Source organism: Moschus berezovskii, chromosome 1, assembly GCF_049115385.1.
Source record: "Moschus berezovskii isolate FMDL1 chromosome 1, NW_MosBer_1.0, whole genome shotgun sequence".
Lineage (NCBI taxonomy): Eukaryota > Metazoa > Chordata > Mammalia > Artiodactyla > Moschidae > Moschus > Moschus berezovskii.
This window is the reverse complement of record NC_142460.1, coordinates 154,019,482-154,163,660: the sequence shown is the minus strand read 5'-3', so window position 1 is coordinate 154,163,660 and position 144,179 is coordinate 154,019,482. Positions and strand designations below refer to the sequence as shown.

The following is a 144,179-nucleotide window of genomic DNA, read 5'->3' as shown; positions in this document are numbered from 1 at the left end:
TCTGTGTGAACACCTGTGGAGAGCACACAAATAGATGCAAACGTGGGCTTTTGAATCTGCCTCGTGGTGATTTCCATGCCCAGGGATGGTGTGGAAAATCTGGAGCCTACTTGGTTGAATTTCCCTCTGCCTGCCTCCTGAGGACACACACTGTTTATGAAGACAGAGGTGGCTCCCGTGTGGTGGGGAAGAGGGACCCTTGCCCACGATTTCAGAGCTCGGGCATCTTTATCTTACACATGGACCTTTCAGTGGGCCTTCTTCCCTGTTTGGAGAACAGATTTTCTTGAGTGAAAGGGGATTGATGGACTATGATCTTTGGTGTCAAGAAATATTTTTACTAACTAACAATGGCAAACCATTAGCTAGGGTGTTGATGAAAAGGTCTTGAGGGCCTTGAAGCCCTGCAGGGCATCACCCAGCACCCAGTGAGTGAGGGTGGACCCGCCCCTGCTGCTTGTCCAGCCGTGTGCACACCTTGCTCTAATTTGCACCCAGTCCCTGAGAGGCCAAGGCCAGGCTGAGCCAGACCTGAGAGGCCGCAGTGGTACCTTCTCACTGGAGCTGCCCTTTCCTGCCCCACTAGACTCCTCCTCAACATGTCATACAAGCCGCTGCCTCCAGGTGATTAGAGAAGTTGCTTTCCTGCGCTGGCTGTCATTGTCCCCACCTGTGAAATCCTGTTAAAGGAGGTTGTTTCTGGTCTAACTTGAGACAGCCCCACTCCTCCTCTGGTTCCCTTCGAGAAACAGTTCAAGGGAAGGCTGCTTCTGCTATAGAAGGGGTCCCAAGTGACGATGCCAGGGAGGCCCTTGTCCTGTGAATGTGGCCCGGTCACGTGGAGAGACAGCAGTTCCTCTTCTGAACAGGGGAGTGGCCACTGCCTGCCGCTCATGTTCCTCATACTCAGTTTTTAGATTTTTCAAAGAATTCAGAGCAAAGAGTTGGACACAACTGAGCGACTTTCACTTTCAAGAGCCTCTTTGGTCAGCCCACCTTGCCAGGGCTGGGAGCTGTGGACAGCACAGTGACAGAACTGGAGACCTTGATCCCATAGTCCCTGCTCTGCCACTCATCCAGCCATTGGCCTTGAAGGCTCCATTTCTACATGTGGTTGGGATGAGTCTGAAAAGCTGCTTGTTTGGAGCCAGGCATGACTGCATGCTCTGGGGGTCTGTCACTGTATCCTTTGCAATTTCCCAGACCTCTCAACTCCCCATTTTCCTAACATGAAATGAAGCTTATTATCAAGTGGCCCAGCAGCAGATGTTCTCTGGAGTTGGATGGCTGCAGGGTACAGGGCCCATTAGAGACTCCAGTTCTTCCTGGGGTTCTCTTCACGGAATTCCTGCTCTGGTACTCCCTAAACTTCCCACCTGATCTTCAGAGTCAGTCCTTTGTGCTCTGGGCTCCTCAGGTAACTTGTGCTGCTTGAAGCCTCTACCCTCCCCCGCCTAGAAGCTCAGGCCCCCAGCTGGATCTCCACAGACTGCCTCCTAGATCTGGGTACAGTTGGCCCTTTGCTGCCCCGTGGTTTATGGGTTGTTGCTCATGGAGCCCTTGACCAGCGCTTACTTGGATAATTGGTTTGTTTATCAGATATTTGTTGTGCCCCTGCCATGAGTGGGTGGGTGTAAGGAGGGAAGTTTGGTACGAGTCTCACCTGCCTCCAGGTGGATGTGTCTGGGGGATGAGGGCCTGGTAGTCAGGGGAAAGAACTGTCAGAAACCTTGTGTCTGTCTGTGGTCTCAGGCCTGGCCATGCTCACTCTCCTGGCAGCCCATAGCAGTCAGTTGGCAGCTTCGTGGGAGATAGTTAACCCTTTTGTGCCTGCTGCGGTGGGAGTGGGCTGATGTGATGTGGTGGTGTGGACTTGGAGTCTGAGGCTTATTCACTGGGAGACCTTGAGAAGGTCCTCTTGTCTTCTCTGAGTCTCTGATTCCTGCCTGAAAATGATGAGGTTCTAGGGGATACTCTAGAGCCTTTTTAGCTGCAGGAGTGTGCCACCACTGATCAGCCCCAACTTAGCTTTTCTCCAGTGCCCCAAACCCACAGGACACTGTTCCCAATCTTTCTTGCCTCCCCAACACCTAAGTGGGGGTGCCCACTGAGGCAAACACCCAGGAGAGGTGAGCCATTCGCTCAAAGCACAGAGCGATCCAAAGTTCACAGCAGCATCCTTGGGACGATGGTACCTGGGATGGATCCTTCTGAGTTTCCGTGCCAGCTGTTCAGCCCGACAACCAGGGCTGAGCGCTTTGCTTTCCTGAGGCTGAGAGTTCACATTCCTTTTGTGGGTGGAGCAGCAGTCTTCCAGGGCCCAGGCTCCCACAGTCAGTCCTGTACTGATAATTCTGCTAATTAGGGGAGTAAATGCAGTGGCAGCTGTGAGTTAGGGTGGGAACTTTCAACTTCAATCCCAAAGCTCCATTCTCAGAGTCAGGGCCATGGAGCCTGGTTTTAAACATCAAGACTGGTTGGGCATGGCTTGGAGCTGGGGACTTCTTCCCCAAAAGGCCCCTGCAGCCCCCGTGAGGTCATTCATATGGCTCCGAGTCAGGCCCATCCTCAGGAAGAAAGGGGCAGGGCAGGTTTTAATCATGCCCCTTGGGTCTCTGCCCCACGACCTAGTGATGCTTCATGGACTTATCATGTCCTGGGCCTGGATTGGGTAACAGAATGGGCCTGGCACAGGAATCTTAGGCATCCACCTGTTTGTTCCTTTACTCAATGAGCAAACATCTATCGAGGACTTGCAGTGTCAGGCACCATGCTGCACCCTGGCCCGCAACATGAGTGACACATGGTCCCTGCTTTCAAGGAACCCCTGAGCTGAATGGGGATTCAGACCCACGAGAACAGCCTTTTCTGACACAGCATGATCAGTCCTACAAGGTGGAATGCACGTTCTGGGAAAGCATGGGGGAGGGAATGAATCTAACCCAGACAGCTTCCTTGGAGGAAGAGGCTGTAGGAGGGGGTGGGTCACTCCGAACCCAAAGTTTCCATCATGTTTGGTCACTTGAGTGCCTCATCTTGTCCTGGGATGAGCAGATCTGGATGGTAATTAATGATACCCAGATTCACAGGACTCTGATGCTGGAAAAAATTGAGGGCAAAAGGCGAGGGGGGTGGCAGAGGATGAGTTAGTTAGATAGCATCACCGACTCATTGCACATGAATCTAAGCAAGCTCCGGGGAATAGTGAAGGAAAGAGGAGCCTGATATGCTGCAGTCCATGGGGTCGCAAAGAGTCAGACATCAGACAAGACTTAGCGACTGAACAACAGCAACAAGACTCACAGGAGACTGCCTGGTGCAAATGTGGGGAGCTGAATCTTCCTGGAATAGAGGTGTCCCCGAAACCTTTTCTCCAGTTTAAGGATCTAAGTCACTGGGAGGTCAGCTGGTAGGTTGGGATCAGGGCCAAGGGTGGAACAGCCCCTGTCCTTCACCAGGAGACAGAAAGGCGCGGAGAGCTGATTTCAGCTTCTCTTGGCCTTGTGGTCCAGAGCCTTGACCCCAGGCAGAGACGGTCCGTCCGTGGGAATGACCCCAGTGACTGGGGGAGCTGCTGGGAGGTGTGAGCTGTCATCCCCACCGTGACCCATGAAGCCCACAACACAGCTGCACAGAGGAGCAGGGAACTGGGGCCCTGCCTTCCTATCCTCCCACCCCTCCATGCGTTTTTAAATCTCAGGAAACTAGAGCTCATAGCCCCAAGGTGTTCCCGTGTGCTGGAAGAAAGTTTCCCCCCTCCCTTCCTCCTCCATCAACTCCTCCTCTACCACCTCCTCTTCTGCTGCAAATAATGAAGAGACAGTTAAATGTTTTCTGGCCCAGTGGGAACTATTAAAGGGACAGAGTCTCATTCTCGTTACCTATCCTGTCACTTCAAACCAAGGAGACGATGGTTGAATCCCTCAGGCTGCACTTGGATTCTGGGCTCAGCTCTTGTGCACCCGTTCTGTGTAGGTGTGGGTGGCTGCTCCTGCCTGGAAGTCCCCCAGGGTCACTACTCCTTGAAAAGCCAAGGAACTCTCCAGGGGGTAGGATGTTTCAAGACCCCAGGTTCACCCAATCCATTCTTTTGCCCACACTATGTTTACTTTTTGAAGTGACTGGTTATAAACTGGTTAAAAATCTCGTTTTTCTGGTTATAAAAGTGCAAATATTCCCATGGTAGGATATTTGGACATGGACTATAAGTAAATATTAGAGTAAGCATTTACAATTCCACCACCTGGAAATATACCCTATGTTTGAGAGCACTTCCTTTGTATAAAAGGTGTATGAAAACAATCTTTTGAAAACTTGTACCCTTGAATTTTTTTTTCTTTTTGTGGCCTTAATGTTATCTTGCAAACATTCTTTCAAAAAATCCTTAAAGGTTATGATATCCTTAGTATGAAGAGACCATAAGTGGCTTGACCATTTCTCGGACATCCACTATTTTGGTTATGTCCAAGTTTGTCCTGTTTCTGTGGTGGGCCAAGGTGGGTGTTGTTTCCTCTCTGTGTCTGCAAATTTCTCCCTCTGATCTTCCAGTCTGGCTCCCTTGACTATTCCTTCAAGTCAAAGCTCAGGGACCTGCGCTGGGACCCTTCTGTCACACCCACTTCCCGTGTTGACTTGCATGTACCTATTTTTATGTCCTACTTTTCCTCCAGATCAAATATTCTTTTAAGGTGTGTGTCTTGTACCTCTCTGTACCCTCAGCTCCTTGGCTCAGTGCCCAGTTCAGATAGGTTTTCAATAAAAATCTGTGGCATGAATGCCACAGTGAACATCTGCAATGTAAATCTTAGTCCCTGGACTTCCCTGGTAGTCCAGCAGTTAAGACTTGGGCTTCCAATGCAAGGGACCTGGGTTTGATCCCTGGCTGGGGAACTAAGATCCCACAAGGTTTGCAGTATAGCCAAAAGATTAAAAAAAAAATCTCAGACCCTGTTTCTCTAATTCCTTCCATAGATTACACATTAAACTTATCTGTCAAAACTTAAGAACTTGAAAGGTCCTCATTTCTACCTCACTGTGGCCTTATCAGCATGGAGGAGGAACAGGCGGAGGAGGAAGAAGATGATGACTATTGTTGTTCAGTCATGTCTCCCAGAGCTTGTTCAAATTCAGAGTCAGTGATGCCATCCAACCATCTCATCCTCTGTCATTCCCTTCTCCTTCCTAAAGTCTTTCCCAGCATCAGGATCTTTTCTGCTCCAGCTTTAGCATCAGTTCTTCTGATGAATATTCAAGGTTGATTTCCTTTTAGATTGACTGGTTTGATCTCCTTACTGTCCAAGAGTCTTCTCCAACACCACAGTTTGAAGGCATCAATTCTTTGGTGCTCAGCCTTCTTTATGGTCCAACTCTCACAACTGTACATGACTACTGGAAAAACCATAGCTTTGACTAGCCAGACCTTTGTCAGCCAAGTAATGTCTCTGCTTTTTAATATGCTGTCTAGGTTGATCATAACTTTTCTTCCAAGGAGCAAGCATCTTTTCATTTCATGGCTACAGTCACCATCTGCTTTGATTTTGGAGCCCAAGAAAATAAAGTCTGTCACTGTTTCCATTTTTCCCCCATCTGTTTGCCATGAAGTGATGGGACCAAATGCCATGATCTTCGTTTTTTTAAGGTTGAGTTTTATACCAGCTTTTTCACTCTCCTCTTTCACCTTCATCAAGATGCTCTTTAGTTCCTCTTCACTTTCTGCCATTAGGGTGGTATCATCTGTATATCTGAGTTTATTGATATTTCTCCTGGCAAAATTCTCTTGATTCCAGCGTGTACTTCATCCAGCCCAGCATTTCACATGATGTACTCTGTGAGCTGTGGTGTTGGAGAAGACTCTTGAGAGTCCCTTGTACTGCAAGGAGATCCAACCAGTCCATTCTAAAGGAGATCAGTCCTGGGTGTTCGTTGGAAGGACTGATGCTAAAGCTGAAACTGCAATACTTTGGCCACCTCACGCGACGAGTTGACTCACTGGAAAAGACTCTGATGCTAGGAAAGGTTGGGGGCGGGAGGAGAAGGGGACGACCGAGAATGAGATGGCTGGATGGCATCACCGACTCTGTGGACATGAGTTTGAGTGAACTCCTGGAGTTGGTGATGGACAGGGAGGCCTGGCGTGAGTGAACTCCGGGAGTTGGTGGTGGACAGGGAGGCCTGGCGTGGTGTGATTCATGGGGTCGCAGAGAGTCGGACACGACTGAGCGACTGAACTGAACTGAACTGAACTCTGCATATAAGTAAAATAAGCAGGGTGACAATATACAACCTTGACATACTCCTTTCCCGATTGGAACCAGTCTATTGCTCCATGTCTGGTTCTAACTGTTGCTTCTTGACCCACATACAGGTTTCTCAGAAGACAGGTCAGGCGGTCTGGTATTCCCATCTCTTGAAGAATTTTCCACAGTTTGTTGTGATCCACACAGTCAAGGCTTTGGCATAGTCAATTAAGCAGAAGTAGATGTTTTTCTGGAATTCTCTTGTTGTTCCTATGATTCAACAGATGTTGGCAATTTGATCTCTAGCTTTTCTGCCTTTTCTAAATCCAGCTTGTACATCTGGAAATTCTTGGTTCATGTACTATTGAAGCCTGGCTTGGAGGATTTTGAGCATGACTTTGCTAGCATGTGAAATGAGCATGATTGTCTGGTAGTTTGAACATTCTTTGGCATTGCCCTCCTTTGGGATTGGATGATTGGCCTTTTACTAATTTAATGAGCAAGAGGATAAGTTTTTTTTACCCTCAAGGCATTACCAGATCTAGCAGGATCACTGAACTCTAGCAATTTAGGATTATACTCAGATGGGGCTTCCCCAGTGGCTTAGTGGTAAAGAAACTGCCTAGAGTGAAGGAGACCTGGGTTCAATCCCTGGGTTGGGAAGATCCCCTGGAGAAGGGCATGGGTTCAGAAGAGCCCAGCAGGCTTCAGTCCATTGGGTCACAATGAGTTGGACATGACTGAAGCAACTTTGCATGCATGTGTGCACTCCTTGAAACAATGACTCTGCAGGTAGCTCAGAGCAGTCCCTCTCTGCTCTGAGCCTTTACTCAGCCTGGATGATAGGCTCCTGCCATCTGCACTATCTGTCTGCCTAGTTATCCTGCTGAGTCCAGCTAACTGAGGACAGTTCAAGGCTGGTTGTGCTGCTCAGGGACCTACAGATTCTAGAACAGTTGTTATTGTTTAGTTGCTCAGTCATGTCCAACTCTGCAACCCCATGGACTGTAGCCTGCCAGACTCCTCTGTCCATGGGATTTTTCAGGCAAGAATACTGGAGTGGGTTGCCATTTCGTTCTCCAGAGGAATCTTCCCAACCGGGTCTCCTTCACTGAGAAGTGGATTCTTTACTGCTGAACCACCAGAAAAGCCCCCAAAATGGAATTCCAAGCTGGCAAAGCAGTTATTTCTCTTAAGGCTCTTTGGGCAGGGTGATTTTCACCCCAAAAGCAGCAGATTTAATAGCTGTTTTCAGGAATTTCCTGGTATTCCAGTGGTTAAGACTCCAAGCTTCCAATACAGGGAGCCCAGATTCAGCCCCTGGTTGGGGAACTAAGATCCCACATGCTGTGCTGTGCAATCAAAAATAATAATAATTTTAAAAAGTAGTTTTCATGGTTAAATGTTTACCTCCCAAGAACAGAATAAAAAAAGGGTTGTAAGGCAGTGTTTCATGAGGAGATAAGTGACTGAAATATGGGCTATTTTCTGGTGGGGGAGGAACTCTGCATGGACACCCACAGACTAGGGACTGTCTCAAGAGGATAGGAGCCCAGCAAGGCCTCTTGTGCAGCGTCCCCTTCCCTGACAGACACCTGGGAGAGGATCTTCTCTCTTCTTTCCATTGGGGAGGGGTTGGCAAGATCAGATAAGTCAGCAGGAGTGTGTGTATAGAAATGCCCTTTGGAGCAGGATCCAGAGGCTTTTTTCTTTTTCTTTCTAGAAAAGAGTGTGTACTTAGATCTTTGTGTGTACATGTGATTCAGTGGCAGAAAGTGAAAAGGAACTAAAGAGCATCTTGATGAGGGTGAAAGAGGAGAGTGAAAAAGCTGGCTTGAAACTCAACACTTAAAAAACTAAGGATCATAGCATCTGGTCCCATTCTTTCATGAGAAATGGATGGCTAAGAAATGGAAGCAGTGACAAATTTTATTTTCTTGGGCCCCAAAATCATTGTGGATGGTGACTGCAGACATGAAATTAAAAGACAAGTCCTCCTTGGAAGAAAAGCTATGACCAACCTAAACCACATATTAAAAAGCAGAGACATTACTTGGCCAACAAAGATCTGGTTAGTCAAAGCTATGGTTCCATTAGTCATGTATGGATGTGAGAGTTGGGCCATAAAGAAGGCTGAGCACCAAAGAATTGATGCTTTCGAATTGTAGTACTGGAGAAGACTCTTAAGAGTCCCTTGGACTTCATGGAGATCAAACCAGCCAACCCTAAAGGAAATCAACCCTGAGTGTTCATTGGAAGGACTGATGCTAAAGCTGAAGCTCCAATACTTTGGCCACCTGATGTGAGGAGCTGACTCATTGAAAAAGACTCTGATGCTGGGAAAGATTGAGGGTGACAGGAGAAGGGGGTGGCAGAGGATGAGATGGTAAGATAGCACCACCAACTTGATGGACATGAAGTTGAGCAAATTATGGGAGACAATAGAGAACAGAGGAGCCTGGTAGGCTGCAGTCCATGGGGTCACAGAGTTGTACATGACTTAATGACTGAACAACAAGTGATTTTGTGGATGGGTCTGTGTAATTCTGGGTGTGTGTGTCTTTGTGTGTACATGTATCTGTGCATCTGTGTATATCTTGGTGTGTGTGTCTACATGTGTGTGTCCACCTACCTGTATATGTCTGTGTGTGTCTGTATGTCTGTACACAGCTGCTCCCAAGGGAGGAGCCACTGTCTCTGTGAGAGGGAAGCAGGATTCACCAAGTGACAGGCACGCTCTGTAAGTGAAGCCCTCTAGTCCCCTGCCTCCTGAGAGAGTCTGGTGGCCAGAACCTCCTGTCCAGCCCTCTCAGCCCAACTCCAGCCCATCTGTGGGCTCCACCCGCCCCGGTGGCATGCAGCCCTCACACTCTGGTTCCATTTCCTCACTGCTGTGCAATCACTTTTCCTAAAGAGTTTAAGAAATAAAGCATGTGACCACCTACTGATGAAGCACCAACATGATGCATTTTGGTGACCTCTGCCAGTCTAGAATTCTTAGACTTGTTTTATTTATTTATATACGTGTATATATGTATTTATATGGCTATACTGGCTCTTAGTTGTGGAATGCAGGATCTTCAGTTGCAGCCTGTGGATCTAGTTCCCTGACCAAGGATCGAATCTGGGTGCCCTGAATTGGGAGTGCGGAGTCTTAGCCACTGGACCACCAGGGAAGTCCCAGACTTGGTTTGATTTAGTCTTTCTTGCCTCTCTAGGCTCTGATTACCACCACTCTTGACCATATCTAAAAATGCCATCATTAAATTATTAGTGCACTTTGCCTGGAAGGCTTTGGCCCAAGTACACTAATAGCAGCATGACAGTGTTAGCTTAAGGAGGCCTTAGATGTGGGCTGAGGGCTCATCTGTTGAAACTTGCCTGAGGGCTCCTGCGGGCAGAAGAGCAGGCATCTGAGATTCTGGTGACTTGACCACAGGCCCCAGCAACTTTTGAATTTTCCAGGATTGCTCTGGAGAACTGCCCATACCTGTAATACATCAGTCAGAAGAGTGTTTGTGTTTCTATGGAGATGAACCTTCAAGAGCTCTGTCTCCATTTAGAAGTACAGTTGTCCTTTCTCTCTCTGGATTGTAGATCCTGTGGGCAGCACAGGACTGAGCAGCTTCTCTGCTCTCAATCAGGAGAAGCCTGAGGCTGCAGGAAAGGGACCGCACACCTGTTAGAGGCCAGGGCAGTGCCTTGAGCCAGGCAGAATCGCGGTACTGTGTTTTCCACCTGTTAGTTCATGCCTCCCTTTGCTCTTTGTGGCACAAAAGATATTCCCTTTGTAAAAGAATTGAGGTCCGTAGGCTACTGGTAAAAATTTGATGACAAAGAAATATTCTCCTCAGAGTAATCACTGGGGACACAGGCTGTGACTACATCCCTGGTCAGGAACACTGGGGAGCAGAAAGGCCACCTTGTTCTAGGGCTGGGGCAGGTCCTCCAGCCTGGGAGGCCCTGTGCGCTCATGCTTTCGCATCCTCCACCACCAGGATCAGAAGGAGCAGGTGAGCTTATTAAAGATGCAAGTTTCGAGGCTCTGTCCCCATCCTCCTGAGTCAGAATCTCAGAGGGACCTGACCAAGAATCCACATTTCACCAGCTTTCCAGGTGATGTTTTTATACAGAAAATTTGAGAACCGCTCAGAGTCTAGCCCTTTGCGTTGCCTGGTGGTGGGTGTGTCTCTCATCCTAACTGGTCCCAGAGACTCCTGGATACTCCCAGGCTCATGGGAATTGGAACGAAAATGACTTTAGGACTCAGTCTGAGAGTGAGCCAACCTGGCTTCTTTTTCTGCCTTCCCTTTGTTTGTTTACCTGGGGAGGGAAAGACACAGGCAGAGGCTTTGATTGGATCCTTTTGCCCTGCCTACACTTGGAGCGCCCCTATTGGGCAGAATTTCGCGTGCACCCCTGGTCCTTCCTCTTGCGCTTCATCGGGTTTTAGCTGTATCTCTCCTCATTTTCTGTTCTCCTTTCTCAGCAGTCTCCCAAAGTGCAAAGCCGTGGGCACTAGGAGACCCAGGGAATTTGCTGGGCTTTGGATCAAACAGAACTAGACATACAACCCACATGATCTTGTTCTTGACAAGTACCTAAGGACAGAGATGTCAGTGTTTGTACCTCTGACCCAGGGATCAAACCCAGATCTCCTGCATTGCAGGCAGATTCTTTACCATCTTTTACCACCAGGGAAGCCCTTAGTGACCTAGAAAGTGTGGCCTAGTGGTGAAGGTTCAGGTCCCATGAGGGCAGTCCTCTACCAAATTAGACTTTCTGCAGGAGAGGAAAACAGTGGTATGTAATGTTTTGTAAGAGGAGTGAGTGTGCAAGAGTGGGAAAATCACAGACAGTCCTGGATCTGGGTCACAGCTCTAGTACTCCACAGCTGGTGATAGTAAGTTCATTCTCAGCCTTAGTTTCATTATCTGTAAAATGGGGCTAATAAGGGATTAAAGTAAGTCTTAAAGGACATAACATGAATTCAGAAAGGCTGAAAACAGGATGGAAAAAAGATACAACTGGGCAACTTTGAAATAAAAGCAAGCCCATAGTAACAATTTTCATATTAACTCAGATATGTCTTAAAGACAGAGATGTTATATGCTTATAAAAGTATGAAAATATTAGTTGCTCAGTCCTGTCTGACTCTTTACACCCCATGGACTGGAACCCACAAGACTCCTCTGTCCATGGAATTTTCCAGGCAAGAATACTGGAGTGGTTGTCATGCCCTTCTCCAGTATGCACATTAAAGGAACCATAATTAAGAAGGTATAGTAATCATGGCCAGATATGTACTTCATAATATAAACTTGAAATATAAGCCAACAACTCACAGACTGCTTGGAGAATTAGATAAATCAGCAGTTGGGCTTGAAATTTTTCATATATTCCTCTCTGAAAATGAAAAATCAAGTACACAAAAGAGTAAACAAGGATGAACACTATTTAAAGGCAGTGATTAATAATGTGGTCATCTGTGGAACAGTCATGGGAATTAATCATATAACCAGTCTACAAAGATATTTTCGATATATTCCAATGAATCATGTACCAGGTCACAAAGGTATTATCAATATATTCCAATGAGCAGACTGTTCAGAACGTAAAGAAATGAAATTAGAAAACAATAATAAATAGTTGTAGGTATATGTCTAGATAATTTTAAAATATTACTATTTAAAAACCATTGTTTTAGAAAGAAGAACACCAATACAGTATATTAACGCATATATATGGAATTTAGAAAGATGGTAATGATGACCCTATATAAGAGACAGCAAAAGACAGATGTAAAGAACAGACTTTTGGACTCTGTGGGAGAAGGCGTGGGTGGGATGATTTGAGAGAGTAGCATGTGAAACAGATCGCCAGTTCAGGTCCAATGCATGAGACAGAGTGCTCAGGGCTGGTACACTGGGATGACCCTGAGGGATGGGGAGGGAGGTGGGAGGAGGGTTCAGAATGGGGAACACAGGTACATCCATGGCTGATTCAAGTGAAAGTATGGCAAAAACCACCATAATATTGTAATTAGCCTCCAATTAAAATTTAAAAAAAAACCCTTTTTTAAAACATAGACATTTCAAAAACTGAGAGCCGAATAATGATGAAAACTGGTGTCAAAAATTGTAAGGGAATTTATAACTTTAAATTTATCATAAAATAAGAAAAATTGAAAAATAAATGATTCAACTCTAAAACAGAGTCTGACTCATAAAATAACAATAGGTTTAGATCAAAGAAATAAGAAAGAAGAACATGATAAATATAAGGATGAAAATGAAGAAAAAATTTAAAATAACAGTAGGGACTTCTTTGGTGGTCCAGTGGTTAAGACTTCATGCTCCCAGAGCAGGAGGCACGGGGTTTGATCCTTGGTTGGGAACTAAGATTCCTCAGGCTGCTCAGTGCAGCCAAAAGTATAAAAGGTAAAGAAAATTATTAACTGAAGTTAGTTGTCTGAAAGATTAAACAACAGGCCAATAGGCACAACTTTGTCAAACTTGATTATGAAAAAAAGATAAACTCTAGAATGAAAAAGGCAGAAATAACTATATAGGTATAACAGATCAAAACAATAAAACATTGTAAACAACTATGTATCAAGACATTTGAAAGCCTGGATGAACTAGATGCATTTCTAGAAAAATATAAATGTCAAGATTACCACACTAAGAGATCAGTAGACCTTTAACCTTTAAAGACACCATTGACCTGTAAAGAGAGAAATGGTGATTAACCACCCTCAAAAGTCTCCAGCTAAGATGGTTTTATAGGTTGCTGCTGCTGCTGTAGGTTCAGTTTAGTTCAGTCGCTCAGTCGTGTCCGACTCTCCACTGAAGCTGCAATACTTTGGCCACCTCATGCGACAAGTTGACTCACTGGAAAAGACTCTGATGCTGGGAAAGGTTGGGGGCAGGAGGAGAAGGGGACGACCGAGAGTGAGATGGCTGGATGGCATTACCGACTCTGTGGACATGAGTTTGAGTGAACTCCAGGATTTGGTGATGGACAGGGAGGCCTGGCGTGCTGCTGTAGGTTAAGATATACTAAATTCCATCATTCAGATAATTCCTATGTTTATACATTGTTTCAGAAGATAAGGAAAGGTGTCCCACTCATTTTACAATTATTCATAAAATCTCTATATCGAAATCAGATAGAAATTGTCCAAGAACAAAAGCTGTTCAGTTCAGTTGCTCAGTCATGTCTGATTCTTTGTGACCCCATGGACTGCAGCATGCGAGGGTTCCCTGTCTATCACCAACTCCCGGAGCCTATCACGTTGGTGATGCCATCCAACCATCTCATCCTCTGTCGTCCCCTTCTCCTCCTGCCTTCAATCTTTCCCAGCATCAGGGTCTTTTCCAATGAGTTGGTTCTTCGCTTCAGGTGGCCAAAGTATTGGAGTTTTAGCTTCAGCATCAGTCCTTCCAATGAATATTCACAACTGCTTTCCTTTAGGATTGACTGGTTGGATCTCCTTGCAGTCCAAGGGGACTTAAGCTGTAGGTATCACTTTGAATCATTAGTGTATAAAACCTAAGTGAGATATCAGGCTAGCTAAATATTTTAAGTAGGATTTATCCCAGGAAAGAGAGATGGTTCTGGTTTAGAAAGAAACATCAGTTAAGTTGATCACACTAATGGATGAAAGGGGAAAAATAACTTTGAGCAGCTCAATAGATAAGAGAAAGTATTGAATAGTTCAATACCCATTTATAGCTCTTGGAAGTTTAGAAATTGAAAAGAACTTCCTCAGTGTGATAGAGGCTATCTTCCCAAATTTATAGCAAAAATCATGCTTAATGGAGAAACTTCCTTTTGAGGTTGGGAACCGGATAGAGCTACTTGCTATCACCACCAGTGCCTGTGTAGTGCCAGACGACTGGCCGAGAGAGACAACTGGCCGAGAGAAACAAGTGTAAGGATAAGGAGTGGGAAAAAAAGAAATTGTTATCACTTGGAGATTACAAATGTGTATAAATTACCTATGAGAATTAACAGAACTGGTAACAAATTTCAAGAAAAGTTGCCCAGAAAATGAAACATCATTTTTAGTAACTGCAAAACCCACAAAGTAATGTAACAAAAAATGTGTAGGACTTCTTTAGAGGAAAGGTTATGATCCTAAATGTGAATACAATCATACAAAATGATTGCATTTTTAAAAAATGAATTTGTATGAATTCATACAAATCTGAATAAATAAAGGGAAATATTCTGCTCATGGATGCAAAATGTCATACTGTTAAAGATGTCAGTTCTTCCACAAATTAATCTATGAATTTGGAAGTATAACCATTAAAATCCGAGGAGGGTATTTTGGGGGAAGGTTGACAAGATGATTCTGAAATTCATACGGAAGCAGAAATACCTACTATTATCTAAAGCAGTTTGAAAAAGAAAAGCAAAAAGAGGGGAATCACCCTACCCCAGGTTATATTGTGAAGTCACAGAGATTAAAATAATGTGGTAGTGATGCCAGAACAGGCAAACAGGCCATGGTGTTCAGTGCCAAGTCCTGAAACACACTGAGGTACACGTGAGAAGCTCATGCGTGAGGGAAGTAACTTCCTAGTTAGTAGGAAACATGAACTAGTCTCCCACCTCCTCCCCTCCCCCCACCTCCTCACCCAACCCCCCCCTCCCTTCCTTCCTCCTCCTTTGCACCTTCCCCTTATCTTCCTTCTTAGGAAATTGCCTTCAAGTGTGTGGATAAATTATATACCTACCTCATCCACTATAAAAAAAAAAAATTCCAGACATATTGAAGACCTTCCTTTTATGTGAAAACTAAAACACAAAGCCAGCAGATAAAAACAGAATAATTTTGAGAATTTGGAGTCGGGAAAGGTCTGAATTATAATGAGAGAAAGACTCGTTTGTCTGCCTGGGACTGACAGCGCACTGGGTGTGAGCAGTTGCTCCATAAAGGTCAACCTGTCTGCTTCCTTCCCTGATCCAGAACTTACTCGGGGCAGTCACAAAGGAAGTGGCCCAGCTCTTGTGCTGTCTCCTGGAGGAGGGTGACAGGGCTAAGATTCAGGCCCAGGGAGGCCCTTCGCTGCCTAAGGTGAAATAGGGTGTCTTGATGGTCTCTCTGAATCACTGCTCGTGTCAGGGGTTCAGACTCACTCTCTGGGAGCATCTCTTAGGCAGGAGCCTCAAATACAGGTGAGGGTGGTCTGGAGAGACCATAACAACGTACTCAGTGCGGTCCCTGGGCCTTCCGCGCTGTCCTCCCTTCAGGGTGAGTGTGGGTCACTCTAATGCAGGTGGTGGGCTGGTCAGTGGTCCCTTACAACCAACCCTGACTGAACTCCAGGATCATGCCAGGAGCTTGTTAAAAATGAATTAGAAGCCCCACCCTGGTGCACCCTGATGAATCTATTGGATTCATCAGATGGAGGCAGTGTGGGAATCCCAAGTGTGGGTAATGTCTGACCGAGCATGCTGGATCACCTTTCCAGGATCCAGCAGATCAGCACTTCTCTGCTCCCAGGGGAGAGAACCACCTGGGCAGGGGTGCAGCGCATTGGAAGGGGTAGGCACATAGGGTGTGTGGGGGCGGGATGGGAAGTTAAGGTGGAAGGAAGGGTATGAAATGTCCAGCCAGCAGGCCTGGGCAGGAGACGGGCAGAGGCTCCAGTGACAGCTCCTGCTGTAACCAAACTCTTCCTTTTGTGAGGCCCCCCTTCCCCGGCCTGGGTGCTGATCCTGTACTGGAATAGCCTGTTAATGGCATGCTTCCTTTAGCAGCCTGGGAGCTCCTTGAGGACAGGAGCATTCATTCATTCCACATTCATTCATTCATTCCACAAATAGTTATTAAGACATTCATACACCTGAGATAGGTGCTAAGAGGGAGCACAGCTGAGTCAGCCCACCAAAGCTTGCCATGCGGTGCGGAGGCAGGCAGAAGGCCGATCAACTTTAATAAGGGGGGTTGAAAGCTGTAGTGGAGAAGCAGCAACACCTAATCGGGACACTAAGCCTCAACCTGAGAGCTCTGGGAAGGCTGCTGGGAAGAAGGGAGGTCTAAGAGAGGGGTGAATGGAGCAGTCAAAGGGATGGAAAGAGGTCTGATTCAGCCCCACATGCAGGAGTTTTACTTCAGTGCTGGGCAGTGAGTGTACCCAGGAGCAATGGAGGAGTCTTCCCCCTGCGCTGGCCTGGAGCCCAGTTTGGTGACCTGGTCAGGCTCCTGCCCCACTCCCCTTAAGATTCCTTCCTCATTATCCCCTTCTGTTCCTGGGCCAGACTGGCTCCCTCTCTGGGAACCAGGCCGTATTGGCAGCACCTGGGAATATTAGATGCTTCTCCCAGGTATTGGCCCCAGGCCCAGAGCTGGGGAAGCTGAGCCTGGGAGGATGGTGTGATGTTCCAGGGGTCTCAGAAGCACTGGGCTCCTCTAACCTCTCAGCACCTGGGAATATTGGATGCTTCTCCCAGGTATTGGCCCCAGGCCCAGAGCTGGGGAAGCTGAGCCTGGGAGGATGGTGTGATGTTCCAGGGGTCTCAGAAGCACTGGGCTCCTCTAACCTCTCAGACTGTTAACAACTGCTCCAAGGGAATTCCCTGGTGGTCCAGTGGTTAGGTCTCCTTACTTCCCCTTCAGGGGACATGGGTGCATCCCTGGTTGGGTAACCAAGATCCTGCAAGCCACTCAGTGCAGCCAAAATTTAAAAAACAGGACAAAAAAAATATTGCTCATGAGAGAATGAAGTCTCTCTCCCCTCCTTTGGGAACGGCTCTTCTCCTGGGCAGGTGGATGAGGCCTCGGTCTGTGTGTGGATCCTTGGGGGCATCCCTGGGCAGCACAGGGCCTGGCACTTGACAGGGCTGCGCTAGGCGTGTGCACTGTATAGACACATATACTCAGTCCCTGGACAGCGCACCTTCTGAGCCCCTGGGGTGGGAAGGGCTGGCCCTTTCTCCTCCTCAGGAGGTCCCAGGCCCACCATGAACCTGATCTGGGGTTGACTTCATGCTCCAGACACTTGGGGCAGGGCAACAGTAAAACGACATCATTTCGTTTTATGGATCCATGGCACACATACATGCTTACTCTGTCCATCCCAGAAAATCCTGGTGGTGGGGATGATGGTGGGGCTGGAGTTAGGGGTGGGTATTAAGCTCAGTAGACATTCTGAGCCTGAGACTCTTGTGGGGAGGGATTCAGCACCCTCAGAATCATGTCAAGCGAAGGTTAGGCCACAGAATTGTCACTTCACAGGGACCTCCCCCTACCCCACCCCCTGCCACCAAGGGATGCGGCAGAACTCACCTGGCAGGCCCAGAGCCTGGGGCTGTGAATATAGGACCTGGCCTGAGGGGCCTCCCTGCTGGGGACAGGGAGCCGTGGGCGGGGCCCAGGGAGGTGAGGGGGCACCCTCACTCTGTAGTTGCCCCTGAAAATGGCAGGGTGCCCTTGTTGGCCTTTCAAATGGGCAACAGTTACTTTTGGGTCAGCACCGTCATAATATATTGTTAAGTGAAAAAAAGCAGGCTAAGAAAAAGCACTGTGACCTCAGTTTCTGTGAAAACTACAGATACTTTTTTCTAGAAGAGCCTGGAAATCAACCTGGTAATGACAGTTATTACCAGGCAGCGTTCTCTGATCAAATATTTTTCCTTTTGTTTAGCTGTATTTTCTAATTTTTCTGCAGAGGCTATGATTACTTGTGTCACTAAAATAAGGGGGATGGAATTTGTAAGAAGTCAACTCAGGTGTCACCCTGGGGGAGGCCCAGGTTGGGGTTCTGTGCTTCCATCAGGAAGGTGAGGGTGGAGGGTCACTGCCGAACAGCCCTTCCACGTCTCCCACCCAGGAGCTGGTGGCCAGGGTCAGATCAGTGTCAGGTTGTCCGAGGCAGGTGGGCACCACCGGGCTGGTTCCCCTCCTGGAGGGTGGGCTCTGGGTCTCCATGGTGGGTCTCAGCAAAGCTCCTGTGCTTGGGAGTGGGAGCCTGCCTGATTCTGGGAGGGCAGCGAGTCTCAAGTCTAACTTCCTCTTTGGCCTTCTGTTCCCTAGATCCACTTCCTGGACGTGGAACGGGTTGAATGGGCCAACAAGGTAAGGCCAGGGTGGGCCTGGGGGTGCTGGCCTCACTCCAGGCCTTCTCCTCCCCCTGGGCCTGGCATGGACCCTGGATGGGGCGCGGGTCTGCGGGGAGCTTGTATGAACAAGGCAGTCCTGCAGTCCTGGTGGAAGCCTTGTCTGAGAGCCAAAGATGGCCCTTAGTCTCTGGGGTGGTGGCCTTCCACTTTTCCCACCCTCAGAGTTCTTCTCCTCACCAGACAATGACTTTCTTTTCTTAAAAAAGGTGTTTTGTTTAATTGTGGAATTTTTGTCTTTTAATTGCAAAATTAATGCATGTCCACAGTAGAAAAGTTAGAAGGTACAGAGGGAAATGCAGGCCTCCAATCCCACCAGGCTGAGACCAACGTGTCCTGGGCAGAGGAAGGCTATGATTAGGGATTTGACAGCAGCTGCTGGGTTTCGCTTGGTCCCCAGCCATGATCTGGCAGCACTGGCTATGCAACCAGGGCAGGTCCCCTGATGTCTCAGAGCTGCTTTCTGCCTTTGTGCAATGAGAATAATTATGGTCCCTGCCTCGTGGGTTTGTTGTGAGGATTAATGAGGTAATTAAAGTATCACAATGCCTGGCTCATCGAGGCCTCTGAGAGAGATGGGCACTAAGCCCTGAAACTTACCTCCTTCAGTCTCCTCCGATTAGGGTTTGAAAAGAGGGAGCTGCATCTTTAAAATGCAAGGGACTTCCCTGGTGGTCCAGTGGAAGACTTTGCCTTCCAATGCAGGGTCGGGGTGGGGTGGGGTGGGGGGCGGGCAGGTTTTGATCCCTGGCGGAGAGCTAAGATCCCACATGCCTTGTGGCCAAAATAACAAAAGGTAAGATGGAAGCAATGTTGTAACAAATTCAATAAAAGACAAAATGGTACACACACAAAAAAAAAAACTAAATAAAGGCCCGGGTCCCAGAAAAGAAGAGGGAGTAGGCTTGTCCCAAACAGAACACACGGGCTGCTGCTCCTCCACCCCATACCTCCAATGTCATCTGTATCCCTCTGTGATCACCATCTCCTGCCACCAGGTCCCCTCTCTCTGCCACCTTCTCTGCCCAGGTTCCATATTTGGTTCCCAGCACCATGAGTTGTCCTGCTGCAGAATTCAGCTATAGGCAGCCTTTTCTGATTCTTAGGAAACAAATCAAATCCATAGGAAACAATTTAAATTTATCTTCTGTGGTTTCTTTTTTCTTCTTTTTCTTAAACCTCTGGCACCTGCTCCTTCTTATTTACACCATGGTGTTGGTTTGGGTAGCATATGTTTTAGCACAGAACTAAAGGGCTTTGTCATATTAATTCAGTGAATGACTGTTTCATGGTGGGCTGCACAATGGCAGCAAATCTTGGGATCTCACTCTTAAGCATGAGAACCATGGCTGTAGTTATCCACTGTTGGATAAGCAGACAGATGGACAGGTAGGTTGATGGGATGGGGCGGGCAAACAGGCCGTTGGGTGCTGTGGTGTAAGGACTGCCCCTGGGCAGCTGTGGGTCTGGGATGGGGAGCACAGACCTGAGCATCTAGGGCATCTTCCTGTCCTCGCAGATCATCTCCCAGATCTGGCCCTACCTCAGCATGATCATGGAAAACAAGTTCCGGGAGAAACTGGAGCCCAAGATCCGGGAGAAGAGCGTGCATCTGAGGACCTTCGCCTTCACCAAACTCTACTTTGGACAGAAGGTTGGTGCTGTCTCAGGAGGGGCAGCAGGCTCTCCCCCGCCCCCAGGGGGGGTCAGGCCTGACTCACAGGGTACCCAGCCCCCACCTGCACTTCCTAGTCTCTGGGCCTCAGGATAAACCCCTCAGCCCTTGGACCCTGCACCACTGTCTCTGCGGGTTCTAGGGAAGCCTGGCTCAGAGACAGGAGAAGTGGGAGGAAATTCCATTCTTCTAAAGCACAATTTTTAAAACATGCCATGTGGTGGAAGCCAACCCACACAAAAATCTACCAGTCATGCTTGCTAACCTCAGCATCAGCTGGGGAGAATTCACCTTCATGGAGTGGGATGGTCAGTGCTTCACAGCAGTGACTAAGTCTCTAGTAACTGATTGATACTGGCGATCTGTGTTACAAATCCATGCTGGTTCTGTGATAGCACTCAGCGCCCCAGGATAGAAGTGTGTGTATTGAACACACCTAACGTCCTGTCCCGACTCTAGGCTGCATTTCCTGGTCCATCCTCCTGCCTCACTCTTCCTGCCCTATAGCTCCTCTATGATGTCTTATTTCGATCATCAGAAATGCATACCCCAGGCAGAGCCACCGTGAAGTCTGTCACCCTGACAACCAGAGGTGCTGGCCTCTGGTCTGCCCCAGAATAAGCAGGGGTCAGGAGGCAGGCTGGCCCGCTGAGAGCTGTCTTCCAGCCCCAGGGTGTATGCTCAGCTAGCTGCCCGAGTGGGGGCAGGTCAGGCTGGCCTGAGCCCGGGGTTCTGATTCAGGCTCCGCCTGGACTGGCGCGTCTCAGCATCTGTTGGTTATTTGTTCTTTCCCTGCTTCACTCATTTATGACTTACTGAGCCCAGCCATATGCTCTGTAGTCAGAGATGCTATGGCTGTGCCCCTGCCTTCAGAACTCTGTCCTTGTGGAGGCAGATGTATAAGCTGGTGGATGATAGATGCTGACCTGGCAGTGTATACGTGACGATGGAGGAACGTGTGGATTCAGGAGTGGAGTGGCATGGGGGCTCTGGGAGTCAGAGAGGACTTCCCAGAGGGGTACACAGAAGGTGAAGAGTTAAGAAGCCCACAGACTGCTGTGTTTATAGCAGAGCCTGCTTGGCCAGGCTGCCCATCGGGGGGTGGTGCCTGTGGGACTATGTGCTGCTGGAAAGCGGTCCGTTGCTGGCAGCAGAAGCAGGCCTAGTGATCTCAGCAAGGTAGCAGTGAGCAGTCCTGAAGTAAGATATTTCCCTGCCCAGGAACTGAACCTGGGTAGCCTGGATGAAAACCAAACCATCAAGGGACAGAGGCTTGTTGTTGTTCAGTCGCCAAGACGTGACTGACTCCGGGAGATACTGAAGGACACTCCTGGAGTTTGCTCAAACTCATGTCCATTGAGTCAGTGACGCTATCTAACAATCTCATCCTCTACTGCCGTGCCCTTCTCCTTTTGCCTTCAATCTTTCCCAGCATCAGGGTCTTTTCCAATGAGTCAGCTTTTCACATCAGGTGGCCAAAGTATTGGGAGTTTCAGCTTCAGAATCAGTCCTTCCAATGAATATTCAGGACTGATTTCTTTTAGGATTGACTGGCTTGATCTCCTTGCAGTCCAAGGGGACTCTCAAGAGTCTTCTCCAGCACCAGTTTGAGAGCATCATTTCTTCAGCACTCAACTTTCTTTATGGTCCAACACTCACATCCATACATGACAACTGAAAAAAACCAAAGCTTTGAGTAGACGGACCTTTGTTGGCAAAGTAATGTCTCTGCTTTTTAATATGCTGTCTAGGTTTGTCATACCTTTCCTTCCAAGGGGGAAGCATCTTTTAATGTCATGACTGCAGTCATCATCTGCAGTGATTTTGGAGCCCAAGAAAATAAAATCTGTCACTATTTCTACTTTTCCCCCTTCTATTTGCCATGAAGTGATGAGACCGGATGCCATGATCTTCAGTTTTTGAATCTTGAGTTTTAAACCAGCTTTTTCACTCTGCTCTTTCACGCTCATCAAGAGGCTCTTTAGTTCCTCTTCACTTTCTTCCATTAGAGTGGTATCATCTGCATATCTGAGGTTGCTGAAATTTCTGACATTGCTCCCTGGCTTTTTATCCCCACTGAAAGCAAAAGTGTTTCAAGGAGGCAAAAACTTTAAGACCAGATACAAAGTTTATTATCAGAGACATAGAGCTTATTATCATAACATGTGTGAGAGCACATGGAAATAGTTTAAGACAGAAGCAAGGCAGAAATACACACCCAGAGAGAAAGGGTGTGGGCTTCATCCGTAATGAGGAGGAGTGTAGGAAAGAGGTGGTTAAATCATTATATAGGGCAGTCCTTCCGGGACTTTGTTTACCTTTGGCCAATTATCTGGTTTCTTTCCCCACATCTGACCTGTTCTAGAACCCTCCCAAATGTGCATGCTCAACTTTTTGCTAAGAATGCGTTCTGCTGCAGAGGCTGGTGGGTGCCTGTCCACACGTTATGGGGTGGCTCCCCTCCCTTTTTGACCCCCAAGGAGCCTTCCTGCACATGTGCAGACAGACAGGGACATTTTCCTTGACCTCAGGAGCAGTTATCTTTTTACTTCAGAGTCAGCTCTTGCCACTAACTGTCCTTGGAGTGTCTAGGGGAAACAGAGCTTCAGTTTTACTCCTCTTGATGAACACCAGCTGTCCTGCCCTGGGGCCCCTCTGCCTCCTACCTCACTAGGAGTGGTTGGTCCTGAAGGGTGATTTTCACCCTCTAATGTGCACCTGCTGGAGGCCCTGCAGACTGACCAGATGCCCTGGCCCTGCAGGGGAAATACCTGGTCCTGGCATTCAAATTCTTCTGTGTCCTGGCTCCTCCCACCCCTCCTAACTCTCCCATCCCTCTCCCCTCCCCACCTCTCCACTGGGGGGCATCACAGAGGACTCTGCCTGTGACCTTCCTGCGCCTGGCCAGGCCCAGTGCACCCAGTCCACCCACTCCCTTCATGCCCAAGAGTGTTTCCTGCTTCCTTTGATTCCTGTGTCCATGTCCAGCCCTGCTCACTGCTGTTATGGCCTTGGACCAGTGATTTAACCTCTCTGAGTTCCAGTTTCCTCATCTGTAAGAGGAAAGGTCCCATTTTTGAGGGCAGTTGTGAAGCGTGATTAACAGGCCTGGAATCAGGGCCACTGTGCGTGGCCAGGTGAGGAGTGCTCCACGTAGGGCACCTGAGCAGCCTGGCGCCCCACACCTCACTATGAGCCCCGGGCTGGGACCGCCCTGCCTGACACAGAGCAGACTGTAAGCAGTGGCCACCCCTCCTCTCTGTGGCGGAGCCTTCAACTGGGCAGCTGCTCCAGGGGCAGTCTCCACAGATGGGGCTCTTAGGGCTGGTTGGGCTGTCACAGGTGCCTGCAGGCCAGCCCCCAGCCCGGGAGCAGACTCCAGGCTGGGGCAAGTCAGTGACAGGCCCTTCCTCCCCGCCAGGCTTCTGCTGGCTTTTCCGGGTCTTTAACATCTAGCCAATTTGGGGGGCTTCCCTGGTGGCTCAGAGGTTAAAGCGTCTGCCTCCAATGCAGGAGACTTGGGTTCGATCCCTGGGTTGGGAAGATCCCCTGGAGAAAGAACTGGCAACCCACTCCAGTGTTCTTGTCTGGAGAATCCCATGGACAGAGGAGCCTGGTAGGCTACAGTCCACGGGGTCACAGAGTTGGACACAACTGAGCGACTTCACTTTCACTTCACTTAAAGAAAAGGAATGTTAAACTTAAAATGTAAAACCAAGACAAAAATAAATGTTAAATATGAGAATGTATAAGAAAATAAATTATAACAGGTTATACTTTCTAAAAAGCTGACATATCACACATACCACAAACTGAAAAAAAAGTACATAATAATTTTAATGAACTGTTCATAATATCCCTGAAATACTTTTTTCCTGCATTGTTGGCTCTGTATTCTTTGATGTCACCTTTTCATGTGACAACACGTTTGTAAGTATCATTTTGCCTGGAGAAAGTAGAAGGATAATAGTGTGGTTGATTGAACTATTTCTCCATTATAAAAATTTTGCTTGTTTGGAGAGGGAGGTATTAGGATGCCACAGATGGGCAGGGTCTACAGGGTGGGTTTCTGTTTGTGCTCAACCCTGGAGTGCAGTGGTCACGTGGGTTGTTGTGGTTGAAACCCATGGGCAGGGCTGGCAACCCCTTGTTGCCCCCCTACCCCATGCAAGACCCCTGCTGACCAGGTCACTCCCTGCCACCACCACCACCCCCCGACCCCGGCATCTCTTCCAGTGCCCCAGGGTCAATGGCATCAAGACACACACAGACCAGCGCAACCGCAGACAGGTGGTCCTGGACTTGCAGATCTGGTGAGCCCTTGTGCCCCCGGGGGCCTGGTGGGGGATGGGGGAGCACTGTGGGAACAGCCAGGTTGAAGATGGAGTCGCAGATAAACACTCATTTGGAGTGTGAAAGCCCCTCATGGCACATATGCCCCTTCTTCCAGCCGGGCTGGAGCGTGGAGTCCTTGCTGGGATGGGGAGGATGGTCCCAGGGGAGCCACTAGGCCTGGCTCCTCCCACAGACCAGGCACCAGGCCTGGTTTGGGTACCAAGGCCCAGGCAGCAGAGCATTCTTGGAGGCCAGAGCCCGGTCACCTGGAGGGTCAGATCAGCTGTCTCACAGAGGGTGTAGCAAGAGAGAGCAAGTGTGACAGGAAAATGTGGGGACTTGTGAATGGCTCAGGGAGCTCAGAGCACAGGCTGTGAGAGGCCAGGGGGAGAACTGAGCCCTGTGACACCTCAGAAAAACCAAAGCATGCAAAGACATGTGAGTGACTTGTTTAGTGGATCAGGCAAGGACATCTCTTTTGAATGAAGCTGATAATAGGCTTGAGTCAGAGAGAATGGAGGTTCAACCCAGGAAGTCTTCCTGGAGGTGGTGGGATTTGAACTGTGCTTAAAGGACCAAGGATCAACTCCCGAGGTTCCACAGTGTTGCCCGTTCCTTTCCAGTGCCAGATATATCCTGTCCTTAGCCCAGAGACTGGTGCTGAGAACACACTGGGAAGACAGGAAGCAACTCTGGCAATATCCATCCCCATGTGCGGGCTGGTCTCAAGTGTGTTAAGATACTGTTGGCAGTTGGGTCTTTATGGCCCCAAGACTGCCACAGGATGCTTGTGTGAATAGTTGGGGCACTGGTCAAAGTCATCTAGCCCACCCACCCAGCTCTCCAGTCAGCTCAGGGAGCCCCTGGGATCCCCAGGCTCACCCCACTCTTCCAGGGGACACTCAGCATTTCTGTGATGTCTGGCTCCTCAGCCTGCACCCTGCAGATACTGGATAGCTGCCCTCTTCCTCTGCTTCTCCTTCAGTCCTTGACTACCTTCAAGGGCACCCATTCTGGGTTCCCTGTGACCATCGCTTGGCAGGAGTGCCAGCTAGACTCAGTCTTCTGAGATCTTACTACTTGCCCACCCCGTTACCCCCAGCAACAACCCGCATGAATGGCTGGAGGGAGGCAGCAGGGCTACTCTGCTGTCTTCAGGCAAAGACCTGGGAAGAGATGGGGTGGAAGCACAGTAGGGTGGGCACCCCAGACCTCCTCTTTGGCATCCATGGAGTGTCATGGGATGAGGTGGTATGCAGAATTGCTGCCCTTGAAGGCAGAGGTGGGGATGCGCATGAGACCCTGGGTGTGGCGTCCCTGGGCACTGTCTCTGGGAGTCTGGGCAATGTCTGCACAGAGCTGAGAAAGGCCGAGGCTGTCAGGAAGTCCACATCCAGGTGATGCAGGGCTCAGGCTTGTGCTGGGCTGCTCTGGGCAGGTTTCTTGACCTCTGTGAGTCGTGGACCTACCCTTCCCCTCCTCTTTCCTCCTCCCTCCCCACTTTCAGCTATATCGGGGACTGTGAGATCAGTGTGGAGCTGCAGAAGATACAGGCTGGTGTGAACGGGATCCAGGTGGGTGGAGGCTGGTGTGACTACCTCCAGGGTTGGGGTCAGGGCATGGGGAGTGGGGTGACACTGGAGAATGCTGCAGAGGGGGTGATGACACCAGGCACAGAGGCTGGTACCAGTCAAGGGACTCCAGGCCCAAGATCACAGACCAGGAATTGGTGGCTGGGCTTTATTGCCCCGCTGCTTATGACTGCCCCATCCTGCCGCTGTTGGTGGAATCCCCCTGCCAGAGAGGCTTCAATGACCCCAGGAAATGAGAGGCTCTTTATGGATGCTGAGCGGGTACTGAGAAACCCAGGTAGATGGAGGAGGCAGAGCTTACAGCAGGAGTGGAGGAGCTGAGCTGGAGAGCATGCCTGGGCCCCAGCTGTGGGCAAGGCTGAAGCCCCACAGACAGCACAGCAGTGGAGGGCAGCCGGGACCCTTGGTGGCCAGCAAAGGGGTGGCCGCTGCATGCAGGCTTCTTTTCCCTGAGTGCGGTCCCTGCAGTGGTGGCAGGTGGCCCTGACATTTGGGGGTGGCCTGGGCACGAATGAGCCAGCAGCGGCCTCGCTCAGCGCAACAGGTGTGAGGAGAAGGGTGGCTGAGGTCCCTCTTTGCCGTCCAGCTGCAGGGCACACTGCGGATCATCCTGGAGCCCCTACTGGTGGACAAGCCCTTTGTGGGAGCCGTGACTATGTTCTTCCTTCAAAAGCCGGTGAGTCCCCAGGACAAGGCAGGCCTGCCGCTCCCTGTGAACCGGCGCTCACCCCCAGGCACTGGGTTTGAGCCCAAGAACAGATGTGCTGAAGCCCACCTAGCCCCATCATCTCACATGCTCCCTGGGAGGCCTGAGAAGCTCCACCCTGCTGCCCCCAAGACCAGGAAGAAGGCCGGTTAGATGAGAAGTGACCAGCCGAGGTCACACAGCTGCCTAGGGTGGAGCAGAGGCTCTCTGATGCCAGGCTGGCCTGGCCGTGTGCTTGGGCCTCTCCTGTGGTCCCGGCAGGAAGCAGCCCACCTGACAGCCCTGGTCCTGAGCAGGATGGGACGTGCCTCACACACCCAGCACCCTGCAGAGGGCAGCCCCAGCCCCACAGGCTGAATTCCCCATGGGGGTGGGCGTGAGGATGCTCAGCCTGGGCTCCTGGCTCCTTCCAGCCTAACTGCCCCCTTCTGCCCCTGCAGCACCTACAGATCAATTGGACAGGCCTGACCAACCTGCTGGATGCACCAGGAATCAAGTAAGGGCCTGTGTGGACTGCTAGGCAGAGCCAAGGTGGGCCCTGCCCCCGGGCTGTGTGGTCAGTGACAGGAGCTGCCCCACGACTGAACCCTCCCTGCTCTCTACACCAGGAGAGGCGTGGGCCCTGTCCCAGAGGAGGCCGCATGGGCTGGTGAGGGGCGAGTGCAGGCTCTGGATGCAGGCCAGGCTCCTGGCCCCCCATTAGTCACTTTGGACAAGTTCCTTCACCTCTCTGCGCTCTTTCTCAGTAAATGGGAGCCTAGTTCCTCTATCTTGAGTTCCCTGGGAGAACACTCAGGTGTGTGTGGTACTGGCATAGTGGGTGTGGACACACACAAGTGTCCTTCTTGTTCTTATTAACTCTTCCCTGACCCGTGTGTGTGAGATGCCCACATGGCTCCTGCCCATGGTGACCGCATCACAGACACCAGTGTGGGAGGGGGCGGGCAGCTGTCATAGCAGAAGCCAGCAAGGAGAAGCTGATCTGAGCAACCTACCTTCCTGGGGCCCGAGAGGAGCAGAGAAGGGCTCCAGCCCTGGGTGGACACACTTCCCGTGAGGGAGGGACAGTGAACTAGCCAGGGTGCCCCCTAGCTGGCTCGCCTGCTGGTAGGACCTCTTGCTCACTCACTGGGGCCATTCCCACTGATTTCTGCCCCCTAGGCACAGAGAATCCAGTCAGGCATTCTTTTGTTCAGAAGATACTTCTTGAGCACCTATGGTGTGCCAGCCCTGTTGTAGGCACTGCCCTGACTCCTTGTACTGGCAAGATGGAATCAGGCAATAAAGAGAATTTCAAGGTGATGTCAGGGAGTAAAAGAGCTACAGTTGTGAACATATTCCTGGCATTTCCAGGACATGGGGTACTGTTCTCAGCACTTCACAAGTATTTACTCATCCTTATAACAGGAAGTAGAGATGAGGAAACTGAGGTTGAGATCAGTGACTTTCCAAGGTGACACAGCTTGTGGTTGGTGGAGCCTAGATTCTAACCCAGCATCCAGGTCCTTGCTTTTGGTTACCACGATGTAATGCATTAGAGAGGAACAGAGCAGGATCGGGGTGGGGGGCTGTCAAAATGTACACCCTACATCCTCCCCTGATCCCCCATCCAGACAGGTTGGGGTCAGGGCTCCTCTCTGCTGGGATGGATCCACCTGTCGCCAAGCTCCTCTCCTCATTCCAGGTCTAGGGAAGAGCGGTGGGACAGGCGGCCTGGGGGAGGTGCTGCCACCCTCCATAGCTGGTTGTGCCCACTCTCCCCAGTGAGATGACAGACAGCCTGCTGGAGGACCTCATTGCCGCCCACCTGGTGCTGCCCAACCGTGTGACTGTGCCCGTGAAGAAAGGGCTGGACGTAACCAACCTGCGCTTCCCTCTGCCCTGTGTGAGTACCCACACTGGCTGCAGAGAGCCAGGCCCAGAGCTGAAGGACAGATGGGCCAGGCAGAGGGGTATATCCTCAGATGGTGACGCTTATTTCTGCCCTGTGAGGGCCTGGCATCCCATTTTACGGGGCAAGAATGACTTGCCCAAAGCTAGCTGTCTTGCAAGGGAAAAGCCCAGGGAGCATTTTTTCCTGGACCTTGGTCCCCCGCAGGGCTTGTGCTGGGGTCTGTGGGCAGCCTCATTCACCCCCAGAAAACTCGAGAGCCTGCCACCTTCCCTTCAAGGACAGGAGCCTCCCACTCCATCCTTTGGTGATGTGAAGGACCCTCGCATCCGCTGGGAAGGAGCCAGGACATGGGGCTTCCTTGGGTGCCCACCCCCTTTGCCCCTGCCCATCCTGGGCCCAGCTCAGGAGGCGGGGAGGTGTCTGTCTCTACCATCAGTGCCAGGTGGGAGGCATCAGCCCCCTCAGGTTACGCAGAGGGACGCGTGGTCCTTACCCCACCCCGCAGCCTCAACCTAACAGCACAGCACCGTCACCTACATCAAAATGACTGTAAACATTCTGTCCTTAGGGCACATCCCGCTGGACACGTACATCAAGTTACTACAATCTAAACTCACTTGGTTCCTCTCTGTGTTGTTGACAACTGTCCGTGAATGTTTCCATTGATTTGTTTCCTTCCATTCCCTATTTCTAGAGATTTTTTAACTCCCTTTTAGGATCATGTGAAATATCTGCACTCTTCTAAAGTCCAGTATGAAAAACTATTTTAAGGAGCTTGGCTTCTACCACCTAGTTCTTGCCTCCCCTATAAGTAAAGGTTTATCCTTCTATTACTTTCCATTATTTGTTTTCTAATATGAGCATATACATGTGTATGATTGTGTGTGCATATCTGACTGCAAGCATAGTCTCCCTTTCTAGGATGGGTGGCAGCAGGTGACAGCTCTCTTCACCTTGCTGTTATCACACTCGTGTCGTGAGGGTCAGCCCATGACACTGTGGCACACCGTACTCCACCATGTGCATGCACTGTATCTACTCAACCAGTCTCTACTGACGGATGGCTGAATTGTGTCTGGCCTTCTGTGATTTCGAACAGTGCTGTCATGAGGAGCCTTGTACATGTCTTTTCATATTTTTGCCAGTAGGTCCTTAGGATAGATTTCTGGAAATGGGATTGCTGAGTTAAAGAGCAAATGCATATGTTCAGTTCAGTTCAGTCGCTCAGTCATGTCCAACTCTTTGCGACCCCATGAACTGCAGCACGCCAGGCCTCCCTGTCCATCACCAAACCCATATCCATTGTGTTGGTGATGCCATCCAACCATCTCATCCTCTGTTGTCCCCTTTTCCTCCTGCCCTCAATCTTTCCCAGCATCAGGGTCTTTTCAAATGAGTCAACTCTCTGCATCAGGTGGTCAAAGTATTGGAGTTTCAGCTTCAAAATTAGTCCCTCCAACAAAAACCCAGGACTGATCTCCTTTAGGATGGAATGGTTGGATCTCCTTGCAGTCCAAGGGACTCTCAAGAGTCTTCTCCAGCACCACAGTTCAAAAGCATCAATTCTTCAGCAATCAGCTTTCTTTATAGTCCAACTCTCACATCCATACACGACTACTGGAAAAACCATAGCCTTGACTAGACGGACCGTTTTTGGCAAAGTAATGTCTCTGCTTTTTAATATGCTGTCTAGGTTGGTCATAACTTTCCTTCCAAGGAGTAAGCGTCTTTTAATTTCATGGCTGCAATCACCATCTGCAGTGATTTTGGAGCCCAGAAAAATAAAGTCTGACACTGTTTCCCCATCTATTTCCCATAAAGTGATGGGACCAGATGCCATGATCTTCGTTTTCTGAATGTTGAGCTTCAAAGCCAAACTTTTCACTCTCCTCTTTCACTTTCATCAAGAGGCCTTTGAGTTCCTCTTCACTTTCTGCCATAAGGGTGGTGTCATCTGCATATCTGAGGTTATTGATATTTCTCCCAGCAGTCTTGATTCCAGCTTGTGCTTCCTCCAGCCTAGTGTTTCTCATGATGTACTCTGCATATAAGTTAAATAAGCAGGGTGACAATATACAGCCTTGACGTACTCCTTTTCCTATTTGGAACCAGTCTGTTGTTCATGTCCAGTTCTAACTGTTGCTTCCTGACCTCCATACAGGTTTCTAAAGAGGTAGGTCAGGTGGTCTGGTATTCCCATCTCTTGAAGAATTTTCCACAGTTTGTTGTGATCCACACAGTCAAAGGTTTTGGGATAGTCAATAAAGCAGAAATAGATATTTTTTGGAACTCTCTTGCTTTTTTGATGATCTGGCGGATGTTGGCAATTTGATCTCTGATGCCTCTGCCTTTTCTAAAACCAGCTTGAACATCTGGAAGTTCACGGTTCACATATTTCTGAAGCCTGGCTTGGAGACTTTTGAGCATGACTTTACTAGCGTGTGAGATTAGTGCAATTGTGTGGTAGTTTGAGCATCCTTTGGCATTGCCTTTGGGATTGGAATGAAAATTGACCTTTTCCAGTCCTCTGGCCACTGCTGAGTTTTCCAAATTTGCTGACATATTGAGTGCAGCACTTTCACAGCATCATCTTTTAGGATTTAAACTAGCTCAACTGGAATTCCATCACCTCCACTAGCTTTGTTCGTAGTGATCCTTCCTAAGGCCCACCTGACCTCACATTCCAGGATGTCCGGCTCTAGGTGAGTGTGAGTGATCACACTTTTGTGATTATCTGGGTCGTGAAGATATTTTTGTACAGTTCTTCTGTGTATTCTTGCCACCTCTTTTTAATATCTTCTGCTTCTGTTAGGTCCATACCATTTCTATCCTTTATTGAGCCCATCTTTGCATGAAATGTTCCCTTGGTATCTCTGATTTTCTTGAAGAGATCTCTTGTCTTTCCCCTTCTATTGCTTTCCTCTCTTTGCATTGATCACTGAGGAAGGCTTTCTTATCTCTCCTTGCTATTCTTTGGAACTCTGTATTCAAACTCTGTATTCAAATATCTTTCCTTTTCTCCTTTGTCTTTTGCCTCTCTTCTTTTCACAGCTATTTGTAAGGCCTCCTCAGGCAGCCATTTTGCTTTTTTGCATTTCTTTTTCTTGGGGATGGTCTTGTTCCCTGCCTCCTGTACAATGTCACGAACCTCCATCTATAGTTCATCAGGCACTCTGTCTATCAGATCTAGTCCCTTAAATCTATTTCTCACTTCCACTGTATAGTCATAAGGGATTTGATTTAGGTTTTCCCCACTTTCTTCAATTTAAGTCTGAATTTGGCAATAAGGAGTACATGATCTGAGCCACAGTCAGCTCCTGGTCTTGTTTTTGCTAACTGTATAGAGCTTCTCCATCTTTGGCTGCAAAGGATATAATCAATCTGATTTCAGTGTTGACCATCTGGTGATGTCCAGGTATAAAGTCTTCTCTTGTTTTGTTGGAAGAGGGTGTTTGCTATGACCAGTGCATTCTCTTGGCATAACTCGATTAGCCTTTGCCCTGCTTCTTTCTGTACTCCAAGGCCAAATTTGCCTGTTAGTCCAGGTGTTTCTTGACTTCCTACTTTTTCATTCCAGTCCCCTATAATGAAAAGGACACCTTTTTTGGGTGTTGTTAGTTCTAGGTCTTGTAGGTTTTCATAGAACCGTTCAACTTTGGCTTCTTCAGCATTACTGGTTGGGGCATAGGCTTGGATTACCATGATATTGAAAGGCTTGCCTTGGAAACAAAGAGATCATTCTGTCGTTTTTGAGATTGCATCCAAGTACTGCATTTCGGACTCTTTTGACTATGATGGCTACTCCATTTCTTCTAAGGTATTCCTGCTCACAGTAGTAGATATAATGGTCATCGAGTTAAATTCACCCATTCCAGTCCATCTTAGTTCGCTGATTCCTTGAATGTCGACATTCACTCCTGCCATCTCCTGTTTGACCACTTCCAATCTGCCTTGATATATGGACCTCACATTCCAGTTTCCTATGCAATATTGCTCTTTACAGCATCAAACCTTGCTTCTATCACCAGTCCCATCCACAAACGGTGGTTGTTTTTGCTTTGGCTTCATCCCTTCATTCTTTCTGAAGTTATTTCTCCACTGATCTCTAGTAGCATATTGGGCACCTACTGACCTGGGGAATTCATCTTTCAGTGTCCTATCTTTTTGCCTTTTCATACTGTTCATGGGGTTCTTGAGGCAAGAACACTGAAGTGGTTTGCCATTCCTTTCTCCAGTGGACCACATTCTGTCAGACCTCTCCACCATGACCCACCCGTCTTGGGTGGCCCCACACAGCATGGCTTGGTTTCATTGAGTTAGACAAGGCTGTGGTCTGTGTGATCAGATTGGCTAATTGTCTGTGATTGTGGTTTCAGTCTGTCTGCCCTCTGATGCCTTCTCTCAGCGCCTACCATCTTATTTACTGATATTTTTTAAAAAATAGTGCTAGGAAGGAGGCCTCCTGGTCCCCTTCAGTGTTTCTCCTAATTCTTGTGCTCTATTCTGGCTTAAGATGTAGCCCAGAATGTTGGGAGTGAGGTGACTCAGTGCTGCGACCTTGATGAGATCAGGGACCTACTGTGAGCACCATGCAGTGCCCACAGGGGTGTGTACATCTGGGTATTGGGAAGAAATGACACTGGATCTGTCTTCATGTGGGTTAAAGACAGGGATGAAACACGGGAGGAAACTGGCTCAGGCAGCATGGCGGTTGGCACAGGGGGAGGAAATGGCTGCAGTTGAACAGGCCATTCACGGGGCAGGCTGGAGGCAGGGAGGGCAGGAATGTGTGTGGGCATCTTGATGCAGTGGACTGAGCCCTGGGTCCTGCCCGCACTTGCTCTGTGGCCCTGTGGCTTCTGTCTCCAGATGTAGAGAGGGTGAGATGGGGCTGCGGTGATAGCTGATGGCTTTGGCTCTGAAGTTGGGAACTTTGAGGTTCCTCGAAACAGTTGTGAGCCTGATTGGGGTATTTTGCAGGGAGTGATCAGAGTCCACTTGCTGGAGGCTGAAAAGCTGGCCCAGAAGGACAGCTTCCTGGGAATCCGAGGCAAGTCAGACCCCTATGCCAGGGTGAGCATCGGCCTGCAGCACTTCCGGAGCAGAACCATCTATAAGAACCTGTACCCCACCTGGAATGAGGTGTTTGAGGTGAGGGGCTCCTTAGCGGCTCCCTGCTGCTGTCCAGAGCTCCACTCTGGGCAGTGCTGGCCCAAATAAGATGGTGTTCTCCCTTCATGGTCTTCACATACCCATGGGGCAGCACTGTGCCAGAGGCATGGCATTGGGGACAGGCAGAGCTACTTCCCAGATCCACTAGGCTTCTGGAGCTGGCCTCTCCTGGTGGAGGACTAGTTTATTGACTGATTCCTCCCTCTTTTCCTGACCAGAGGCAGCTTCATTGGAAGTTTCTAATTCAAAGAACCTCAGGGGCAGTCCTGCCCCAACCCTCTCAGCCTCCCCTGCCCCAGAACCAGATGCCAGTAGCCTGAAATTCTCTCTTAAGTTCAACCACAATCCCTATTGTGAGTAGGGCAGGCCCACAGCCAGGTTGAGGGTCACAGTTTGGAAGCTGTAAGCCCCCGGCAGAAAACAGAGCAGCCACCCATCCAAGCCCCCACCCTGCCACGGTCTTACACAAGCTGCCTCTGAGTCTCTGCATCCCACAGGAGAGGGCATCACTCTCTCATTCCAGTAAGGTTTTCCAGGAACCGAGAAAGGCAGGAACCTTCTCAGGGCTCCGAGCTGCCAGGAGGCAGGGCTGGTCATGCTTGATGTCTGTTTCATCAGCTTTTGGGGCCTCCATGTCAAGTCACCTCTCTTTCCTCCCAGTTCATAGTATATGAAGTCCCTGGGCAGGACCTGGAAGTGGACCTGTACGATGAGGATCCTGACAAGGATGACTTCTTGGGCAGGTGAGGAGAGCCAAGCTGGGCCTGGGGGTGCAGGGCTCTAGCCCTTGGAGTCATAGGTACTCCCACTTCTACCACTCAGGGACCTGCAACGTCCCACCACACTCTGACATGGTGACTGTGCCAGGCAGCCAGTACTGCCATTCCATACTGCTGCCATGGACCTCCTCCCCAGATGTCCCCTGGGTGTCCAGCTGTGAGTCCTAGCCCTCTGGAGGGCATGGAGGGAGTCCTGAGGCTTGTGCACCATGGGCTCTGCTTTCTGTGTTCTTCATAATGTACCCAGAGTCCCATCCGGAGCAATGGGCAGGGCCAAGGCTGGCATGTATAGCCTGGCCCCAGTGCCCAAGAAACATGTGCTCACTCTGTGGTGGAACAAAGCCTCTGTGCTCTGAGGATTGAAAGGACTACGGTGGGGCTATCAAAACCCCAACATTACACTGGTCCAGCCATCCCAATTCCAGGAATCTCCTATAAAAGACCTCAATCATTTATTGCAGACCTATCTGTCGTGGCAAAACAAAAAACCTGGAAGCATGACCAGACTCAGAGGACATTGGTTGAATATTTGAATAAATTTATCATTGCTAAACTACAGAATACCCTACAGCTTTTAAAAATGATGAGTAGGATCTATGTATGTTGACCATGAGGATATTCAGTAATAGCTAAGGAAGTAGGGGAATTTTTCCAGGGAGGATGTGTGTGTGTTCACATGTGTGGGTGTGGAAGCAACACCACTGCTCATCTCAGAGGCTGGGATTAGGCAGCAGAACAGTTTTACCCAGATCTTCATACTCCTAAATTGTTTAGCTTGTTTCCATGTACATGTGATTTTAAAATGTAGAAACAAAATGGGACAGGCACAATCTAACAGGCTAAAAAATAGCTTACCACCAGATGTGACTTATGGAGAAGGAAATGGCAACCCACTCCAGTGTTCTTGCCTGGAGAATCCCAGGGACGGGGGAGCCTGGTGGCCTCCGTCTATGGGGTCACACAGAGTCGGACACGACTGAAGTGACTTAGCAGATGTGACTTAAATCATTTTAAAATTTTCATTCTTAAAGGAGTTGTGACTTTTGCAATGTTACAGATTAGAAGTGTGTCTGTGGTTCATGTTTTATGTAACTGATAAAGTGTGTTTTTCAAGTGTGTTTTGAGGTCCAGCACATTTCTAACAGTTAACATGGAATTAATTCTGCCCCCCCACCATCAGGACCTCCCAGCTGGGCTTTGTCAGGGTAGGTGGGAGGCACACAGTGAATGTGTTACCTTCTTTCACACTCATGCCAACTATACTAAGCTCCTGGAGGGCATCTGAGGCAGTTTTGGAAATGGAAGGGCCTGTTGGTTTATTACAGTGACCACAGGAGGTGGTGCTGTTGGCATTTAGAGGACACAGGACAGAGAAGCTAAATTCCTGCAATGCATGGGCAGTTTTGCACAATGAAGACTCATCCCAGCCAAAATGCCAGTAGCACCCTCATTGAGCATCCAGAGCCAGTGTGTCTAGCAGCGTTTGCTTATCCCCCTCTGGGAATCAGAGCTGCTTGCCTGCTTGGGCAGCATGCCCAATGGGAGCAGCCCCAGTGGTTAGACAATTCTTCCTTAGCTTGAGCTCAAAGTGGTCTTCCATTCATTCTTGGGATGAATAAGGTCCTGTCTTGAGGGTCCCACTCAGATATTTGAAAATGTTTCAGAATGGGCCTCCATGCCTGCTGCTGCCCTTGGGCTGAACTCACTTTCACTCCCTGTGTATTCCAGCCTGCAGATCTGCCTCGGGGATGTCATGACCAACAGAGTGGTGGATGAGGTAGAGTTGGCACCTGCAACGCCCTCCTTGTGGACAGCATTGCTTCCGCCCCAAACTGTAGCACTGGCTTTCCATAACGACCTCTCCTAGCCCAGAGCCCACCCTGTCTGCTCTGGTTCACCTCTTCCCTGAAGCCCCTATCAGTGCCCTACGGGGTCTCACTGGCCCTGTCCCCAAGCTCCCTTTCCCGTCCCCCTGCAGTGGTTTGCGCTGAACAATACAACGAGCGGGCGGCTGCACCTGCGGCTGGAATGGCTTTCACTGATCACAGAGCCGGGCGCTGTGACTGAGGTGACTGCAGGGTGTCAAGCTTCTGGGCAGAAAGGTGGAGGCGGGCACTTACTTGTGAGTGGTGTATGGGGAGGAGGGAGCTGAAGCTGCAGATCTTGCTCAGGTTCCTCTGGCCAGCCGCAGCTTCTGGAGAGTGTGTCCCTCAGCCCTCATCTCCATACAGGATGGATGGGATCCTTAAAAGTTTTGTTAGTGCCTGTCAGCCCAGTTCATAGGGAAGTCCACCAGTTCTGACTCGAGTCTGTCCTGCTGCAGTTGTATTTTCAGCCTCAACAAAGAGCTAGGTTGTGAGGGGAGGTATGGCCAGTCTGGAGCCATGAAGAGGGCTCTCCTAAACTGGTCTGTCTCCTGCTTGTAGTAAGGGTCTGTGTCTGCTTATAGGACCATGGGAGCTTTTCCACTGCCATCCTCGTGGTCTTCTTGGAGAGCGCCTGCAACCTGCCGGTGAGTGGTGACATGGCTAGAGCGTCACACACACCCTGCCTTGTGCCCGTCACTTTCAAATGTCCATATGTTGCTCATTCACCCTATTCTTAATGTGCTGCAGAGAAGCCCTTTTGAGTACCTAAATGGTGAATATCAAGCCAAAAAGCTGTCCAGATTTGCCAGGGTAAGTGTGTGTGTGAAACAAAGTGACAGCTCCTTTTCCTGAGTAACCACAGCTTCTAGTCTGCTGTGTACACAGCCTGGGGATGATGACTCAATGGGGATCACTGAGTCTGCAGTGAGCCGGACACTGGGCTCCTCCCACATCCGTTATGCCTGAGTCCCATGGTGGCTATGTGTCCATTTTTATTGCCATTTAAAAATAGGACCCAGGAAGCTAAGTGCCTGGGTCACACAGCTCAGGGGAAGCCAGAGCTCAGCTCCACCCTGTCTGTCTCCACAGTTCTAGGGAACAAGCACCTGTGTCCAGCCATGCCTCCTGTCTTTAACTTGGAAGCTCCCCACAGGGTCAGCCCAGCCCAGGTGCTGGCACAGTGATGACAGCCCAGGCCCCTGGGAGCACCAGGGAGGCCTTCGCTCAAAGGGACGCAGGTTGGGTGGCCTCAGGTCCCACCGATGCTCCTGAGGGTTGAGAGGTGGGGTCTCAAGTTGGCACTGTGGGTGTTATCTCTATTTTGTGGATTTGTCCCCTCACAGAATAAAGTCAGCAGAGACCCTTCTTCCTACGTCAGGCTCTCTGTAGGCAAGAAGACACACCTGAGCAAGGTAAGACAGCTTACACTGAAGTAGGTGCCAATGCACATTATAGGTGCTTTATATCACTGTGTCTTCAAAATAACTTCACAAAAGAGTTCTACAGTTCAAAAATCTGGGGACCAGAGATCAGTGACTCCAAGAGCTAGAAAGCAACCAGGGTTCAAGGTTAGGCATGGATCTCAGCCTACATCCTTTCCATCACCCCAGCAGCAGAAGTCCCCTTGCCTTCCCCCCACCACCTCCCTGGGGAAGTGAGTTCTAGCACTGGTGGGATTTCAGCCCCCGTGAGTTTCTGGCACACACTCCTCGCCTTCGAGTCTGGCTGCCCTGCCCTGGTGCCTCCCATGAGCTGCAGCGTGTGTGGGTCTATCCCTGGGTGAACAGAGTGAGAGCAGAGGGCACCGGTACCCTGCTCTGCCCAACCTAACCCTTCACGCTCTCTTTCTCTCCTGCCCCCAGACCTGTCCCCACAGCAAGGACCCGGTGTGGAGCCAGATGTTCTCCTTCTTTGTGTACAACGTGGCCACTGAACAGCTGCATCTTAAGGTTTGCATGAAGTTGGGCTCTTGGAACAGAGCTCAGAAGCGTCTAAGCTGTGAGGGGTGGGGGCTTGAGCAGATTCCCCAGCGAGTCAGGAGAGGGTACTGAGGGCCCACATCTCATGAGTCAGGTGCCCAAGGTCACTGGGGAGGAGGCTGTGGAAGGACAAACCCTTAAGTCCCATAGCACTCCCTGCCAGAGTCTCCAGTTTTTAAATATTAATAGCACCTAGTGTGGCCTGGGTTGAAATCTACTCAGGACATTGATGATGTACTTGGTCCCATCATAGAGCAGCACAGCTCATCAGTCCCTAAAGCCCTGAAGGCCCCAGGCATTGACAAACTTGCCTCATATAGGTCATGGTTGCCTCTCCCTCTCTTGCCTTGACTAAAGGCAGGGACCAAGTCAGGTCTCATTTCCAGTTTTCAGAACAGAGCCAGAGGCCAAGAGAAGCACAGAACATACTTAGCGAAGTAAACTCAGTCTTGGCTGGAGCCGAGAGAGTAGTGCTGGCGAGGGTGGGGCTTGGTTATCATCTTGTTCTGTGACTGGCCCACTGCCCAGGTGCTTGATGACGACCAAGAGTGTGCTCTAGGCGTGCTGGAGTTCCCCCTGTGCCAGATTCTCCCCCATGCAGACCTTACTCTGGAGCAGCGCTTCCAGCTGGACCACTCAGGCCTGGACAGCCTCATCTCCATGAGGCTGGTGCTTCGGGTAAATCTCTCCCCTTTCCCCCGGTGGGCAAAGGGTGGTCTGCCCCAGCACTAAGTATCTGCCCTGTGTTGTGAAGAAGTTCAGAGATGTATTCATATTTTTAATATCAATTTCAGGATACTGTCAGTCATTTTCTCTTCAAATATTGCCTCTCCCAATCTTTTAATCCCACCTTCTACATTTCCTTCGATCACATTGGACCTTACCAGCTCCACGGCTTAACATGACCTGCCCTTCATATTTTCTGTCTCTTTATCTCCTGGTGCTACCTTCTAACTGCCTCAGACCTGTTTTCCATACCACTAAACCTTTCTTTGGCTATGCCTCCTCATGCAATGAGTTGACTCACTGGAAAAGACTCTGATGCTGGGAGGGATTGGGGGCGGGAGGAGAAGGGGACGACAGAGAATGAGATGGCTGGATGGCATCACTGACTCGATGGACATGAGTTTGAGTGAACTCCGGGAGTTGGTGATGGACAGGGAGGCCTGGCGTGCTCTGATTCATGGGGTCGCAAAGAGTCGGACACAACTGAGTGACTGAACTGAACTGAATCTGCTGTTAAACCTGTTCACGGTTTTTATTTCAAAGGCTATTTTTTCATGTTTCACTTTATGTTTTCCAAATCTACAATATATTTTCTTTGTTGTATTTTATTTTCATATTTCTAGTCCATCTTTAATCATTTGAAAACACTTAAAATATATGTCTGCTAATCCTGTTATCTGAAGATCTTGGGAGTTAAATTTTGATGTCTGTTGTGTCTGTTGATGCTTTTTCATGGTGACTGATTTCTACATTTGGTAACTGGGGTTGCAGACATGTGTTCAGTGTTACCTTTGTGACTTGCAGTGAAGTCTGCTTCTAAGGAAGTTCTGCTTTGGCTGCAACCAGGCACCTCAGGAACATTATAAACCTGAGTCCATTTTTATATTAATTTTCAAACTTTGGGTTTCGTGACCCCACAGGTTGTATAAAGATGAATCCAAAATTCATAGGAGACAAACCTATACAGTGCCAAATTCTCAGGAAATACTTTTATTTCCCGCCAGGCTGAGATATGTTTCTTGTCATCAGTCTTTGCTGGTGGGTGAAATGTTTATCCTAGACTACTTTTTCACTAAAATATCCCACCTTCCTGGGTCCTATACTGACCCAAGGCCTCATCCCCAAACCCCCTGGATTCTAAGGTTGATAAATAACCCTGGGAAAGTTAACCTTTTTCAGTTTTCTTTTTTATGCTTTTTTTTCTTTTTAAACCTAGGAATTTCCCTTACTTTCTTGTGAATTTGGCTATGCATTTAGAAGTATGTTTGTTTCATTTTATTGAGCATTTCTAACAAGAGGTTTTTCGGAATATTTTGATCACCATATTGCTGGAAATGGAAATTCCTGGGAATAGTATTAATGACTGATGGGAAAAGGAGAAGGAGAAACAATGGCTGAGGTTTGAAACTTTGGGAGCACATGATTGTATCTGGATAGAAAACACATTTTAGGGGAAAGCAATGGTGAATAGGTGGTGGCTAGAAATGATCACATCCAGAAGGCAGCTGGTGATATATAGGAAGGCTAAGGTAAATGGGTAGGTTTCCAGCAGCCAGAACTAGTATAAAGAGAAAAAGGAGTCACAACTGAGTCTTTATGACGATTTCTGAGGCAGGAAGAAGAGCAAAGAGAAGGTTTGGTCAGAGGGAGCCAGAGGCAGAGAGTTTAAGAAGATAGGTCTGGGAGTAAAAATCCATTGGATTGGGCAGTCAGGAAGGAACGGGGTTTTGAGGAAACTGTTCCTTCCAGAAGAGAGAAGGAACCATTTCCCAGGGGTGAAGGTGAGAGTAGAGACGGAGAAGGTGGAAGTGGTGTGTCAGCCCACAAACAACCCTGTCATCTGCTTACAGTTCCTGCACTTGGAAGAGCGAGAGCTGGGAAGTCCATACACAGGACCTGAAGCCCTAAAGAAAGGCCCTCTGTTCATTAAGAAGGTCACCACCAACCATGACCCTAGAGCCCCACCCCAGGGAGAGGACCCTACAGATCTGCCATGCCCTCCAGACCCTGCTTCTGAGATCAAGCAAACCGCCAAGAACACCACTTCTGCCACCATCACTGCCACCAAGCCCATGCTTGAAGAGACGGGCCCAGAGCCCAAAGGCAAGGACAGTGCACCCATGGGGAAGAAGAGTCTGGCCACCATCTACCTGGCTGTGCCAGGCCCCCACTCTCCGGGGCCCATCAAGTCACCCAGACCCATGAAATGCCCTGCCTCCCCATTCGCATGGCCACCCAAGGGGCTGGCTCCCAGCATGTCCTCGCTCAACTCCCTGGCCTCTTCCTGCTTTGACCTGACAGATATCAGCCTCAACATTGAGTATGCACCTCTCTGCTTAATATTTTCTAATGACCTGCATGAAAAATACCTCCCTGGATGGAAAAGTAGATATGAACTTACTTTTCTATGCAAGTCCTGGTTTTTCACAAAATGGTTTCATAAGGCAGCAGGGTGGGATAGAAAGAACACAGGATGTGGGGAGAGAAAGCTCGTGTGCATGTGCCCAGAAGTCTGGTGGGGCACTAGCTACATACCAACTATAAAACAGTGTTGGACTTTGGTTGTTAAGGTTCCTTACAGCAAAAATATATCCTGAATTCTAAAGAGTTATTTATACTGGGATAATATGGAAAGCCAAGAATGTGGAATTATATACTCAATGGCTGCTATTTATTAAGTGTTGACTCTGGGCTTAGCAATTGGATCTTCACAATAACCCTAAATGATAGAATGTACTATCATAAGTTGAGTAACTTGCCCAAGGTTCCACAGGAAATCATAGTATAAAGGCAGATGCTGCTACAGGGTTCGTCCTATGGTACCATGCTCTCCCTACAGTGAAGTAGGATAATTATACATGAATGCAGGATAGGAAGTAATTCCAACTAAAAAGAACCTTACTGAGAATTAATTTGTTAACTGACATGCTTCTTGGGGGTCGGGGGAGAGGCTAGCACCTGTAATGGCAAGAGAAATGACAAGCCCTTTCTTTACAGAGGCGGGGATCTCGGGCATCGGGGGCTGGGTGAGATTCAGCTCACGGTGCGCTATGTGTGTCTGCGGCGCTGTCTCAGCGTGCTAATCAACGGCTGCAGGTAAAGAGGTGCAAGGACCAGGAAAGATCCCTTGGGAGCATCAGGTGACCAAAAATCAGTGGGGGCACTTGGAGCAATGGCAGGGGCAGGCAGCCCAAAGGTAGACATTTGGAAGGAGTGTGGTTCGAACGCTCTAACAGGATCCTCGATGGAGCTGACAGGCTCCAGAACCAAGGGTGTTGCTCAGACATATCCGCTGCAAAGCTTTCTGGGGTGCCTTGGAGCCAGGACATTTTCTCAAGAATCTTCAAGTTCCTTTACATGGAAAAGTACTTTGCTCTACCCCAAACTTCATAAAAACACATGTTTTTAAAACCAGGCATCTGATGTTTTGTCCTGAAAATTCTGCAGACTTTTGATTTTTTTGGTCTAGATTACAGGGTATTTTTATCCCCAAGGCCATCTAAAGCTGTATGGCTAGTACAGCTTTCTCCAAATGAGTGCTTTCAGTATTTCAAAATGAGGGGCCTCTTTTCTTTAATGTCTTTGAAACCAAATCAGAAACCTGACGCCCTGTACCAGCAGTGGAGCTGATCCCTACGTCCGTGTCTACTTGTTGCCAGAAAGGAGGTGGGCAAGTCGTAAGAAGACCTCAGTGAAGCGGAAGACCCTGGAGCCCCTGTTTGATGAGACGTAAGTGGCCCAGGTGGCCTGTTTAGAGTGTGTCAGCCACTTGAGTATTTGCTGAGTACCTCCTGTGTGCCTGGTAACTGCCAGATGCTGGGAAGGGCTGGGGTTGAACAGGACACCAACATAGTCATGAAGCTTCTACATTTTGTGGGAGAAAAGGACTGCCAGAGAAGTTTAGCAAAACAGTTACCCATTTTTCTTGCCTATGTGGACCAAAGCGTTCCTGATTATGAAATGTTCCACACTCTTTCTCTTTAAATGAATCCCCTTTGGCAGCAAAAAGATTTGAATCTAAGTCAATGTTTGTTTTCAAACATATATAAACATACCTTGAACCTAAGGACCTGAAATTTCCTCCAAAGTTCCAAGCTCTTTGGCCTGTCTTCCCTCCTGTAACAAGCCTAGGTGGAACAGATACCCTCCCTCTGTGTGTCCACCCATGTCCTGTAGACAGAGTCTAATCACATTTCTCGCTTTTGATGAGTCTGTGGTGGTATGCCTTATCTTTAATATTCTTATTCTTGATTTCAAGTTGATCACAAGGTACTTGCTTCTTTTTGCTGTGGGATCCTAAGAGAAGACATTGCTAGCCAGCCTAGGATGATTTACCTAATAATGTTTGTTTCCTCTTATCTTGATCAATAACTACTCATTTTAAAAAGAGTTGTACTGAGTTCTTTTTTGGGTCATGTCTAAAGACTAATATGTTCCTTCAAAAGCTACATTTTTAGTTCATTGATATCAAGAAAGAATGTGGGGAAAGAGAGTTAATTCGTTCAATATTTATTGAACACTTTCTATTAACATTAGGCACCATCCTATATTCTACAGTCACACAAGTGAAAGGTGTTGCCTTCAAAGGGAGCTCTGACATAAAAGGATGTCAAAATTGCTATGTGGGAACATAGGAGGTTGACTTTTGTGACAAACCTAATCTGTTAGTAATTCTCTCTCAAAATTGTAACAGCAAGATATGCCTAGATTATCTACAAGGCAGACTTGGCAACCTTGATCTTAAATGTAAATCTAGAAGTAACGAGTTCAGAGGTCTCTTATTGAGTACCTGATTGACACCATATACATTATAATTAAAATATCTAAAGTTAAAGAGAATCTTAAAAACAGCTAGAGCAAAACAAGTAATTACATTATAAGGGAGCCCCACCCCCCCGGCCCCCAACATAAGACTATCAGCAGAAACTTTGCAGGCCAGAATGGAGTGGCACAATATATTCAAAGTGCTGAAAGGAAAATGCTTCCAACCAAAAATACTCTACTGGGGAAACTTATTCAGAATTGAAGGAGGCTGCTTTAGTACCCTACTTTCATCAAAGGATAGATCATCTGATAAATTCAATAAGGAAATATTAGCTGTATATGACTTGCTAGACCAGATGAACTGGTCTAATATATAGAACAGTCCATCCAAAAGCACCAGAATACACAGTCTCAAGTGCACGCAGAACATTCTCTAGGATAGATCATATACTAGGCTGCCACAAGTCTTAAATTTAAGAAGACTAAAATCATGTTAAGAAATCAAGACAAATAAGAAAATATGTTCAAAGAAAATGGAAATGTCATAAAATTTATGGGATGTAGCAAAAACAATTCAAGGAGGAAATTTCATAACAGTAAATGTATATATCATAAATAAGAAAAATCTCAAACCACCTAACCTTACATCTCAAGGAACAAGAAGAATAAACAAAATCCAAAGTTAACAGAAGGAAGGAAATAAAGTTCAGAATGGAAATAGAGACCAAAAAAAAAAAAGAAAAAAAAAAATCAATGAAACTTAGAGCTTTGAAAAGATAATAAAAATTGATAAACCTTTAGCTAGACTCACCAAGGGAAAAAAAGAGGACAAAAAAGAGGAAATAGAAACTATAAGATTGATACCACAGAAATACAAAGGATCATAAGAGACTATGAATAGTTATATATCAATAAATTAGATAACCTAGAAGAAAAAGATAAATTCCTAGAAAGATACAACTTACCAAGATTGAATAATGAAGAAACAGAAAATGTGAACAGACTGATTACTAGGAAGAAGTTTAAATCAGTAATCAAAAATCACCCAACAAACAGATCCAGGGACCACACAGCTTCACTAGTGAACTCTACCAAATATTCAAAGAATTAATACCATTCCTTCCCAAATTCTTCCAAAATATAGACGAGGAAACACTTGCAGACCCACTTTACAAGACCAGCATTCTCACCATGTTTTTTCAACACAGTATTGGAAAGTCTAGCCACAGCAATCAGACAAAAAAAAAGAAGAAATAAAACTGTCACTGTTTGAAGATGACATGGTGCTTTATAAAGAAAATCCTAAAGATGCCACCACAATTCTATTATAATGAATTCAGTAAAACTGCAGGATACAAACCTAATATACAGAAATCCATTGCATTTCTATACACTAACAACAAAGTATCAGAGAAATTAAGAAAACCATTCACAGTTGCACCAAAAAGAATAGAATATCTAGGAGTAAATCTAAACAAGGAGATAAGAGACCTGTACTCTGAAAACTAAGACACTGATGGAAGAAATCAAAGACAACGCAAACAAATGGAAAGATACATTATGCTTATGAATTGGAAGAATTAATAATGTTAAAGTGTCCATACTATACAAAGCAATCTATAGATTCAATGCAATCAAACTTCTAATGGCATTCTTCACAGAAATAGAAAATCCTAAAATTTGCATAGAACCACAAAAGAGTCAAAGCAATCTTGAGAAAGGTGAACAAAGTTGGAGGCATCATACTCCCTGATGCCTCCAGGCATCAAACTATATTACAAAGTTATAATAATCAAAATAGTATGGTACTGGCATAAAGAGACATCAATGGTATAGAATAGAGCTCAGAAATAAACCCACACATATATGACCAATTAACTTATGACAAAGGAGACAAGAATGTATAATGGGGGAAGCACAATCTCTTCAACAAGTGGTGTTGGGAAAACTGTACAGCCACATGCAAAAGAATAAAATTCAACCACTATCTTACACTGTACACAAAAATTAACTCAAAATGGACTACAGACTTGAATGTAAGAACTGAAACTATGAAACTCTTAGAAGAAAACTTAGGTGAATTAAACTCACTGACATCAGTCTTAGTGATGATTTTTTGGATTAGAGACCAAAACCAAAGGCAACTAAAGCAAAACTGAACAAGTGAGGCAACTTGAGACCACATTAAAATGCTTCTACTCAACATTCAGAAAACTAAGATCATGGCATCTGGTCCCATCACTTCATGGGAAACAGATGGGGAAACAGTGTCAGACTTTATTTTTTTGGGCTCCAGAATCACTGCAGATGCTGATTGCAGCCAGGAAATTAAAAGACGCTTACTCCTTGGAAGGAAAGTTATGACCAACTTAGATAGTATATTAAAAAGCAGAGACATTACTTTGCCAACAAAGGTCTGTCTAGTCACGGCTATGGTTTTTCCCATGGTCATGTATGGAAGTGAGAGTTTGGACTATGAAGAAAGTTGAGCGCCAAAGAATTGATGTTTTTGAACTGTGGTGTTGGAGAAGACTCTTGAGAGTCCCTTGGACTGCAAGGAAATCCAACCTGTCCATCCTGAAGGCAATCAGTCCTGGGTGTTCACTGGAAGGACTGATGCTAAACCTGAAACTCCAATACTTTAGCCACCTCATGCGAAGAATTGACTCACTGGAAAAGACCCTGATGCTGGGAGGGATTGGGGGCAGGAGGAGAAGGGGAATGACAGAGAATGAGATGGCTAGATGGCATCACTGACTCGATGGACATGAGTTTGAGTGAACTCCAGGAGTTGGTGATGGACAGGGAGGCCTGGTGTGCTGCGATTCACGGGGTCACAAAGAGTCGGACACGACTGAGCGACTGAACTGAACTGAACTGAAACAAGTGAGGCAACTTGAGACCACATTAAAATGCTTCTGCACAGGAAAGGAAACCAACAAAATAAAAAGACAACCTACCAAATCGGAAAAAATACTTGTAGATCATATATGGTAAGCAGTTAATATCCAAAATCTATATTAAAAGTCACAGAACTCTACAGCAAAAAAAAAAAAACCTGATTAAAAAATGAGCAGAGGCTCTGAATAGACATTTTTCTGAGGAAGAAATATGGATGGTTGGTAGGTACATGAGGAGAAGACAATGGCACCCCATTCCAGTACTCTTGCCTGGAAAATCCCAGGGACAGCGGAGCCTGGTGGGCTGCCGTCTATGGGGTCACACAGAGTTGGACACGACTGAAGTGACTTAGCAGCAGCAGCAGCAGCGGGTACATGAAAAGATGCTCAACATCATTAATCATTAGGGAAATGAAAATCAAAACCACAATGAGATATCACCTCATATCTGTGAGAATGGTTATTATAAAAAAGAAATAACAAGTGTTGGTAAGGATATATATGGAGAAAAGGGAACCCGTGGGCACTGTTGGTGGGAATGTAAATTGGGGCAGCTATGGAAAACAGTATGGAGGTTCCTCAAAAAAATAAATAGTACTACCATACTACCAGGCAATTCTGCTTCTGTGTATTTATTAAAACAATAGTAATTCAAAATGATATATGCACACCCGTATTCACTGTGGCATTACTTACAATCGTCAAGACATGGAAACAACTTAAATGTCCATAAAAAAAGAAATCTTGCCATTTGCAACATGGATAGACCTTGAGGGCATTATACTAAATTAAATAAGTTAGAAAAAGATAATTACTTATGATCTCACTTATATGTGGAACCTAAAAATACCAAAAAACCAACCAAACAAAAAAACCCAAGCTCATAGATATAGAGATTGGTGGTTGCCAGAGGTGGAGATTAGGGTGTGTGTGAAATAGATGACAGGGGTCAATAGGTACAAATTTCCATCTATTAAGTGAGTAATTCATGGGGATATAATGTATAGCATGGTAATTATAGATAATAATACTGTATTACATATTTGAAAGTAGCAAGAGAATGGATCTTGAAAGTTCTCATCACAAGAAAAAAATTTTTTTGTAACTATATGTTACTTAGACTGATCATTTTATAACATATACAAATCACATTATTGGACATATAAAACTAATAATGCTATGTCATTTATATCTCAATTTAAAAAATTAAGAGATATTATAGGATTATATTAAATCATGCATGTCAAACTTTTGAAAAGTATAAAGCACTATTGAATTAAAAGAATCTTCACTCAATTTTTAAAAATTTAAAGATTTTTTAAAAAAAAATCCTGAAGTAAGGAGTCCAGAGGCCTCTTGTGAGTATGTGACAAAGCTTGTATGCTAAGATTCCTCTGCCTTACTCCACAGGCACAAGTGGCCACTTTTTTCCATGCAATTTCAGCAAAGCTAATTATTCAGCATCCTAGCCTTTAGTTGGTCAGAAAAAACAAAAAGGGGTTGAGGTGGTCCTATGAGCAGGCACAGTTCAGAGAGAGAAGGGACAGCTGAACAGAGTGACAACCAGAGTAGAGTCAGAGAAAGAACCAACCCCAAAGCACAGTAGTCCAAGGAACTTCTCAAGAGGGGTAAATGGCCACTTGACACCTCCAGGTTCTGTAACAGGACAGTGATTATCTGTAATAATGATGCAGCAAGAATCTGCTGTAACCTAATACTGCTCTAGATTCTTTATAGTATCTAGAACAGTAGACAGTCTGTATCTTCTGTTTTAAAGGTAGGAAAATGGATGAAACATTAGAGATTGTCAATGAAAATAATTAAAAGATATAAATCTTACTTCTGACTTTCTGCTCCTCAAAGATTTGAATTTTTTGTTTCCATGGATGAAGTAAAGAAGAGGTCACTAGATGTCGCAGTGAAAAACAGTAGACCACTTGGTTCACACAGAAGGAAGGAACTGGGAAAGGTAAGTACAAAAGGGGATCCTGGTACTCTTTCCCTCCTGGTGGCTACCTGGAGTTCACAGGTGGAACACATCCATGCTGAAATTTTGATAGGATCATCAGTTTGTTATCAGAACTGACTTTAAGGAAGATATAGCCTTACTGGGAGGTTTTTTGTTTTGTGCCTTTTAAAAAATACTCTTAAAACTAAAGAATATAAATTAATAAACCCTACTTTAAGAAACTCAAGAATATCCAAGTTCATCACTAAAAAAGTATTTGAACCTCTACTATGATATAAGTATTGTTTTCACAAGTAGAGCATTGTGTGAAGCCTGGATCTCACTATGTCAAGATTTTTGTGGTGAACGTGATTTTAAATCAGAAGTAAAGGAAATATAATCCTCAGGAAGAAGAGACAAAAAAGAATGGTATTTGTACACTGTAGTCGTTGTATTTTAAACATTATCTTATGCTCATTTTTTAAAGCCCACTCTGTGAAGTAGGTGATGATATTCCCATTTTTATTGTTGAGAAAACTATAGTCTCTTGCTTAAAATTCTGGATCAGTTTGTAAGTACAGGCAAGCTGTTTTATCTAAAACATTCGTTACGTAAATTCCTGAGGTACAACTGCAAATAGCAGTTCACCTTTTCCTAGGACACTGAGGTTGGTGTCAGTACTGTCCTGGAGAGGTTCTATATATTGAAAGCCAAAGGAAAAAGAGCTATTGCTCAAAACTCAAGGAGGCCCTTTTTAGGATCAGTTTCATTTATCCCAATATGTTTCCATTTAATGCAGTTTTGAGGAAGAGGACTGATAATTTGTGCTTGTTTAGGTACTGATTGACTTATCAAAAGAAGATCTGATTAAGGGCTTCTCACAGTGGTAAGTGAGTGGTTTCATTTTATCACATTAAATCTGCTACTCAATTTATCTCAGGTGGTTGCCCATATTCTCTTTCCAAAGTTCTTCATCTTATCAAGGAAGGGGACATTATCACTTTTACTTAAGGCTTTACTGCTTACAGACTTCACTTATCTAAAGAACCTCTGTAAGCTATAGTCTTAACCCTGGCTGGTCAACTTACAGAGATGAGTTCTGCTGGTCCCACAGGCCCAAGTAGGACAGACTAGGCCACTTGTCCTGATATTGCCACAACACACTCGTAATACTAACACAAGTCCAAACCCAACTGTCTTACAGGTATGAGCTGACTCCAGATGGACAGCCTAGAAGTTGATGATGAACAACAACACCTTTATTTTTCAAATGTGTACATATGTATATTTTGTAATTTAAATCACAATAGCCATTTGAAAATACACATATGTGTGGGTGTATATATAGACACATACATATGTGTATATATATACACATACATATGTGTATATATATACACATACATATGTGTATATATATACACATACACATACATTCTTGTGTGCAGTATAACTGCATGACTGGATAGTATTAGGCAGAGGTAAACACATGTAAAAGCAAGAACTACTCTTTCTTGGTTGGGTTTAATTGTTTAAATCCAAAAAGAAGTGGGGTATTTGTGCCTAACAAACGATCAGAACCTCAGTGGTGAATTTTCACTGACTTAGGACTTGCATGAATATCTACACCAGGTGTCCTGTCTTAGACACAGAAGATGAGGGAGGTCCATTTGTGGAGGAGCTGTCAGTACTCTTGGGCAGGGACTGACACAGGGAGGAGGGTTTTTATTTATGGGACTAAAAAGTGACCCACCCAAAAGTGCTGAGAGCTAACTCTACCTAAGCTCTACTGGCTGCCACCTTTGGTACTTCTCTGGAGGTTCGTTCCTGTATCTGCTGTGGAACTAAAACATACTTTCCTGATGACAACCTAGCGATATACCTATATACCTTAAGTTACATACTTCAGTGTGGGATGGATAGTCTGGGATCAAACTCCAGCATGTGGCATTATTTCCATAGGAAAATGCAAACAGAGTTTCAAGCCCAGGTCTGTCTGCACTCCCATAGCAGAGCACTGGAGACTGGAGTGCCAGAGGAAACAGGGGCTATCTGTATCTCTCTTAGATAGGTTTGGGAATTCTGTTCCACTTTTCTGAGGGCTGATTCACCTAGACTACATTAAAAACAAATTATGTAAACTGTATATTTAAACAAGTGCCTCTTCTGCATTTCAGACTTTATAAAACCAAATATTCTTGTTGTTTCTCATGTTCCTAGAGCTGCTGTCAAGTCTTGTCACTTATCTGCTCAGGCAGCACCCCCTGCCCTTGCTTCCTTTCCCACCACTGCTTTCACTGCCGCTTTTCTAAAGAATGGTAACATCTTAAAGTTTCTGTCAGGTTACTCTCACTTATAAATTATCTCTTTCCTATTTTCTACAAAATTCAAGCCCACTCCTTGTGTTTTAGACTGAACACAATCAGGTCTCCAGTTTTTGGCTGCCTTATTCATGTGCAGATGCTGTTCCAGAACTATCCAAATATATCCTGCCTACTAATCCTACTCACCTCTTAGAAGCCTGCGTCAAACCCATCTCCTCCATTGAGGCAGTCCACACTGGGCCTCTCCCCCCACCTAGGGCATCTACCATCAACATTCTACATTTTTCATTTTAACAATTCCCTGCTTTGTAACCTTTGATTTTAAAAAATGTTTATTAAATAACTACTAAAGGCATATGCTAAGAAACTATTTGTATTGTGTTTGGTATTTGATGTTTCTGTTTACTTTCTAATTAACCTCAAGTTACTTGAATTGATTTTTCACTCCCATCATCCAAGACTAAGAACAAGACTTAGTACATCCATGCTAAGTACATGGCAGATGTGTAATAAAATTTGTTTTTGCTGTTTTGAGTGACAAGTTCTCATTATTAAATAGGACAATTGATGCCTGTCCTATCTACCTCACAGCGGCATTGTAATGTTCACTAAACAGACAAGTTCCTTGAAACGATAAAGTACCAGAGGAATAAATGGAATGTTATCATATATCATTTCCTGAATATTCAGTTCAGTCGCTCAGTCGTGTCCGACTCTCCGCAACCCCATGAATCACAGCACGCCAGGCCTCCCTGTCCATCACCAACTCCCGGAGTTCACTCAAACTCATGTCCACAGAGTCGGTGATGCCATCCAGCCATCTCATTCTCTGTCGTCCCCTTCTCCTCCCGCCCCCAACCTTTCCCTAGCAACCCTAAAACAACGACTGAGCAAAATGGCAGCCAAAGCAGACAAGTGAAAACCTATCCTTCCTCTAGGCCAAACACAGAGAAAACCTAATTAAACCATATATTTTAAGCATGATTTTAAACATGATTGACTAAAAAGTAACACAGGTTAAGTTCCAGTGTTAGTTCAAAGAGAAAATCTAAAGTAGCATATAGGAACTGAAGAGGGTGTTTTGAAGAGAACCAGAATTTTAGCGCACTGGATAGAAGGTAAAGCTACTATGTAAGGGACATGGAGCCTGGAAAGTTTTGTCTTCAAAAAACACCTTGGCTGAGAATAAAGAAAAGGAACTGGTTGTCAGCAATGGGTGGAAACAATCAGCTACTCTCTCCTATAGAAACATGGATTCTGAAGTTACACACAACTGACTTAGTTTGGAAACCTCGAAACTAATGTGAAAGTTGGGTTTAGAACCTGGAACCCATATCAAGCCCTGACTGGGGCAACCACAAAATTGCCCTTAGGGTTATGATTCCCATCTAGGAAACACGTGGAACCACCACAGCAGATAATTCCCACTAAAAGGAAGCTCACAGGCAAAAAAAATTTTTTAAAATATGAAGCACATGGGAATACCAAATTGAAAAATGGCTACTGGATGTATTTCAGCAAGAAACAAAATGTAACATAATGCAGGAGTGGCTTGTGGAAAACAACAGAAAGTTAAGAAATCTGTAAAATATGTAAGGTAAACTAAGTAAGGCTTGACTGTTTTAAACAAGGAAGCAAGCAACCTAAAATGTCTGCAAAACTGGGCTAGTACTGACATCTAAGAGCCTTGAAGCTGGTTCAGAGGAATGTTAAAAGTATTCAAGTCCTTATTTTAGAAGCTAAGGAGTTTTATATTTTAAAATATAGCTTTGTATGTGGCAGTTATTAGATACCTTTCAGCTCCAAATCCTATATTGGCCCTGCTTTGATACTAGAAATACGACAGCCTCCTCCCCTCTACCAGGGGTATTGAGGACACTGCAGAGACACTGCAAGGCCAGAGTGGGAAGGAGGGGCTTTTCTTCCTTTACTGAGGTGCCTTTATCCACGGCAGCTAGCTGACTGTCATGTGGAGGCTGTTCTCTGTTACCTTAGCATCCGCCACAGTTTACTCTTGGCTCATGCCCTTGGGCCCTGCAACCATAAACACAGTCTTCATGGTTCAGCACCATCCAACACTCTCGGGCAAGTTTATTTGCCACAAGTGGGTTGGCTGTTTCTGCAGCAGCCAGACCTCTACTCAGAGGTTTAAATATCAGCCTCGTGGGAAGGCACTCTTAAGTTTGTTTCTTGTTCAATCTCCTTTATCCCTGGGGGTGGTATCTGCTTTGTGAAGTCACTGCTGCATACTCCTTAGAGTCCTCTTTTGTCTCCTTTTAGCAATTAATTACTTTTACTAGTTAGCAATTCTTATTTTAAATGTTTCCTGTTAGGCTACCTGTGCAATGTAGTTTCTCTCTTCTGACCTGACCTTGACTAAGTACGTATTAAACTTTTTAAGATAACCAATAATATAGAGTAACAATAGAAAAATCAATAGAGTTGAAATATAAAACTTCCAAATCAGTAAAGAAATAAAAATTCAACACTGCTCCAAAAAAAATAGGAAAGAAAAAATAGCATAGAAAAATATGATAGATAAAAAATACAAAAGATAGGCAAAAGACTTCTAAATATACTTGGAATCATAGTAAGTGAAGTAAAAGTCACTCAGTCGTGTCCAACTCTTTGTGACCCATGGATTATATAGTCCATGGAATTCTCTAGGCCAGAATACTGGAAGTAGGTGGCCATTCCCTTCTCCAGGGGATCATCCCAAACTAGGGATTGAATCCAGGTCTCTCATATTGCAGGCAGATTCTTTACCAGCTGAGCCACAATCATAGTAAAGGCACTATTAAAACCTATAATGTCAAATTCCATGAAAATTAAAAGTACAGCTATATGCTATTTACAAGAGGTTCACTCCAAACACACAGAAGTGTTGAAAGTAAAAGGATGAAAACGACAAACCCAAGGATAGTTTAGACTTCTTTTATAGATGAGAATACTAGACCACCTGACCTGCCTCTTGAGAAACCTATATGCAGGTCCGGAAGCAACAGTTAGAACTGGACATGGAACAACAGACTGGTTCCAAATAGGAAAAGGAGTACGTCAAGGTTGTATATTGTCACCCTGCTTATTTAACTTATATGCAGAGTACATCATGAGGAACGCTGGGCTGGAAGAAGCACAAGCTGGAATCAAGATTGCTGGGAGAAATATCAATAACCTCAGATATGCAGATGACACCACCTTATGGCAGAAAGTGAAGAGGAACTCAAAAGCCTCTTGAGGAAAGTGAAAGAGGAGAGTGAAAAGGTTGGCTTGAAGCTCAACATTCAGAAAACTAAGATCACAGCATCCAGTCCCACCACTTCATGGGAAATAGATGGAGAAACAGTGGAGACAGTGTCAGACTTTATTTTTCTGGGCTCCAAAATCACTGCAGATGGTGACTGCAGCCATGAAATTAAAAGACGCTCACTCCTTGGAAGGAAAGTTATGACCAACCTAGATAGCATATTAAAAAGCAAAAGGCTCTGGTTTTTCCAGTGATCATGTATGGATGTGAGAGCTGGACTGTGAAGAAAGCTGAGCGCCGAAGAACTGATGCTTTTGAACTGTGGTGTTGGAGAAGACTCTTGAGAGTCCCTTGGACTGCAAGGAGATCCAACCAGTCCATCCGAAAGGAGATCAGTCCTGGGTGTTCATTGGAAGGACTGATGCTGAAGCTGAAACTCCAATACTTTGGCCACCTCATGCGAAGAATTGACTCATTGGAAAAGACCCTGATGCTGGGAGGGATTGGGGGCAGGAGGAGAAGGGGATGACAGAGGATGAGATGGCTGGATGGCATCACCGACTCGATGGACATGAGTTTGGGTAAACTCCAGGAGTTGGTGATGGACAGGGAGGCCTGGCGTGCTGCGATTCATGGGGTCGCAAAGAGTCAGACACAACTGAGCGACTGAATTGAACTGAGCAAGTGAAAGTCGTTCAGTCATGTCCGACTCTTGGGACCCCATGGTCTGTAGCCTGCCAGGCTCCTCTGTCCATGGAATTCTCCAGGCCAGAATACTGGGATGGATAAGTCATTCCCCTCTCTAGGGATCTTTCCAACCCAGGGATCTAACCCAGGTCTCTGACACTGCAGGCAGATTCTTTACCATCTAAGCCACCAGGCTAGCCCAAGAATACTGGAGTGGGTAGCCTATCCCTTTTCCCGTGGATCTTCCTAACTCAGGAATTGAACCGGGGTCTCCTGCTTTGTAGGCAGATTCCTTACCAGCTAAGCTACCAGGGAAGCCCAACATCATGCTTAACAGTGAAGCATTAAAATATTTCCTTTTAAAATCTGCAACAAGAAAGAGGTTGATTCCTATCACTTCTACTCAGCCCTATATTGTGGCCTATGTAGTTGGGTAAGGAAAAACAGTTATATCTGACCAAAATTGTTATATGTAGATGATATGATCATAAGTATAAAAACCCAAAATAATCTAAAGATGCACTGCTAGAGTTAATCAGAGTTTCCAGCAAGGATGTTGAATACAAAGTAAATATTTAAAAATCAATTATAGTTCTCTATTTCTGAAACAGTTGCAAAATGAAATTTTAAAAAAACAACTTGTAAATGCATAAAGATCAAATGAATATATCTGGCAATAATCCCTACAGGAAAATTATGAAACTTGATCACGAAATGTTAAAGTGAACCTAACCAAGTGGAGAGCTATGCTATAGTAGGAGTCTGAAGATCCAACATTACAGATTCTGATTTTCCCCACTGATCCTATGTTTAATGAAAGTTCAATAAAAATCTCAATATGTAGTGTGTGTGTCTGTATGTATAATTTAATAATCAGACTCAATACACACGGAAATTCAAAGGGTAGGATACCAGAGTTTTTTAAAGTTAAAATAATGAAGACAGTGGGATACTAGTGAGGGGGAGATAACTGGACCAGAAGAATAGAAGAGTATAGTAACAGACCCATTCACATACAGATATTCAATATACGACAGAAGTTAACACTATAAGCAGAGGGGAAATAATAGATTTTTCAATAAACAGTGCTGAAACAACTGGGTATCCATGACAGAAAAGTATTCATCCTTTACTTAAACCACATTAAAAAAAAAAAAAACTCCAGGTATATTAGATTAAGTGTGAAAGACAAAATTATACAGCTGTAAGATAATACAGAAGAGTAAGTTTACAATTTGTGACTAGAGAAAGATTTCATAAGACACTAAGAGCACTGACTATAAATCTCTACATCTTTAACTATATTCTCTATATTAAAATTAAGTTCTTCAGTTCATGAAAAGATACTAGAGAAAAACGGAAAGAGGAAACAGAAGAAGGCATTTGGAACATGTGTAACCATCAAATGGTTCATGTCTAGAATATATAAATAACTCTTACAAATCAATAGGAAGACAGACTGTCCAACAGAAAAAAATACCAAAGACACATACAAGCTTCAAAAATAAACTACAAACTAAAAAAAAACAAAGGAAAAGATGTTTAACTTCATTAGTAATCAGGAAAATCAACATTAAAGTCACTAAGAGCTCTATACATTATACTGGAAAAAAAAAAAAACACCTGACTTACCAAAAGTTGGTCAAATATGGAAAACTGGGGACCCTTCATACATTAATGGTGGGAGTATAATTTGGTACAACTACTCTGGAAAACAGTTTGGCATTATCTTCTAAAGTTAAAATACATATGATCTATCAAAGTCACACACTATACAACCCCAGAAGATCCATTCACATCATTAGATGTGTTTTCCTCTAGGACCCAGCAATTTTGCCTCTTAAATATTGATTCTAGAAAACCTGAACACAAGTGAACAAGGATACATGTACAAGAATGTTCACAGCAGTAGCTCACAATAGCCAAGAACTGGAAGCAACCCAAATGCCAATCCCTAGAACAACAAACAAATGGATTATGGAACATTCATAGAAGAATACTACACACCAATGAAAACAAATGACCTGGACCTACATAAAACAATATAGATGAATACTACAAACATAATTTTGAACAAAAGAATTAAGAAGAACATACAACATGATTCTATTTTTATAAAGCTCAAAACAAGCAAAACTCAACTATCTTGGTTTAGGCAGACACACAAAACTGGCAAAACTATTTTAAAAAAAAGAAAAAACAAGTACATGATTAACATAAGCCAAGTTAATGATTCTCTCTTGGGGGAAGACACATATGGTGTGTGGGGAAGGCCTTTGGAGTGCTGGTGATGTTCTAATTCTTGGATGTTGCATGGGTGTTCACTTTATAATCATTCATTATACTTGAAATTTATGGTTTTTACCATACTTAGCATGTGTGTTGTATTTTAAAACATATAAAAAAAGATTAGTGAAAAAAAGGAAAAGAATATCCAGTAACTATTAACTAAAAGGACAAAACTACATTCAAGGTAAAAGCATGTATAGTAATGAAAAGATATGAATCAAGAAGATATTACTGACTATGAATTTATAAGTACTTATAAAACAGGCCATAAGTACTTTTTAAAGTACTTATAAAAAAACAAATTTGATAAGTTCAGGGATTTCAGAATTTCCCATAAACTAAACCAAGCAGACCAAAAAAAAAAGAAACGAAGTTGATTTAAACATTAATAACACTACACACATATACACACATATATATTAGAGATTAGACTTTTTAAAGCACATGTGGAATATGTGGAAATTCATCACAATAAAGTCACAAAGAAAATCTCAAGATTCAATACCAAAAGACAATGTTCTCTGACTACAGTACAACTAAAAAAAATAAAAGGCAACATAAACACTACATGTTTTCAGACACTTTACTTTTTTAACCAGGACTAGCAGAAAGCAAATTTACACTTCCACCTGTATCAATGAAACAAAACTATTACAGTTTTCAAGTCAATGGCTATCAGGTATATGTCCATACGAAGACCTGAACACTACTACGAAATTTATAGTAGTCAAAAACTGGAAATAACCTAAATTTTCATCAGCAGATGAATGGATAGACAAATCATGGTATCTTCATACAATGGAATACTACACAGCAATAAAAAGGAATGGACAGTTAATAAATGCAACAACATGCAAAAAAGTCACAAATTAATTACGCTGAGTGGAAGAAGCCAGACAACATGATAACGTACGGTATGACTCCATTCATATAAAATCCTGTCACATGCAAACTAGTCTATATTGATGGGAAGCAGGTCACCTATTGCCTAGGGATAGGAATACGGAGGGGTTATGAAGGGCAAAGAAATAACTCTTGGAACAATAGGTATATTATTTTGATGGTTTTACAGATGTATATGTATATCAGGATTTATCAAATTGTAACAGTGACACGATTTTATTTTCTTGGGCTCCAAAATCACTGCAGCCATGAAATTAAAAGACGCTTGCTCCTTGGAAGAAAAGCTATGACAAACCTCGACAGCATATTAAAAAGCAAAGATATTGCTTTGCTCACAAAGGTCTGTCTAGTCAAAGCTATGCTTTTTCATGTATGGATGTGAGCTGGACTATAAAGAAGGTTGAGCACTAAAGAATTGATGCTTTTGAACTGTCACGTTGGAGAAGACTCCTGATAGTCCCTTGGATTGCAAGGAGATCAAACCAGTCAATTCTGAAGGAAATCAACTCTGAATATTCATTGAAGGATTAATGCTGAAGCTGAACCTCCAATACTTTGGCCACCTGATGCAAAGAGCTGACTTATTGGAAAAGACCCTGATGCTGGGAAAGATTGAAGGCGATAGGAGAAGGCGATGACAGAGGATGATGGCATCACCGACTCAATGGACATGAATCTGAGCAAACTCTGGGAGACACTGAAGGACAGGGAAGCCTGGCATGCTATGGTCCATGAGGTCGCAAAGAGTCAGACATGACTAGGCGACTGAACAACAACAATACTTTATGCACAATTTATTATATGTCAATTATACATCCATAAAATGGTAAAAAATCAAGAGCCAAGCAATGGTTGCAGTACTTATATTTTAAATAATTACAACTGGATAAAAGTAGAACTGCCAGGATAAAAGTAGATCTGATAGAGAGGGCCTAATGTTCTCCCTAGCAGAGCACCATCCCTCTCAGTGGCCCTCAAAAATAACACCAAGGCCTTTGAAGAAGAGTTTTAAAACTCCTGTTTTAAAACTAAGAGTTAACCACAGGCTTTCTTAAACTAGCTGACAAAATTCAGATAAAATAATTTTTAAATTATACTTCTTATATGCAAATAAAAACTACAGTCAGGTACCACCTCACACCAGTGAGAATGGCCATCATTTAAAAGTCTACAAATAACAAACACTGGAGAGGATGTGGCGAAAAGGGAACTCCCTACACTGTTGGTGGGAATGTAAACTGGTGCAGCCGCTATGGAAAACAGCATGGAGATTCCTTAAAAAACTAAGAGTTGCCATATGATCCAGCAATTCCACTCCTGGGCATATATATAGAGGAAATGATAATTCAAAACAATACATGCATCCCAATGTTCATACCAGCACTATTCATAATAGCCAAGACATGGAAGCAACCTAAATCCCCACCAACAGAGGAACACATAGAGAAGATGTGGTACATATATACAATGGAATATTGCTCAGCCATAAAAAAGAATTAAATAATGCCATTTGCAGCAACATGGAGGAACCTAAAGACTATCATACTAAGAGAAGTAAGTCAGAAAAAGACAAATACCATATGATATCACTTGTATGTGGATTCTAAAATATGACATAAGTAACTTATTTATGAAACAGACTTACAGACACAGAAAACAAACTCGTGGTTACCAGAGGGAAAAGGGAGTAGGGGAAGGATAAATTAAGAGTTTGGGATTAACAGATACAAACTAAATTTATATATTATAATATATAAAACAGATAAACAACAAGGTCCTACTGTATAGCACAGAAACTGTATTTGGTGTCCTATAATAAACCATAATGGAAAAGAATATGAAAAAGAATGTGTGTATACACATGCACACACACACACATAAAACTGAATCATTTTGCTATACCATAAACTAACACAACTGTAAATCAACTATTTAATTGTAAATTACATAAACTTTTACAATAAAATAAACTATTATAATTGTAAACACTCAAGACCGACTCTTTGCAACCCCATGAATTGTAGTCTGCCAGGTTCCTTTGTCCTGGTGGATTCTCCAGGCAAGAATACCGGAGTGGGTTGCCATGCCCTCCTCCAGAAAATCCTCCCAATCCAGAGATCAAACCCAGGTCTCCCACACTACAGGCAGATTCTTTACCATCTGAGCTACCAGGGAAGCCCATAATAAACCATAATGGGAAAGAATATGAAAAAGAATGTGTGTATAAACATACACACACACATAAAACTGAATCATTTTGCTACACCAGAAACTAACACAACTGTAAATCAGTTCAGTTCAGTTCAGTTCAGTCGCTCAGTCGTGTCCGACTCTCCGCGACCCCATGAATCACAGCACGCCAGGCCTCCCTGTCCATCACCAACTCCCGGAGTACACTCAAACTCATGTCCACAGAGTCGGTGATGCCATCCAGCCATCTCATTCTCCGTCGTCCCCTTCTCCTCCCGCCCCCAACCTTTCCCAGCATCAGAGTCTTTTCCAGTGAGTCAACTCGTCGCATGAGGTGGCCAAAGTATTGGAGTTTCAGCTTTAGCATCAGTCCCTCCAATGAACATCCAGGATTGATCTCCTTTAGAATGGACTGGTTGGATCTCCTTGCAGTATAAGGGACTCTCAAGAGTCTTCTCCAACACCACAGTTCAAAAGCATCGATTCTTCGGCGATCAGCTTTCTTCACAGTCCAACTCTCACATCCATACATGACCACGGGAAAAACCATTGCCTTGACTAGACGGACCTTGGTCGGCAAAGTAATGTCTCTGCTTTTTAATATACTATCAAGGTTGGTCATAACTTTCCTGCCAAGGAGCAAGCGTCTTTTAATTTCATGGCTGCAATCAGCATCTGCAGTGATTTTGGAGCCCAAAAAAACAAAGTCTGACACTGTTTCCATTGTTTTTCCATCTATTTCCCATGAAGTGATGGGACCAGATGCCATGATCTTTGTTTTCTGAATGTTGAGCTTCAAGCCAACCTTTTCACTCTCCTCTTTCACTTTCATCAAGAGGCTTTTGAGTTCCTCTTCACTTTCTGCCATAAGGGTAGTGTCATCTGCATATCTAAGGTTATTGATATTTCTCCCAGCAATCTTGATTCCAGCTTGTGCTTCTTCCAGCCCAGCGTTCCTCATGATGTACTCTGCATATAAGTTAAATAAGCAAGGTGACAATATACAACCTTGACGTACACCTTTTCCTATTTGGAACCAGTCTGTTGTTCCATGACCGGTTCTAACTGTTGCTTCCTGACCTGCATACAGGTTTCTCAAGAGGCAGGTCAGGTGGTCTGGGATTCCCATCTCTTTCAGAATAAACTATGCTGCAATTAAAAAAATTATATTTCTTCCTTTCAAAAGTCATTGGATTTCCAAACTGGCTCACAACAATTTCTTGGAGTAATCTAATTAACTAAGAGCATTTATATTACTGAATATCCAAACACTTTTTCTACCCAACCCTTAAAGACACAAGTTCTTTCACAAATTGTGGGTTAGTGTTAAGAAATGTAATTGCAAACAAATTTTAAATCTAAAAAAACTTAAAGATATTACCTTACTTCTAATCCCTATGGTCACCACACTAAGGATATGGGTGCTTATATTTTGACATTTATTCTCCATTCCACTATGCTGCTTCCTGGAAATCTTTACAATATTCTATATGACAATGAACAAGAATAACTGAGAAGTTATAAAAGTGGGGGTAGGGAGTAAGGGAGCAGCACCAACCCAAAGTGACCTGTACTCACAGATGTGAGGCAGAACAGTTATCCTATAAGAAAATCAGAATGAATACTGAGAAAAGAGAATATGTAGAAAGTGGCAAGAAAGCTACTCTTACAGAAAATGCAGCAAGGGTGAACCAGTTGCCTAAGGAAGGCTCAGACTAGTAAAAGGATATGACTCATTATTTATGAGGAATACAAATAAGTCACTGAGAACACTTACATTTGGAAATTCTTTACAAAATTTTATTTAAGATTTCATGCCCTTATAAAAGGTACATCACATGAAGATAGTAAAAAAGATACTTTTTTAAATGAGAGACTTACACCTACTCAGATATCTATTTTACCTCATAATTCTTTCCTACCCTAACAGGGAAATTTTTTTTTCCTTCTTCCTTTTGTTCCTTCTGCTCTGAAAGTGCAAGTGTTATGAAGGATATCTTAACAGAATGTGCCATTTCCTTCCCAGGAAAGCAATAGCTTCCTGCTGGCTGGACTAAAGACAGACACTGGCATTCCTTGTTCCTAGAACCAAAAAGGTCACTAAACTCTGAACTTAAATGCAACCTTTATATTACTTGCATTATCTCTCTCTGAGTTTCTCTCTCATTCACACACTGTACTTTAAAAACAATCTTAAATTTTAAGTACCCAAGAACTGCTTAAGAATTATTCAAGGATCTAAAGTTAATTTATTAATTAAACTTAGCAACTGTTTCTATAAAAGAATCTCAAAGTCAATAAAAATTATACAGATGGAGGCCTCAATAGAAAGAAGGGGGTAAATTTTGAGGTAAATACATTTTATAACCCATGTCTCAGAGTAAGATCAATCCTACAAAATACTTAGGATGTTAAGAATGCAATTTACACAGTAAAAATGATTTGATTTGTTTTCAGTATGAAAGTATTTTTAATTTCCTTACTGCAGGTACAATGGCATCCAAGTCATCAATTTCTGTAACAGAAAAACAATAATAAAACAGTAGCTTCATCTAGTGTTAGACTCAGATGAAATGATAATCTCTGTGCAAAGGCAAACCTCAAACACAAAGGCAACATCACTAGTGCTTTCAAGCACATGAAATTTTTCTCTAAAAGTGTATTACTGATTCACAGGACATTTGTAAAAGCTACCTACAAAAGCAACTTCTGACTCTGATATTAATCTCATTAGCAATGTGCTCTTAACAACAGATAAGAGCATACTCACCATATTTATGACATTATGTTACTGCCTCTTTAACTAATATATGGGTGAGCTTACATGGTGAAATCCTGAGGAGAGGCCCTTTCTCTTTCCTGGGCCTCCATCTAAGGACTTAGGGATCTCTTCTGTCGGAACATAGATGATACAAGAAAGGAAAAGAATACGAGCAAATCTACAGCTGAGAATTAAAGTGTAGTAAGGAAGGTACAAAGATCACGTTATTCCATGACCCGCATTCTAAAATCACACCTGTTTTCTCCCTAGAAGAGAAATCTGCCTTATAAATAATCCTCACAGAGAAGGACCTTGGTTGATATGAGAATTTTCTCAACTAATCACACCACTTACATGAGAAAAAATAAAGTCCTTCTCCATACGTGATATGCAGTAATCCACTCTGTAGTTCGAGATGTGTAATATGACATGTGTTATTGTTGTTTTTTGTTGTTTAGTTGCTAAGTTGTGTCTGACTCTGCGACCCCATGGACTGTAGCCCTCCAGGCTCCTCTGTCCATGGGATTTCCCAGGCAAGAATACTGGAGTGGGTTGCCATTTCCTTCTCTAGGGGATCTTCCCAACCCAGGGATTGAACACACATCTCCAGCACTGACAGGTGGATTCTTTATCACTAAGCCACCTCGCATCTAGTAATAATAAAAATAGTCATGCTTGCCAAAACAGATTTAATTTCTGAAATGTTAATATATACTCCAGAATTTCAACTGTGACCGAACAGCACATGAACAATGTATATTGAAGCAAATGATCCCACATGAACCATGCTGAGTATTATATCTGAGAGGAAGTTTCTATACAAGGCTTATGAAATAAGTGTTTCTAGCATACCTAGTAAAATGTTTGTTAATGACAAGAAGTCACTGTTCATCTCAAAGCAAGTAAAATCATATTTCAGGAAACAAAGCTCTTTGAGATACAAGGCAATAAATACATTTCTACATTTTCACATCTCAACTTAAACTTATGTCTTCCCTTGCCATGATCTTTTCAAATGTATGAGCATGAATAAAGTACACTCACTGTCTCCATTGCTTCCAGTCTACATAAAATTAGCCACAAAAATTTATGTTCAACTAGGCTATATACTCCAGTCAGATATGCCTTTCATTTACTCATCATCTTACAAAATTTTAACTTACTCATTCCTTTATCTTCTACCAAACCTTATCTCCTCTTCTAACTTAATTTCCTATGTCAAAGAGTCATTCTTTAAAAAAAAAAAAAAAATTTCCACTTCAAATGAGCTCCACAGAAAAAAAATTCATTAATCATAATGAATTAATGAAGTAAATAAATCACTGGAACTTTTTTAAAAAGTGATTTTGTTTTGTTGGGTTTTGGGCAATGTTAGTTCCCCTACTGAGGATGAACCTACACTCTCAACAGTGAACACACATAGTCCTAGCCAGTGGACCACCAGGAATTCCCTAAAAAGTGTTCTTAATGGTAAGATTAATTATTTTTATAGTCATAATAAATCACACTTAAAGTAAGAGATGTGGGTTTTTATTTTGCCTATGATTCCTAATTATATTATTATTATTATAGTCCTAATTATTTTTTCCCTTAAAACCCTCAATCTGACCAAGAGTGTAAATGTATCTCTTCCCTTCCACAAACTTATAAATTTATCTCCTTTCTACAGATGTTTACGTTATATTATTTCTCATCATCTGAGGAATTTAAATTTTAAAAAAAGAGTAGGTAGAAATTATCTTTTTTAAAAAAAAGAAAAGGAGGAGGAGGAAGAAGACAAATTAAAAAGACACCTATCAAGATCATAAATTCTACAGACATTTCTCATTATCAGGGTTAGAGTGGGCCTAGCCAGAATAATGTCATTTCTTATTTTAAGGTCCTAAAACAAAGGCTCAGCTCCTTAAAGAATATGTGCTTCTCTGTTCTGTAGATTAACCCCAACCAACTTTAACTGCAAGTTAGAAGTTTGTTTTCAGAACTATGAGTGGTTTCCAGTGGTTTCTACCACTCTAGGTAAAAACACTAATACAGTGACTAAGGAACACTCCTCAAACCAATGATATCCTGAGACTCAATATTTAACCACCTCCGACAAAAATCTTACCTAAGATTTTGAGTAGATCATTAGTAAATGCCTGAAATGCTGGGAAAAATTCCTCATGTTCTTCCAATTTGTGGATAATGCTTTAAAAAAAAAAAAAAAAGCACAATTTATACTGAATTTCTGACTTAGGATTCTTATAGCTGATTGGACACAGAACATTTCAAAACAGAAAGAAACTGTCCTGCTAATTTAAATACAAATTTAATGATTATTTACTGCAATCTTTCCTTCTGAACTCTTTGTTCATCTAGGAATACTTTTCTAAAACAAAAAAAAATCTACTAGCAGTATAATCATCTGTTCTAAATCTAACATTTCTAATATGGGAACTTTCCATTTCGCTTGAGGAGTCTTAAGAGACCATGTTTTCTAAAAATAATTGACTTTCATATCCTGTATTCTATTAAACATTAAGAATAAGTATCAGTAATCTGTAAAACTGGGAAGGAGAAAAATACCAATAGTGAGACATACGTTCCTTTTAAAATCATCAAGTATCAGAAACCTCAAGTGTCAGATTAGGTTAGGGTTCCTCTTGGAAAACTTGCAGAACGTATGGAACATATACTTCCCTTATGTTGCAGTATAAAATCTGAGGGAGGAGGGAGGAAGAGTATAGCTATAACGTTTTGACATTAAAAAAAAAAGTAGGTTTTATGTTGGAGATGCCTAACTTTAAAAAAGAAATCCTTAATATCTTATCAAATAATACACACTCTTAGTGATTATTCAGTGATCTATGCTAATCTACTAAAAATTGGATTTACTTATATATTCTGAATTAACATGAAGTTGCTGACAAAGTTTGACTTTCTCCAATTATAATTTCCCTTGGGAATAAGCTTATAGCAAAAATGCTGGAGTCCTGACCCACCCTATGTAAACCAACAGACCTCAGAATCTACTTTTATCTTGAAAATATTTGATATTCTCTCCATCCCTAAGGTGTGAGATTATTTTTAAAAATGCCATACCAAACAGGAAAGGTAAATAACTTATGAAGTTTTGAAAATCTTTAATTTTACCACTCCAAACATTCTGGACAATACTTTGCAACCTTTTTAAAATAAATACCTTTGAAGATCTTCAGGTCCTAATACCTGCATAATCTTTTCATTCACATCTTCATTAATCAGCCTACACAATTTTCCAACTGTGCTCACCAGCACACACAATGAGGATGAACTATCTGAAAAAGAGAAATAAAAGGATAAAATATTTTAAGGGAACTTTCAAAATCATTCCATCAAATGCTATGTTTCTGTTACCCTCAATTTTTACCTACTTTTTGTTGATTTATTAATGGGGCTTCCCTGGTGGCTCAGACAGTAAAGAATTGGCCTGCAATGCAGGAGACCCAGGTTCAATCCCTGAGTCCGGAAGATCCCCTGGAGAAGGGAATGGCTACCTACTCCAGTATTCTTGTCTGGAGAATTCCATGAACAGAGGAGCCTGGTGGGTTACAGTCCATGGGATCGCAGAGTCAGATTTATTAATAATCATTATTAAGTGGGGGGCCAAAAATGAAAATGGGTCATTACCTAGTTCTAAGAGTTCTTGGAGGTTTCTCACAGCATTGTTCAATTCTCCAAGCCTAGTATAAACTTCATTCATTCGAGGATAGACTCCACTTAAAGAAGGAACATCAAATAATTTTTGGAAGTGAGAAACAATAGCTCGCAAAATGTGGAAGTCAGGCATATTGCTGTCCTGCCCAAAAGAGAGGAAGAAAAAGAAAGTTTACATCTTAAAATTATTCCAAATCTTTAATAAAAACTTTAAAAAGAGAGTTATAGTAGAATATCTGTATCATATCATTAATTTCACATTAAAATGTGCATATCTATATAAATACTAGGTAGTATTCAGTTCAGTTGCTCAGTCGTGTCCGACTCTTTGCGACCCCATTAATCGCAGCACGCCAGGCCTCCCTGTCCATCACCAACTCCCAGAGTTCACTCAAACTCATGTCCATCGAGTTGGTGATGCCATCCAGCCGTCTCATCCTCTGTTGTCCCCTTCTCTTCCTGCCCCCAATCCCTCCCAGCATCAGAGTCTTTTCCAATGAGTCAACTCTTCACATGAGGTGGCCAAAGTATTGGAGTTTCAGCTTTAGCATCAGTCCTTCCAATGAACACCCAGCACTGATCTCCTTTAGAATGGACTGACTGGATCTCCTTGCAGTCCAAGGGACTCTCAAGGGTCTTCTCCAGCACCACAGTTCAAAAGCATCAATTCTTTGGCACTCAGCTTTCTTCACAGTCCAACTCTCACATCCATACATGACCACGGGAAAAACCATAGCCTTGACTAGACGGACCTTTGTTGGCAAAGTAATGTCTTTGCTTTTTAATATGTTGTCTAGGTTGGTCATAACTTTCCTTCCAAGGAGTAAGCATCTTTTAATTTCATGGCTGCAATCACCATCTTACCTTTGCCTTATTTTCAACTTCTTCTAACATGGTATCTACTATAAACAACAGATCTTCAACTCTGACACCTTCATTTTCATCCTGCTTCTTTAAATTATGCCAAGGCACCAGTTCTGCAGACAGTATTTTCAAGGACTTATATAAATCCTTCATAACAAAAGAAATAATATGCTATTATGGATTTTTTAAGTTTTCATAATCACATTAATAAAATATAATTATCCAAGCAGATATAATACATATATTAACCATCATCAGTATTTTTTTTTAAATACCATTACCTGTTTAGAAAGAGTCTGTTAAATTCATTTTCTTCAGGCCTTACAAAAAACATTATACATACACTGATTATCTGGAATCTAGATGTTTAAAGTAATTGTATGTTACCTATTAGTAACATATGTTATTATTTAAGTAATTATTTTGAATTATTGATGAACAAAAAATAAGCTTGTCCTTTCTATTTTGCCCTTGATTTTTTAAATAAAAGATTTATTGAGATGTAATTCACATACCATAAAATTCATCCTCTTTAAGTGTGGAATTCAGTAGTCTCATTTACAGAGATGTGCAATCATCACAATTATCTTAATTCTAGAACATTTTCATCATGCCAAAAAGAAACCCTTATTCCCCATTCTCACTCACTCCCAGGCTTTGAGTAACTACTAATCTATTTTCTTTTTCTATGGATTTGCCTATACTGAGCATTTCATTAAAAAACAGAATCATACAATATGTGACTTTTTGTGACAGGTTTCTTTCATTTAGGATATTTTCAAGATTCATCCATGTATGTAGCTCCAAGAAAAAATTCAATTAAAAAAGATGCCTAAAAAGTAATTCTACTTAATTTTCATGACAGCCTCCTTGTTTTCCTGGCCTAAATATGTTGTCCTAATCTATTTAAAACTGTGCACAAGGAGCTGGGATCCTGGAAGTTTAGAAGTCTAAGACTGGTCAATCAATAAACAAATATTTACTGGGCATCAATTATGTGCATAGCACAGGGCTTGATGCTTGGCCCTTTAAAACAACGTCATGCAAAAGAAATGTAATGTGTGTCACAGTAATATTATCTAGTAGCCATGTTAAACAAGTAAAAAGAAATAGGTGACAATTTTAATATATTTAACCCAATATATCAAAAATAATATCAACAGATCATCTATTTTAATTATCTTTTAATCATCTCCATACTATTTTTACTAAATCTGGTGTGTAATTTTATACTTGCAGCACATTTCAATTGTGACTATCATATTTCAAGTGATCAAAATCTACATGTAGCTGAGTGGTTACTGTATTAGACAGTGCAACTCTAGAATACAGAAGGAAACACAGGAAGTTCTTGTATTTTTCTCAACTTCTTATTTTAGTCCTCCACTTATTTAACACTCACTAATTAACACCTAGATGCGGGAGACCTGGGTTTGATCCCTGGGTTGGGAAGATACCCTGGAGGAAGGCATGCAACCCACTCCAGTATTCTTGCCTAGAGAATCCCCATGGACAGAGGAGCCTGGTGGGCTACAGACCATGTGGTTGCAGAGTTGGACATGACTGAGTGATTAAGCACAGGCACAATTAACACCTAGACCTCACATATTAGTATTGCTAACCTTTCATTTGGTAAGACAGAAAAGGCAATGGCACCCCACTCCAGTACTCTTGCCTAGAGAATCCCAGGGACGGGAGAGCCTGGTGGGCTGCCGTCTATGGGGTCGTACAGAGTCAGACAGAACTGACCCAACTTAGCAGCAGCAGCAACAGCAGCATTTGGTAAGAAGGAGGAAGGGTATAACATTTTGATCGTTTTTTAAAAATTAGCAATTCAAGGCAACACATTCAGTGTCAAATAAATGTACTAAACAATTAGTACCACCAGAATTTGAAGAAGTCAGGAAGTCACAACACAATGACATTTTCATTAACCAACATTTCATCAGTAAGGCACAATTATAAAGAAAAAAACTATGGCAAAAGCACACCAAATATAAAACTTTGATTGAGAATAAAAGTATATAAAGCCCACAGACTCCGATATATTTTCAAAGCATGTAAAGAGTATTCAACCACATACCTTTAAAGAAGCCAGTTGATCTGCCCACATTTCTATTATAGGAACAAGATGCTCAAATCCACAATCTTGAACAAGATCTCTATTAAAATGTTGGGCTGTTCCTTTGCTCTGTTTATATATTATTACTGGAGCTCTTGGATTGTGAATAATTAAATTGATGCTACTCAATACCTTTAAAAAAAGATGGCATTTTTAGCTGAAAACTTTATCACAGTCCTATCAGAGTGATCTATGTTAGAGTGCTTATGTATCAATGCAACATCATTTTCTGAGTTAGAGATTCATTGGACAGGATTCACCAAGACAAGTGTCTTTCAAAGGGCTGTACAGAATGAGTGAAAAATGCTGTTTTCTTCTTTCCCCATAGAAAGCTACAGGTTTCCTGAGAATTTGATTTCTGATATTTATTTACAAGTAGTTGCTGTTTGGCTTAGAACGTACATTTCAATGTTTTGATTCTATTACATTTAAACTCTACTTTGAATACCACTTTAATGGAAAAAGTAATTCCCCTTCATTAAATTACTAATGAGCACTGGAATATAGTCTTTATTCTCCCTCTCCCTCACACCAAAAATTAACAAGGGCAGCAGAACAGGGAGAGCAGGGAGCTATATCCAGAAGGTAATAGCACAACCCCTTTCCATGAGGGTGATGGTGAACCAAGGAGGATTACATATATGGCTAGCAGTGTGTATCCATACCTTGCAGACTGTTTGCAAAAATTACTACAATTTTTCTCTTAGTGCTCTCACCTTTGCAATATGACACTGTAGGTTCTCCCATCAAGAATTAGAGTCTATTTTCTACTCCATGAATCTAGGGTAACCTTGGGTCTTGCTCTGGCAGACAGAAAAGGAAATAATGGTGTGCCAGTTTGGAGCCCAAGACTCAAGGGGCGTTGATTATTTCTGCTCTCTCCTATTGAGCTCTTCTGCCCTGTAGAAGTGAAGTTGCTCAGTTGTGTGTGACTCTTTGCGACCCCATGGACTACAGCCTAACTGGTTCCTCCATCCGTGGAATTTTCCAGGCAAGAGTACTGGAGTGGGTTGCCATTTCCACCTCCAGGGGATCTTCCTGACCTGGGGATCGAACCCAGGTCTCCCGCATTGCAGGAAGTCGCTTTACCCTCTGAGCTACCAGGGAAGCCCCTTGGGCAGAGAAGCATGGCAGGCTACAGTCCATGGGGTAGCAAAGAGTTGGACACTACTGAGAGACTAAGATGACAATGATGCCCTGTGGAAGAGCCCAGGCTAAATGGCGAATGATAAGAGACACATGGCCCAGTCAACTCAATCATCCTGATATCCATTCAATTCCGGAGCCACCTAGCTGACTTGTATCTGATAGCAGGTGCATGAAGGAGCCCAGCTGAGAACTGCTCTGCTGTTCAAACACAGTAATACTAAAAGGGTTGTTATTTTAAGTCATTAAGTTTTAGAAGGGTTGCTTACACAGCAAAAATAAAGTGATAAAGACAAAGATGGACTAGAATAAGGAGAGGAAGCAGCAACAAGAGAAGTTTGCCTTTTTACTTTATGGTAGGTAAGAATATACCCTGTGACCAAGGACACTTTGGAAGACAGTCAAGCTTTGCTTCCATGGGAAAAAAAAAAAGTACATATAGCTGGAGGCCTTTAAGGGAGTGTCAGTTAAAAAAGAAAAGGAGAGGGATTCATAAGAGGTCAGTTGGAAAAAATGACACACACATTCTATGATAGAGAAAAATGGGCAGTATTTGGTCATCAGCCACACAAAGGGCACCAGTGCTAAATTACACCAGCACCAGTCAAGAAAGATTCTACTCTTTTGCTTTCTATTCTCACTCAACATGCACCCTCACTGCCAACGTGGAAGAAGCCAGATACAGCAGAGGACTAGGAGAGAATAGGAGCAATGAAATAATGAAACAGATCACAATTCCTTGCCACACTGCTTATCTGGAGAAGTACAGGGCAGGCACAAAATAAAGTAAGCATAAAGCAGAAGCTTTGTACTGGATGAGAGACTGAAATTTTGATGGGAGATTTAAATAACTTTTTCTCCCAATTTTTCATCATGAAAATTTTGATGAAATTTCCTTAAATGAAAATAAAGAGATTATGAACAATAAATACTATTTATATAGTCAGGGATCACCAGAAACAGAATGAACAGAAGGTGTACTTGTATGTGCATATGTACATGTATTTATTAATTATAAAGAACTGATTCACTATTACTGGAACTGACAAATCCTGAGATCTACAATTAGCAATGCTGGAGACCCAGAAGAGCCCATGATTCCGTTTCAGTCTGAATTCCCACAGGCTTGAGACCCAGGAAGAGCCAATGTATCAGTTCAACATTTGAAGGCAGAAAAAAAAAAAAGAAAACTGATGTCCCAGCTCAAAGGCAGTCAGAAAGTTCACTCTTCCTCATTCTTTTTGTTCTACTCAGGCCTTCAACTGATTTGATGAGACTCACCCACTGTAGAAAAGGCAATCTACTTTGCCCCAGTCTACCATTTCAAATGTTAATTTCACCCAGAAACACTCCATAGACACACCTAGGACAATATCTGACCAGATTATCTGGGCACCCTCTAGCCCAGTCAAATTGACACATAAAATTAACCATCAAAAGTTCACCCCTTGTCAACTTGACACCCATACACTTTGCTTTAGGCACTCAGTCATAGCCAACTCTTTGAGACTCCATAGACTGTAGCCAACTAGGCTCCTGTGTTCATGGAATTCTCCAAGCAGGAATACTGCAGTGGGTAGCCACTTCCTTATCCAGGGTATCTTCACAATCCAGGGATTGAACCCGGTCTCCCACATCACTGGCAGATTCCTTTACCACCTGAGCCACCAGGTTTGTGTTGGAAGTGAAAGTTGCTCAGTCGTGTCTGACTCTCTGCGACTGTATCAGTTCAGTTCAGTCACTCAGTCATGACCAACTCTTTGCGACCCCATGAATCACAGCACACCAGCCTCCCTGTCCATCACCAACTCCCAGAGTTCACTCAAACTCATGTCCATTGAGTCGGTGATGCCATCCAGCCATCTCATTCTCTGTCGTCCCCTTCTCCTCCTGCCCCCAATCATTCCCAGCATCAGAGTCTTTTCCAATGAGTCAACTCTTCACATGAGGTGGCCAAAGTACTGGAGTTTCAGCTTTAGCATCAGTCCTTCCAATGAACACCCAGGATCGATCTCCTTTAGGATGGACTGGTTGGATCTCCTTGCAGTCCAAGGGACTCTCAAGAGTCTTCTCCAACACCACAGTTCAAAAGCATCAATTCTTCGGCTATCAGCTTTCTTCACAGTCCAACTCTCACATCCATACATGACCACTGGAAAATCCATAGCCTTGACTAGACGGACCTTTGTTGGCAAAGTAATGTCTCTGCTTTTTAATATACTATCTAGGTTGGTCATAACTTTCCTTCCAAGGAGTAAGTGTCTTTTAATTTCATGGCTGCAATCAGCATCCGCAGTGATTTTGGAGCCCAAAAAAATAAAGTCTGACACTGTTTCCACTGTTTCCCCATCTATTTCCCATGAAGTGATGGGACCAGAGGCCATGATCTTTGTTTTCTGAATGCTGAGCTTTAAGCCAACTTTTTCACTTTCATCAAGAGGCTTTTTAGTTCCTCTTCACTTTCTGCCATAAGGGTGGTGTCATCTGCATATCTGAGGTTATTGATATTTCTCCCAGAAATCTTGATTCCAGCTGGTGCTTCTTCCAGCCCAGCGTTCCTCGTGATGTACTCTGCATATAAGTTAAATAAGCAGGGTGACAATATACAACCTTGACGTACTCCTTTCCCTATTTGGAACCAGTCTATTGTTCCATGTACAATTCTAACTGTTGATTCCTGACCTGCATGTAGGTTTCTCAAGAGGCAGGTCAAGTGGTCTGGTATTCCCATCTCTTTCAGAATGTTCCACAGTTTATTGTGATCCACACAGTCAAAGCTTTGGCATAGTAAATGAAGCAGAAATAGATATTTTTCTGGAACTCTCTTGCTTTTTCCATGATCCAGCGGATGTTGGCAATTTGATCTCTGGTGCCTCTGCTTTTTCTAAAACCAACTTGAACATCTGGAAGTTCACGGTTCACGTACTGCTGAAGCCTGGCTTGGAGAATTTTGAGCATGACTTTACTAGCGTGTGAGATGAGTGCAACTGTGCGGTAGTTTGAGCATTCTTTGGCACTGCCTTTCTTTGGGATTGGAATGAAGACTGACCTTTTCCAGTCCTGTGGCCATTGCTGAGTTTTCCAAATTTGCTGACATACTGAGTGTAGAATTTTCACAGCATCATCTTTCAGGATTTGAAATAGCTCAAGTGGAATTCCATCACCTCCACTAGCTTTGTTCGTAGTGATGCTTTCTAAGGTCCACTTGACTTCACATTCCAAGATGTCTGGCTCTAGGTCAGTGATCACACCATCGTGATTATCTTGGTCATGAAGATCTTTTTTGTACAGTTCTGTGTATTCTTGCCACCTCTTCTTAATATCTTCTGCTTCTGTTACGTCCATACCATTTCTGTCCTTTATCGAGCCCACCTTTGCATGAAATGTTCCCTTGCTATCTCTAATTTTCTTGAAGAGATCTCTTGTCTTTCCTATTCTGTTGTTTTCCTCTATTTCTTTGCATTGATCACTGAGGAAGGCTCTCTTATCTCTCCTTGCTATTCTTTGAAACTCTGCATTCAGATGCTTATATCTTTCCTTTTCTCCTTTGCTTTTTGCTTCTCTTCTTTTCACAGCTATTTGTAAGGCCTCCTCAGACAGCCATTTTGCTTTCTTGCATTTCTTTTCCATGGGGATGGTCATGATCCCTGTCTCCTGTACAATGTCACAAACCTCCATCCATAGTTCATCAGGCACTCTATCAGATCTAGTTCCTTAAATCTATTTCTCACTTCCACTGTATAATCATAAAGGACTTGATTTAGGTCATATCTGAATGGTCTAGTGGTTTTCCCTACTTTCTTCAATTTAAGTCTGAATTTGGCAGTTAGGAGTTCATGATCTGAGCCACAGTCAGCTCCCAGTCTTGTTTTTGCTAACTGTATAGAGCTTCTCCATCTTCCATACTTAATCTCCAAATACACACAATAACAAACAAGATCACTGAATACTTAACATGATACAACTATGCTGTACACAATCAAAGATGCACTAAAACCCCTTTGCCAGAAAAGGAGCTGAAGTCCTAAAGTGATGATTACTCTTCTCCTTGATGCGTTTTCTAAACCCAGCTTGTACATCTGGAAGTTGTCGGTTCATGTACTGCTGAAGCCTAGCTTGAAGGATTTTGAGCATAACCTGATTAGCATGGGAAGTAAGTGCAACTGTCCAGTGATTTGAACATTCTTTAGTATTGCCCTTCTTGGTAACCAGGATGAAGATTGACCTCTTCTAGTCCTGTGGCTACTGCTGAGTTTTCCGAATTTGCTGACAATTTTAGTGTAACAGTTTAATAGCATCATCATTTAGGATTTTAAACAGCTCTGCTGGAATGCCATCACCTCCACTAGCTTTACTGGCAGCAGTGCTTCCTAAGGTACACTTGACTTCACACTCCAGGATGTCTGGCTCTGAGTGAGTGGCCACACCATCGTGGTTATCTGGATCATAAACATCTTTTTTGTAAAGTTCTTCTGTGTATTCTTGCATTGCTTTTGCTTCCATTAGGTCTTTATTGTTTCTATCCTTTATTGTGCCCATCTGTCCATGAAATGTTCCTGCGATATCTCCAATTTTCTTGAAGAGATCTCTAGTCTTTCCCCTTCTGTCATTTTCTTCTATTTCTCTGCATTGTTCATCGATATCCTGACAACTTGATATCCTTCTCCTTGATATCCTGTAATTCAGAAAGAATGATATAAGACTTCCCTGGTGGTGCAGTGGTTAAGAATCCACCTGCCAATGCAGGGGACACAGGTTCCATTCCTGGTCCAGGAAGATTCCACATGCCACGGGGCAACTAAGTTCACGTGCCACAACTACTGAGCCCGTGCTCTAGAACCTGCATGGTGCAACTACTGAAGCCCTCGCACCTAGAGCCTGTGCTCCACAACAAGAGAAGCCACCATAACGAGAAGCCCATTTATCACAACTAGAGTAGCGCCCCACTCACTGCACTGAAAGCCCAGGTGCATCAACAAAGACACAGCACAGTCAAAAATAAATAAATGAATAAATAAATATGTAACAATTAAAAAAAACTATGATATAAAATTCAGTTCAGTTCAGTCACTCAATCGTGTCTGACTCTTTGCCACCCAATGGACTGGAACAAGCACACCAGGCTTCCCTGTCCATTACCAGCTCTCAGAGTTTACTCAAACTCATGTCCATCAAGTCGGTGATGCCATCCAACCTTCTCAACCTTCTCATCCTCTATCGTCCCCTTCTCCTCCTGCCTTCAATCTTTCCCAGCATCAGGGTCTCTTCAAATGAGTCAGTTCTTCGCATCAGGTGGCCAAAGTATTGGAGTTTCAGCTTCAGCATCAGTCCTTCCAATGAATATTCAGGACTGATTTCCTTTAGGATGGACTGGTTGGATCTCCTTGAAGTTTAAAGGACTTTCAAGAGTCTTCTCCAACACCACAGTTCAAAAGCATCAATGCTTCAGCACTCAGCTTTCTTTAAAGTCCAACTCTCACATCCATACATGACTACTAGAAAAACCATACCTTTGACTAGTTGGACCTCTGTCGGCAAAGTAATGTCTCTGCTTCTTAATATGCTATGTAGACTGGTCACAGCTTTTCTTCCAAGGAACACATGTCTTTTAATTTCATGGCTGCAGTCACCACCATCTGCAGTGATTTTGGAGCCCAAGAAAATGAAGGCTGCCACTGTTTCCCCATGAAGTGATGGGACCGGATACCATGATCTTAGTTTTCTGAATGTTGAGCTTAAAGCCAACTTTTTCACTCTCCTTTTTCATCAAGAGGCTCTTTAGTTCTTCTTTGCTTTCTGCCATAAGTGTGGTGTCATCTGCATATCTGAGGTTATTGATATTTCTCCCGGCAATCTTGGTTCCAGCTTGTGCTTCATCTAGCCCAGCATTTCACATGATGTACTCTGCATGTAAGTTAAATAAGCAAGGTGATAGTATACAACCTTGACATACTCCTTTCCTGATTTGGAACTAATCTGTTGTTCCATGTCCAGTTCTGTTGCTTCCTGACCAGGATACAGGTTTCTTAGGAGGCAGGTCAGGTGGTCTAGTATTCGCATCTCTTTAAGAATTTCTCAGTTTGTTGTGATCCACACAGTCAAAGGCTTTGGCATAGTCAATAAAGCAGAAGCAGGTGTTTATCTGGAACTCTCTTGCTTTTTTGACAATCCAACAGATGTTGGTAATTTGATCTCTTGGTTCCTCTGCCTTTTCTAAATCCAGCTTGAATATCTGGAATTTCATGGTTCATGTATTGCTGAAGCCTGGCTTGGAGAATTTTGAGCATTACTTTGCTAGCGTGTGAGATGAGTGCAATTGTGCGGTAGTTTGTTCATTCTTTGGCATTGCCTTTCTTTGGGATTGGAATGAAAACTGACCTTTTCCAGTTCTGTGGCCACTGCTGAGTTTTCCAAATTTGCTGCAAACTCAAATGTGACATAAAATCATTATAGAAGAGAATAAGAGCAAGACAAAAAAAAAAAACAAACACTTGCCATGTGTGTATTTACAAATATATACACAGAAAAACATAAATATATACATACACACATAAATATATGAACATATTCATAACAAACGAAGGAAGCAATACACATGACAATTACGATCCTCATTTCTGTTGTCATCATATGGTCACAGTTGGTATTTATCAACACTTTCTTCCATTACCTATTATTTATTACATCTGCCTTCATCAAGCACCTCAGATGCTCCTGGTTCTTTACTTGCTGGTATAATTCAAATTTGCATTTCTGAAGGCTCTGGACCAGGCTGTTGGAGTTTTCCATTGACCTTTATCACAAGGCACGGCAACACTAAGAGATGCCCTAACGGATCTCTCGTATTCTAGACACACTCTTCCTTTACTTCCTTGTGGTGCAGTAGTACACTACTCACCGTTCTGCCCAGTGGGAGGATTTCCCTTCATTACTTTCTTTCAGGGATGCCCCAGATAGAAGCTGTAGTGCTGCAGCTGTGTACTTTAATGTGCACTTTAATGTGCCTACATATCACGCGAAGCCATCTGTAAACCAGGCCTAAGTCTCCTCTTCTTGTGTTGATTGATCATAAGGAACTCCCCTTGAAGCCATAGGTGCAGGCAGGGAGAGAGAAGGTGGTACACCAAGAATGGGAAACCATGGGATTTGTGCTACTTCTTCATGTAATTTATTGTGCCTTCAGGGTCTGCTCAGGCCCAACTTCATATGTACCACCTTCACTCAATGATGGAGTGCTGCTGTGCTCACCCAACTTTATGGCTAGTGGGTCAAATAACACCCAGTTCATGATGGGTAATTCAGGTTACATGGTAGGTTGGTTGCCCACTGTTAAGCCTTCAGTCTCTACTCAGACCCAGTAAAAAGCCAAGAGCTATTTCTTAAGAGGAAAGCAGTTATTTGCAAAGGATGACAGGATTTTTCTCCAAAACTCTAAGGATCTAACTTGCGACTCACCTACAGAGGCCACTAAGGGCTCCAGCAGCAACCCTGTCTGCCAGGACAGTCTAAGCCACCATGGACCTCCAGGGTCCTGTGACCCAAATGGCAGAACAGCTTGCACAGCAGCCTGGATCAGTGCAGAGCCTTCTCTTGTTCTGAGCCACACTCAAAAACTAGCACCTTTTCAGATCACTCAGTAAATGGAGCAGGAGGAACACATCACAGGAGGAATATGCTACCTCCAAAATGCAAAGAGACCCACTGGGTGCTGTGCCACATTTTTGGTTTTTAGAGGGGCCTGAGGAACAACTTATCCTTTACCTTAGACACGCTATTTTGACATGCCCACACCACTTGAGCCCTAGAAGTTTCACTATGGTAGAAGGTCCCTGTATTTTTGTTAGATTTCCCATCCTTTAACATGCAAATACCAATAATTTGTTACTTCTTGCTCAGTAGGTCTAATCAGCATACTGTCATCAATGTAATGGGCCAGTGTAACATCTTATAGAAAGGAAAAGTGATCAAGATCCCTGTGAACTAAATTATAACATAGGGGCTAATACACCCTGAGGCATGGAGAGCTTATATACTCCTGAGGCATGACAGTGAAGGTATATTACTGGCTTTGACAGTTTAAGCAAACTACTTGTGGTGGTCCTTATTAATAGGAACAGAGGAAAAAGATTTTCTCCTCTCACTCAAAAGTATTCTCAGACAAATCCAGAATAATGTTTGACCAAAAATGTGGACACCCTGTGGCCCAGTCACAAATACTCATATAAACCGAGATTCAGTAACTGTTAACATTTTGCCATATTTTCTCAGCTTGGTGTTCTGTGATTACCTAGATGGGTGGGGTGGCGGGGAAGGGGGTGGTGGGAGGAAAGTCCAAGAGGGAAGGAATGTATGTATATATATAGCTGATTCCTTTCATTGTACAACAGAAACCAATGCAACATTGTGAAACAATTATACTATAAAAAAATCCCCAGTTTTCACAAAGGTGCCCAGACGTAATATCAACACAGAGATGTACAAAGAACCAGCAACAATCAATTAAAAAATGTAATGGAAAAAGGGTCCCAATTAATAATAGCAATAAAAGTTATAAGATAACTAGATAACCTAGGAAACAGAACAAAAAATATGCAAGAGCTAAACTTAAAAAGATACAAAACTTTATTAAAAGGTACAAAGGAAGACCCAAATAAAATTAGAGACATATTTCTGAGTGAGATGATTCAAAACTATAAATGTGTTATTTTTCCAAATATTAATCTAAAAAGTTAATTCAATCTCAGTTCATCTCAGTGGGATCTGTTTTTGAGTTGACATTGTTCATGTAGAACAAATGTGCTAAAAATATATCCAAGAAAAAATTTAAAAGAATATCCCAAAAGGTATCAAAGCTGACTATAAAACTACAGAAATTAGTATAGAAATGAGACACTACAGAGTCTAGAAATAAATCTGTGCATCTAAGGGAATATGGTAGAGGATAAACATTTCAATTTCAATAAAGTAGAGAAAGAATGGTCTAGAAGAAACTGCAAACTCAAATGCCTATAGAAGCCAAGGAAGAGCACAAATAAGTGAAGCAAGGATGGCATGGTACTGTGGCTAACTGAGGAGCAGATGGCCATGCATGAGAGGGGCAAGGCCTAATTCTGCACTGCTCAGAGGTTAAAGTGTCTGCCTACAATGCAGGAGACCTGGATTCAATCCCTGGGTCGGGAATATCCCCTGGAGAAGGAAATGGCAACCTACTCCAGTATTCTTGCCTGGAGAATCCATGGACGGAGGAGCCTGGTGGGCTACAGTCCACAGGGCCACAAAGAGTCGGACTTCAACCACTATGCAGGAATTTGTGGCCAGATCCTTTGACTTTTTAAGAGAAACTAGAAATAAGGACTTAAATAAAATCTCTTAATTTAAAAAATGAGTAATTAATTCAAAGTTTAAAAAAAACCGGTAAGGGCCCAATAAAATATGAATGCAGGCCCAGCTTAGTCAGCAAACTACCAGGCTTAACTGCTCATTTGCTCAATAATAGATGGGCTATACATCAAGTAAGGTTAGATTGCTTTTTTTTGCTCAGTCACTCAGTCGTGTCCGACTCTTTGCGACCCCGTGGACTGTAGCCCACCAGGCTCCACCTTCCTTGGGATTCTCCAGGCAAGAGTACTGGAGTGGGTTGCCTTTTCCTTCTCCAGGGAATCTTCCCGACCCAGGGATCGAACCCAGGTCTCCCGCACTGCAGGCAGATGCAGGCAGACGCTTTAACCTCTGAGCCAACAGGGAAGCCCATCATACCACAAAGAAAATTAAGTTTTAGGTGAACAAAACATACAAATTTTTAAAAAGTATAACAAGGACCTTAAGAAGTAGATTTACTTATATAATAATAGTATCAATAACAGCAAAAACAAAAAGAAAAGGAAACAAGAGAAATGGCTTAAGCAGGGAGAGTAAAGAAAAGGATTATGGTATCTATTAAAATCTTGTCAGGTTTTTACTGCCCTACTTTGAACTAGGCCAAAGTCTCTTTTCAAGGGACAATTCTAAGTCAAGGTACCAACTTCGAGCAATTAGGGATGTCATGGCAAGACAAAACACGCTAAGCACACACAAAGGATACAAGTATTCCTTACTAACTGATAATTTATTATACTGTGATTCTTAACCAAGGTTCACTATAAACACCAGTCTTTTTGTCAGCAATACCTGGAAATATCTCTGGTCAATCAGAGCCTGCTGCTGGTTATCTTTGCTGGGCTCATCTTTTCCCTCTTTGTCCTCAGCCTTTTTTTGACTGATAATATTCTGTAATCTAAGGGGGGAAAAAACAAAGATAATACACACGCTTTACTAAACAGTGGATTAAGATGACAAAATGAGTCAATGATCCAGCTACCCTCTCGTTAACTCTGTCATTTTACATATGTGTGTGTACATGCATACACATGCATATAATCATATACACATTTTAAATTTAAGCCATATGGTCACTAGAAAACAAGAAGACCCTCTCAATAGACACAATATGGAAGGAATCCCTGAAAACAAAAGGAATCAGACTGATGAAGAAAAGTTATAACCATTCCCCAACACTTATAAAGAACAGAATAGGAAAGAACTACAATAAAGAATGAAAACAACTTCCAAGGTGCTCCAAGTTTGATGCTGTAAGGGCATCAATAAACAGTGGGCAGGGTAAACAGTTTGGGCACTGTAACAGCAACAACTAGACAGCTTGGTCCTTCCTTCTTCATATTCCACTGGTGCCAAAGAGAAGACAACAGTGAAACCTGCTAATCAAGAGGGCATGAACACTCAGAGACCATTGTCCCAGGTAGCTACCAGAACTCTAGGGGAGAGTCTCTGTCCATAAACCTAAAAAACATATGAGTGTATCCACTTAAGAGATATCCAAATAACTCTAAAAGTCAGGTGTAGTAGACATTTCTCCCCCACCACCTGCCTTAGAAAAAAGTCTCTTATTAAACCCACTTCAAATTAAACATCTTAAATCTGAGTATGCCTATCAGTTTCCTGTGGAACCATGACCCATTAAACTGATTCCCTGACTCATTCATTAATAAGCTTGACTTGCTGTTCATAAAATATTTTCCTACTAAAAAACAACAGCTTTCCCAATGCTTTTTGCTTTGTGAACTAAATCTAATCTCCATGTGTTAGCATTTGAACTTCATGCTGTCAATCCTAATCCAATATTCCTCCTGACTCCTTTCTTAACGTCATCTCTTATTACCACACTATAATTATCTCCTCCACTCACATGTACTCCCCTTGATATTCACTCAGCTGTTTTTCTGTGCTCTCTGGAGGACATTATGTCCAAAACAGAATTAACTCTAGATAAAAAGTCAACCTCTTTCCTCTAGCAGACAAAGATCTCCCAATATATTTTTCACTTGTTTTGTTGTTCAGTTGCTCAGCTGTGTCTGATTCTTTGTGACCCCATGAACTCTAGCATGCCACGCTTCCCTGTCCTTCACAAGTTCCTGGAGTTTGCTCATACTAATGTCCACTGAATCAGTGATGCCATCCTACCATCTCATCTTCTGCCGTCCCCTTCTCCTCCTGCCTTCAATCTTTCCCAGCATCAGGGTCTTTTCTAATGAGTCGGCTCTTCATGTCAGGTGGCCAAAGTATTGGAGCTTCAGCTTCAGCATCAGTCCTTCCAATAAATATTCAGGACTGATTTCCTTTAAGATTGATTGACTGGTTGGATCTCCTTGCAGTCCAAGGGACTCTCAAGAGTCTCCTCCAGCACCACAGTTCAAAAGCATCAATTTTTTGGCGTTTAGCCTTCTTTATGGTCCAACTCTCACATCCACACATGACTACTGGAAAAAGCATAGCTTTGACTAGACAGACCTTTGTCAGTAAAGTGATGTCTCTGTTTTTTAATACACTGTCTGGGATTGTCATAGCTTTTCTCCCAAGGAACAAGTGTCTTAATTTCATGGTTGAAGTCACTGTTGGCAGCGATTGTGGAGCCCAAGAAAATAAAATCTGTCACGGTTTCCATTTCTCTCCCATCTATTTGCCATGAAGTGATGGGACCAGATGCCATGATCTTCATGCTTTTAATGCTGGGTTTTAAGCCAGCTTTTTCACTCTCCTCTGTCACCTTCATCAAGAGGCTCTTAAGTCCCTCTTCAGTTTTTGCCATTAGGGTAATGTCATCTGCGTACCTGAGGTTATTGATATTTCTCCTGGCAATCTTGATTCTAGCTTAGCTTCATCCATTCCAGCATTTCACATGATGTACTCTGCATATAAGTTATATAAGCAGGGTGACAATATACAGCCCTGACATGTTCCTTTCCCAATTTGGAACCAGTCTTTTCCATATCCGGTTCTAACTGTTATTTCCTGACCTGCCTATTGGTTTCTCTGGAGGCACGTAAGGTGTATTCCTATCTCTTTAAGAATTTTCCCCAGTTAGTTGTGATCCGCACAGTCAAAGGCTTTGGTGTATTCAATAAAGCAGATTTTTTTGGGGGGAACTCTCCTGCTTTTTCAATTATCCAACGGATGTTGGCAATTTGATCTCTAGTTCCTCTGTCTTATCTAAATCCAGCCTGTACATCTGGAAGTTCTCAGTTCACATACTGTTGAAGGCTAGCTTGAAGGATTTTGAGTATTACCTTGCTAGCATGTGAAATGAGCACAGTTGTGTGGTAGTTTCAACATTCTTTGGCATTGCCCTTCTTTGGGATTGGAATGAAAACTGACCTTTTCCAGTACTGTGGCCACTGCCGAGTTTTCCAAATTTGCTGGCATACTGAGTGCAGCACTTTAACAGAATCATCTTTTAAAATTTGAAATAACTCAGCTGGAATTCCATCCCCTCCACTTCCTTTGTTCATAGTAATGCTTCCTAAGGCTCACTTGACTTCACACTCCAGGATGTTTGGCTGTAGGTGAGTAATCACACCACTAGAGTTATCCAGATCATTAAGATCTTTTTTGTATAGTTTCCATGTGACTTCTCATCTATTTACCATATTAATATACTTGACAGCTTTGCCTAAAAGCAGTGCCAAAAGCATACTATCAAGAAAACAAAAGTAACATAGAAAAGCCAACAGCTCTCTAGGAGTACTACAAGTAAACGGACATATCTGAATTTACATATTAACCTTGCACTCAAGTGAAAAAGTTTAACTTCTCAACAAACTTTCAGTTCAGTTCAGTTGCTCAGTCGTGTCCGACTCTTTGCGACCCCATGAATCACAGCACGCCAGGCCTCCCTGTCCATCACCAACTTCCGGAGTTCACTCAAACTCATGTCCATCGAGCTGGTGATGCCATCCAGCCATCTCATTCTCTGTCGTCCCCGTCTCCTCCCGCCCCCAAGTGTGATTAACATTATACTATGTATATACAACATTTTAGCTACCAGGACAGTAACCTAAATGTGTCATTGAATGTACTAGTTACAGTCACTCTGGGAAACGAAATGTGATTCAATTAACTAGGCAAATTAAGAGATACCCTTAATAACAATGACAACATATTTGGGAGCCTGGTGGTGATAATAATTAGTATTTATTGAGAACCTTCTCTCTGAAGGTACTCTTCGAAGCACTTCACATGTATTAATGTATTTAATCCCACTGTTTTTCTATATTTACAGAAGTTAAGGATTAGTAAAATCTAGGAACTTATGGGAAACTGACCTTTGGTTCAGCTAGTCTCACAGTAAATATATGGCATAGCATAATACTTCTGAAAACCTTTGTATTCGGCAAAACCATACATGTGAAAATAATAGCGGTCAGGAGAAAATTAAGTGTTAGAAATCAGAGTATTTAAAAACTGATGCAACTATGTAACTAGACAACTAACAAAAAATAATAATTGGTGCCTCGAGATAAGTTAAATGGCTCAAGTATGTCTTGAGCTGTAATACTGCCTCCAATATTACAAAATCCATAGCCAACAGAACAGAAATGTTGGCTTGAGGATGCCAAGACTACAAAGATGGAAGGTGAGCTCCTGGCCAAAGAACCCAAGGTTAAAACAGGTGGGGAAAGAAGTACAACTTGCCTTCAGCCTCCAGTCTGTCTAATGCTGGGGGTCAGGGAGGGAGCCTTGGGTACAGGTTCTCATTTTAAACTTTCTTAAAACAGAGCTGAAAGGGCAGGTGCCTACATACTAGCAAAGTTTTCCCCTTTCCAAAGTCTACACTATTCTTCTTTTACCATGGTTTCAACACAACTACCATGTTAATCTAATCATTCCCTTATGTTCCAATTGCATTTGATTTAATTGGTGTTTTAGAAACCTGTGTTTGAGCAGACTATGCTACACTTAGAAATATTCCAGGATTGTTTTACAGTCTCCAGAGTGGTGAGCAGAACCTGAAGGCCATAAAAATCCCTTAAAATGGCTAAGGAATTCTTCAGATACTTAGCAGATACTCATTCCACATAGCCAGCAGCAACAGCTATGTTTCTCTGTGGAGTCTGGGAAATCCAGAAAACTGCCCTTCCAACTTAAAAACACTGCTATCTCCTGTTTTCGATAGCCATTCCCCTAAGTTTCCACATGCAGACACTTTATAGCTTTTAACTGTGTCTGCTGAGGCCTTTTCATAATCTCATGGTGACTCCCATTCTGGAATTCTGTTTGGGAGATGGACGGGGAGCCCTAACTGAAACACTTTTTTCACTTTGACTCAGGTATGTTTCCATATCCTGCCCTTTCCCTAGCCTATGAAGCCACAGGAGTCATATGTGCACCACATCACTGACTGACACTTGCTGGGTGCCATTTCATGGGGAAAAATGGGATACCGAGAAGCCAGCCCTTTTCTCTTTGGCCTCTTGTTTATATTATTGAAGTAACTGAATAAAGCCTTGATGATTAATTTGCTTGGCTTACTCTAACTGACCACCTCAACTTCTGCCAGCTCAACACATGGGTGATAAGATTCTGATTTAATTTTCTTCCAACAAAATATAAATACCACTGAAAAAATTAAATAGAATTAGTGTAGTACCTTTGGCTATCTTGCACTGGCAGATCTATTTGATTACTTCCTAGCAACAGAACTTCATAACCAACTTGCTTATAATATTAGCTCAAACAAGCTTTCACATGTTAAATTAGTATCATTTGATATTGAAGACTGAATAGTTGAAAAGTAAATACAGATCTAAATAAAAAATTTAATTTCCTCTGATTATAAAAGGGAAAGAGACTTTCCTCTCCTTTTCTTGTAGCATTTCCTTTAGAAAACCTGTAGTTGTAAATCCTTTCTAAGTATGTGGATTCTGTTAAAATTTAAATAAGCCTCCTGCTTAAAATTAGCAGTGTCTTGGGAGCCTTAGAACCATCTCTTTGAAATAAAGACATCAAAGAAGAGGGTGCCTTGTCTCCTTTTCCCTATTGGAGCTTAGCCTAGGATCCTGGCTCTAATTTGTAACTTCCCCCTTGTCACAAGATATAATTAAAGGGTGAGATTTCCTTCTGTCTTTGCAATCTCTTTAGCATACTGCCTCTAATGCACATTGCAGTCTGGCTCAGTATTTATTCCAACTGTTATATAAAACTGTTTCTTTTTTCCCCGACACATGTGGAGAATATTCACTGGGTTGACAGATTTTTATTTCTAATTATTTCCTTAACATCAGTAGTTCTTTGAAAAAAATTCTACCTCTGCCCCTGCAAAAAATAAAAATTTGAAGTTTTACATTAAAAATGTTTTTTTCATTGGGTTTTTGTTTGGTTTTAATTATTATTAGTGTGAGCTTGAGAGTTCAAATGCTTAGGTGTGGGTCTGATTTCTTTCCAAGTTCTTCCACATGCCACCTGTGCAATATGGGCAAGTTATCTAACATTCTTAATTCTGTTTCACATCGAGACACTAAAAAGAAGTTTAAATTTCAAACATAAATTTCTAAAAACACAAATCATTTCTTCAAAATTCAACAGAAAAATATAGCTAGGATTGGTTCTAAATCACAATTTTAAAGTCTAATAGTGAAAAGTCACTCTAAAAATCGCAGCACAAACGAACAACAAAAAATATACACACAGTAAATTCTCATTATTCATGGCAGTCATATTCAATAAAGTTACTGTATACACTTAATTAGTGAGGACTGAACCACTGCTCCTAGGGGAAATACAGGATCAGGTTCCTGCATACCTCTCTGGTCACATTTTCCTCAACTGATCAATATATAACCTTGTTTTATGTGTGTTAATGATTAAAGACATCTTTTTTAATATTGTTGTTTCATTAACATTGGACTCATAGCTAACAGCACCATCACTTATGCCTAAATGAAGTTTCTCTAACACGTATATATTCTCTGTAAGGTACATCACAGCCTTCCTGTGAATAGAACAATAGATTGTACTTCAATGGGAGCATCTTGGAGAAATCACCAATAAAAAGCAAAGAATGGAAAACTACAAGTGGCATGTGACAACAGAAACAATGACTGTTTACAACATGAAAGTGGAAATGCGGGCAGAGTATCACCTTGTTCAATAGCTGAAAATGTGTATACTGGGCATGTCCATGAGTAACTATGCAAGTGCCACCACTACTTATTTGAGGATTAAAAACAAATTACAGCAGGTAGGCAAATTCACAAATATGCAATCTGCAAATAATGAGAAATGACTAGGTATCTCTATGAATATATGTGTAAGCAATTATGTGTGTAAATATGTTCACTGATACTCTGAAGTCAATAAAAGTCCACTGAAGGGGATCAGGACATGCCACTCCAAAATATGCCATTTTAAGGGAGTTCCTGGTGGCCTAGTGGATTCCAGGCTTTCACTGTCTTGCCCCAGGTTCAATCACTGGTCAGGGAACTGAGACCCCACAAGCAACATGGTGTGTCCAAAACAAAAACAAAACGTGTCATTTTGACATAAGAAATGTTTTAAATAGAAGGAATTTGAGAATTGATACATGCAGGAAGAACTCTCTGACTGCCCCCCTTTTCCCTGAAGCAGACCAGGAGATCCTCATGTGAGGGTACCCTCAAGGAGGGTAACAAGATGCCCTCCTTGTACCCCAGGCGAAAAAAGCATCTTTGTCTCTGAAGTGAAATCCAAACTTTCCCCAGTTTATTACCCTCAGCTTACACCCTTTTGTACTATTACATTTTCCAACTTTCCACTCACTCTTCATCAAACCTAGTATTAAAATGCTCAGGTTTAACTGTTTCAACTCTTCATTTTTTCTCAGGTCAGGTAAAACTTATATTAAATAAATTTATACTTTTTTCATGTTAATCTGTCTTTGTCAGTTTAATTTTCAGACCCAGCCAGAGACCCTAAGAGGGTTATGAAGTTTTCCTCCTCTACACTTTCTCCTCTGACTTTCTGTCCACCTTACATATTCCTCTTCTCAGCTGCTCCTTAACCAATTTTCCTATCTCAGTTAATGTTCCAAAAACTACTTCATTATTCAGGACTAAAAATTAGTCCTGATTACGTTTATTTTTATCCTTTTGAGTCTTAATCTTTCCCCCCTCAACTGCCTATACCCCTAATCAATCCTCAATCCATCACCAAGTCTGATCACCAAGTTCTACCTCCAATATTCCAAATACTTCTTACCACCTCCACTCCTGCCACCTTTGACCATGTCACCACCACCTCTTGTCCAAACTTGTACAATAGAAACTCTCACACTATTTTACCTTTGGTACTAACACTATATGGGCTCCCCTGTTGGCTCAGATGGTAAAGAATCTGCCTGCAACACAGAAGACCTAGGTTTAATCCCTGGCTCAGGAAGATCACCTGGAGAAGAGAATGGCTACCCACTCCAGCATTCTTGCCTGGAAAACCCCCATGGACAGAGGAGCCTGGTGGGCTATAGTCCATGGGGTCGCAAAGAGCTGGACACAACTGAGTGACTAACACATTTTCACCTATACTATATCAAAATTGTCTTATTTTTTTTCATTGCCCTTTACATAAGCTTCATGAGAACAGGAACCTTTCTTTTTGGTTTACCACTGTAATTTCAGTATCTTGAATGCCAAACAGATAGGAAGAGGTACAATAAGTACCTAAAATGTTAAGCAATAGTATGAAAGGAAAAAATACTAATTGAATGAATGAATGCAACCTTTCTAACCTTCCACTTCTCTTTTATTTTTTAGTTTTCCTTCCCTACTATCTTAACTCAATATGTAATTCCTGGATGGCCAGAATACTTGTCTTTCACTGTGGCATGTGTTACCAGAAAGAAGAAGGAAATGTAGCTGTCACTGAAAATTGAATCAACCTAGGCTAATACAACTGATTTAATACATCTAATGCATATATTCTCATATTACTTTAAAAATATTTCATCCCCATGCTCACCACACTACATCAAGTCCCATTCCCTTGAATCAAAGAGTAGACACAGCTTATCTTCAGAAAATACTATCACTACTTGAGGACCAACTTGCTGAAATTCCTGTGAGAATGTGCTTTTCAGGGTCATAAAAGAGAAGTGGTGGATATGAATGGCTCACTGCATTCATTCTGATACTTTAAGCTTTAAAATATGATAAGGCTATTTCAGGTCATCACTACCACCAACAAAAATTTGGGCCTTGTCACCTCTAATTTCAATGATTTTCTTGCAATTTCTCCATGACTTCCAAAGTCAGCTAATTAAAATCTTTGCCTTTTATATCAGACAATTACCTTTTCCTTGTTCTTATTTAAGATGAATATATAACCAAATCCATTACAGCAGAAACTTTTTAAACTGTGGAACCAGAAATATCCCTTTTTAAAGTCTTTTTCACATCCCCCCCACCCCCACCCCCAGCCCTGCCTATCAACCTGGTAATTTTAAGCCACAACCACTATGAGGTAAGTTGACAGGTTAATAAAAATAAATAATAAGACATAAAATCCTAATAAATTTGTAACTATAGTAAAATATTATTACTTGATGTTTTTCTTAAGGGCTTTCTCCAGTTTCTTCACTTGTTGTTTATAAAGTCTTAATTCATGCTGTGTGGGCCTGTAGAAAATAAATCATGTTGAACACATTCAATTTACTTAATAAAACTATAAAGATATTTAATAATAATAAAGTATACTCTATTACTTGTCATAAGTATGCTTAAAAATTCTTAAAATATTTCATAACTGCTAATGAGATATTTATTGGCCATTGGATTTCTTCTTCTGTGTATCCCCTATTCAAAACTTTCTACCCACTTTTATTATTAACCTATTACTTGCTTTTATAGTGAATTATCTCAAACGCACAAACAAGAATAGAGTAAAACAAATAGTGGTGTGCCCATGCCTCAAGCTTTATCAAAGCTGAACAGTAGTAATCTGTTTAAAATCTTTTAACTAAAACCTTATACAGGTACTTCAAACTCCGTGTCCCTAATTACTGCCACTGCTCTCTCCTTCCCATACCAAGGGCTTCCCTGGCGGCTCAGCTGGTAAAGAATCCACCTGCAATTCAGGAGACCCCAGTTCGATTCCTGGGTTGGGAAGATCCACTGGCGAAGGGATAGGCTACCCATTCCAGTATTCTAGGGCTTCCCTTGTGGCTTAGATGGTAAAGAATCTGCCTGTAATGAGGGAGACCTGGGTTTGACCCCTAGTTGGGAAGATCCCCTGAGAAGGGTACGGCTACCCACTCTAGTATTCTGGTCTGGAGAATTCCATGGACTGTACAGTACATGAGGTCACAAAGAGTCAGACACGACTGAGCAACTTTCACTTTCACTTTTCCCTTCCCATACCACAGGTAACCACTAGCCCAAAATCATTGTTCATTATTCCCACGCATGTTTTACAAATTTTCCTCTCATATTTATATAACCATAAATTTACACATTACTATGTGGCAGGCTTTTAAACCTTACAGAAATGGTTTTTATTATAGGTATCAGTTTCCTCTCTATTAAAGTATAAGCTTTACAAGAACAAGATATTTGTTTTGTTCATTATATATGATATCAGAACGTAGGACCATGTCTAACTTACAATAGGTATCCAACAATATTTAATGAACGAAAAAAGTCTCAACAGTGTACATTCATTATTACCATCTGTCAACATGTAGAATGCCTTCCTTCTGTGGCAGAATGCTTGTATATAATTAAACCTGTTGTATGCCATTTAAACTTTAAAATTTTTCTCCCTTCCCACAACACACGTACATGATGAAATAAGACATTCTAAAGTAATTTGGAAAAAAATTAAAATAAAAATAATTTGTGAAAGGGAAACCTACTGGCATAGGCTAAATCTATTCTGAGTTCCTAGCCAGTTTTATCTTCTTCCTATTTTCTCACTCCCCTTGCTTACATATGTATTTTAGTTCTATCATATGAGAGATTAATGACTAAAATGAGTATACAAATATGAGGTCCCCATTCTAAAGGAGATCAATCCTGGATGTTCATTGGAGGGACTGATGCTAAAGCTGAAACTTCAGTACTTTGGCCACCTCATGAGACGAGTTGACTCACTGGAAAAGACTCTGATGCTGGGAAAGGTTGGGGGCGGGAGGAGAAGGGGACGACGGAGAATGAGATGGCTGGATGGTATCACCGACTCTGTGGACATGAGTTTGAGTGTACTCCGGGAGTTGGTGATGGACAGGGAGGCCTGGCGTGCTGTGATTCATGGGGTCGCGGAGAGTCGGACACGACTGAGCGACTGAACTGAACTGAACTGAACATTAGTTTTAGAGTATAATGGATAGGATGACTGATTTAACATTCAAAATTTCACTATTTGCTTAAATAAAAGTTAAATAAAAATGACAAGTTTCTCTTACCTGGTTTCCAAATCTTTTTGAAGATTCAGCTTTTCACTTAAAAGTACATCTATCTTAGATTTTGATTCCTTGAGTTGATTCTGTAATGACTGCAACATAGTTTATAAACAGTTAACTTTCCTAAGAGATTAGATTATTATTTTACTTTATTAAAAAGTATTTATCAATCATATAGTCCCCATACCATTAGAAGGCCGTTGTAAGTGGGTGAAGCACTCAGGCTTCTATAATCTTCTTCTTCTGACTGACTTTCATCTTCTTTATATAGTCTATGAAAAAATACATGTAGTGTACTTATGCAAAAATAATCTCCAAAGGAAAAAAAAAATCTAGCTAACAAAAATTGAATCAATACAATAGGGCTTGATGGGGGAGCCTGGTGGGCTGCCGTCTGTGGGGTCGCAGAGTCAGACACGACTGAAGTGACTCAGCAGCAGCAACATCAACATAAACTAAAACTTAAACCAAATTTCCTACTTATTCTTACAGAAAATTGTATTAGAATATACTACTTACTAACTAGTACTACAGTACACATTTGTTCACTAATGCCTTAACTGGAATTTAAGATCCATGCAAACCAGAAGTTTGTCTGTCTTGTTCACCACTGTTAACTCACTGCCCAGAATAGAGGGCTTAAGAAGTAGAAAAACACTTGTTGAATGAAAAAAGAATATTGTTTTCTCCTTCCAGTACTTTTAGATCACAAAAAACTATATCAAAAAATACAGAGTATAAGTGGACAAGGCCACAAATTTAGTAGCCCTGATTAAGTCTTGACATCTTCATTAATGAGTTGTATTATTTGGGTACGTCAGTCTCTCAGAATTTTTCTTCTCATCTGTAGAACAGAGATAATTTCTATCACATCTACCTCACGATATTGGTTTTAAAAGTAAAAGACATCAAAACATTGTGTGAGCCACGAAGTATTAGCAAATCAGTATTAATGTTTTTAAAACTGGTAACACTAATACTGGGCTGACCAAGACAGTGAACACTAGGTACATACAGGCAATGAGTGCTTGAAATATGGCTACTAGCCATTTTAATTCTATTTCATTTTAATTAAAATTTTAAAGGTGAAGCAGTGTAAAAATATTCTTCTGTTAAACACAACTTTATTGTTTAGGACTACCTTCCACCTTGATGCATCATATTAAGGTATTAATGTTGCAGCCTGGGTTGTACACTGAGTGAGTGTGTGGTTTGTAGTACCATATATTAATACAAACTCACCACCAGTCTAGTCAGGATCAACAGATTGATTCAATCAGAATGATACCAATATAACACTGTTTGTTCTGATACTATATTTATGGAGATACCTATATAAATCATAATTTATAATTGATATATTTATTATTTTAATTATAAGAACTAAGGCTTTTAGTTTAAAAATTATGGACAGATTTTTTTAAAAATCAAGTGGAGATGATAACATCTGAGATGGGGTCGCAAAGAGTCAGACACTACTGAGCGACTGAACTGAACTGAGACAGTAAAATAATTGAAACAGTAAACAAAAGAGACTGAAAGAATGTGTCACAAATTTCCTGATGAATGCTACATAATTTACTGCAGAACAAATCGCAAAAGCTGTTGGTTCAGAAGAGATGAAAGAAAAATAAAAACCAGATAAACAGGACTTCATGAAAAGTAAAACACTTCTGAGCTTCAAAGGATATCATCAAGGGGAAAAAAAAGAAAATTTACAGAATGAGGTAAAATATTTGCAAATCTGATAAAGAACTTGTATCCAGAATTAATAAATAACTCATAATTTGACAAAAAGACAAAAAACTCAATTTAAAAATGGGCAAAGGACATCAGTAGGCATTTCCCCAAAATAAGATATGCAAATGGACAGTAAACATGTTAAAGACACTAATCATTGTTCCTTTGAGATATCACTTTAGGATATTCATAAAGTTGTATCACTATCTCCACAGTCAATTTTATGTATATTCTGGCCATGACATGCAGCACATGGGATTTTAGTTCCCCAACGAGGGATCAAATCCATGCACCCTATATTGGATGCAGGGAGTCTTAACCACTGGAGCACCAGGGAAGTCCCTCCACAATCAATTTTAGAACATGTTCATCACCCATGGAGAAACACCATCCCATTAGCAATTACTTTCCATTAACTCTCTACCCTGAATCCCTACTCCACTACAATCCAATTCCTAGGCAACTACTCATCTATTTTCTTTTTTTATGGATTGCATATTCTGGACATTTCATGTAAATGGAATTGCATATTTTGCAATGTTGGGTTTCAGCAAAAGAGGGGCTCAGGGCAGAGAGTGACTGCTAATGGGTATGGCGTTTTCTGTTTCTCAGTGGATGATGCCCATGTTCTAAAACTGATTGCAGAGATGGTGACACAATTTGTGAATATTCATATACTTTAAAATGGTGAATTTTACGGCATGTGAATTAATCTCAATAAAGTTGTTATTTTTAAAAGTTGTTAAATAAAAACTGTTTTAGGATAATAAAGTAGATAATTATAGGAAAGTATTTTCAGCAAATACATAATAGATACATTGTAAGAAATTTCCTCTCAACAGTCAAAAGAGAATCAAAGTCACAAAAATCAAAATTAACCACACAAAAAAACTTCTAAAATAAGTTTTTAGCAAAATCTGAGCTTATAACTTTGGCCAGCAATAAAACATTTTGAGGTCTTACACAAAAACAGAAACTATTCTTACATGAAAGAAATTATTTTCTATGAAAATTTTGCTGCAAAATTATGAGAAAATAACTAAAACATTTTTATAAAAAAAAGGAAAGATCTTCAATTAAGCCCACAAACAACTGACTGGAGAATACAAGACCTTTCTTATAATACCAAAGAGCAACTGATTTAATTTAAAAATTTACATTTTAGATGAATCTAATGCTCAATTAACACTGTGGGGATGTTCTGTCATCAGAGGACCTCCAGATTTATAAAATTATACAGCACATGTATAAATGCTATGCCAGTTTGTAGGACCATTAAACAAATGGAAAACAATGACTTTAACCATTGTGTTTTTTGTCAATGCTTATTGGTTGAGTCATGGAAAACTTACAAAGACTAACTATACTGTTAACCTGAATTCAAAATTTTCTTGGAAAAAAAGTACTTGCCAAATGCTCAAACATAAAAAATGTGTGGTGGTGGTTTAGTCACTAAGTCGTGTCCAACTCAAGTGACCCATGTAGCCCACCAGGCTCCTCTGTCCATGGGATTTTCCAGGCAATAATGGAGTGGCTTGCCATTTCCTTCTCCAGGGAATCTTCCCAACCCAGGGATCAAACCTGGGTCTCCTGCACTGCAGGCAGACTCTTTACCAACTGAGCTACCAGGGAAGCCTTCTCACTCGTATCACTCTATATATGAGTAAGCAAAATTTGAAGCTCCAAAGAAAAAAAGGCATGTTTGTGTCTAGCTAATAGGTTATGAGAATTTACATTGAAATGAAACTTTATAATACAAATCAATATTGACTTTACACATGTTTTTCTAATATTAATAATATATAGAAGACTTTAGTTTTAATTCACAGTGCAAATAAAGTGGTTGTAAAACTACAAGAAAACTTCAAAGTTTGAAGTTTCTTGCTACTGACAGATTTAGAGCTGCTTTTCAATTTTCCAACATCCTTCTGAATTAAATACAAGTTAGTGAATTTAAGTTTGGTATAGTTTTTAATCCTTAATTCAGTCAAACCAATTATTCTAAAAAAGATGAGTCAGTTGTATAAATGTAGATGTAAATATTAAAGGAAAAAAATTTTTGTACTTGACTTAGTTGCTAGAGAACTTTCAGGTATGAATAGAACAATCTAGATATGTAAGTATTTTTGAACTAGACTTCATGAAATCTAAATACAGATCAAGTACCTCTGATGAAAATTTAGTGTTTGAATTGAGGTGTGCTATAAATTAAAATACCAAATTTCAATGGCTTCAGTTCAGTTCAGTTCAATCGCTCAGTTGTGTCCGACTCTTTGCGACCCCATGAATCACAGCACGCCAGGCCTCCCTGTCCATCACCAACTCCCGGAGTTCACTCAAACTCATGTCCATCGAGTCGGTGATGCCATCCAGCCACCTCATTCTCTGTCATCCCCTTCTCCTCCTGCCCCCAATCCTTCCCAGCATCAGAGTCTTTTCCAGTGAGTCAACTCGTCGCATGAGTTGGCCAAAGTAATTGGAGTCTCAGCTTAAGCATAGTCCTTGCAATGAACACCCAAGATTCAATGGCTTAGAATGAAAAAATGTGAAATATCTAATAGTATACATGTTGAAATGGCAATATTTCACATATTAAATAAAATAGATGAAAATGTATTTTACTGGTTTCTTTTTACTTTTTAACTTGGCTACATTAAAAATACAAAATTATATTTGTGGTTTTCATTACATTTCTATTCGAGACAGCTGTACTAACATCTCTCAGACCTTCTAAAACATGCTGCTGCTGCTGCTGCTAAGTCACTTCAGTCGTGTCCGACTCTGTGTGACCCCATAGACGGAAGCCCACCAGTCTTTAACAAATGACCATGACCAAATAAGGATACTGGGCAGCTTCTATATAAAAAGTACTAAGATAGATGTATGGAGAAGGAAACGGCAACCCACTCCAGTAATCCTGCCTGGATAATCCCATGGACAGAGAAGCCTGGCTGGCTACAGTCCATGGGGTCACGAAGAGTCGGACATGACTTAGCAACTAAACAACAACAACAATATAGATGTATTATATAAACTATTTCAATTTATTAGGTGAGGAACATTTAGAGGAGTTATTTAAATTTGCTCAAAGTCTCTCAAATCATAAGCAGTACTGATGAGATTCAAACTGAAATCTCTTCGTCTTCAAAGCATGTGTACTCAGATCATTTCCTATATACACTCTAAAATACCTGCCATTATGGCTATCTTGTTCTCTCAAGAGAAACCTAACACATATATATAGTAGAGGAGACCAATTTTAAATTTATGCAGACCTAAAAGGAAATGAGCTTCAGTAAAGAATCCTCACTTTATTTTCCTTTATTTAGCACTGACAGATTTTTGTGGCTTTTTTGAAGTAAAAACATAATTTTAAACATCCACAATTCTCATTTGGACATGGGATCCCCACAGCCAAATTCCTCCCACCCTTTGCCGATGGCTTCCAGAAGCCCTAGGACGGACCCTTACGCTTCTTGGGCGTAGAGAGAAAGAGCAAAACTAAAGAAATCTTGTATTTTATTTTCTTCCCTAATCCGAATCATGTTCAATCAGAGGTGAACCTCAAAGTTACCTGCTTCCATTTTGCAACACCACTTAAAATTTTTCTATCTAAAGAGAAGGATGGAATTAGACAAGGAGACTTCACTTTACTAATTCATTATAGAGCTTTTTTCCCTGGGGTAACTTTTCAAATGTCTCTAACATCTCAGAAGAAACTCAATCTGAGTCTTGTAGTTGTTATTCCTATGTTACTTTTCTTGGTTCTTTAATCCTATCTACCAAGCCAGGAAAATACTAATAGAAAAAGCTAGCAATATATTCCTTGTAATCAATGTTGATATATTAACACTGGGTAAAGAAAAATAGGTAAAGTAACGGAGCTGAGAACCTATCATTTTAAAACTTTGTTTCAGAAATTATAGCATGTTTGCAGTTTTCTAAGACTTCCAACTGCTTAATACTCGCATTCAAATTTCTGCTGCCCTGAGTGCAGCTTCCTCTGCTTTCCCCGAGTTTTCTCATGTATGGTGGCAGAAAGGAAAACCAGTCCATAGTATCCAGAAATTGCTTTTCACAAGCTCTCTGGAGGCCTTCTCAAGCCTGTGCCAAGCCTCCGGGAGTTGGTGATAGACAGGGAGGCCTGGCGTGCTGCGGTTCATTGGGTCGCAAAGAGTTAGACATAACTAAGCGACTGAATTGAACTGAACTGGGAGACATTCAATCCAACTATCTGACCTAGGCATAATTTGTACAAGCCAAAGTACTTCACTTTAGTTAGTCCAATGATGATGGGATTGTTAAGCAAAAAAGTAATTCTTTTCCCTCAAGATTTCATTACTCAATCCCAGATGTTCACTATAAACTCATGACAACCAAATTCAACAATACCTGCAACAGCCTCAATCCTTTCATTATTTTTAGTTAGAGGACCCCAGTTTATGTAACTTCAGAGGCAATCTCTCACACCACATCCTACCTGAGACATTTCAAAGATGGCTACACTAAATCTTCTCTACTCTGACTTCAAATCCCAAATGCTCTCTTCATCAACCAGACTGGGGGTCAGCAATCTGCTGCCTGTGGGCCACAGCCAGCAGGCTTTTTTTTTTTAAATTAATGTTTTATGGAACATGGGCATGTCAATTCACTTACTTACTGTCTATGGCTGATTTCATGCTATAACAGAGTTGAGCAGTTGTGAGAGACTATACAGATTAAAATGCCTAAAATACAGTCTGGCCCTTTACAGGAAAAAAGTCATCCAACTCCTGAATCTACATTAGAATTTACTAAAGATATAGAGTAAAGGTTGCAGATAATATTCAGTCTGGACCATATAATATTTTTAAGAGCACTCAGTTTTAATTGCAAACATTAAAAATCTGATTTCATTTATAAACCTAACCTTCTAACTTCTCAAAAAAAGCAGATTTAGCCACAGTGGGCTCACATTACTGCATGGCATCAACTGGCTAGAGTATATAATAAATGGCCCCTTAAGACAGCTCTCCAGTTTGGCACAGTTCCCACCTAACCTGCTTTACTCATTTTTGATTTTCTGTGAGACCAATCTATAACCTCTCAAGCTATGAAATTCTTCATTTTGCTTCTCTTTACTTTGACATACTGTGATTGTTCATTTTAGTGGGAACTTGGCTAAACTATGGTACCCTGCTACTTGGTTAAACACCAGTCTAAACACTGCCATGAGGTTATTTTTTGGATGTGACAAGTATTTAAATCAATAGACTTTGAATAAAGCAGATTACCCTTCACAATGTGGGTGAGCCCTGTGCAATTAGTTAAAGACCTTAGAAGGAAAGATTGAAACCTCCAAGAAGAGAGGTATTCTGCCTCCAGATTGCCTTCAGCCTCAACACTGCAACATCAACTCTTCCCTGGGTCTCCAGCTTGCATGCCAGCCTCATAGATTTCAGACTTGCCAGCTTCACAATCACATGAACCTATTTCTTTAGACAATTCACTCTCTGTATATAAGTGTACATTCTACTGGTTCTGTTTCTTGCTAGAACCCTAATATACATACTTACAACCCCATCACCCAGGTTTTCTGTATGAAAGGAAACAGTACCTTCCTTCTTTCCAAGGCCAATGATGTCTTGTTCATTTACAGGTTACTCTTGGTCCTCTATGGGAATGATTGCTCTCCATAGGTCACTACCTCTATCTATGAATATATCAGCAAATCCCTTAAAGTTCAGAGAAATTGGCTTAATTATAGTGCCATTAAAAAGCCTACTCTTTTACATCTATGAACTTTTGCTCATAGAATACAAGCAGTCTTTTTTTTTTTTTGCCCTTCTGCTTTCCCAAATTGTATTTACTTAAGGTCAAGCACAATCCCCATCTATTTTGTAATGGCTTCCCTGGTTACTCCATCCAAAACCAATTTATTCCTGTTATCAACTCCTGTATTACTGACTGACTGTACAGTTTTTAGTAATTACTTTTATTGTGACATTATATATTAGGGTCTTTTTAAGTCTCACATTATTTTTCTTAACTATTAATGTATTTACGTTTAATCTCCTTTACTAGATTGCAAACTCCTAGGAGGTAAGAATCATGTTCAAAACATTTTCCTATCTCTACAGAATCTAACATCATGCCTACCATCTTAAAAGACAGCTTCATTTGAAAAAAAAGGTCCCTGAAGTTATTTGATGTTTATCTATTTTATCTGTTCAGTACTAAAAACAGAACACGGCAGAAAGTAGGTGCTTAAAAAAATATTTGTTAAAAGAACTGTTCCATTTATAGACAGTGAAACAAAATAGCCTTTATATTAAAGGCCTTAGATATTTATATTAAAGCACTTTAGATTACTTGGCCTTAGATATCTTTCAGCAATTTTTGGTTTGTCAAAGACCATCATTTAAAATTTTACCCTTATTGCTTTAATCAGAGGTGATAATGTGCTTTATTCTATATACTTGATTTTGCACTATAATGTTTTATCTTTATCTCATAAATCTGCATACTAATTAATTAGGCTGTACTTTGGCAGGAAGCTAATCCAATCCTACACACTGTGTTGATATACTCAGTAACTATCTAGTGGTTAATGACATCAGCAGAACAAATCATAATACCTCAACAAAATAAAAATACTATTTCTTCTGTGACCAATACTTAGTGATTATTAAATAAACATATTTTAATATAAATGCAACAATGAATTTTAACATAAGTGGTAAAGCACTGTCCTAAAGATTCTTTATAGAAAGAAATTTATAGTTACATATTAGGTAAATTATACACATATCCTGTAGATTTTCAAAGCATACTTAATGTTTCAAAAGGCCATAAAAACTTTTGTTGTAACTCACAACTTGATAATTACTTTTAAAATTGTAATACAGTACAAGTCATACCTTTGTTTATGAAATTTTCTAATTTTAGATTCATAGTAATCAATAAGGCAAAGCAACCTAGAAAACAGATGAGTTATTTTCAAAATGTGGTATTGGAACATTTACTATTGTCTCTATTCAATTTCAAATTATAGTGATAAATATCTGCAAATTCATAAAAAATGTAAGTGATTTTTGCCAGAAGTATCCTACTATGCCATATATTTTAATTTTAATGTTTACATTTTTAAATAACCACAGACATTAAATCTCAACATAGTAAATGTATATTCTCCTTGATCAACAGGTCTACATTTAACAATTACTCCCACAGAAACATTTGCCCAAGGCTATCACTTAAGATGAACAAACTTGTTCAATGCATTATGAGTGAAAACTCAGACACAATCTAAACATTCTTCAACAAGGGAAAAGTTAAATAATGACACATCCATATTATAGAAAATAAGGAGGCATTAGAAGAGATAACGTAAATTTGTAGGAAGAAATTAATGTTGCATAGCCAAATGTATAACTATTTTTTAAAGAAAGTAGGTATATATGAGTCTGTGTACTGAAAATGAACTATATGGCTTCTTAACTGAGGAATACTATTACCTGAACTGGGGGATGGTACTGGTTGTCACAATGAATAGTTGGGGAGGGAGCAAGGATGCTTAAAAGTTCATTAATGAACAAATGAATGCTCATCATGCCCTACAATGAAGAATGGTCCCACCCAAGTCAACAGCACTATTGCTGTAAAACACTAGGAAGAACATAAACCAAATTGTTAAAAGTGGTTATCTCCAGGATATGGAATTAGGAGAAGCAAGCAGGTTTATAATATATTACTTTATATACTTTTATATTGTTTGAATTTTTGTAGGCATGCAGTGCTTTTCTAATTTAAAAACATCCTCAAAGAAAAATAACACTACACTTTCATATACTATTCTTTTAAAAGCAAGAATTTTTAGTATTTCACTCTTGTCTTGGGAAAATTACTCATCCATCTCCTTTTATCAGAACTAATTCAACCAGTTGTGCTTTTAACATCATAACTTTCTGAATTATTCTTTCCCTTCAACTTTCCCCATCTCAACATATACCACCTTTCATATTATTCTCCAAATATGATTTAATTTCCTTTATATACTTTACAAACCCTCTCACCTCACTCCTTCCCCAATGCGACTATCCCATTTCTATTTTTCCTGCATGACAAACTTCATTCATTCTGGATGACTATCACCTCTACCGTCAATAAACTTTTAAGGAAGACTATGTGTCAAACCAGCAATTGAGCAAATAAGACAGTAGGAAGACAAACACAAACCAATGAGGTGGCATATAAAACTTCTCACCACCCTCTCCTTCAAACACTCTTGTTCCTCAGTTAGCCTGACACCCAAACGTAACTCCTCTTCTGCCTTTTCTTTCTCTGTCTAAACTTTAAAGCTCTATGGAGTTGGGCCTTTCTAACTATAGGCCTGATGGGGCTTCCCTAGTGGCTCAGAAGTAAAGAATCCACCTGCAATGCAGGAGGTGTGGGTTTGATCCCTGGGTCAGGAAGATCCCCTGGAGAAGGAAATTGTAACCCATCCAAGTGTTCTTGCCTAGGAAATCCCATGGACAGAGGAAACTGGAGGGTCGCGGGGTCGCAAAGAGTCAGACACAACTTAGCAACTAAACAACAACAGGCATGATATCTCTATGTGGCTGACAGAAGATATCTAAGTACATGTTCATAGATAAATCCATCCTCCTCCTGTCCCTTTCCCCAAATCTTGAAATCTGGTTATCTTTGACTTCTCTCCTCCTTTCAACATCTACAGTCAATCGGTATAGACAATTCCTGTCCATCTCTGCAGTATCTCTTCTTTCTTTTCTTTATATATCTATGTTATTTCCCAACTAGACTATTACAGATGATCATTAACTGCTTACTCTAAAAAATAAGAATTAAAATGAAGGAACTGAGCACTGCTCTTACCTTCCCTGTAACAAACCACACAGGGCAACCAGATAGTCCCTACTCAATAGGGAAGGTTCTTTTTCTTAATGGAAGAACTCCAGCAAGAAAAAAAGAAAAAGAAAAAAAGGGATAGCAGAATTGAAAACAAGATCAATGAGCGAAACCATCAGATGAGAAGAGGATGGGAAATTTTATAGGAGAAGGATCAGATTGTAGATATTTAAACCCCTGAACAATCTCAGCAACCTTGAGAGAAGTTCTACTAGACATACATGTTATTATTAGAAGAATAAATTATCACCTATGAGGTATGTCACCAAAAATACTTACATCTGAATTTAGATTTAACTTCCAGTTTAGAGGGAACACAGGAGACAGAAGAATAAATTAAACGACATAATAAGGAAGCAAACAGACAAATCTAGCATGTACCTCTCCAGGACAACCGATTGTTTTAATGTCATTAACTTGTTGAAGAAAACTAACAAAAAAAGGGCAGAGAAGAGGAAGAGGAAGATGCCACCAGTTTAAGAGATAAAACCATACCCAGGATGAAATCTATTTTTAAAAAAATGAAGAGTCTAGCTACATATCAATTTATGTAGCAAACATTACTGTTTATCCAAGACGGTATGAGGAACTCTTTTGCAGAGATAAGAAAACACTCTATTTTGAGTGATAATGCGTTCTTCTTCTTCCTGTGTTAACCTATAGATATCCTTCTGCAAAGCAGCAATAGTCTCTTGTTGCTCCATTCGTTTTTTCTTGTAATGTTCACATTTTGCCTGCAAGAAATTTTACAATAAATAAGTTACAATATGTACATCTAAGACATGCTGTTCTAACAATATTGTACAAAAAGCTATCCTCACAATTTCTATGAAGCCATCTCATTCAAGAACTTCAGTAGGAAGGCTGTTTTTAAATGGGTACAAGGTCCAGGAACAATGATACGTCATAAATGTAAAAACTGTAACAAGTAAAATCAGCATAAAAAGGGGAAAATATTGTTTATACTTGCATGCATTTAAGGATACATAATTAGTAAAAGAACTCAATCTTTGTAAAACTAAGTTTATATACAGGTTTCAGGATATCGTTTCCTGAAAACGATAATCAGGAAGGGGCCAATATTAAAGATGGTGAAAAGAACCAAGAATTAAAACATGCTGCAGTCCATGGGGTTGCAAAGAGTCAGACACAAATGAACAACAATGGCTTCAATCTCTCTAGGTCCTTTGAAAGGTCATTATCAGCAGCACCATCATTATTATTAAAACACTTTTTATGAAGTTCAGTGAGAAGCCCTATCCCCATCTATCTGCACAATATTAAGACACTACTTTCAGAATAGGTGCACATCTAAGCATATGTTTTCCTACCCATAGTGTCAAGTTTGCACAGGCTTAGAGACCCTCAGGGGAAAAAAGGAGACTCAGTTTCTGGATACCATACCATGTCTCAGTAACCACCAGCTATACCCAGAATTTATTCTCTGCCTCAGCCCCACCCTGAGCCAGGCAGATCTATAGTCAAGTGACTTAAAACTAGAATGACTGAATTTTTCAAAGTTGCACGACATAAAAGAATCACCTGTACCTCTCCTAAGACATTCTATGAGGTTAGCATTACCCTAGTACCCAAACCAGACAACACAAGCAAAAGAAAACCATAAACTGATACCCATTATTTAAACAATGATGCAAAAATGCAACAAACTGAGTTTAGCAAACCAAATTCTAAGCAGCATATTAAAAGAATTACACACCATTACCAAGTAGGATTATTCCTGGAATGCAGGAATGGTTCAACATATGGAAAAAAAAAAAAGTAATACACTACATTAACAAAATAAAAGGGAAAAAAAAAACAAACACCACATGATAATCTCAACCAATGCAGAGAAAGCATTTGACAAAGTCCAATGCCCTTTCATGATAAAAACACTCAAACTAGGAATAGAAGGAAACTACTTCAACATAACAAAAGCCATCTATGAAAACATCATATTCAACATTAAAAGACTGAAAACCTTTCCTCTAAAATCAGGAACCATGCAAAGATAATTGCATTCACCATTTTTGTTCTATATAGTACTGGAAGTCCCAGCCAGAGCAATTAAGCAAGAAGAAGAAATAAAAGGCATTCAAATTGGAAAGGAAGAAGAAAAATTATCTCTTTGCAGATGATATGATCTAAAACACAGAAATCCCTAAAGAGTCCACCAAAAAACCCCAAAAACCCATTAGAATAAATGAATTCAGAAAATACCAGAATACAAAGTCAATGCAAAAAATCAATTTTATGTCTATACACTAACAATGAAAAATTTAAAAAGAAATTAACAATTCCATGTATAGTAGTATCAAAAAGAATAAAAAAGGAATAAAGCAAGAAGGCAAAAGAATTATACACTGAATATTATACAAGTTGTTGAAGGAAACGGAAGACAGAAATTACTAGGAAAATATCCTGTGTTCACAGACTGGAAGACTTAATATTGTTAAGATGTCAATACTATACAAAGGGGTCTGCAGATTTAATGCAATCTCAAAATCCCAATGACTTTTTTGCAGAAGTAGAAATGGAAACAACATATGTTTATCAACAGACGAATGGATTATGATACACACACACACACACACACACACACACACACACACACAATCGAATACTACTCAGACTTCCAAAAGAATTGAATAATGTCATCTACAACAATACGGATGGACCCGGAAATTATCACACTAAAAGAAGCAAAGTCAGAAAAGACAAATATAGTGTGATATCACTTATACGTGGAATCTAAAATATTATATAAATGGACTTATTTTTAAAATGGAAACAGACTCAAAGAGAGAAAACAAACCAAAGGGGCAGGGGGTGAGGAATAAATTGGGAGTTTGGGACTAGCAGATACAGACCCCTATATATAAAATAGATACACGGTATCTATTGTATACAGATCCTACTGTATGTTGGTTCTACTGTATATCACAGGGAACTATATTCAAAATCTTGTAATAAGCTATAATGAAAAAGTATGTATGTACTGAATCAATTTGCTGGAATTCATCCTAAAGTTCATACCCTCAGAAGATCCCACATAGCCAAATCAATCTTGTTAAAGCTCTCACATTTCCTGATTTCAAAAGTGACTACAAAGCCAAAGTAATCAAAACAGTGTGGTACTGGCATTAAAGACATATAGACTAATGGAGTAGAATGAATACCCCAGAAATAATACTGCATATCCACAGTCAAATTATTTTCAAAGGCCAAGATCATTCAATGGGAAAAGAACAGGCTCTGTTCAACAAATAATGTTGGGAAAACTAGGTGTATACATGTAAAAAAATGAAGTTGGATGTTTACCTATACCACATACAAAAGTTAGTTTAAAATGGATCAAAGTTCTAAAGGTAAGAGCTAAAACTATAAAACTCTTAGAAGAAAACATAAGGCAACAGCTTCATGACATTGGATTTGACAACCATTTCTTGGTTATGACATCAAAAGCATAAGCAACAAAATATACAAATTTGACTTTATTAGAATTCAAACCTTTGTACACTGAAAAACACTAGAATAAAATGCCAACTCACAAAATGAGAAAAAATATTTGCAAATAACATTGGACTGGCCAAAAAGTTCATTCAGGTTTTGCTGCACCATCTTACAGGAAAACCTGAACAAAACACAAAACTTTTTGGCCAACCCAATACTTCTGATAAGGAGTCAATACTCAGAATAAATAACTCCTACAACTCAACAAAAACATAAGTATGATTTTAAAATGGGCAAAGGACTTGAATAGACATTTCTTTAAAAAGAGATACACAAACAGCCAATAAGCACATGAAAAGATGCTTAACATCACTAACCATCAGGGAAATGCAAATAAAAACCATTTCACACCCATTAGGATGGCTACTACTAACAAAAACAAAACAAAATTAGAAAACAAGTGTGGCTAAGAATGTGGAGAAACTGGAAATCTTGTGCTGGTGGGAATGTAAATGGTACAGCCACTATGGAAAAGAGTATGGCAGTTCCTCGAAAAACGAAACATGAAATTACCATGCATGTGCCAAGTCACTTCAGTCATGTCAGACTCGTTGCGACCCTACAGACTGTAGCCCACCAGGCTCCTCTGTCCATGGGGATTCTCAAGGCAATACTGGAGTGGGCTGCCATGCCCTCCCTCCAGGGGATTTTCCTGACTGAGAGATCAAATCCACATCCCTTAAGTCTCCTGCATTGACAGATGGGTTCTTCACCACTAGTGCCACAATACAATCCAACAATCCCTTTCTGGGTACACACCAAAACGAACTGAAAGCAGGGACTGGAACAGATATTTGTATGTCTATATAAACAGCAGCATTATTCACAAAAACCAAAAGATGGAAACAACCCAAGTGTCTAGTAATGAACAGTGTTAGAATGAATAACCGTGAATGAATAAACAAAATATGGTATATACAGGTGATCCTTGAATAGTGTTCAGTTCAGTTCAGTCGCTCAGTCGTGTCCGACTCTCCGCGACCCCATGAATCACAGCACGCCAGGCCTCCCTGTCCATCACCAACTCCCGGAGTACACTCAAACTCATGTCCACAGAGTCGGTGATGCCATCCAGCCATCTCATTCTCCGTCGTCCCCTTCTCCTCCTGCCCCCAACCTTTCCCAGCATCAGAGTCTTTTCCAGTGAGTCAACTCGTCTCATGAGGTGGCCAAAGTATTGGAGTTTCAGCTTTAGCATCAGTCCCTCCAATGAACATCCAGGATTGATCTCCTTTAGAATGGACTGGTTGGATCTCCTTGCAGTATAAGGGACTCTGAAGAGTCTTCTCCAACACCACAGTTCAAAAGCATCGATTCTTCAGCGATCAGCTTTCTTCACAGTCCAACTCTCACATCCATACATGACCACGGGAAAAACCATTGCCTTGACTAGACGGACCTTGGTCGGCAAAGTAATGTCTCTGCTTTTTAATATACTATCAAGGTTGGTCATAACTTTCCTTCCAAGGAGCAAGCGTCTTTTAATTTCATGGCTGCAATCAGCATCTGCAGTGATTTTGGAGCCCAAAAAAACAAAGTCTGACACTGTTTCCACTGTTTTTCCATCTATTTCCCATGAAGTGATGGGACCAGATGCCATGATCTTTGTTTTCTGAATGTTGAGCTTCAAGCCAACCTTTTCACTCTCCTCTTTGACTTTCATCAAGAGGCTTTTGAGTTCCTCTTCACTTTCTGCCATAAGGGTAGTGTCATCTGCATATCTGAGGTTATTGATATTTCTCCCAGCAATCTTGATTCCAGCTTGTGCTTCTTCCAGCCCAGCGTTCCTCATGATGTACTCTGCATATAAGTTAAATAAGCAAGGTGACAATATACAACCTTGACGCACTCCTTTTCCTATTTGGAACCAGTCTGTTGTTCCATGACCGGTTCTAACTGTTGCTTCCTGACCTGCATACAGGTTTCTCAAGAGGCAGGTCAGGTGGTCTGGGATTCCCATCTCTTTCAGAATGTTCCACAGTTTATTGTGATCCACACAGTCAAAGGCTTTGGCATAGTCAATGAAGCAGAAATAGATGTTTTTCTGAAACTCTCTTGCTTTCTCCATGATCCAGCGGATGTTGGCAATTTGATCTCTGGTGCCTCTGCCTTTTCTAAAACCTGCTTGAACATCTGGGAGTTCACGGTTTACATACTGCTGAAGCCTGGCTTGGAGAATTTTGAGCATGACTTTACTAGCGTGTGAGATGAGTGCAATTGTGCGGTAGTTTGAGCATTCTTTGGCATTGCCTTTCTTTGGGATTGGAATGAAGACTGACCTTTTCCAGTCCTGTGGCCACTGCTGAGTTTTCCAAATCTGCTGGCATATTGAGTGCAGCACTTTCACAGCATCATCTTTCAAGACTTGAAATAGCTCAACTGGAATTCCATCACCACCACTAGCTTTGTTCGTAGTGATGCTTTCTAAGGCCCACTTAACTTCACATTCCAAGATGTCTGGCTCTAGGTCAGTGATCACATTATCGTGACTATCTTGGTCGTGAAGATCTTTTTTGTACAATTCTTCTGTGTATTCCTGCCACCTCTTCTTAATATCTTCTGCTTCTGTTAGGTCCATACCATTTCTGTCCTTTATCGAGCCCATCTTTGCATGAAATGTTCCCTTGATATCTCTAATTTTCTTGAAAATATCTCTTGTTTTTCCTCTTCTGTTGTTTTCCTCTATTTCTTTGCACTGATCACTGAGGAAGGCTTTCTTATCTCTCCTTGCTATTCTTTGGAACTCTGCATTCAGATGCTTATATCTTTCCTTTTCTCCTTTGCTTTTCGCCTCTCTTCTTTTTACAGCTATTTGTAAGGCCTCCTCAGACAGCCATTTCGCTCTTTTGCATTTCTTTTCCATGGGGATGGTCTTGGTCCCTGTGTCCTGTACAATGTCACGAACCTCCGTCCAGAGTTCATCAGGCACTCTATCAATCAGATCTAGTCCCTTAAATCTATTTCTCACTTCCACTGCATAATCATAAGGGATTTGATTGAGGTCATATCTGAATGGTCTAGTGGTTTTCCCTACTTTCTTCAATTTAAGTCTGAACTTCGCAATAAGGAGTTCATGATCTGAGCCACAGTCAGCTCCTGGTCTTGTTTTCGCTAACTGTATACAGCTTCTCCATCTTTGGTTGCAAAGAATATAATCAATCTGATTTCGGTGTTGACCATCTGGTGATGTCCATGTGTAGAGTCTTCTCTTGTGTTGTTGGAAGAGGGTGTTTGCTATGACCAGTGCATTCTCTTGACAAAACTCTATTAGCCTTTGCCCTGCTTCATTCCGTGCTCCAAGGCCAAATTTGCCAGTTACTCCAGGTGTTTCTTGACTTCCTACTTTTGCATTCCAGTCCCCTATAATGAAAAGGACATCTTTTTTGGGTGTTAGTTCTAAAAGGTCTTGTAGGTCTTCATAGAACCGATTAACTTCGGCTTCTTCAGCATTACTGGTTGGGGCATAGGCCTGGATTACTGTAATATTGAATGGTTTGCCTTGGAAACGAACAGAAATCATCCTGTCATTTTTAAGATTGCATCCAAGTACTGCATTTCGGACTCTTTTGTTGACCATGATGGCTACTCCATTTCTTCTAAGGGATTCCTGCCCACAGTAGTAGATATAATGGTCATCCGAGTTAAATTCACCCATTCCAGTCCATTTTAGTTCACTGATTCCTAGAATGTCGACATTCACTCTTGCCATCTCCTGTTTGACCACTTCCAATTTGCCTTGATTCATGGACCTAACATTCCAGGTTCCTATGCAATATTGCTCTTTACAGCACCGGACCTTGTTTCTATCATTGGTCACATCCACAACTGGGTATTGGTTTTGCTTTTGCTCCATCCCTTTATTCCTTCTATAGTTATTTCTCCACTGAGCTCCAGTAGCATACTGGGCACCTACCGACCTGGGGAATTCCTCATTCAGTATCCTATCATTTTGCCCTTGAATAGTGTAGGGGCCAATAATCGTAGATACCCTCAAAAATTCATATAAATTAGAGGTGGCTCTCAGTGTCTAAGGCTCCTCTGCATCGATGGATTCAACCAACAGTGATCATGGAATTCAGAAGTATTCACTACTGAAAAAAATCTGCACATAAGTAGACATATACAGTTCAAACCATGTTCTACAAGAGTCAACTGTACATATAATAGAATATTCAATTCAGTTGCTCAGTCGTGTCCAAATCTTAGCGACCCCATGGACTGCAGCACACCAGGCCTCCCTGTTCATCACCAACTCCCAGAGCCTGCTCACTCATGTCTATTCAGTCAGTGAACCATCCAACCATCTCATGCTCCGTCGTCCCCTTCTCCTCCTGCCTTCAATCTTTCCCAGCATCAGGGTCTTTTCCAATGACTCAGTTCTTTACATCAGGTGCCCAAAGTATTGAGTTTAAGCTTCAACATCAGTCCTTCCAATGAACATTCAGGACTGATCTCCTTTAGGATGGACTGGTTGGATCTCCTTGAAGTACAAGTTACTCTCAAGAGTCTTCTCCAACACTACACTTCAAAAGCATCAATTCTTCAGCACTCAGCTTTCTTTACAGTCCAACTCTCACATCCATACGTGACTACTGGAAAAACAATATCTTTGACTAGATGGACCTTTGTTGGCAAAGTAATGTCTCTGCTTTTTAATATGTTGTCTCAGTTCAGTTCAGTTGCTCAGTCATGTCCAACTCTTTGCAACCCCATGAATCACAGCACACCAGGCCTCCCTGTCCATCACCAACTCCCAGAGTTCACTCAAACTCATGTCCAGAGTCGGCAAATCACAACTACAATGAGATAACATTTCATACCAATCATAATGGCCATCACCAAATCTACAAACAATAAATGCCGGAGAGGGTGTGGAGAAAAAGGAACCTTCCTACACTGTGGGTAACCATTATGGAGAACAGTATGAAGGTTCCTTCAAAGAAATACAGAACTATCATATGATCCAGCAATCCCACTCTTGGGCATATATCCAGACAAAACTACAATTTGAAAAGATAAATGCACCCCAGTGTTCACTGCAGCACTGTTTACAATAGCCAAGACATGGAAGCAATCTAAATGCCCACTGACAAAGGAGTGGATAAAGAAGATGTGGTACTTACATACAATGGAATATTACTCAGCCATAAAAAACAAAATAATGCCATTTGCAGCAACGTTGATCAACCTAGAGATTATCATACTGAGTAAACTCAGTCAGACCACAAAAAGATAAATATCATATTATACCATTTATATGTGGAATTTAGAAACAACGGTTCAAATGAACTTATTTACAAAATAGAAATAGAGTCACAGATGTAGAAAACAAACATATATTTACCGGGGGGTGGGGGGAAGTGGAGTAGGTGGAGAGAAGGGATAAATTGGGAGACAGAGATCGATATATACACACTACTATATATAAAATAGATAACTAATTAAGTACCTTCTCTATAGCACAGGGAACTCTACTCAATACTTTGTAATTACCTAAAAGGGAAAAGAATCTAAAAAAAAGATACATGTAATATATAAATGATTTATTTTGCTGTACATCTGAAACTAACACAACACTGTAAATCCACTATACTCCAATAAAATTTTTTTTGTAAATTTTAAAATGTTTTAAAAATTAAACAGCCAACATGATATTGAAAAAGAACAAAAGCAGAAGACCCAGAGTGCCTAATTTCAGATTAACAGTAATCAAAGCAATGTGGTTCTGGTGTAAAGAAAGATACACATATCAACAGAGCAGGATAGTCCAGAAATAGACCCACACATATACTGATTCTCACCAAAGATACAAAGGCAATCTCATGGAGAAAGGATAGTTTTTTCCAACAAACAGCGGTGGAACAATTGGATATCGTAACCTTGGGCTACGAAAAGTTGTCTTTATATACAAATCAAAAACACATTAAAAAAAAAACCTGATAGGGTGAACTTCATCAAAAATAAGTACTTATGCTCCTTCAAAGACATTGAGAGAATGAAGACAAGTAACAGGCAGCATCTTAAGAAGTTAACCATACACTTACTCTTAGCAATTCTAGTGTTAGTTCAGTTCAGTTCAGTCGCTCAGTCGTATCCGACTCTCTGCGACCCCATGAATCACAGCACTCCAGGCCTCCCTGTCCATCACCAACTCCCGGAGTTCACTCAAATTCATGTCCACAGAGTCGGTGATGCCATCCAGCCATTTCATTCTCTGTCGTCCCCTTCTCCTCCCGCCCCCAACCTTTCCCAGCATCAGAGTCTTTTCCAGTGAGTCAACTCGTCACATGAGGTGGCCAAAGTATTGCAGTTTCAGCTTTAACATCAGTCCTTCCAATGAACACCCAGGATTGATCTCCTTTAGAATGGACTGGTTGGATCTCCTTGCAGTCCAAGGGACTCTCAAGAGTCTTCTCCAACATCACAGTTCAAAAGCATCAATGCTTCGGCGATCAGCTTTCTTCACAGTCCAACTCTCACATCCATACATGACCATGGGAAAAACCATAGCCTTGACTAGACGTACCTTGGTTGGCAAAGTAATGCCTCTGCTTTTTAATATACTATCTAGGTTGGTCATAACTTTCCTTCAAGGAGTAAGCGTCTTTTAATTTCATGGCTGCAATCAGCATCCGCAGCGATTTTGGAGCCCAAAAAAATAAAGTCTGACACTGTTTCCACTGTTTTTCCATCTATTTCCCATAAAGTGATGGGACCAGATGCCATGATCTTTGTTTTCTGAATGTTGAGCTTCAAGCCAACCTTTTCACTCTCCTCTTTCACTTTCATCAAGAGGCTTTTGAGTTCCTCTTCACTTCCTGCCATAAGAGTAGTGTAGTGTCATCTGCATATCTGAGGTTATTGATATTTCTGCCAGCAATCTTGATTCCAGCTTGTGCTTCTTCCAGCCCAGCGTTCCTCGTGATGTACTCTGCATATAACTTAAATAAGCAAGGTGACAATATACAGCCTTGACATACTCCTTTTCCTATTTGGAACCAGTCTGTTGTTCCATGTAAAGTTCTGACTGTTGCTTCCTGACCTGCATACAGGTTTCTCAAGAGGCAGGTCAGGTGGTCTGGTATTCCCATCTCTTTCAGAAGGTTCCACAGTTTATTGTGATCCACACAGTCAAAGGCTTTGGCATAGTCAATGAAGCAGAAATAGATGTTTTTCTGAAACTCTCTTGCTTTCCCCATGATCCAGCGGATGTTGGCAATTTGATCTCTGGTGCCTCTGCCTTTTCTAAAACCTGCTTGAACATCTGGGAGTTCACGGTTCACATATTGCTGAAATTGGAGAATTTTGAGCATGACTTTACTAGTGTGTGAGATGAGTGCAATTGTGCGGTAGTTTGAGCATTCTTTGGCATTCCCTTTCTTTGGGATTGGAATGAAGACTGACCTTTTCCAGTCCTGTGGCCATTGCTGAGTTTTCCAAATTTGCTGGCATATTGAGTGCAGCACTTTCACAGCATCATCTTTCAGGATTTGAAATAGCTCAAGTGGGATTCCATCATCTCCACTAGCTTTGTTCGTAGTGATGCTTTCTAAGGCCCACTTGACTTCACATTCCAAGATGTCTGGCTCTAGGTCAGTGATCACGTTATCGTGACTATCTTGGTCGGGAAGATCTTTTTTGTACAGTTCTTCTGTGTATTCTTGCCACCTCTTCTTAACATCTTCTGCTTCTGTTAGGTCCATACCATTTCTGTCCTTTATCGAGCCCATCTTTGCATGAAAAGTTCCCTTGGAATCTCTAATTTTCTTGAAGAGATCTCGTTTTTCCTATTCTGTTGTTTTCCTCTATTTCTTTGCATTGATCACTGAGGAAGGCTTTCTTATCTCTCCTTGCTATTCTTTGGAACTCTGCATTCAGATGCTTATATCTTTCCTTGTCTCCTTTGCTTTTCACTTCTCTTCTTTTCACAGCTATTTGTAAGGCCTCCTCAGACAGCCATTTTGCTTTTTTGCATTTCTTTTCCATGGGGATGGTCTTGGTCCCTGTCTCCTGTACAATGTCACGAACCTCCGTCCAGAGTTCATCAGGCACTCTATCAATCAGATCTAGTCCCTTAAATCTATTTCTCACTTCCACTGCATAATCATAAGGGATTTGATTTAGGTCATATCTGAATGGTCTAGTGGTTTTTCCCAGTTTCTTCAATTTCAGTCTGAATTTGGCAATAAGGAGTTCATGATCTGAGCCACAGTCAACTCCTGGTCTTGTTTTTGCTAACTGTATACAGCTTCTCCATCTTTGGCTGCAAAGAATATAAGCAATCTGATTTCGGTGTTGACCATCTGGTGATGTCCATGTGTAGAGTCTTCTCTTGTGTTTTGGAAGAGGGTGTTTGCTATGACCAGTGCATTCTCTTGGCAAAACTCTATTAGCCTTTGCCATGCTTCATTCCGTGCTCCAAGGCCAAATTTGCCTATTACTCCAGGTGTTTCTTGACTTCCTAATTTTGCATTCCAGTCCCCTCTAATGAAAAGGACATCTTTTTTCGGTATTAGTTCTAAAAGATCTTGTCTTAGGTATCTACCAAAGAAAAAAAGAAAGCATAAGGCCACAGAATAACACAAATTCATTAAAAGTTTTATTTGTATTAACCACAAAGTGGAAACAAATCTAATGTCCATCAACAGGCAAATCAACAAACTGCAGTATATTCACAACCTAATAATCTGCAGTCCAAGGGACTCTCAAGAGTCTTCTCCAACACCACAGTTCAAAAGCACCAATTCTTTGGCACTCAGCTTTCTTTATAGTCCAACTCTCACATCCATACACGACTACTAGAAAAACCACAGTTTTGACTATACTGACCTTTGTTGGCAAAGTAATGTCTCTGCTTTTTAATATGCTGTCTAGGTTGGTCATAGCTTTTCTTTCAAGGAGCAACTGTCTTTTAATTTCATGGCTGCAGTCACCATCTACAGTGATTTTGGAGCCCCCCAAAATAAAGTCTGTCACTGTTTCCATTGTTTCCCCATCTATTTGCCATGAAGTGATGGGACCGGGAGCCATGATCTTCGTTTTCTGAGTGTTGAGTTTTAAGCCAACTTCTTCACTCTCCTCTTTCACTTTCATCAAGAGGCTCTTTAGTTTCTCTTCGCCTTCTGCATAAGGGTGGTGTCATCTGCATATCTGAGGTTACTGATATTTCTCCTGGCAACCTTGATTCCAGCTTCTGCTTCATTAGCATTTCACATAATGTACTCTGCATTGATCTTTAGAGGACTGAAAAGTTTATCAAACTATATCCATAGAAGCTAACACATGTTGTCTATGTACAGAAAAAGGAAAACTGCACTGCAGAACCTAGAAGTGTTGTCTTTTAGTTTCTGCATTTCCAAGCAATCTCTCAATAACAATCTTTCAAAGTATTATTGTCAAACATCTGTTAATTTCCTTGATCTCTTTCCCACATACACACAAAATCAATGTTTCTTTTTTCTCAATGGCAAAATATGCAGCACTAAACCATTCTAAAACTGAAAACAGGTGTATGCACCCCCCCAAAAAAATGCGCCTCAAACTGTGAAATAATTGTTTTCCAGGAGCACTTCCATCTTTCCCAGGAAAGCACAAATTAACTAGTATAGAATATATGACTAATCTGTGATAGAACTGTACAAAAAATCAGGCAACACTGAGGGGCATCAATTCCTTGGGAATTGCCCTTGAGGTTTTGCCAATATCTGTCATCATTATATAAAAAGTACCCTTCACATACTTAAGAAACAAGCAAGCAACTAATTTCAATTGATCAAATTAGCACAGATACCCTTCCCCAGCGCTTCCCAGGTGCCCCAGCAGTAAAGAATCCAACCCCCAATGCAGGAGATGCAAAAAACATATGGGTTTGATCCCTTTGTCAAGAAGATCCCCTGGAGTAGGCAATGGTAACCCACTCCAGTATTCTTGCCTAGAAAATTCCACAGACAGAGGAGCCTAGCATGCTACAGTCCATGGGGTGGCAAAGAGTCAGACACTACTGAGCACAAACACACACACTTCCACAAAACCGTGTTTTCACGCCCCCACCCTAATTCTGTCTGTTTCCCATGGCCGAATGAAAATAAGACTTCCTCTGTACACATTTAGAAGCTATATAACAAAACTCTGAAACCTGAAGTAAAAAGTTAAATGGCCTATAATTCATTTAGGACAGATGAAACACTTGACAGAAAATACGTGACACTCCATTCAAATCACCCCTTACCAATGAATACTCAAGCATTTTTCTTTCAATTGCCTAAAATCCTGGTAAATTCATAAGCCTTATATTTTAATAATTCGGCTTGTGATTATGTATAGATCAACCTCTTTAAGAAAAAAAATAGGTACCTTCCTAAAAAAAAAAAACAAAACCCACACAGATCACTCTGCCTTCAACTCCCTCTATCAGTACCACCTGATGGCTGCTTCTCACATCAGTAAGTTGATGAGTTAAAGCAACTGTCCCCAGCTTTTTTGGCACTAACGACTGACTCTGTGGAAGACAATCTTTCTATGGATTGTGGGAGGGGGGGCGGTTGGGATGATTCAAGTGTATTACATTTACCGTGCACTTCATTATTATTGGATCAGCCCCACCTCTTACCAGGTATTAGATTCAAGAGACTGGGGACCCCTGAGCAAAAGAGCTTCATATTTCTGCATGTCCTATATCTGAGATGAAGGTCAAAATCAAATGCATACAGCAATATTTCCAAAATCCCCCTCCCCACAGACAGAGTTTAGAATATACTGTTGATGAAGAACACTACCTAACAAAGCAATGTAAAAATGTAAATGCTAGATCTTATTGAAGGAGTACGTCAAGGTTGTATATTGTCACCCTGTTTATTTAACTTATATGCAGAGTACATCACGAGGAACGCTGGGCTGGAAGAAGCACAAGCTGGAATCAAGATTGCTGGGAGAAATATCAATAACCTCCGATATGCAGATGACACCACCCTTATGGCAGAAAGTGAAGAGGAACTCAAAAGCCTCTTGATGAAAGTGAAAGAGGAGAGTGAAAAGGTTGGCTTGAAGGTAAACATTCAGAAAACGAAGATCATGGCATCTGGTCCCATCACTTCATGGGAAATAGATGGGGAAACAGTGGAAACAGTGTCAGACTTTATTTTTTTGGGCTCCAAAATCACTGCAGATGCTGATTGCAGCCAGGAAATTAAAAGACACTTACTGCTTGGAAGGAAAGTTATGACCAACCTTGATAGCATATTAAAAAGCAGAGACATTACTTTGCCAACCAAGGTACGTCTAGTCAAGGCTATGGTTTTTCCCGTGGTCATGTATGGATGTGAGAGTTGGACTGTGAAAAAAGCTGACCGCCGAAGAATTGATGCTTTTGAACTGTGGTGTTGGAGAAGACTCTTGAGAGTCCCTTGGACTGCAAGGAGATCCAACCAGTCCATTCTAAAGGAGATCAATCCTGGGTGTTCACTGGAAGGACTGATGCTAAAGCTGAAACTCCAATACTTTGGCCACCTTATGCATCGAGTTGACTCTCTGGAAAAGAGTCTGATGATAGGAGGGATTGGGGGTGGGAGGAGACGGGGACGACAGAGAATGAGATGGCTGGATGGCATCACCGACTTGATGGACATGAGTTTGAGTGAACTGTGGGAGTTGGTGATGGACAGGGAGGCCTGGCGTGCTGTGATTCATGGGGTTGCAAAGAGTCGGATACGACTGAGCGACTGAACTGAACTGAATTGAATGTGAATAAACAGACTTGGCCAAAGAATGATAGTGTCTTCTCTGGAGCTATAAACACCACCAACAGGTCCAGCACTGCTGGCCCCAAGCTGGCAGCCTAAATGAGGGCAGAACAGCAACTGCATCCAGCTTCATACCAGAAATTCTTAGTATCTCCCGCTGATTCTCTCTGATCCTGATATTTAACTTATCATATCCTTCCAATGCTGCTAGCATAAACTGAGGGGACATCCAGACCCTGTCTAAGGAGTACTGTCCCTTTAGGCAGCCTAAACACCTTGTATGCAACAGGTAGATATAATGGTGTGCCAACAAAAATCATTTATAATGATATACTATTTCTAAGAATCTATAATGTCTTATACAACTAAATATTGATTTTTCCCTACAAAAGATTTCTTTCTTTCAATTACAATAAACACCCAAGCTTTAAAAGGTTTTCTAAATTAGGAAATTAAATATTCAATGTTATAAAATTGATATTTTAATAAAAGTAAAAAACATAATCAATAATTCAAATATCTATTGAGCATCTACAACTAATAATAAAGCAGACATTTTCTCAGCCCTGGACAAAACAGACAAAAATATCAGCCCTCTTGGAGCTTGCATTCTAACACAGAGATATACAAACAAAACAAAGTGTATATCAGCATGTTAGATGGTGGTAAGAATTATGGATAAAACAAAGCAGGAAAGGCAAGATGAGATGTGGGGGACAGGACTGCCAACTGTAAGTGAAGTAGTCAAAAAAAGAATCCCTGAGATAGTGATGTGACACTTGAGTAAGCAGAGAGAAAACAAACCAGGCAGCTAAAAAAAGCATGCATGGTAGAGGGGAAAAGGAAGAACAAAATACACAAATTCCATGAGGTGAGAATGTTCAAGGAAAATGTTCAAAGAAAATCAAGAATGTCAGTGTGACTGGAAAAGAATATGCAAGAGGTACAGTAGAAGAAGTCAGAAGGTAACACAGAGACAATCATGTAAGATCATGGTAAAGAGTTTTGGATTTTTCCCTTTAAAAAAAAGAAAAAGCAAAGTCAGAGTGTTCTGTGCTACAATGTTGAGAGCACACTGAAAAAGGCAAGGCTTGGAGTAGAGAAACCAAAAAGAAACCGGAAAGAAATGAAAGTGACTTGGACCAGAGTGGAGACAAAAAGACAAAAGTTTGGGGAGGAAATCCAGGTACGGTTTTGGACATCTAAAAAGTTCTAGATGCCTAATTAGATATCCAATAGAGATATCAAGTAGGATGCAGGATGTGAGTCTGGAATTAAGGGAAGAAGCCTGTGCCACAGATTTAAAAGTACTATGAATTAGACTGAGCATCACCAAGGAAGTTAGAATTTACAGGAAAAAGAAAGGTCTAAGGGATGAGCACAACCCAGATAATCACGATGGTGTGATCACTCACCTAGAGCCAGACATCTTGGAATGTGAAGTCAAGTGGGCCTTAGAAAGCATCACTACGAACAAAGCTAGTGGAGGTGATGGAATCCCACTTGAGCTATTCCAGATCTTGAAAGATGACGCTGTGAAAGTGCTGCACTCAATATGCCAGCAAATTTGGAAAACTCAGCAGTGGCCACAGGACTGGAAAAGGTCAATTTTCATTCCAATCCCAAAGAAAGGCAATGCCAAAGAATGCTCAAACTACCGCACAATTGCACTCATCTCACACACTAGTAAAGTCATGCTCAAAATTCTCCAAGCCAGGCTTTTGCAATATGTGAACCGTGAACTTCCAGATGTTAAAGCTGGTTTTAGAAAAGGCAGAGGAACCAGAGATCAAATTGCCAATATCTGCTGGATCATGGAAAAAGCAAGAGAGTTCCAGAAAAACATCTATTTCTGCTTCATTGACTATGCCAAAGCCTTTGACTGTGTGGATCACAGTAAACTGCGGAAAATTCTGAAAGAGATGGGAATACCAGACCACCTGACCTGCCTCTTGAGAAACCTATATGCAGGTCAGGAAGCAACAGTCAGAACTGGACATGGAACAACAGACTGGTTCCAAATAGGAAAAGGAGTACATCAAAGTTGTATATTGTCACCCTGCTTACTTAACTCATATGCAGAGTACATCATGAGAAACGCTGGGCTGGAAGAAGCCCAAGCTGGAATCAAGATTGCCGGGAGAAATATCAATAACCTCAGATATGCAGATGACACCACCCTTATGGCAAAAAGTGAAGAGGAACTAAAAAGTCTCTTGATGAAAGTGAAAGAGGAGAGTGAAAAGGTTGGCTTAAAGCTCAGCATTCAGAAAACTAAGATCATGGCATCCAGTCCCATCACTTTATGGGAAACAATGGCAACAGTGTCAGACTTTATTTTTTGGGGGGGCTCCAAAATTGCTGAAGATGGTGATTGCAGCCATGAAATTAAAATACGCTTACTCCTTGGAATGAAAGTTATGACCATCCTAGATAGCATATTAAAAAGCAGAGACATTATTCTGCCAACAAAGGCCCGTGTAGTCAAGGCTATGGTTTTTCCAGTGGTCATGTACGGATGTGAGAGTTGGACTGTGAAGAAAGCTGAGCACCAAAGAATTGATGCTTTTGAACTGTGGTGTTGGAGAAGACTCTTGAGAGTCTCTTGGACTGCAAGGAGATCCAATCAGTCCATCCTGAAGGAAATCAGTCCTGAGTATTCATTGGAAGGACTGATGGTGAAGCTGAAACTCCAATACTTTGGCCACTTGATGTGAAGAACTGAATCACTGGGAAAGACCCTGATGCTGGGAACGACTGAGGGCAGGAGGAGAAGCAGACGACAGAGGATGAGATAGTTGGATGGCATCACCGACTAAATGGACACGAGTTTGGGTAAACTCTGGGAATTTGTGATGGACAGTAATGCCTGTCATGCTGCAGTTCATGGGTCACTAAGAGTCGGACACGACTGAGCGACTGAACTGAACTGATGTTTTTCTTTCTCTTAAAAGAGTTATCAAGACTTCCATGGCAGTCAGTGGTTGAGACTGCCTCCCAGTGCATAGTGTGTGGGTTCAATCTGTGATAGAGGAGCTAAGATCCTACATGCCTCTTGGCCAAAAACCAAAGCATAAAACAGAAGCAATATTGAAACAAATTCAGTAAAGACTTTAAAATGGTCCACATCAAAAAAATATCTTTAAAAAGTTATCAGGGAACAGTATTTGTATAATTTGGTCTTTCAAAGTATGTGACTTTATAGAGCATTTTTTTTTTAATGAGTCATAGTAGGTTTCCACTTATATACCCACACAGAGCTTTTGGCTCCCAAAAGAGATATTAGCAACAGTTTTAGTTTGGTTTCTTTAATCTTTGTGACCAGAAGACAAAAATAAGGGGAAAACATTGTCAGGGTGAGGAGAGTTACAGAAAGGATAAAGAAACAGAAGAAAGTCAGCAGTCCAAAGGAAAGATTTATTTGGAGAAGACTCTTGAGAGTCCCCTGTACTGCAAGGAGATCCAACCAGTCCCTTCTAAAGGAGATCAGTCTGGGTGTTCATTGGAAGGACTGATGTTAAAGCTGAAACGCCAATACTTTGGCCACCTCATGCGAAGAGTTGACTCACTGGAAAAGACTGTGATGCTGGGAGGGATTGGGGGCAGGAGGAGAAGGGGACGACAGAGAATGAGATGGCTGGATGGCATCACCGACTCGATGGACATGAGTTTGCGTGAACTCTGGGAGTTGGTGATGGACAGGGAGGCCTGGCGTGCTATGATTCATGGGATCGCAAAGAGTCGGATACGACTGAGCGACTGAACTGATTTGAAGGGATGAGTCTGAGGAAGATGTGAAGAATCAGCAAAGGGATTGAAAAATAACCAGTGGGGTTAGAGCAAAACCAGAATAGAAGATATTCTGGAAATAGCAAAGAAAGAATTTCAAGACAATGACAATAATAGGTAAAGGAAGATAAGGATCACTGAATTAAGCAACATGGAAGCACCTGTAACATTGACAAGGTATTTTAAGACTATCATGTTAAGAAAATGCTTAACTCAGTACCTGTAAATTAACTCAGTACCTGTAAAGCTTTATGCTCCTTTTGAAGTTCTTTTATTTTATCCTGCTGCTGGCAAACCCTATTTATAGATTCATCCTCCATTTCACCAATTTTGGACTTCACACTCTCCATAATTTGTTCCAAGTCATTAGCTCGTTGTTCCTGATCTGCTGCTCGGCTTTGTTGTTGCTGAAGTTCATTTCTAGTAACAAATACACAATTCCTTCTCTTAGTAATAGAAACAAATCATATCAACCAACATATCCATCTAACAACATAATGACTTTCTAAAATGTTTTTTGCATTCTTAAAATTTCTATAACATAAACCAACAGAGAAAACATAGGGTATCGAAGCTATTACCAAAAGATTTACCTATTAAAAATATTTTTTACTTAATATTTAATCAATGGAAAATTAAATTTCAAGATTCTTTTCAAGCAAGTTATTTTTAAAATGCATATCATTTGTTCACATACAATTCAAAACAGATTATTTTCCATTTTCTTACTTAAGCTGTTTGTTAGTTTCTATGAGCTCCTGGATCATGTTCTGTTGACGTGATGTTTCCTCCATCATTGTTTTTAAATTCTGCCTCATCGTTTGTGATGACTGTTTGTCAAAAATGATGAGATCTACATTTTTTGAAACGTAATACACATAGTAAAAATGAAGATAAGAAAAACATTAAGATTGAAAAATTTTAACAAAAAAAGAAGCTTTTTATCTTAACGAGCAAGAATATAATTTGATTACCTTTCATATCTGTTCTTTTGACTAGAGATAAAGGCTTTAAGCCATGCATCATCAACAGCACATTTGTATTTTCCCATTCTGCTTCTTCCCGCTAGAATTACAAGGAGACAGAAAAGGATCAACGTTAAGATACAGGGTGAAGAAATGCCCTCTTATAAATAATTTCCACTGTTTTCAGAACAGACTTTTTCTCCAAAAGCTTTAATATGAATTTTTATACACACATAATGATTAAAATTAAAACAGATTTGTTTCTAACAAAATTAGACTAAAAAATGATGCAAATAAGCATGGAAAGTTACATTATATCTAGAATTACATAACTCCAGAACACATATATAGGTCTCAATGAATAAATTAAAAGCCTTATAATTTCAGTGAATTAAACAGACCTTAAGTTTCTTATTTAACTGAACTTTTTATTTAAGGTTTTTTTATTTAACTGTCACCTTAACAATGACCAGGGTGACAAAAAAAATCAAACGTATCTGACTAGAAAGGTCAATAACTTAGGTAGTTCCTTTTATAATAGACAAGGTCTAACTATGAAAAGGAGTCTGTCCATTTAGATAACTGACTCTAGTAGAAATATTCTGAAAGACACACTTAAGTATTGTATCCCTGATTCTAAATATGTATTTACCCCATGAAACTGAGAAGGGAACTCTCTCCAGATTAAAAAAAGAACAAAACCTAAAAATAAATAAAAAACTTAACAACGGGGAAGACAAAAACATAAAATACAGTAAGCACAGAAACAGATATTTTTAAAATGACATTTAAATTTATGATATTAACATCAATCACAGGTTCTTAAGTACAATGATCAATTTTGAAATCAAGTGTGTGAGATACTTTGCATTCTTTTTAAAGACCTTAAGTATCTTATATAAAGTAAGCATATTTGTAAAAAGGTGATTTGAGTAAATTTTCAATTTATTTAAATGCTTGAAAAGTATCTATTAGTGAATATCATATAAATATTATAAAATGTTAATATTAATAATTTGGAGAATTTCTCCCCTATCTCCCAGAAAATTTTTTAAAGTTCAAATAAAAGTATTACTCTTCACATCCAATAGAGAAGGAAATTTCAACCCACTCCAGTAATCCTGCCTGGAGAATTCCATGGACAGAGGAGCCTGGCAGGCTACTTTGCAGTCCATGGGTTTGCAAAGAGTCAGGCCTGACTGAGCAACTATCACACTCACATCCAAATTCCACTCTGACATTAAAAAATCTAGCAAAATACATAAGCAACAAGGATACACTGTAGAGCCACAGAATTATAACCGTTATTATCTTCTAACAACTTTTATTGGAGCAAAATCTGTAAACCTACTGATTCACTATGTTACACACCTGAAGTTAATACTGTAAATCAACTATACTTCAATTTTTAAAAACCTATCAAGACAAAAACCAAATTGTTCTGATGACTCTTTGATAGGATTATGGCTCACAGTTCAGTTCAGTCACTCAGTCGTGACCGACTCTTTGCGACCCCATGAATCACAGCACGCCAGGCCTCCCTGTCCATCACCAACTCCCGGAGTTCACTCAAACCCATGTCCATCGAGTCGGTGATGCCATCCAGCCATCTCATTCTCTGTCGTCCCCTTCTCCTCCTGCCCCCAATCCCTCCCAGCATCACAGTCTTTTCCAGTGAGTCAACTCTTCGCATGAGGTGGCCAAAGTATTGGAGTTTCAGCTTCAACATAAGTCCTTCCAATGAACACCCAGGACTAATCTCCTTTAGAATGGACTGGTTGGATCTCCTTGCAGTCCAAGGGACTCTCAAGAGTCTTCTCCAACACCACAGTTCAAAAGCATCAATTCTTCGACGATCAGCTTTCTGCACAGTCCAACTCTCACATCCATACATGACCACTGGAAAATCCATAGCCTTGAAGAGATGGACCTTTGTTGGCAAAATAATGTCTCTGCTTTTTAATATGGTTCTAAAAATGTTTTCATATTTCGGTTCATGTATCCACCACCATGGGGAAAAAGAAAGTTTACATCTTAAAATTATTCCAAATCTTTAATAAAAACTTTAAAAAGAGAGTTATAGTAGAATATCTGTATCCATATCATTAATTTCACATTAAAATGTGAATATCTATGTAGGTACTGGATAGTATTCAGTTCAGTTCAGTCGCTCAGTCGTGTCCGACTCTTTGTGACCCCATGAATCACAGCACGCCAGGCCTCCCTGTCCATTACCAATTCCCAGAGTTCACTCAAACTCATATCCATCGAGTTGGTGATGCCATCCAGCCATCTCATCCTCTCAAGAGTCTTCTCTAGCACCACAGTTCAAAAGCATCAATTCTTCGGCGATCAGCTTTCTTCACAGTCCAACTCTCACATCCATACATGACCATGGGAAAAACCATAGTGTTGCCCTTTGTTGCCAAAGTAATGTCTCTTGCTTTTTAATATGCTGTCTAGGTTGGTCATAACTTTTCTCCCAGGGAGCAAGTGTCTTTTAATTTCATGGCTTCAGTCAGCATGTGCAGTGATTTTGAAGCCCCCCGCCCAAAAAAGTCTGCCACTGTTTCTCCATCTATTTCCCATGAAGTGATGGGACCAGATGCCATGATCTTCGTTTTCTGAATGTTGAATTTTAAGCCAACCTTTTCACTCTCCTCTTTCACTTTCATCAAGAGGCTCTTTAGCTCCTCTTCGCTTTCTGCCATATAGGTATTGTCATCTGCGTATCTGAGGTTACTGATATTTCTCCCGGCAATCTTGATTCCAGCTTGTGCTTCCTCCAGATCAGCATTTCACATGATGTACTCTACATATAAGTTAAATAAGCAGGGTGACAATATTCAGCCTTGACGTACTTCTTTCCCTTTTTGGAACCAGTCCATTGTCCATGTCCAGTTCTAACTGTTGCTTCCTGACCTGCATACAGATTTCTCAGAAGGCAGGTCAGGTGGTCTGGTATTCCCATCTCTTTCAGAATTTTCCACAGTTTGTTGTGATCCACACAGTCAAAGGCTTGAGCATAGTCAGTAAAGTCAAAGTAGATGTTTTTCTGAACTCTCTTACTTTTTCAATGATCCAACAAAAATGGCAATCTGATCTCTGGTTCCTCTGCCTTTTCTAAACCCAGCTTGAATATTTCAAAGTTCATGGTTCACGAACTGTTGAAGCCTGGCTTGGAGAATTTTGAGCATTACTTTGCTAGCTAGCATGTGAAACTGTGCGGTAGTTTGAGCATTCTTTGGCATTGCCTTTCTTTGGGATTGGAATGAAAAATGACCTTTTCCAGTCCTGTGGCCACTGCTGAGTTTTCCAATTTGCTGGCATATCGAGTGCAGCACTTTCACAGCATCATCTTGTAGGATTTGAAATAGCTCAACTGGAATTTCATCACCTCCACTAGCTTTGTTCACAGTGATGTTTCCTAAGGCTCCCTAGACTTCACATTCCAGGATGTCTGGATCTAGGTGAGTGATCACACCATTATGATTATGTGGGTTGTGAAGACCTATTTTGTATAGTTCTTCTGTGGATACTTGTCACTTCTTCTTAATATCTTCTGCTTCTGTTAAATCCATACCATTTCTTTCCTTTATTGTGCCCACCTTTGCATGAAATGTTCCCTTGGAATCACTAATTTTCTTGAAACGATCTCTACTCTTTCCCATTTCACTGTTTTCCTCTATTTCTTTGCATTGATCACTGAGGAAGGTTTTTATCTCTCCTTGCTATTCTTTGGAACTCTGCATTCAAATGGGTATATCTTTCCTTTTCTCCTTTGCCTTTAGCTTCTCTTCTTTTCAAAGCCTTCACAGTACAGCCGCCTCTGACAACTGTTTTGCCTTTTTGCGTTTCTTTTTCTTGGGGATGGTCTTGATCACTGCCTCCTATACAATGTCACGAACCTCTGTCCATAGTTCTTCAGGCACTCTCTCTATCAGATCTAATCCCTTGAGCCTACTTGTCACTTCTACTGTATAATCATAAGGGATATGATTTAGGTCCTACCTGAATGGTCTTCAGCAATATGTGAACCGTGAACTTCCAGATGTTCAAGCAGGTTTTAGAAAAGGCAGAGGAACCAGAGATCAAATTGCCAACATCTGCTGGATCATGGAGAAAGCAAGAGAGTTCCAGAAAAACATCTATTTCTGCTTCATTGACTATGCCAAAGCCTTTGACTGTGTCGATCACAATAAACTGTGGAACCTCCTGAAAGAGATGGGAATCCCAGACCACCTGACCTGCCTCTTGAGAAACCTGTATGCAGGTCAGGAAGCAACAGTTAGAACTGGACATGGAACAACAGACTGGTTCCAAATAGGAAAAGGTGTACGTCAAGGTTGTATATTGTCACCTTGCTTATTTAACTTATATGCAGAGTACATCATGAGGAACGCTGGGCTGGAAGAAGCACAAGCTGGAATCAAGATTGCTGGGAGAAATATCAATAACCTCAGATATGCAGATGATACCACCCTTATGGCAGAAAGTGAAGAGGAATTCAAAGGCCTCTTGATGAAAGTGAAAGAGGAGAGTGAAAAGGTTGGCTTGAAGCTCAACATTCAGAAAATGAAGATCATGGCATCTGGTCCCATCACTTCATGGGAAATAGATGGGGAAACAGTGGAAACAGTGTCAGACTTTATTTTTTGGGGCTCCAAAATCACTGCAGATGCTGATTGCAGCCAGGAAATTAAAAGACGCTTACTGCTTGGAAGGAAAGTTATGACCAACCTTGATAGCATATTAAAAAGCAGAGACATTACTTTGCCAACCAAGGTCCGTCTAGTCAAGGCTATGGTTTTTCCTGTGGTCATGTATGGATGTGAGAGTTGGACTGTGCAGAAAGCTGATCGCCGAAGCATTGATGCTTTTGAACTGTGGTGCTGGAGAAGACTCTTAAAGAGTCCCTTGGACTGCAAGGAGATCCAACCAGTCCATTCTAAAGGAGATCAATCCTGGGTGTTCATTGGAGGGTCTGATGCTGAAGCCGAAACTCCAATACTTTGGCCACCTCATGCGACGAGCTGACTCAATGGAAAAGAGTCTGATGCTAGGAGGAATTGGGGGTGGGAGAAGATGGGGACGACAGAGAATGAGATGGGTGGATGGCATCACCGACTCGATGGACATGAGTTTGAGTGAACGCCGGGAGTTGGTGATGGACAGGGAGGCCTGGCGTGCTGTGATTCATGGGGTCGCAAAGAGTCAGATACGACTGAGCGACTGAACTGAATGGTCTAGTGGTTTTCGCTGCTTTCTTCAATTTAAGTCTGAATTGGGCAATAAGGAGTTCATGATCTGAGCCACAGTCAGCTCCTGGTCTTGTTTTTGCTGACTGTATAGAGCTTCTCCATCTTTGGCTGCAAAGAATCAGCATAATCAATCTGAGTTCGGTATTGACCATCTGGTGATGTCTATGTGTAGAATCTTCTCCTGTTGTTGGAAGACAGTGTTTGCCACGACTAGTGCATTCTCTTGGCAGAACTCTATTAGCCTTTGCCCTGCTTTATTCTGTATGCCAAGGGCAAACTTGCCTGTTACTCCAGGTATTTCTTGATTTCCTACTTTTGCATTCCAGTCCCCTATAATGAAAAGGACATCTTTTGGGGGTGTTAGTTCTAGAAGGTCTTGTAGGTCTTCATAAACCATTCAACTTCAGCTTCTTCAGCGTTACTGGTCGGGGCATAGAGTTGGATTACCATGATATTTAAAGGTTTGCCTTGGAAACGAACAGAGATCATTCTGTCGTTTTTGAGATTGCATCCAAGTACTGCATCTGGGGCTCTTTTGTTGTCTATGATGGCTACTCCATTTCTTCTAAGGGATTCCTGCCCACTGTAGTAGATATAGTGGTCATCTGAGTTAAAATATGTTTGCATAAAAACATAACTGTTTGCAAATTCCAAAATAGTTGAGAATGGCATTTTCCAAGTATAAACTGAAGAAGACCAGTTTAATGAAATATTAAATTAGTATTATGTAAGTAGGAAAAACTATAATAAAGCCTCCTTCTGGAGATTGATATGTTGCGAAGTCTTAGAATAAGGATACCATTTAATAGTTTTAACACATCATTTCCCAAAATGATTTGACTAAAGTAGCCTTTTAAAGTAAGATTTTTCACATTTGTCGATGTGGTATTCTTTGACACATACTTTGCTAAACACTGATTTCAAATATTTCAGGTTTACCTGTTTTTCAGTCATGAGTCTTAATGATGATTTGCTGGACTCCTTGGCTTTAGGGGCTGCTGTAGATACAATTTCTTTTGTAGCGTCAAAAGAAGTTGAGATTGGCAATAAAAAACTGATTGCCTAAATTTAAAAAAAGTACAATAGGTGTTGTACAATACAAAAGAAAATTATATTTAAAAGAACCTACTACTCTTGGGCAATTTAAGCATTCCTATGCCAAAACTTCTATGACTTCTAAGAAAAGTAATTTCCAGAATTATATAATGTTCTCCTCTAGAAATGAAACATTATGGGGTTTTACACACTTAAACACAAAGAAAACTATTTGTTTTATACAAAGAAAACTATTTGTTTTAACTAGGTAATGTGAAAAGCAAGTTATGGTAATAAACATTTTTTGGAAGCTGCTTCAAAAAAAACTGAAAGAATTGTCTGAATTCATTAGTTTAACAATTAATTCACTACCCTAACTCAAAGGGTAAATTAAATGCCACATTCTTAGGTGGTCTTTATGTCTAAGTAGATCAAAGGCTAGCAACACAACATATTCTATTTGACTGGAACAAATAGTTTACAAATAGTTTTACACACAAGTTTATATTCAGTCTACCCTCCCATAACGTGCTCTTGTTGTCTAAGACTGCCATTTTATAGGAAGAAATTTCCTTGAATTCTTATGGTATCTAACTCTTCCTTTTCAGAGGCACAATCATCCCACATATTCATTAGCATCATAGAATCTCACAATGTGAGAGAACCTTAGAAAGTGTTTAATCCAACATCTCCAGCTGTCCAGAGCTGGCAGGAAAGAATGCTGGGAGAATTGTACCAATATATCAGATGCTATAACCATGTGAGACCCAGAGAAGTAAAATGATCCTCCCTGCTGCTAGTTCAGTTTTTCTTGCAAATCACCCTTCTGTCCTTCTACTTCTGCTTCAGATAGTGAAATCCATCAATACTAGTCACCAATAATTCATTTTCAGCTATATCTAGTAACATGTTGCAAATTCTCCAATTCTGCCATTTTTACTGCTGACATCATAGAGTACTCTCTCCCCTTTAAATTCTGGTCTCTAATGCACTATGTTCATCTCTCTCACTTTTATTTAAATAAAGATACTTTTTGTAAGTATCAGCCAACTTCAGTGGCTACCACCTTTCAGCTAGTTTTTAAACTTTTCGTTAGAGAAATTTTAAAAAATATATACAAGTAGAGAAAGAGTAAATGAACCCATGTATATTCATTAACCCAAGATCAATAATAACCAACATTCTTCCATATTTATTTCATTTCTCTTACCCAGTTATATTTCAGTACTCACCTCCAATAAATATAGATTCATTTTAAACATAACTTCAATACCACTGTCACACCCAACTATATTAATTCCTTACTATCACTTAATATCTAGTCCATGTTCAATTTTCCCCCAAATGTCTTAAACATATCTTGGTTTTTTTTCCCAAAGAATCTTGAAAGTAGCAAGGGAGAAGTGACACATCACACACAAGGAATCATCGATAAGATTACCAGCAGATTTCTTAACAGGAACTTTGGAGACCAGGAGGCAGTGAGATGATGTATTTCTTTCTGAAAGAAAGAAACTGTCAATCAAGAATCCTACGTTTGGCAAAACTGTCCTTCAAAATTGAAAATAGAATAAAGATATTTCCAGATAAACAAAAGTTTAAGGGGTTCCTTACCACTAGACCTACCCTACAACAGTAAAGGGAGTCCCACTGGTTGAAATGAAAGGACACAGAACAGTATATCAAAGCCATATGCAAAACTAAATATCTCAATAAAGGTAAATGGCATGGTAAATACACAGGCAATTATAAAATCTGCTATTATTATAACAAAGATGTGTAACTCCACTCTTTGCTTTCTACATGACTGAAGAAATAGATAGTTTTTTAAAAAACAATCATTAGTCTAAAGCTAATATTATTATCACTTTGGTTTGTAATGTCACACATTTTCTACCTAATTTAAGAGACTAACTCATTTACTAGAATTTTTGTTTTTAGGCACACACGTATAAAAATGTAACTGTGCAACATCAACAACCAAAAGAGGTGGGGATAGAGCTGTAAAGAAGCAGAATTTTTACACGTTATTTAAGTGAAGCTGCGATAAATTCAAATTAGTGTTATAATTTTATAATGGTAAATGGAATCCTCATGGTCACCACAAAGAAAAGCGTGATAGGATATATAGAAAAAGAAAACATTCTGCAACAACAACAAAAAAATCAACTAAACAGAAGAAGACATAAATGAGCGGGAAAAACAGCCATAAGAAGTTACAAAAAAATAGCAAAATTACAGATAGCAATCCCCTACCTGTCAGTAATCACTCTAAATGTAAAAGGGTCAAACTCTTGACAGACTGGTAGAATGAATGAAAGAAAATATGATCCAACTATGTGCCTAAAACTAGACCCATTTTAGAGCCAGAGACACAGAGAGACTGAAGGTGAAAGAATGGTAAAAGGTATTTCATGAAAATAGTTTTTTAAAAAAAGAAAGAAAGTGTAGCTATATTAGTATCAGACAAAATAGACTTTAAATCAAAAAAGGCTACTAGAGACAAAAAAGGACATTACATATTAATAAAAGATTCGATACAGCCTGAATACATAACAATTATAAACACTTATGCACTTAATAACAGACCACTAAAACATGTAAAGTAAAAATTGACAGAATTGAAGGAAGAAATAGTTCTACAATATAGTTGGAGATTTTAACAGCCCATTCTCAAGAGTACACAGTAATCAGACAGAAGAAAAGTAATGAAACAGTCAATGTGACAGAGTAATAAAACAACCAGATCTAGTAAATTTATAAAGAACACTTTGGGGAATTCTCTGGTAATCCAGTGGTTTAGGACTCCATGTTTCCGCTGCAGGGAGCACGGGTTTGATCTCTGGTCAGGGAACTAAGATCCCACAAGCTGATCAAAAAGAAAAAAAGAAAAGAACACTGCTCAACAACAGAATACAGTCTTCCAAGTGCACGTGGGACATTATCAGGATAGACTATATGTTAAACCACAAATTAAGTCTCCACAAAGAGGTAAAGTTAGAAATCAAAAAATAAAACAAAAATTCGTAAGTTTATGGAAATTAGACAACACATTTGTAAATAACCAATGGATGAAAGAAGAAATCACAAGAGAAATTAGAAAATTCTTAAGATATTAATGACAACAAAACACAATATTTCAAAACTTATGGGACACAGTGAAAGCAATCCTAAGGGGGAAATTTAAGAGTTATAAAAATTTACATTAAAAACATGAAAGATCTCAAATTAACAACCTAAGTTTGCAACTTAAGGAACTAGAAAAAGAACAAACTAAACCCAAAGCTAGCAAAAGAAAAAAATAAAGATTAGTTAGAGCAGAAACAAAGGAAATAGAGACTAGGAAAGCAATAGAGAAAGTCAATGAAAGACATCTGAAAAGATCAACAAAAATGACAAATATTACCTGATGAACAGAAAAAAAGAGAAGACTCAAATTACTAAAATCAGAAATGAAAGTGGGAACAATACCACCAATTATACAGAAAAAAAGTATTGAACAATCGTATGCCAACAAATTAGATAACCAAAATGAAATGGACAAAGTCTTATAAACACAAAACCTACCAAGACTGAATCACAAAGAAATAGAAAATCGCAGTACATCTGTAACTAGTAATGAGACTGAATCAGTAATCAAAAAACTCTCCCCAAAAGAAAAGCCGTGGACCGAGTGGGCTTCACTGAGGAATTCTACCAAAACATCTAAAGAACTACTAACAATTCTTCTCAAACTATTTCAAAAAATTAGACAAGACAATACTTCCTAACTCATTCTTGGAGGATAGCATCACCTTAATATTGACAAGAAAAATAGTAATATCCATTGCAAGCATTGATGCAAAATACTAGTAAACCAAAGGCTTCCCAGGTGGCTTAGTGGTAAAGAATCTGAGTGCCAATGCAGGAGGCACAGGAGATGAGGATTTGAACCATGGCTTGGGAAGATTCCCTGGAGGAGGAAATGGCAACCCACTGCAAGTATTCTTGCCTGGAAAAATCCAATGGAGAGAGGAGCCTGGAGGGCTATAATCCATGAGTTTCCAAGGGTCGGACACAACTTAAGCGACTGAGCATGCACACTAGTAAACCAAATTCAGCAGCATATTAAAAGGATTATACACCATATTCAAGTGGGATTTATACTTGGAATGTAGAAATTAGTTCAACATATGAAAAGAAATCCATGTATTACATATTACACTACATTAATGAAATGAAAGAAAAAAACATACAATCATCTCAATTGATGCAGAAAAAGCATTTTACAAAATCCAACACCTTCTTGTGATAAACCCTCAACACCTAGGAATAGTAGGAAACTAACTCAACAAAAGATCCCCTGGAGGAGGAAATGGCAACCCACTCCAGTATTGCCTGGAGAATCCCATGGACAGAGGAGCCTGGGGTCTTAAGGTGCAGGACATGACTGAAGCAAACTAGCACACACACAACTCAACAAAAGCCATATATGAAAAAGCTACAGCGAACATCATATTCAATAGTAAAAGACTATAAGCTTTCCCTCTAAGACGAGGAACAAGGCAAGGATGTCACATTCACCACTTTTATTCCATACAGAAATGGAAGTTCTCACCAAGCATTTAAGCAAGAAAGAGAAAAATTATCCAAATTGGAAAAGAAGTCAAATTATTTCTATTTGCACAAGATACGATTTTATATGCCAAAAACCTTAAAGAATACACACACGCACAGATTAGAATAAATGAATTCAACAAAGCAGCAGGATATGAAAATCAGCATATAAAAACCATTTGCATTTCTATACACTGACAATAAATAACCTAAAATGGAAAATAAAAGAACTCCATTTACAACAGCATCAAAGAATAAAAATAGGAGTAAACCAAGCAGGTGAAAGTCTTGTACAATGAAAACTACAAAACACTGCTCAAAGAAATTAAAGACATAAGTAAATAGGATCATATCCAATATTCATGGATCATAAGACTTAATATTAAGACATCAATACTAACAAAGCAATATACAGATTCAGTGTAATCCGCATCAAAATCCCAATGACATTTTTTTTCAGAAATAGAAAACCCATCCTAAAAATACATATGGAATCTCAAGGGACCATGAATAGCTTGAATTTAACCACCTGAATGTAATCTTGAAAAAGAAGAACGAAGCTGGAGGAGTAACAGCATGAAGCTGAAGGAGTAACAGCTTCCTGATTTAAAACTCCTTTGCAAAGCTACATAAATTAAAAGAGTGGTGCTGGCATAGGCCAATTGCATAGAATAAAGAGTCCAGATATAATCCCCCACATTTACTGTCAAATGTGAGTGCTGAAGATGCTTTTGTACTTTGGGGTTGGAGAAGACTATTTAGAGTACCTTGGACTGCAAGGAGATCTAACCAGTCCATTCCAAAGGAAATCAATCCTGAATATTCATTGGAAGGACTGATGCTGAAGCTGAAACTCCAATACTTTGGCCACCTGATGGGAATAACTGATTCACTGGAAAAGATCCTGATGCTGGGAAAGATTGAAGGCAGGAGGAGAAGGGGACGACAGAGGACAAGATGGTTGGATAGCATCACTAACTTGATGGACATGAGTCTGAGTAAACTCCGTGAGTCAGTGATGGACAGGGAAGCCTGGCGTGCTACAGTCCATGGGGTCGCTAAGAGTTGGATACGACTGAGCGACTGAACTGACTATCAAATGGCTTTCAATAAGAATGCCAAAGAGCCTTCAAAAGGATATAATCAGTCTCTTCCTCTGCTGTGAAAACTGTAAAAAGAATGAAGTTGTACCCTTCTTAAGACCACACAAAAATTAACTCAAATGGATCAAAGACCTAAATTTAAGAGCTTAAATTGTAAAAATTTAAAAGAAAACACAGGGTAAAAGCTTCACAATCCTTAATTTGGCAATGATTTCTTAGATATGATATCAAAGGCATAGACAACAAAAAATAAAAACAGATAAACTGGACTTTACAAAAATTTTTAATTTTTGTGCATCAAAAGATACTGTCAACAGAGTAAAAAGGCAATCCATGGAATGGGAGAAAATATTCACAAATCATCTATGTGATAAGGAATTAATATCCAGAATATATGGGGCTTCCATGGTGGCTCAGTGGTAAAGAATTTACCTGCTGATTCAGGAGACGCAAGGGACACAGGTTTGATCCCTGAGTCAGGAAGATCCCCTGGAGAAGGAAATGGCAACCTACTACAGTATTCTTTCCTAGGAAATCCCATGGACAGAGGAGCCTGGTTGGCTATAGTCCATGGGGTTGCAAGAGTCAGACACAATTAGCAACTAAATAACAATAAACAATCCAGAATATACAGAGAATTCCAGAAACTTAACAAAAAAATCTCCAGAAGGCAATGGCAACCCACTCCAGTACTCTTGCCTGGAAAATCCCATGGATAGAGGAGCCTGGTAGGCTGCAGTTCATGGGGTCGCTCAGTCAGTCAGACACGACTAAGCGACTTCACTTTCACTTTTCGCTTTCATGCATTGAAGAAGGAAATGGCAACCCACTCCAGTGTTCTTGCCTGGAGGATCCCAGGGATGGGGGAGCCTGGTGAGATGCCGTCTATGGGGTCACACAGAGTCGGACATGACTGTAGTGACTTAGCAACAACAAAAAAAATCTGATTAAAAAATGGGCAAGGAACCTGAACAGACATTTCTCTAAAGAAAATATAAAAAAGGCTATAAACACATGAAAATATTTCAACATTACCCATTAGGTAAATGCAAATCAAAACTACAATGAGATCCCACCTCATACCCATTAGGATGGCTAAAAGACACAGAAATAACAGATACTGGTGAGGATGTGGAGAAACTGAAACCCTTGTGCACTGTCAGGAATATAAAACTTTATAGCTGCTATGAAAAATAGCGTGGTGGTTCTTCTAAAAATTAAATGTAGAAATGCCATTATGATTCAGCAATTTGACAAAAACTGAAAGCAGGGTCTTAAAAAGATATTTGAACATCCACGTTCACAGCAGCATTATTCACAAAATATAGCTAAAAGGTGGAAGCAACCCAAGTTCCATCAACAGATGAATAGATAAGTAAAATATGCTATAAACCATACAGTGGAATATTATTCAGCCTTAAGTAGTAGCGTGGTGTTAGCAGCTCAGTGGTGTTCAACTCTTGGTGACCCCATGGAGCCCACTAGGCTCCTCTGTCCATGGAATTCTCCAGACAAGAATACTGGATTAAGTAGTCATTTCTTCTCCCGGGTGTCTTCCTGACCAAGGGATCAAACCTGGGTCTCCTGCATTGCACGTGGATTCTTTACCATCTGAGTCATGAGGGAAGCCCACTCAGCCTTAAACAGGAAGGAAATGTTTACCTAAGTTAGAACATGGATGAACCTTAAGTATATTAGCTAGTTACAAACAAATGCTGTATGATTCCACTTATACAGAAAGTAGAATGGTGACCGTCAGGGGAATGGTGAGTTTTTTAATGGGCACAGAATTTCAGTTTTACAAATGAAGAGTTCTGTGTGTGTTTACAGAGACAGAGCTAGGATAGTTACATCTACCTGTCTACAGAAAGGCCTAAAACCATGATTGACTCAGGATCCCTAGAATACATATTATGATCTAGAAATGCTATTTCCTTTTGGGAAAAAAAAAAAGTTTCTTGAAAAATTATTTCAGATTTGGGACAGAACTGATACAAGATATCAGACAACAAGGGAGTTATTAAAGATTAGCAGTGCTGGACTTCCCTGATGGTCCAGTGGTTAACCGTTTCCAATGCTGGGGGCACAGGTTCAATCCTTGGTCAGGAAATAGCCAAAGGAAAAAAAGACTAGTAGGGTCATATCAAAAGGATAGGCTTGAGTAGGCTCCTCCCTCTCAAAGATGAGAGCACATTAGTTTTGATAATTATAATAACTGCAATGAACTGAAACCCATAAAATGTTTAAATTTATGACTTCATATTGATATTAGGTTTTTTAAAAGTATTATCTTCAGAAGATAAGGAATCAATTCATTTTCTCAAAAATTGGTAAATAAATGGAACAAATTGTTTATGCTGCCTTTCCTAAAGAGATTTTACCGCTACATATTCAACTGAGGGGCTAATATTCTAACAAACAAGTAAAAGAAATGATAGAATATCACTATTTTGCAGCCTTCAATGAACAGACAGGCATCAAGCATCAACAGGTGCTGGAAACACAAAGAGAAACAAGACATTCTGCACCTCCTATGATCCTGCCAAACACCACCTAGAGAATTACCAAAGGAATTGAATCTGAGTCTGATCCACTCTTTGATCCAGCTACAAATGTGTAGGCATTTCCCAGGGCAGAGGAACATAATCAACTCTATATGCAAACTGCAAAATCCAGACTGTAGGATATATAGGTCAAATGAGCCAAGTTCTTCAGATAAATTATAAGGAAAAGAAAAGAATAGGGGAAAAACCTACAGATTAAGCGTTTTTGTTTTTTTTTTTTAATATAATGAGCAAGAGGTACACTATAATGCTGAAGAATATAGATTTAGGAAAAAACTTTTTTTAAACACAAGGAGGAAATTACTATAAAAGTCAGAAAATAGCTACTAATGGGAGTCCAGAAGTAGTTGTAATTGGGATAGGCCAGTCTTAACATGGATAGCATGGTTCTCTACCCTGACCTAAGTAGTATCATCACTTAATTTGTTAAGGTATACATTCAGTATGTGTGTTCATTTCTGTTTGATTTCAGAAAAGTTCACTATTTAATAAAAAAAAAAATTTATTAAATAACAATAAAACCAAAAGTAAAGGAAATACTAACCAAAAGAAGGCTGGTATAGCCAGAATAGCGGGGTTTTAAATCATGGCTTCTGCCATGCAACCAAGAAACCACTAATTTCTGTGCCTCAATTTCCTTATCATAAAATGAGGATAATAAAAGTACTTAGCTCATAGGTTCTTGGGAAGATTAGGAAAGCTAAAATAGAAAGGACTAATTGAACAGAGTCTGGCACACAGCAGGATAGAGGTGGTGATGAGAATTGGTGTTATCTGTGTTATCTTAAATAGTTACTTAGCCTCTCTGGGCTTCACTTTCCTTTATGGAGCTTCAAATACCTGATAGGATTATGAGGAGGTCAATAGGAAATATATGTACAGTATTCCATAATTAGTAGATCTTTTCCATGGTCTCTCAATTCCCAGAGAGAGTTATCTGTCACATCAGACATACCACATTCCTCTTGCACTTTTCACCTTGTCATTCACGTTGATCTCAATGAAATGATCACTCAGTGAGTCTCAGGTCTGAAACTGGATCTTCATCTAGGTTTCAAAAAGATAAGAGATCCAAATCTTAAAATGCTCATCTCCTAGTAAGAAAGGTCTTGTGTTATTCCCAGAGCAGGCATCTATGGTACTGGTGGTAACCACTAAACAGAAACTGGAATCACTGAATTAACAGCTAATGGATGTCGATGGTCACCACTAAGTGCCTTCACTGGTGTCTTCTTTCCACTTATCTTTCCTCTCCCAGCTGTGCTAAAACATTTAGCTGGGTGTCCAACTCTATCAGTGTCTAGCATCAATTCTGATTCTGGCTTCAAAGGTAGAATAATTCTTATTGTCAGGAGTACTCTCAGACAGACAAAAACCGCTGAATACAAAAAGCAAAGGCAGGGAGAACAACTATCACAATTTCACCTGTGATCAAGCCCTCCTTTTCAGGGGCCCATGCTGTGAAATTAATGTGCCAATGGTTTGCAGCAGTCTTCTCCCTGCTACAAACTGTAACAAGACACAGGTCTGGAACCCTGAGTCAGGAGAGACCCAAAGCCAAGCAGAAGCTGCAGCTTGCTTTAACCAGTGTCATATCACACCTAAAGTAAAACTGTAGGAACAGCAGTTGTAGGGTAGTTCATTTAAACACGGCTAGAAAGACACATGCAGAGAAGCAAAACAAAGTTCTATCTCCTTGCACTGTCCAGGTCTACCAAAAATCCTTTTGGTAACTTGCCCTTTATAAGTCTGAAACCCCTATAACATGCACCATACATTAAAATGTATTTATTTTTCACGACTTTTGTGGGAAACCGGAAATAAAGCATAGGCAGTAGCTGTTCTTTCTCAAGTCACATCAAAATCTGTAATTAGGTTTCTCAAAAGTACATTTCACTTTATTGCAAATAAGTAAACGAAATTAGGGCTGGATCTCCTCTAGACCATATCATTCTGCCCCAGGAGAGGTTACATAAAGGGTCAGAACACACCTCCAAGCAGAAGCTGCAGCATTCCCTTGTCAGCCGCCTCTTCCCCAAGGTGGGGTGGGCAAGGCTCAAGTCTGTTTGGCAATACCAAAAGTAAAAAACAAAACAAAAACCTCAGAGGATTGAAACCAACATGGATAATGCGCGCACAGTGTTTAACCTTATGGTTAGAAAATAAAGTGGTACAAAAACACTTCTGTTTGACCTGCGTGTTACAAGTCTCTTGGCCTTGCAATTATTTCCAACTCACTGATCTTAATAAAAATCAAATTAGACTCTGCATAAAGAGCCCCGCACTCTGAAACGGGCCTAATAAAACGGAGAAAGAGATAATCATCTACCTACACCTTCACGTATCCCCCACCTTCTATTCCTAGCCTTCACTGGCCAAGCGACCTCCTCAGACACCTTGACACTGAAAGAAAAGTGGAGCGGGTCGGTCCTGGTGGACTCTTGGCGATGGAGTAACTACCTACTTATCCACAATCCAGGGCGCGCCGAAAATCGCTCCAAGCTTCACACTCATTGCCTCATTTAACCTTCTCAATCACCATGTAAGGCAAGAATTATCAGTTGTGTTCCACAAACGAACTGAGGCGCTGAGTTGTTACAAGGGGAGTCAAAGACCACAAAGGGCGGGAAGCCAGACTCGAACCAGGTTTATCAGGTTACCCTCCTCCCCTCGGCCTTTATACTGGGATTTTAATTGGCGCGAACCAGTCCCAAGGCGGCTGGCCTGACCACTCTCAGGGCGCAGGTGAGGTCAGTTCCCGGGGTTCCTCAGGTAGGGGTTCCTCAGGCGGGGCTCCGGCCGACGCCTCCGTAAACCCAGAACGCCGCTCACCTTCCTCAGCCGCCGCCTACCTCCCGCAGCGCGCTCAACCCGGCCGGCTCAGCCGCCTCCGGCCCCGCCTCTGCGACCGTTACCCCACCGTGGGAGGCCGGCCAATCGAGCAGGAGCTCATCGAGGAATCGACCTCTGCACTGGCTGGAACACCGCAGCGATTTTCTCAGATCGCCCGGGAGGGCTGGTCCTCTGGTTGGCTCTGCTACTCGGGGCGGGGCTCACCCTTAGGGGTAGACTGCAGTGTGCTGGGCGGGGGAAGGGCTCTGCGCCTGCGCACTTCCGCTCTCTCGCTCCCTGGATCCTGGCTGAGCGCTGCAGAGCCTGGCACTTGGCGGACGCAAATAAGTGTGTTGATGACATTTTATCCTCCCGTTAAGCATTTTCCAAATCTCGACGAAGTGTCAGGCCAGACATCGAGCTCCAGAAATGCAAAAGTGGCTGACTGGAGATGTTCAGAGTGTAGTTAGCGAGATAGGTATACACCGTGTAATTATCGCTGCAGTACGGTGGGCTTAATTAGAAAAACACCTTTTTCGGTGTGCAGGGCACTGAAGGGAAAGAAAGGGAGGGTAACCTGGGTCGCTGAACTCTTCCTCCTCCAGTGGATCTCAACCCTGGCTGCCCATTAGAATCACCTGGGGAAATGTGAAACGGATGCTCAGACCCCTGGCCTAGCATATCAGAATCAGACCCATGGGTCAATAGTTTGCTAAAGCTCCCCCAGGTGATTCCAGTGTGTAGCCAAGCCAAGGTAGGGAACTATCATTACAAACCTAGAGAGATGCATAAGAATGGTGAGTTCCCCAACAAAACAGATAGGAACGACGTTGAAACCACAGAAATGTGTTCAAGGGCAGAGGAGGGTGGGGTTGGAGGGAGTGGTCAAAGGTTGTTTACGTCTTAGTACAAAAGAAGTCAGCAAGAGGCAAAAGGAAAGACAAGCGATTTATTACAAGCAAGATGGGCAAGGGAGTGCTGCTCAGAGAGCTTAATAGGGCTACAGTTTTATAATCAAAGGGAAAGTGGGGAGGGGGAGCATGACACCTTTTTCCTCATTCTTGAGTAGACATCAGGCTTCCATCATCTGTTCCTCCTCCACATCAGGCCGGGAGTTATTTTGTCCCTTGGGCTTCCCTGGTGGCTCAGAGGTTAAAGCGTCTGCCTCCAATGTGGGAGACCCGGGTTCGATCCTGGGTTGGGAAGATCCCCTGGAGAAGGAAATGGTAACCCACTCCAGTATTCTTGCCTGGAGAATCCCATGGACAGAGAAGCCTGGTAGGCTACAGTCCACGGGGTCGCAAAGAGTCGGACTCGACTGAGTGACTTCACATGGTAACTGGGACTGTCATGGCTCAATGGAAATGAGACAAAAAGCAGTAATATATTCTAAAATATGCTAAATAATCTCAGCTTTCAGTATAATGCCATCTTTCACGTCTATTTTTTTTTTTTTTAGTGTGTGCAGAGGAGTGTGTCCTAGTTATGGTTAATTTACTGACCTCACTGGGCAGGATGCATGTCTCATTCATTCCATTCAGTCGCTCAGTCGTGTCCAACTCTTTGCGACCCCGTGGACTGTAGCCTACCAGGCATCTCCGTCCATGGGATTCTCCAGGCAAGAATACTGGAGTGGGTTACCATTTCCTTCTCCAGGGGATCTTCCCAACCCAGGGATCGAACCCGGGTGTCCCGCATTGGAGGCAGACGCTTTAACCTCTGAGCCACCAGGGAAGCCCATGTCTCATGCCACCATCATTTTATTGTTTTGGGACATGTCTCATGCTTCTGTTACCTGGCTTTGTTGCTAAGCAAGCCTGCTTTTATTGAGTGGTCATTGACTTACAGGAGTCTCCCATACTTTCCCTTTCCCTTCAATCCCCTAGTGGGATTAACTATTTAATCACATACTTTGGCCCTTTACCCTGTTCCTACGGGAATTTAGGGAAAACTTCACATGCAAATGGGGCTTCCTTCATAGCTCAGTTGGTAAATCATCTGCCTGCAATGCAGAAGCCCTGGGTTCGATTCCTGGGTCAGGAAGATTCCCTGGAGAAGGAAATGGCAACCCACTCCAGTATTCTTGCCTGGAGAATCCCAAGGACAGAGGAGCCTCACAGGCTACAGTCCACGGGATCCCAAGAGTCGGACACGACTTAGTGATGAAACCTCCACCACCACATCATGTGCAAATTAATAATTCCAACAAAACATGTTATTATAATGCCTAGTTCACAAGTGCTCTGTAAACCTTAATTTTTTTTTCTGTAATTAAATCTGGGATCCTTTGTTACAGCTCATATCCGCTCTTCCTAAAAATCTAACTTCCAAAGCATTGGCCAATATAATAGGCTTCCTGAGGAAGCTGAGGAGTGTGTTGTGTCATTGGAGAGTCAGAGGAAGAAGGCCTGAGCAGATGCACGAAGGAGCTGGGACTTTCTCCTGGAGGTGACGGGGAACCATAGATGAGTTTTCAAAAGAAGTGCAAAGTGGAAAGGCTTTTGTTTGGGGATTTTCAAGCCTAACTTTCTAGCATCCTGATATAGAGGTAAAAACTAAAACGAAAAATAATTCACTCCACAGGGTACAAATACCGCTTTTATTTCCATGAAAGGAAATTATCTAAGTCCTCTAATGATCACTTTAATAAATTCAGAATCTACAAATAGGGCCCCTGTCCACCTTTTTCAAAAACTCATGGCAGGTTAAGCGACCCAGGTAAAATCCAGCTGCCATACACCTGAAGGGGAGGTCTGGCAGCCATTGTCATTGCACCTTGTAGCCACACGATGTCACTGTTGACAACGTGTACCTTCCAATTGGTGAAAGGATGCAGGTCTGTAGTGTACAGGTCCCACAGTGGCCACAGGGATCTCCCATGGAGGGCATCAGTCACGGTGTCTCTCACAAGGAGGTCTCAGGGTCACAGCTTTTACGGTGCAACTTTCAGGCCCATACTCAGCCTTCTTCCAGGCAGCTGGAGCCACTGTGAGTTTGATCTCTATGTCTGTCTGCCCATGGAAACATGTCCTCACCTCACCACCACCCCCTGCCCATTCCATATTCAGCTACCTACACTGGCAATGGTTGGTTGGCAGATTTTCAACACTTGGAACACAAAGAATCTCACTTCTTGACTTTTCGAGGGTAATATGGGGACAAACCAACTTTTCTGAGTGTCGCTGCTTAATTATAGGTAGGAGGCCAAATATCATTGGTCAATTAGGATTATTTGAGCTATAAATAAAACACTGAATGAAACTGTCTTCTTAAGCAATAAGAAAATTGTTATCTCATATAACGGTCGTCCAGAGGCAACATAGACTTTGGACTAGGTAGATTCAGTGGTTCAACAAGCTATCAAGGACAAGTTATTGGAAAGGAAAGGCTATCAAGTTTATCAAATTATCAAGGAAGAGTTTTCCCTCTGTTCTGCTGTAAACAAAGTAAGTTTCAAATTCAAATGAAAGTGCTGGTCCAGATATCTACCAGGAGCAATCAGGACCACGTGCTTCCTTTTCCATCTGAAATCTTTACTTCAGATTTTTTGAGCCAATTAGGTCACTTAGGCACACACTCTGCCTCCAATCAGTAACTGCCTGGCAAATGTACAGATGATTTAAGCCTGAGTTCCAGAAGGGAGAAGGAGTTACCATAATTGGAATTAGCAGTGGGGTGGGTGCTCCTTGAGTCACATGGGTTGTAAGGTGGAAGCATGGCTACTTGGGTAAAACTGGAGTCCTAGAAGGATCGAGAGGAAAATGGACACTAGATGGAGGATCACCAGTATCCTTCACAATTTACAAAGCACAAAAAGACTGATTATTTTCTAATTACTAACAATACAACCTCTCTCATCCGCTCCTGGATTTTGTATGTAGCAAGTAGAGGGAAGGAAGCTCTATAACATGTGTTCCAAGGAATTCCTTCCTATGAGCCTGAAGGCCTTTCTAGCTCTTCTGTTTGCTAGCAAAGGAAAGGACTCTGCACACAAGTTCAGTCTTTAGCTCAGTGTCCTGCTGCACTGGTCTCAAGAGTCTTCTATGGGCCTCATCTACCCACCAGGATTCAAATGGCTCAAACACTCATTTAACATTTGTTCATTTACAGAAACTTATTATGCAACTGTTATGTATCCCAGATTCAACTTGATACTGTTATGCATATGGTGTTGAGTAAACCAGATGCAGTTCCTTCCCACATGGAGCTCACAGTATAGTTGGGAAGAGAAATATGGAACAAATACAAACAAGCAAGCTATTATAATATGTGCTATGCAGGAAGAGAATAGGGTTATGTGCAGGAGACCTCTCTGAAGAAGTGACATTTAAGCTGAGATCCAAAGCCTGTCTTCATTTCATCTTACTGCTTTCCTCCGTGCTTTGACTTCCCAGTAGAATTTACAGCCTATCTTAGCAATTAGATCTATTTACTAAACTTTTAAACTGACTCTCAAATTCTCTC

The 144,179-nt window shown here is 41.6% G+C and overlaps 2 protein-coding genes across 14 annotated transcripts in view; one reads left to right on the top strand and one right to left on the bottom strand.

The window, feature by feature from the left end:
- ESYT3 (extended synaptotagmin 3) overlaps positions 1-51,564 on the top strand; it is a 54,754-nt gene extending 3,190 nt beyond the window's left edge. Inside the window, exons 2-23 of one of the 2 annotated variants that reach the window (XM_055413021.2) lie at positions 18,286-18,327; positions 19,888-20,022; positions 24,280-24,356; positions 25,886-25,952; positions 26,557-26,646; positions 27,117-27,172; positions 28,441-28,561; positions 33,551-33,721; positions 34,403-34,485; positions 36,250-36,298; positions 36,500-36,589; positions 36,971-37,033; positions 37,137-37,199; positions 37,733-37,801; positions 38,252-38,338; positions 38,897-39,046; positions 40,945-41,414; positions 42,092-42,190; positions 42,713-42,823; positions 48,622-48,727; positions 49,543-49,592; positions 49,911-51,564. In XM_055413021.2, coding sequence (XP_055268996.2) covers positions 18,286-18,327; positions 19,888-20,022; positions 24,280-24,356; positions 25,886-25,952; positions 26,557-26,646; positions 27,117-27,172; positions 28,441-28,561; positions 33,551-33,721; positions 34,403-34,485; positions 36,250-36,298; positions 36,500-36,589; positions 36,971-37,033; positions 37,137-37,199; positions 37,733-37,801; positions 38,252-38,338; positions 38,897-39,046; positions 40,945-41,414; positions 42,092-42,190; positions 42,713-42,823; positions 48,622-48,727; positions 49,543-49,592; positions 49,911-49,947 — 2,286 coding nt within the window. In that variant the 3' untranslated portion in view covers positions 49,948-51,564. Of the gene's footprint in view, positions 1-18,285; positions 18,328-19,887; positions 20,023-24,279; positions 24,357-25,885; positions 25,953-26,556; positions 26,647-27,116; positions 27,173-28,440; positions 28,562-33,550; positions 33,722-34,402; positions 34,486-36,249; positions 36,299-36,499; positions 36,590-36,970; positions 37,034-37,136; positions 37,200-37,732; positions 37,802-38,251; positions 38,339-38,896; positions 39,047-40,944; positions 41,415-42,091; positions 42,191-42,691; positions 42,824-48,621; positions 48,728-49,542; positions 49,593-49,910 lie in introns of both variants that reach the window. The other variant, XM_055413010.2, reaches the window with a different exon arrangement.
- A 10,185-nt stretch (positions 51,565-61,749) lies between these two features.
- On the bottom strand, positions 61,750-139,813 carry CEP70 (centrosomal protein 70). 12 transcript variants are annotated; one of them, XM_055412958.2, is made up of 19 exons: positions 139,716-139,812; positions 137,839-137,930; positions 130,062-130,121; positions 128,525-128,647; positions 122,334-122,424; positions 122,089-122,212; positions 121,599-121,779; positions 102,884-103,053; positions 100,312-100,368; positions 91,860-91,944; positions 91,676-91,764; positions 89,816-89,890; positions 81,082-81,187; positions 69,730-69,900; positions 67,647-67,793; positions 66,756-66,924; positions 66,289-66,403; positions 65,215-65,294; positions 61,750-62,861 (listed from the first exon to the last, which is right to left on the bottom strand). In XM_055412958.2, the coding sequence occupies exons 4-19, from the start codon at positions 128,537-128,539 to the stop codon at positions 62,800-62,802; spliced, it is 1,737 nt and encodes a 578-aa protein (XP_055268933.2). In that variant the 5' UTR covers positions 128,540-128,647; positions 130,062-130,121; positions 137,839-137,930; positions 139,716-139,812; the 3' UTR covers positions 61,750-62,799. The 12 variants fall into 12 exon arrangements, with proteins under 12 accessions (XP_055268933.2, XP_055268924.2, XP_088696430.1 ...); XM_055412949.2 differs by having other exon boundaries at positions 137,862-137,930; positions 139,716-139,801; XM_088840304.1 differs by having other exon boundaries at positions 139,589-139,717.
- Positions 139,814-144,179: the final 4,366 nt, after the last annotated feature.

Coding starts and splice junctions, on each gene's coding strand:
- CEP70 (XM_088840314.1), bottom strand. Junction 81,188..89,815: donor GCCCTTAAGAAAAACATCAA/GTAATAATATTT, acceptor TTCCCCCCTTAG/ATTACAGAATATTATCAGTC. Junction 65,295..66,288: donor GGACCTGAAGATCTTCAAAG/GTATTTATTTTA, acceptor TTTTTTTTAAAG/CATTATCCACAAATTGGAAG.